This window comes from Aquila chrysaetos, chromosome Z, assembly GCF_900496995.4.
Source record: "Aquila chrysaetos chrysaetos chromosome Z, bAquChr1.4, whole genome shotgun sequence".
Lineage (NCBI taxonomy): Eukaryota > Metazoa > Chordata > Aves > Accipitriformes > Accipitridae > Aquila > Aquila chrysaetos.
Window position 1 is genome coordinate 44797384 of NC_044030.1, and position 144179 is coordinate 44941562.

A 144179-nucleotide genomic window follows, 5' to 3' on the forward strand; every position below is an offset into this window, starting at 1 on the left:
AAAGCATTTTCATACCCCAGGTATTAGTTGCAGAGCCATATGAGCAAAATTGTTTAAAAGTGCAACTACAAAGTCTAACTGTATACCCTAATCTTGGCTCTAGACTTGAGGCTTTCTCCCTAAGCAAAAATACATGGATGTAAAAGGTTATTTGCCCAAGTGAGACTAGATAAAAATCAAAGGACTGTCCCTTTAAGAAAAATATATCATCCTTTATCACTCTGAATGGTTGCATTACAGCTCTGCTACTTTTGTGCTTCAGTTGAGCAAGTTACAGATATTAAACAGAATGGCACATCACAATAGGACATGAAATGAATTACAGCGTAATGAGTGAACACATCTACTGTATTATTATACATAGTCACCTTTTATGTATTATGTAAAAGAACCCAACTTGAGAGATCTTGCTCATTTTTCATTTCAAAAGAATTTTGTAGAGAGCAGTTATAGTGTCAATTACTTCAGTATCAAATAGCAGATATTTTGAAAGCTGTAAGGTGCAGGAGGGCCAAGCAGAGGTAAATAGATCACCAGTTACTTGGACAGCACTGATCCTAACACAGCAACAAAAAGCAGCAACAACAAATTTCAACCCCGTTTTGCGATCCGGCAGCATAACTGTTCTGCTTGGGATAAATGACAATGCAGTGTCAGGACTCTGACAGGCTACACAGAGGTCTTACTGGTGTCTTGGGAGGATCTTCACAGTTACGCTCACCATCCTATTTTACAGGTAGCTGCCTGCACTGATGAGTAGTTTTTATTCAGTAAAACTGATGTCCTGTGGAAAATAAGGCAAAGCAAAGTGGAACAAAATATTCCTTTCCAGGAGAAAATACCATTCCCAGCAGTAGCTTGCAAAAATAAGGTTGCCTGTAGCAAAGAGGGAGGCAGGTTAAAACTGATTGCTTCTTTAAAAAGAGATGACAATGTTTTTGGGATTTTGTTACTCCTCAGAACAAAGGAGTGTTAGATTCTTTGACTATTGGACATATGTTCAAGCTAATGCCTAGGCCACCAATAGACCATCCTTTACAAGCCCAAACATATGTGTATCAAAATTTACAGATGCTTATACAGAAAATAATATTTTACCTTAACTTCTTGAATTAAAATGGCTCATATGACCTTGTGATGTTTCAATTATTAAAAAAAAAATTCAGCTGTAAATAAGCCATCAGAATAACGTAACAAACAATGGAAACAGTAGGCTATACATGGTGTCTCCAAATGAAAATGATAGCTTTTTTTTGTTCAAGATAAAATATTTGGTTTATACATGTCATTCATTTGTAGCTTATCTGCATGCAGCCAAAAGGACTATTGGTTAGGTGAAACACTTAAATAGACTAACCATTTTTATACAGCTGATAGTGGTTTAACAGCTGCAAGAAATACAGTTCTCTTTAGAGGAATATCTTCATAATCTTTTATCTACTGAAAACCAAATACATTTTAAGGAAATTATAAATATTCCTTTTATCTTACCATGATAAAGAGATTTACTGCAAACATTAACATACCTACTCACCACACATAATTTATAACAGAGGAAGAGCTTGAAATGCTTTTATGTAAACAATCATAGATTTTCCTATGGTTACTAAAAGGCTGTTTAAAACTCTTTAGTAGCAGGGGACCTTGAAAAACACTGTTTCTAGCAAATCTCAGTGTTTCCCTTAACTTTTGCACAATATTTACCCTGCTAACACCATTTTTGTCTCAAATCCTTACATAAACAATGTCTGTAATAAAAGCAAATATATTTTTACCTGTTTCATATAATGCAGGCCTTGGAATAGAAATGCAAAGAAAGATACTGGTGCAAATTAATGGAAGCATCTTCCAACTCCTAGAGCTCATCAAGTACCTTCAACCATATCCATTCACAGAAAATGCCACGTTTACCCTAAGTGACAGAACAGAAAACATACAGGACTCCAAATATAAAACAACCAGACTTCCATAACTACCATCACCTGTTACTATAACTGATGAGCAAGGATGCACTCAGAAGAAAAAAAGACACAGTTACACACTTGCTCTATGCCTCTATTCACATACCAATGTCTAAAGAAGACTTTCAACTACAATGCGGTCTTTTGTCAAAGTTCACCCATCCAGAATCTGGGTTTGGAAAAGGAGAAATGAGACTCCAGTTGCGATAATCTATTTATTAGAAGGATGTTTAGAGGCTCAGAGTAAGCTTAATATTTAAGTTTCTGGTCTGCCTGTGGAACTACTACAAGCATCCCTGTTACACTAAGTCCTCCTAAGAGACTGGTACCTCCAAGAGTAACATCATAGTGTGCAGCAAACACCAACTGACAGACATTATGATATCCCTCAGGGAGGTACCTCATTTCATACATGATTCTGTATAATGAGACACAACATGCAAGCATTCTGGATTCTGGAATATCTATAGATGTGTCAGGTTTTCACACTAGCCTGTCTTTTGATCTCAAATTTCCTGAAGCAGATATGATAAAAATATGTTTCTGTCCTTTATGTAATCTTTCACAGAAATAATGTTACGTAGTTTATTAATCAATCCCTAAGTAAAAGATAATAGTTACACTTCCCACTTCTAATCCATAGGTATCAAAGTGTCTCATATAGACAGATTTTTATCAAGTATATTTTAATAAGGGATAAAAGCTAAGTGAAAGTAGCTTCATAGAAAAATTTCCATAGGCTTCAATGGACGACATTATCAGAATACTTGATTAGGAGCCACTGTGGAATAATTGATCCGTTATGGCCATTACAGAAAAAAAGAAACATGATTTACATCAGAGTCTAATATCCCATACTCCAACTGAAGTCATAGTTGTAGGCATACATAATGTAACAGAAAGCAACACCAAACATGCTTTTAAGGTCTTTTAGCTCAGCCAGAATAGAATTGTAGGAGCTGGTATTACGTCTCCTAACCCCCAAGACAGCAAAAAAGAGTCCCAGACCCACCATAACAAATTGATGTGAAAGTTTATTATAACAATCAACTATAAAACAGATTAAAAATTGGCAATCAGTTCAGAGGGACCTTTAGGCCCATGGTTCAGTCTAGATCTCTATAACCAGGAACAAGGACACAACTTTGTGTTCTGGTAAAGCACAAAGAGCTCAGAAAGGCCTGGGCACTATACACACAGAAAAGAACGCAATCTTCACATCCAGAGAGGCTGCAACCTAGGAAGCAAGATAGGAAAAAGACACAGACACACAGATATGTATCTGATGGCTAGGATCAATAGCCTGCAATGTTGGCAATAGCCAGCACACAAGCTCTTGCTCTGAGTTCAGCAGAGCAGGGGACTGAATATGAGCCACCCACCTCACCGAGGGTCATGTTCAGGGTGCCCTCATGCGGGAATGGAGCTTGTCATTTCAGTACAAACTGAGCTCTGAGTCATGAAAATGCTTCCAGATGAAAACTTGTCTAAAATATAAATGTTAATTTTAAAAGTGAATTAATATCAATTATCTGAGGTTTTCCATTAAGGAAAAACATAATACTTTTCAGAAGTACTTTTAGCTTCTTTGGGGGCTTTATTTTTTAAGTTTTTAACTGGCTGTAATTTAGAATCAGAGAATCATAGAATATCCTGAGTCAGAAGGGACCCACGAGGTCCATGGAGTCCAACTCCTGACACCACACAGGGCAACCTGAAAGTTAAACCATGTATCTAAGAGTGTTGTCCAAGCACTTCTTGAACACCAACAGGCTTGGGGCCATGACCACTTCCCTGGGGAGCTTGTTCCAGGGCTTGACCACCCTCTCAGTGAAAAACCTTTTCCTCATATCCAATCTGAACTTCCCCTGGTGCAGCTTTAAGCCATTCCCTCACATCCTATCACTGGACAACAGGGAGATCAGCACCTCACACTCCACTCCCCCCTCTAAGGAAGCTGTAGACAGCAATGAGGTCACCCCTTAGTTTCCTTTTCTTCGAGGTGAACAAACCTAGTAACCTCAGCCACTCCTCCTAAGTCATGCCCTCTAGTCCTTTCACCATCTTTGTTGCCCTTCTTTGGACGCAAACCCTTTTCCTTATTAAGTAAAGGTTGCAAAATGAAGCAAAAGACGAGTAATAGAAGGACAGACATTCATCCACTTAGGACTATGCAGCATACACACTGTGACTGAGTAGCTTGAACAGTTAATCTGGAACATGAACTCATTTTTTTCTCTAAAGTATATGTTGCCACAAACACTGGGCTAGGGCCACATAGAGATGTGGGGTAAAAGGCAGAAAAATGAAATATTTTCCTTTACCTCCAACCCCATACCTTTTGAACAAACTCAGTAACATTCTTAAAGAAATTAATTCTCTTACACTCTGTTCAATTATGCCAGTCCTTACAAAAAGAAAAAAACAATAATGAAAATATGTCTACTTTTTGTTGAGCTGCAAGTACAGAAAAGCCAAAAATTGCCAAGCTGCTGAAAGACTTTGGTTGGACAAAATAGAGAGCTGTCCCAAGAAGCTGAAGGGCCCACATCAAACTTCTTTTCTTAATAGAAAAAGATTATCAGGAAGCTATATAAAAGACAAAATTCCTTTCCTGAAAGACGCACTGAGACTATAGCTCAGAGAAAGGGCATATCCCAGATGAGGTAGTGATGGCCAAGAGAAAAGGCCGTGTAAAGACTCAAAATGCTCCCATTTTATAACCAGTCTGGGCCACAACTCTTTTAGATGCTTTAGGGCAAAGGCAGACTTCCTTGCCTCTCATGCCATTACCACAGGCAAGGGAATGCCTCTAAGGCTGGAAGTCATAATGCTGCAGGTGAGATGCAGTGGGAGGAGATCACCAGATCATGTGAGGGCAAAAGCCGTACAGTATGTCCCTGAAGTCAGAGTCCCTCTGTACCCAGACAGCTAGGACTGCTAGGCAGAAAAGACTGATGGTATCCTCCTGAAGTCTCAAATATTTCAGTGCCACCAAGGTGGGTCAATATTTCAGTAAGAGATAACAAGAGAAACCTAAATGCTCCACGATCATGTCATATCTTTCCTTCTCAAGAAATCTTACTGCCACAGTGTGAACGACTGGGTTGAGAAACAGATGATAATCATGAGGGATTATCAAAACCTGCTCACGTGACAAAGTGCATCATGGAACACATCGCTACTAACAACAAGAAGTAGCTACCCTGTATTTTCAAAAGTATATGGAGTTACTTATCCCTTAGTGTGTATGCTTCCTCTGCTAAGTAGCTCCCTCCCACTAGTCCAGCCACAGCTGGAATTCAGCAATAAAGAAAGTTTTCCCTGGACTGTACCTGTGGTTTGTCAAGTGCACTGGACAAAGGTGCTATATAAATGTCACTAGTTATTTTAGGTGATTTCCTAAGGGAAAGCTGCTTTAAGTGATGTCAGGAGTAAATGTTACCACATAGCTAGCAGTAGTTGCATTAATCTTTGAGGTCCCCAGAAAAGTATTCAGCAGTCTCCTCTCATAAGCCATTGCAACAGGGTGATGAGAAGTTACACAGGAGCGACCAAGCACAGGTACCTGTGCTCTATTATGTACATTCAAGGTGCAGGAAAACAGAGGTTTGATCTTGTCTTTTGATTTGCTGGTTTTGTTTGTTGTCTTTTTTTTTTTTTTTTTTTAATATGGCAGGTACAGTCAGCCTCATGACTATTTTCTGCATAAGAAAATTCAGCCATCCATTTGTTTTATTTCTTCTGGGTGTTTCCCTATGGACCTGCCGCTTTCCAGTTGGGTACCATTCCAGGTACCTAACTTCAATTGCATTAGTCTTTTTTTTTTTCATACCTAGAACTGGTGTGAGGCCATACAAAACTCAGATCACCATTTTCTTGTGTTGTTGCCATTGCACATTGGTATGTTAAACAAGTTCTTTGAAAAGCTATGCAGGATGGCCAACAATGATTTCTCTGGGGGACTGATGTTCAGCCTCAGAAAACACGATGTTTAAAAAGGAAAAAAAAAGGGGGCGGCGGGGGAGAAAGAATGAAAAGAAGTTAGTTAATATGAAACAACTCTCACGGTGATCCATCAAGCCTGTACATGCATGTTCACATTCTTTCAGGTGCAGACTTGCCTGCCTGAAGTATACAAATACTTGTGGCAGGATAAGAAATTTTCCTTAAAATTTCCTAGGCATTAAGAAAAGAAATGCCTGATCTAGAAGACAAGGCTGGTAAAATTTAGCCTGGTGTGATCTAGAAGACAAGGCTGGTAAAATTTAGCCTGGTGCGAGAAGGCTGCTGGTGTTTCACATAAAACAATGTGGCTTTTAACACCATTTTCCCCTACTCTTCCTGACACGGAAAGTGAAGGGGATCCTCGGCAATCCTTGTCCTCAAGCCACATCTCTCACAGCAGTGCACAGTAGCAGCCAGTACAACTGACTATGCCAAGCTGTAATCAGCTTGCCTCCCTCCTGTGCAGACAAAATCATCTTCCCTCTCTTCCCTTGCTGTTGTGCTGAGCAGCTTACAGCTATCATTCTGCATAGCTGCAGTCTGGGATACTCCACTGAACGCAAGTGCTACGGACACAGCCAGCAACAGATGTGGACGAGAAGCATCTGCCATATCTCCAAGCTCAAAAAAATCCAAACACTCTGACTTATAAAAGAAACCAGATCACCTGTCTGGGCTGATGGAGTACAAACCCAGTGAGTCTAAGTAGGCTGCAACATGCTGCGTTAGAGCTTGAATAACGTGCAGTTTTCTTTTTAACTATTGTTTTCAGGTAAGCACTGTCTTAATAAATAGACCTGGAGAGAAGTGCTCATTTTTCAGCTGGAGAGAAACACTCCAAACGAGTATTTTCTGTTTGACAGCCCTTTTCTCCCACTCCCTTCACCCACCTTCCTCTTCTCCCTACCTCTCACCAAACTTCTTTTCAAAATAAACATTCCTTCATTCCATTATCATTAGACATCCTTTACATATGCAGGTCAAGCACATAGTAGACTGGAAGAGACCTATGGGCTATGGACACCAATGCCTTGCTACCATACGCACCTCTTCATAAGTGTATTGTGCTCCATCTTAAAAGCAATCTGCTTTTTTCTTGGCAGCCTCTGGATTGGAAACCTGCTCTGGGGCCTCCCTGCTCTAACAGGAGCCTCTTTAATTCCAGGCTACACTGTTTTCGTCACTTGTTTTTAGTACTAGCATTATCTTTCAGTTGTAATACCTTTTCACCCTTGATGAATAGACATTTGAAGCATTTTTAGATGACATTTGTATCTGCTCTCGGTCTGCCACTTTTCTAGATTAAAAGGACATAGGCTTTTCTTACATGGCATGTTCTCCATCCCCTTGATTTTCCAGTCTGCCCAGTAAGCCCTTCTCTCTGTCAGTCCCATTTTCAATTAAGTTTTTTGAACACGGGTCACCAGGTTTGTACTCACTACTCCAGGAGAGGTCTCACCAGTGCCTTGTATAATGGCAGCAATACTTCCCTATCGCTGCTGCAAATGCCTCTCCTGACACATCCTAGATCACATTTGTCTTTTTCATGGCTGTCTCCCACTGGCATGCTGAGCCCAGCTAGGACTCCCAGCTCCTTCACCTCCTCCGTCATTTCCAGCTGATGAGCACCTGTGAAACTTGGTAAAGCAGAAGGGTCAGCTAGACAGAGGACTGCTCCTACTGCATCTCTTTATTTAAGACTGCTCAGAGGAAGAAAGAGGCATAAATGAGTCTGTAATAGCTGTCACAGCAGTTACAGCCAGCCAAATTCTGTGAACACTTTCCATTCCCATTCACTGAACAACCCCCAAGATCCAGACCAAGCCACAAGCAAGAGCATCTCTTGAGCACTGAACACTAGCTTCAGGAAGGTTCTCAGTGGGGGAGGAAGGAGTGAGAAAATAGCAGTGGAGTCACACACAACCCCCAAAACCCCCTAAAATTGATATGACAGAGAGAATCTATTCTGGTTGTTTCTTAAAAGCCTGAATGAAGTTAGCTAATTTGCAGTGGAGGTGGGAATTTTTTCAATCACGCAAAGACGTGTGCAGAGGTAAATGGGAGGATGACATTAACGTTGCTTTGGAAAAAAATATTTTCATTGAAATATTAACATCACTGTCCCCACTTAGGAGATTATACTGTAAAATGAACAGATTTTTTTGTATAATATTGCTTCACGTGTTGGAGAGGAGAAAGCCTGGTAACTGTCCTCGTTCTTTTAACGTCACTGTTCTTTGTAAGATGGCTAGCCTTGCCATTATTAATATCACAAGAGGATTTATGTTTATTTATTCTAAAACGAATGTAAATTGGACTTCATACCTGATACCTTAAAGCCACGCTGAAACACAAGGAAGTCTATTATCTTTATACCATGTATTTTAGGATTTTTTTTCTCCCCACTCCAGCAGAAGACTGACAGTTTATAACGCAGTGGTGCAACTGCCTCATTTGCACATTTACAGTGCTTGATAAAGGGTTGAAATGCTTGATTCCCCAGAGGTCCTCCTTGTTCCTTCCCCAACAGAAAATGTCTCCCTGTATTTCAACACAGCTGTGACAAATTTTTCTAAGTAACAGATATCTAGCCTTTAGATAGTGTCTTTCATGCAGAAGAACGTAAAAACACTTTACACAGGGCTCATGCAAATCATTTCACTACATGCCAGGCAGAACAGAGCAGAGCCTGGAATCAGCAGAGGAGCTCGTTCCACATGGCACCTCCTGCCCGTGGTCCTCGGACCCGACTCATCCCTATGCACCATATCATGCATCAAACACATCCTAAATTACAGTAAAAAAAATCAAGACAGAATTGTTGAAAACCCTCAAAGTTTCCCTAAGCAGTACTGAACAGACAGCCAAATGCATTCAAATATACTGCCAAAAATCCATATTGCTTTTGCTCTGGAAATGAGGTAACACCTTCGACCACCAAGTCGCACTGACTTTTTTTTATGTCAATAGCATTGTCTAAAACCTGGCTTTTAATAGCAGCCATATCACCTATCCCCATTTATAGTATTACTGTGGATTGTGCCACAGCACATTTGTTACAAAATTCTTCAAGAACAATGACAATAAAAGCAAGACAATTACTCCTCCAAGCACTAGTGTTGGGGTATTTTTTAAAGAACAGATTTGATTGAAAGGTAAAGATTAGCTTTAAATTCCTCCACCCCTTCTTCTATTTGAATATGAAAAGAAGGTGTAATGCAGATGCTTACCTTGATATGACATTAAAAGACAGTTTGGGTCAATATAATTACTGTAGAACAGCAGAATTTTTTAAAAAATCCTTAAATATTTGTACTTAGTGATTTTACCCTTCAAATGCATTTTAGCATTCTGGGGTAATCGGCCAAGTCCAAACCATAGATGCAGAAGTAAATACTAGACAGTCCCTCCCTTAATATGTACTGTGCATACAATATCATAGGTTAATCCCCCCAAATCCAAGGAAAAAATGTATTTCTGCAACATTTTAGAATGTAACTATGTGAGTCAAAGTGACCCCCAGAAGAGCTTCTTTGCACTTGACGGCAGGTTTATGGACATGTTGTAAATGTCAGACTACACCATTTTTAATAATAAAAAAAGACAGTATAATACTGTTTTCTTGTAACCAGGACAGAAAATCATTTGGTAAGAGTAAGAACATTTATTGGTTTTGACATAAAAATTTCTCGCTGTGAGGTGGAAACGCTGTACTCCAAATACCGGAAGAAACGTGAATTCTCAAGGGTTATGTTCAGTAACTCTTGGTTCAAAAGCAGACGCGGCAGGTGCATTATTTAAGAGCTTGTCAGAGATGATCTTCTACAGCACACTACTCCAGGATTCATCTGCTATGCCTGGGAAGGGGATTCTCGTGTAAATATATGGCAGAACTGGCTGGCTGCACTTCAAGCCCATACTGCCCAACGCTCTTCAATATCACTGTGGTCACCACAAAATGTTAGTATCAGGAAAGGTCTTCAGTACTAAATGCAACTACTCCTCCCACATAACCCACGTAAGAGCACTTCTTTGGCTAAGCTCTTCAGAGTGCATTTGCTCTGAAAAATTCAAAGTGACATGCTTCTCAGTAGCCATACTTGATGTTCTAAAGCGTATTTTGTTTTGCTGTATTCACTGCTAACTTGGTGCCACAAAGATGTGGTATATTCAGTGCAAATGAGGAATAGTTGCAGCCCAAGCTACTGCTTTGAATTTCCTGACCCCTGCATGTACAAAAACTTGAATGTATTTTATTTAACCTTTTTTTTTTTCCTTTTCATTCTTTCAGAGCATAAATCCTTGAGTTGAAGCTAGTCACATCAGGATTTCAGTAGGGATGATCACAAATAAACATGCTAGTAGAAAAACAGAAGATGCTCAAAGGGCCAATGTATTAAAACAAAAAACCCCATTGCAAATGGGTTGACTGAGTCCTCTATGCCTATAGCAGTGAGCTAGATTTTCAGCTGTGTAAGCCACGGGAGCATTGTTGCCTTCAGCACAGATGAGCTTATTTGTGCAAAGGATGTGACCCCTGTTTCTGTAGAAGATGATCCAGACATACATAGACCTGCATAGCTACCTTCCTGTTTCTCTCACACACCCATCAACATTTCAGGAGGAAGGAATTTCCTATGTGTTTCACATGCCAGAGTAAAAACAAACACAAAATCCGATTTGAACTATTCCAGTACCTACTTAAAAATTCCTCATACAGGAAAATCACAGCTGGTAAAAAATATACTTTTTTTTTCTTTTTTATGTAACTGAGTAGCTTATAAAGAAATAGGAAAGAAAAATCACTTTTGGCTAAGAACAAGCAGGAGAATTATAACTAAAATTGCATATTTTTAGAAAAAACTATTTGATGGAAGGTGCTCCCCTTAAACATGTCTATACTGGCCAGTCAGAAAGGATACAAAGATTAGAAATGGCTTTCCTAATGTATCATTGCACTAAACAATATTTGTGAGGGAAAGAAGAATAATGGTTGTACCTTGAATATAGAATATGCTGGCCACATGTTTGTGGCACAAAAGACGTCTGTAACTAAAGATCTTGCGCAAAATTATGCTCTGCAGTGGTGAGAGAAACTAAAGAATGAAAAAGGATGCTTAACTGAAAAACAGAAAGTAGCTCTGTACCATCTCTCACTTGCACTGAACCCTGAAGGGGAAAAAAATTAGGATAATTACACATTTAACTGCAGTAATCCTGGATTAAAGCATTTAATTCCTAGACTGTTTACAAGCCATCAATACAAACATTAATAAGCAGATATATGGCAGGCTGCTTTAAAAGTATATTACTTTGCTGTCAAAACTAGCTCTGGTACAAATTCAGGAGTATGCAATGTTTTATTCTTCTTAAAGGAAGACTTTATCTTAGGGGTTTTAAGTAATCTCTTATGCCTGAACTACTACATAAAAATACAACATCCTCTGCAAACATTAAGTAGGTGGTTTCTCTTTTGTTAGCAAATGGAGTACACCCTAGCCTTTTAAATTTTTCAATGCCTTTGAAAATAAAAGGTGTCTCCAATATAATATTTCTAACAGGTAAATTATATCTCTTCAGACAAGAGTAATAATTAACAGAAAGCATCTGTACCATGTTTACCTTTATGAAGCATTATTGTACTAAGTAGCACAGAACCTCAATACAAGTGAAAACTTAAATTATTCTGCAGGACATCTGGAAAACTGTTCACCATTAACTCTAAGGAAACTGATAGCTCTGAGGGAAACTTGCCTCTACACTCTCCTCCATCAACAAGTATTACCCAGTCACTCACAGTACAGTTAAATGACCTCATCAGCTTAAGCCTTGTTTTGGCATTTCAAAAAAACAACAAAATTTCTCAGCCTGGGTTTATGTACTGGTAGTCACCACAAGCTGGCACATCACAGCAGGACAGGCTTACATGCCTGCGAATTTCCAACATGCACGACGTCGCCTTTCAGGAATGAGTTATGGGAAAAAGATTTAATTCCAATTTCCCCTTGGCTTTTTCCATTTCCATTTCTCCTGTTACAAATAGCACAGCTCTGGCCCCCTACCCCCAATAGTATATAAATTAATTTCCCCTCATTCACTTTAACCTGGGTCAGCTCAATGGAAGCTGGGTTAAATTCTTGATCTAAACCCAACTGTAGTCAAAAGAAGCCCTTCCACAGGCATGAACAGGTTTTAGCTCTGGATGGGGAAACCTAGGTGTGATGCTGCAGTGCAACTGGCAAGGGCAACCACTGCCCTTGTCCTGCTGAGCTCCACATATTTCAGCAGGCGCGGAAGCAGGAATCGTCACCAATTCCACTCTCTCTAAGTATGGGATAATGTAAAGCTTTGTATAAGATGGGAAACCACACAAACAGGAGGTGGCAAACTCCTAGGTGACATGGCCAAAGTCTTGTGGCTGATGCCTCCAAGAGTTCAGAATCACTTCAGTCAGGTTAACTTGGGAAACTACAAATTCATTGATTTTGCTAGCTCAGAGAAATTTTGTGAAACTCTACATTGTCTCTCAGTGACAAAACTGCAAACTATCGGTAGTGGCACGCTCTGTGACTGAATGCCTGTTGTCCTTACAGACAGAATTCTGCACACATAACTGAGATTATAACATGCAGAAACAGAGGCAGGAGAAAAAAAATAGAAAAATGCATCTGAGAAGTTACTTATGTTTAATGCTTAAAAGTCTGAATGCACAAACAATAATCTACCATTATAGAAGTACTGGTGGTCAATACAATGCATTAGAACTATGTACAATGACACAGTTTAGTATCAAAATCTTTCTACAATGTAGAGTATTACGAAACTGTTAATGACATCAAACACTAAGCACTTAAGACACCATTTTTTGCTACCACATTTGGAACTTCAATGAACAGTCCATTTTAACTTGCAGCATCAATCCATTTCTAGTATGAAATTAAGTAATTTTCTACTTATACAATAAGATTTATCTACACGGGTCTTTTGATTTTGATCCATAGCAGCAAAGGCACTGTACATCAGCAGATCCACAGACTTAAAGATTTTTTTTAAAGCATTCAAAAAAAAAGTCACAGATCATAGTTTAACAGCAACAACAACAACATAAAAAGATAACACGTTGTCTCTGGCACAATGGCTCAGTCTGCGTCCTTTTTAGGGACATCCAGTCAAGACTTGGATTGAACTGCTGGCGAACAAAGCAAGTCCTTATCCCAATGAGAATCCATTCCTTTTTGTATGTCGGAATGAGTACTCTTGTAAATCCTACCTCAGAGGTCATTGCTTTTGTAGTTTGTATATTGGTAGGCATCCATTCTTATTTCAGTGCAGTTTCCAAAGAACATATCAAATATTTTTCATAATCTCTTGTAATTGAAAAATTGCCCAAAGACACATATCCCCATTTTCAAGGAAACATTGCAAAAGTTTCCAGAAGTAACAAAGGTGATTCTTTGAGGCAACTTACTGTACTCTCTACAATATAACAAAGAGAGGTGTTTATATTAAAAAACCTAGTCTGACACCAAAATGCTTTATGTTTATCAACAGAAAAGCATTGAGAACAAATCTGTACACAAGATGCTATATTAACATTGCAAATATATAAATTAGCACATTCTTACTTAAAGTGAATTTAATTTAGATGTGAACTGAATTTGCCATTCATCACAGGCATGTAGATTACTGGCTACAGTTTGCAATTTCCTAAGTTTCCAAGACTGTCTAAAATAGTTAAGATACAGCATCTTCCCACCAAATATTTATACTGTAATAACACTTAGAGGTCTCATCCAAGAACAGGACTAAAAAATATAACAAAGTTTTTTTTTTTTTTTTTAAATAGAAACTACAAGTCTATTTAGTGTAACTTTAACTATCTCCTGAACATCCTTCTCCAAGATCCCCAATTCATCCACCTGCAAAAACACAAAGTATACAATGCACCTTTCAAACTAAAGCCGGGCCAGGCAGCTTTATTTAGTCAGTTCATTGTTAGAAAGCCTTCTTTAAACAAAATAAATACATTACAGCTATAATACATAATTAAAGAGTCAAGTTCACTGTTAAGTATGCTTATTCCATCTTCTTCCAAGTAGATATCTGACAATTTGGTATCACAAGTTCTTAAAGAGCATTCACAAATCAATACCAAGTTAAGAAGGTAAAAATAAATTCCACAACTGTGATGAGCATTTAAGTTCTCAGTTTAGAAAGAAAAAAAAGGAATATACAGCAAAGTGCTAGGAGAAGGAGTTCTGTCTGCATTCAGATTTGTCTCTAATAAATAACTTCATAGACTGTAGCTTTCTTGTCCCCAGAGCCAGTGACAATGTATTTGTCATCCACAGAGATATCACAGCTAAGCACAGATGAGGATTCTTTGGACTACAAGAAAAAAAAAAAAAAAAAGAAAATTATGCCTTTCCAATCCTTCAATCCAGAAGAGCTTGAAGATTAACTGGAAGAGTTTATAGAGAGGGAATACACCGAAAGCTGATTTAAGTATCAGTACCATAGTGTCAGCTTTTGTTACAAGACTGTTTCTCCAAACTTGTTCCACCTAAAGCTCTATGGCAACAAAAAACAGCAGTGGAAAGGGAAGTGAATGTTATGGACCTAGAGATAATCTATCAATCAAACAAAAAGAAGCTTTCCTTTATATATACTCTACAAGCAATGAGTTTTTATTTATATTTTACACGTTAGCTTTTGCATGAAAATGAATGAAAAGCCATCTTCTTCTTCCCTCCCTTTTTTGTTGTAAACCAGAAATCCGTACAGAGAAGCACTACAAAGCCCTACCCACCCACAGGTATGAAACAAAGATACTCCACAGAAGTAACTATCTCCTCACACTATTTCCCCAACACTGAAGACAAAAGCCTTGCACAAAGGGATTTAAATTATCAGGGACGATGCAAATATGAAAAGATACTGTGGTGGAATAGGATGCGCAACCGTGTACAGCAGGTGAATGGGACACAGGATACACCAGTATGCAGTAGCTCTGTCTCTCCCAGCTTTTCTGACTTTTCTGAGATGATGTGTACATATTGTCACATTTTACTTGCTGTTTTAGTGCATGTTTTCTTTACATAACACACGTCTGCATCCTTTTCTGCCTGCCACTTCAAGAGCTAAACGCTTCCCAAACATGCTAATTTTTTGCCAAGAAACCTCTGCTGCACTGCACAGGGAGTTTCTTTCTCTATCCCTCATTAACAAAGCTGCACTGGGGTTTTAACATCACTTTTAAGGGAGATGTGTTCTTGTTAGGACAATTTGGGCTTTCTGTGGGAGGTAGTTCCAGAGCTGAATAGCCTCCACTAAAAAAACTCAGACCTCAGCTTTCTCATGTCAAGGCAAAATGCACTGTCCCCAAAGGCGGAGACACAGCAGGTATCAGTACAGGTGAGACCTGACCACCTAAACTTGAACACCAGTTACCTTAATTCAAAAAATTCCCAGCCTAAAAGTACCTATAGGTGAAAGAAGAGAAGACCATGCCAAAAATCCCACTTTTCTTTAATGGCACTTCAGTGCCATTAAAATTGCGCACAGAGGGATTAAAGACTACAGAAAGGTTACAACTTCCAGTCACACTCCAGGAGGCTTCTCCATAAAAGGATACATCAGGAGTCTGCCGGTCCAGTCCACTGACTTTACACATTTCATCCAAGAAAAATACTCGTGTTGAATATGACTTTCACTGGTTTAGCTACATTTTGGACCTTCAGTGAATGCTCACCTAAAAACACAACTTGGGTACTGTATTACAGCAATACACAGAAGAAGGTGAGAAAGAAGGGTATTAAAAACAATTTTGGATTAAAGGGCTACTTCATTCTAAGAGCTAAATTACTCAAATGTTAAGGCCAAAAGCGTATCTCTCTTTAATTACAGACAAAGTCTTAAAGGAACATAGTAATTAGCCAAGAATTTCCATTTAAAAACTCTTTAAGCTAATGACAGACCCTGAGATGTGCAGCTCTACTGCACTGTAATGTATGTGGAAAATAGCTTTTAGGAGATTATTACCTGGAATATACTGGCTCCATAAGGTGTTCTCCAGGCATTAAGAAGATTATCTTTTCCAGTGCTTACAAACCATTTGCCTGCAACAGATTGTTTAAATGTTATTGTTACATTTTGTTTTCAAGGAATGCACCCCAAGAAACCGATTAATCCTAAAAACAATGCATTCACACATTAATGAAAAACATATCCAAAGAACAGTCACATTTTCATGTGATTGCACTACAATGTTCGATCACAACAAAAGCAGTTCACACAAAAAGGCAGTCATATAGAATTTTTAAAGTAATTTTAATACTTAAATTTAACATCTAATTTTAAACTATACACCTGCTTTCATTGAAAGGTAATCTTGAACAAATTTCTCAGGAGGGAAAACAGTGGCATAGAAAGATTGGCTTACCACAGTGAGCAAATTTGAGTGACAACACACAGCTCTCATGAAGATGCAGCTGATACTTGTCCGGCTTAGTAACATGCAGCACCTCGACGTTACTGTTCTCCATTCCTACTGCCAACCACTCACCAGTTGGGCAATAGCCGAGTGAGAAGATCTGGAATTAGCACAGCGCATGCTTCAATCAGTAAAGGAATGAGCTTGAGATATTCAAAGCTGACTCTCGCTACACTGTTAACACTATGCAAAACCACATTTTTGTCTACTACAGTTGTAAAAACATGATAATCCAATTACTATAGTATTCAAGATAAATTAGTTCATGTAAACAAAGCTCAATTAAAACTGTAATAGTAAAGCACTGAGTCAAGCTATAAAAGTTAATGTCCTCATTTATCTGACAGCATTTAAAAATATTTTTGTAAAATATTTTTGAACAAGAGTCTCCAGAAATGGGAACAGACTGCACACAGGAACACTTTAATCTGGCAATTTTTTTATAAAAAGGATTCTCCACTATTCTCATGGGAGAAGTACTAATCTGTCAAATGGTCATAATCCAGAAAGATGTTTAGCTGCCACATCAGGAAAAAAAAAAGAAAAAAAGAGTGTGAGACTAAGTGAAAAATTCTTCAGAGTCCTCCTTCAGCCTGCTTTTTTTGCTTTAAAAAAACCAAACCAAAGAAAACCCAAAAGTGCTTATTTTAGAAAACCATGACAGTTTTTTCTTAACATGCCAAAGCTTCTGAGATTGAACCTGTGATGTGAAGTCGTGTTGCTGTAGCTGTCTCCCTTCTCTGAGATCCCAGGATCTGACTGTATTGTCCAAGCCTCCTGTCCATAGTTTGGTGCCATCATTAGAAATGTCAATACAGCTTGCTCCATCCGTGTGGCCCTGAAATTGCCTGAAAATATTGAAAGAAGGTATGCATATTCTCACACTGGGAAGAGTCAGATCTGAGCAGGTATACAAAACACCTCCTTTATCTTTCAGTCCCTGACATGCAGCCATTAAAACCAACACTAACATAGATTCCAATAGCAATCTGAGATTAATATAAACTCTGGGACGACCATGTGAGTTTTGTGATGAATTGATGAAGTAATCAGGCCAGACAGCCAAGTGCTAATTTGATTTCAAAAAGCACACTTTACGAGTCAGATACTCTGGGGATCTTTGCTGCTGACTGTGTGGTACCCACTATTCAACTGAAAATACCCTCACTCCCCCCAAAGGAATGTAGCATGATCATCAAAATTCACTTGGTTTAAGAAGAATCTGCAGGTCACCAACAAAGTCGGAAGAAAAAGCAGTCTAAATGGGAACACCAGGGAGTAAAAGCCTGCCTTTACATCCAATACTGATATATTACATATAACGACATGCACACAGTGCAGTGCATAGAGAAGCTTTGTATGACTGCCTCCTAGCTTACTGTACATTAGTGTTGAGCAGGATCACATACTCCTAAGATGCTAAGTTTGCAATGCAGTAATTTACACACATCTTTACCCAAGGCATATTTGCCGGAGCACTGATTAAAGAGATTGGAGTGTGAGCACAGTGTATTGCATGGAAACAAAGAAAACCATCTGTTCAAAGAACCTACATCAGTGTCAACACCAGCTGATCTAAGGAAATTATAGTTATGGGCTGCTCAACAGGCCTGGAATTATGAAACTCTCAAAACCTATAAACAATGATATAGACTTTTGTCAAAGTATTACCATGGCTATTGCGTAGCAGTGAAATACTGGAAGCAGCTATGCAAACACCATGGAGAAAACAGCGTATGTACGCAGAAGAGCATGTAAGGCCATGTCTAATTAATTCTTCACAACCTGATGATCCAGTTCTGTCGACCTACCTTACTAAAGTCTGGTTATGCAGATCCCACACTGCAATGTTCCCATCGCTACAGCAAGAGAAGCAGACCTTGGAATCAGGGCTGATAGCTAGAGCATAGCAAGCCGGAGCAGAAGATGTCAGCTCTGCTTTGATGCGAGGAGTTGGAGCTGCCAGGTCCCAAATGGATAACGTGCTGGCTTCCCCACCAACAATCAGGGTGCGGCCATCGGGGAGCAATCTGCAGGAACGGATGTAGTTGTCTCTGTTCTGTGGAGACAGAAGCCATCAAGAGATTACTCATGAGGAAAGGAAAACAGCATTAACATGAGAGCAGAAATCCATAAAAGTATTGTATTCCCTCCTGGTTTTAATGAGCCATTTATACTTATGACAATGATAAAGTGTATTAATGCCAGAAAATTACATGACATTAGGGAAGTACTTAAACTTGATCTACAAAATTCAGTAGTGAGAGATATTTAATCTTAATTAGCATCAAAATGCAAAGAGCTGAACCCAGCCCAAAACAATTCAAGATAGCTGTATTCAACAGCTTGTGTAGAAAGTTACATTTTCATACTCTGTTTATTTCAGCACATTAACCTCTTGGCATGGGGGAGTACCAAATTCCCTGCACACTCCCCCCGCCTCTGTTCCAGTGAGACTTGCTGCCACATTTAGGAGATGTCAGAGGAAAATGTTTGGGCAATTTTCTTCATTTGTGTAGCAACTTGTGTAGCAATTCACTATGTGTCTACATGTGCTGCAGTTCTCATTTTACTGCCTCTGTCACAAGAAGCAACATCTTACCAAGAACTGGTAAATGACATGAGAAAAGCTGCTAACAATGGTTCATCTTGTTAACACATTCAAATAATTTGTGAGTAACACTCAGGGATATTTTTAATCATCACATTAAGACAGGGCAATGCATTCACACACATACACAGACACAAATTACGTGACACAATCTTCAAATACTCTTGGAGAATACAGCTGCAAGACAGCAATTTTTAGCATCATAGGATATCAAGCTTTAAGACTGTCAACAAATGTCACAAGTTTATAAACAGTATTTGCTGTGCTGTCTTTGATCTTTCCCCCTACCAATACAATTTTAGGATATTAAAGAAGTTTTGATTCATTGGGGGCAAAAACCACAAGTACGACAAGGAATATACTTCAAACTCAGTTCTCAAAGAAACGAAATTACAAATGAAATATCAAGCTTCGATACCAATGACAGCACTCAAATAGCCACTGGTTTTTTGTACCTTAATGGTAACATTTCAATCTTAACACAATCTGCTATCTTCTTCCACTGTCATATGCTGCTGATCACCTACCAGGCAGTCCAGCTGAGAGACAGGGCTCTTGTTGCCAGGGTGGCTGATGTCCCAGACTTTGACGCACCCCTTCCCACCCGTGTACACATGTCTCGTGGGGTTGCTGATGGTAACTGCGCACACCACTTCCCCGTGGTTCAGAGTGTTGATCTGACGGGCATGGCGAGGGATTCCTGGACCGATGAGGGCATCAGGAGGGAAAGGAACCGGCTGCATCTGACCATCTGCACTTACATGAAATGAGTATGCTCTGAGGTGGAAAAAAAAAAGATAGGGGGAGATTTAATAAGTTTTTCTTGAAGCCTATTTAAGAAAACATAATTAAAGGTGTGTTTCCATTGCGGGCATTCAGATTGTGCACTCAGCTACTTTTGCATCTTTTTAACTATGTGAAGAAGAAATTATTTATTTATCTATAGCATGGCCCTCAAAGCATAAACTTAGGTACTCTTCTTTTAATGTGGAAAGTCAAGCACCATCTACCAATCAAATGAGCTTTTACAACACATGCAATGATGATTTCTGGCATGAGTGAGGATACAGGATGCTACTCTTAAACCTGGGGCACGGGGAGACCACCACATGCACAGAAGGGAAGAAAGGTCAGGTCAGTGCCCCCTGGAAGACAGAAATAGTTGGCTGGCTGCTGCAGAGCATGGAAGGTAGCTGAGTGCCAGGGGACATTTGGTTGCTCCCTTACTGACTCTAATGTGCAAAATTCAGCTGGACTGCTGCCAAGCTGCCCTGAATGCACCACAGGTCCCGTGCCCCTTGAGCGAAACCGCCCAGCACTGTACCTTACGGTGCAGTGAAACCTCCACCGTCAAGAAGTTAAGTCTTCAAGGCACGGTTGCTGACATCTGACATGACAGACCAGCAAAAATGCACCGGAATTTTTTTCCTTCTTTTGGGCTAGCTATATATATTTTTTTTTTTTGTGTGTGTGTGTGGACCTGACACAACAACTACAAATCCCAGTTTCTCTTGCCAGAATCAGGGCTCTCACTGAGAAAGAATGTGTTGTGTGACTGCCAGTTATGCCACCTGTGAATAACCTATCAACAACTTTATCTCAAAGTATTTTCCAGGGAGAACAGTTAGGTTGTGAAATTGTCTTGTTCTGAGATGCTACCTGACACATCACATCTATTACACGAGCACAAACTTTACAAGAGGGTTCACCTAAACATAACAAGGTATGCTTAAAGGAAAGCTTTAATTTCCTTAGACCTAAAAAATTCTCATAGTACTGATGAAAAATCCACTGTCACAATGGTGGGATGAGAATAGCTTACAAAAAAAATCATTTTATGAGAATACTTAGGAAGATCACTTCCTTAATTGTTGCTTCAAAGTCACTCAAGAAGGCAGTCTTCAGAATTCAACTACTGAATTTGTTATTTAAGATTCATAGTGCATTAACACTGGAACAATAATTTTCAGTGGGACAAAATGCAACTGCATTTTCACCTTTCTGCCCTATTCCCAGAGCTTTACATACTCTTCTCATCCTGTGCTCTGCTCCTTGTTCTGGCAGGTCTGAGTGACAGATCGTATCATCACTCTCCATTTTTTGACATTAAACACATTCAGAAAAGGGTAGGACAGATTTCTGTGGTTGTCAGAAGCAGCAAACTGCCTATATGAGTAGAATTAGGGTTCAATTATCACTGCAGAAAACTGAAATATCTTCCTCTTATCTCCCTAATTTCTGTTTGCTGCAGTAAGGTACTGAAAAAAGCAACTGATGGTCACCTGAAATCTCTAACAAACCAAGTGGAACTTCATTATCATCTTTTCTGATTTCTGTATGCAGTCACTCTCTGCAGAGCCATGTTGAGCACTGATGATACTTTTATCAGCCAAAGTGATTTTTAGCATGCTTGTAAGTATACAGATCTGGAGTGATCTGTGACTACATTATTCTCACTCAATTCATTACTCCATACCAGCACGTGTGATTAAAACGTTGCTTTGTTGCTTGGTTTGGTTTTGTGGGGGTTGAGTGGTTTTGGTTTTTTTTTCACTCTGAGAACTAACACCACATGTTGCTTATTTGAAGTACTCTAAATATCTTACAAATATCTGACACAGTAAACACCTGGTAAGCACTTTTTTCTTCTTTTCACATTAGCTACCTTTTCTATTTATATACCGTACAATCCTTGGCGTTTTGATGTATCTCCAAAGTGAAAAGAGACTTATTAGGGGCCAGATCCCTAATGTGCTACACACTGCCTGTTCCCTTTCAACAGACACTCAACAGCGTGGAGAATTTACACAACTTTTGCTCTAAGGGAAAATGAAGAGTAAATGAGAAAGCAACAATCCTGAATGATCGCTGTGAAAAGTACCGCACTTAAGATGAAGAAAAATCAATGCAATTATGCTCAAACAACCACAGATTTCAAAGCTTTCAGGCCCTGCGGCTGACAAATGACAGCTACATTTACATGTTTAAAACAGTCATCAATGTAACAACAACATTCAAAAACCTTGGAGATGCACCACAATTGAACTAGATTGATTTCAGTTTGCCTCACTTTTTACTCCCCCCATCTCTAACATGAGTGAGATGTGAGCCAGTGAGCAGGAAGGTCTCCACACCCCTGGTATTGCTGTTCCTCAGACTACAGCAAGCAAAGCCTGGTAGAGCCAGTCACCCTTCCTTCTGGGCGACCGACTCCACCAAGGATGAACTTGAACCCATTGAACATTTGAACATTACCTCAACGCATTTCTAAGTGCCTGCCGCAATATGTAGGATGAAGATCTGTGCCCCACAGAATTATTAATGCAAGCTGCTGGTCCAGAAGCTGCTGCACACTCATTTCCATACTTGCCTTACGCAGCCACCTAACAGGGCGGTGCAACAAGCAGAAAAGTCAACTTGAGGTGGTAACTGGTGTGTGATGTCTGAGAGAGCTGGACATGGTTTACAATTTGCGTGACACATATGTACAAGAGGAGTTACAGGCACTAGGACTGATCGCTTGTCACCATGCTATATTATTAAACCTGCATGTACACAAGCTCACTGGCAGGTAAGAGTATGCATTTACTCACGTGCATACAAGTGTGTGAATATTCCCCAGCCACTCCATCACAAACACGTTCATATGTACAAGAGTGAGAGACGGAAGGACACAAACATCCCCTGCCCTTCAAACTCTCCAGTATTAGCTGGTCACAGTTTCCCACAAGTGTCACGCAAGAAATGGCACTGGAGGACCCTTACATAAAATCTGGATCAATATGGTTTGCATCGCTGTTTTATTTTTCCCCTCTCTAATTCAAGAGGGATGTGAGCAGAGAGTCCTTCATATCTGTGTAATTCTTTTTCTGAGGCTCACAACAAGCAAAGCCTGGTACAGCAGGTCACCTTTTACAGTCAGTTCCATCAAGGATGAATTTGAACATTATGATACAATAATTCTTTCCAGTATTTTCAATCAAACAAAACATGTCAGTGTTCCTTTCTCTGCACACTCCTTTTTATAACAGATGATAAGTTTCCAAGTAATTGCAAGGGTTTTGTGAACAAAGAAATAATTTTTTTAAAGTGAGTGGAGTACAGTAGAGATGGAAAGCTAAGATCCCGTTCCAGTTTGCGTTTCCATATAAGACCAACCAGTCAGATTCGGCATGTAACACCTCAAAGTTCAGCTCATTTTTCCATTTATTTCTGTCTCCTTTGCCCTATATCACCCAGTCCTTGTCAGCTGCTATTAGTCTTCATAACAAATTTGCAAATGCAACTTTAAGATTAAACAGTGTTTCTCCTGCCCTCACCAAAGAGCTATACTTATTTCTATTCACACAACAGTTTTCAGTAGCTAAGGGGAATTCCAACTGGCAAGGGAACACAACTTCAACATATGACTGACTTTTAAAGTTGAACGTTTGATACTCACGGTTTCCCTCCTGGGATGCCTGTGAGATTGGGAGGGATGCCTGGGACTCGCATGTGATGATGTGGATCAAAACCAACCTATAGTTTTCCCCAAGCAAAACAAAAAGGTGTATTAAAGATGGAGTTAGGCAAAGGAAGACTGTTTAATTCATGTTCTCCCCAGCATACTCCCCAAATTACAAAGAGACTGAACTAGATTTAACCCCGCAGGTCTTAATATAAACTGCTCTCAACACCAAACGCACTAGCAGCAAACACTTACCACCGGAGATCTCCCATAAGCTGCCGCTGCTGCTGCTGCTGCAGCTGCTGCACTCATTTGAGGGGAAATATTGTGTAGACCGGCATAGGCAGCCCCAGGGCTGGTCAGCTCTCCGTTCATACCAGCATGTGGCACGATCCCAAACGGAGTAGGATAAGGACATGGCACCGCCATAGGTGTCCTTAAACCTGAAGCTATTAAGGGCAAAAAGAGAGAAGTCACACAGCCAGCCCAGACCCATCAGATGAAATGTGAGTTTGGCAAACAGTAATATATATATATATATATACACACGCTGTATTAAAGTGCTGAAGAACCAGCTCAGCATCCAGTTTAAGCAGCTGTAATATACTGCCTCATCACTGTAGATGGGAGCCTGGCTAGGGACAAATGGCCACCATTTCACATCATTGAAATATACGGACACTAACCTAGCGGGTCCACACCTGGGGGTTTGCCAGGCACTGGCCTCAGTCCAGGAGTGGAGTTGCTGCCTGGAGTTGGGGCATCAGTCCGTGGAGTTGGGGTATTTGATTTGGACACAGGAGTGGTAGATTTCTCATTCTAATCACCAAAAAGGAAAAAGAAAGACAGTTTGTTAGTTGTTTTATTTTTTTTAGCTAGTGGTTGGAAAGAGAGCCGATGACAACCAGAGTGTGCGTGACTAATGATATTTAGCTTTTGGGTTTGGGTTTCAACAGTCCCTGGCAATGAAGAGAAGCTGCGGAGATACTGAAAAAGATGGAATGGCTTTGGGAAGTAACTACAGCCTTCACGGCTTTCCTCGTGAGGGGCATCCATATGATTCAGAATGAGGTCAATGACTGAACATCATTGCCGTCTAACAATTACATTAGCAGCATATATGAAATTTGTCGGTGGTCTCACTCTGCTCATGTTGGACCTGCTCCCATTAAGATTATGAGTTTCTGTGAGAGGCCACTGCTGGGTGGACAAGAAGACCAGGAAAAAAACCCACAACTGACCAACAACTCATGCCCAAACATGGTGCTGGGAACACAGGACAGAGACAGTGATGGATATAAAGTCACGAACTGTGCAGTGCCGCTCTTGTGACAAGCTTGTTCATAAGACAAACCCCTGACTCCCAGGCCTGAACCTGTCATTCCATCACCTTTTCTGAGCACTACATTCACTTTAGGCTTTCTTTTTATTTATTTTACTTCTTTAAATAATTGCGTACCCTGACCTGTGAAGAACTGAGAGGGGAGTTACTGTGCAGCTCAGGAAGGTGATTAACTGTGGTCACAAACAGGAAAGGAAAGAACACCCCCAACTTGCAGGCAGCTCTTTTTTTGCATTGTGATTTGTGATGCAAGTCAAGGAAGGCTCTTGTAAATGACAGATTACTTTTTAGATAGAAAATAAAAATTATTGTTGTTGTATATGGCCTGGTAATTCAAACAAAGCTAACAACCAAATCACATCCAAGCAGGGAACTGAATTTGCTATAAACCACAGCACAGGAAAACAGCTCAAGCAACCCCTGTGTACTTTTATTTATTCTCAGAATGGCAGTTTTTCATATTGGGGAGGAGAAAAACATCTCTCAGCATAGCACATCTATCATCTACCCACACCACCAGTGAAAGTAACCTCTTCCTATCCCAAAAAAAAGGCTGTGGACTTTCTCCTTACTATTTTATTAAATTCCCTTGAAGAGATAAATTAAACAAATGTTAAATTGATGGTTCATAGTGCTTTACTGATAGCTGTGGAAATCCAAATTGTGTCCAGACAGAAATCCAATAAGCATGTGTTTCAGCATATGATCATGGGTCAGGAGCATTTTGAAGCACTTACAAGGCTAAGTTCTTTGGATTTGGAGGAAGGAGTACTGCTGGAGGATGCAATAGATGCTGGACTAATTGGTGCATCTTTCTTCAGCAGCCGAGTCTTGTCCAAGCCATTCTCCCGTGGAGAGTGTGCTGGGCTCCCCCGGGGAGAGGAAGGATCCTAAACATCAGCAACATGGGTTAGTATAAAAACTTCATACTAGCCACTAGTGCTTGTCTTGAGCAATTCTCACTTTGGAATGAAGATCTGTCATAGAAAGTGACATCTTCCTTCAGTTCTTAATTGATTTAGCTGAAAATATTGTAAAATTGAGATGGATAATGAAAGACAACTTTTTTTTTTTTTTAAGAAAGTCTTAAAATTTCATGCCATTAACCACGAAAAATAATATTAAAAATCTTTGGATATTGAAATAGGCAAGTAAATCTCATTTGTCAGGTGATAGATTGAAAAGGTTTGAGGCACTTGGCAGGCCTATTAAGTTCACATATGAAGTCATGGCCAGACTGAAAGAAAACACAGATACCGTTACAAGCTGCATCTTATCTGCTGTGCTGGCCAGGCTTCAAATACCTCTAGCAGACTTTTGGTTCATATAAGAAACAAAAAGGTCCTTTGTAGAAATAAGTGTTACAGATCTGATTTGCATTCTAAAGAAAGACGACCTGACTGGATTCCCTCAGGCATTTCAAGCTCCTTTATGAAGGCAAAGGCTGTAATCTTATTCATATACCCAGTACGCACAGAAACCACTGAGGACACCCCCACCACCACCACTGTAAGGTAGAAAAACCACCATTGTGTATACCTCATTGGAAACATCAACTACCAAGTTGTCATCACTCTTTTCACCATCACTGTCCTGCAATGACAAGTCACAATGTGTTAAAACCATTTATTTAATATCGCAATGTCTCTTAAGTACTAAGAAAAAATAAACCAATGAAATGCAAGGCTGCTCAGAACTATGCAACGTAGCATTTACTTTTACCAAGCTTGTGGTAATACAATTATAATATTTAGGTCACCTATAGGGGCTTCTGCTTAACAGGTTGCCACAGCTACAACATTCTTCCCAGTTGTCACACTGATGAACAAGGACACAGGATGAAAATCCTCATCCGAAGTTGCACTACACTGAGAAGCAGAGCCACGCTAGAGTCCAGATCTACCAAGTCCCAGCCTAATGCTCAGTCCTCTTGTCACATGCCTTCCAGGTGCTCTGTATTTATATTGTTAAAAACCCTATCAGTCCTACACACCAAAACCTTCCACCCAGCACAGATGTTAGAGGCAGGCAGTAAGAACCTGTTAAAAATCTGACCCTCAATTTTAGTATGTTAAGTGGCAGGAATCAGGTGAAATTACAGAGGAACACTTTCGTTCGATAACACACAATGTAGACAATTTACTCACATAACGAGCTGCTATTTCCTTCTCTTCTGTTTTCTGTTTTTTACTATCTGAAGAATAATCTGTTGAATTTCTGTGCTTTTCTGCTGTTCTGAAACTGGCTGAGGGAGATACAGAAGAGCTCTGCAGTCAGAAGAGAGATGAAGAAAACATCATCAGATGCTTATTCAAAACAGTGGTTCATTTGTCACTATCCCTCAATACAACTTAACCCAATAATATGATTTGGAGTTGTTCTCACAGATAGCACTTTGGTTTTTAATCAGTGATAGCTACCCAGCAAGTATCTGGTATTAAAAGTGCACAATGCACTGCAAGAGACAGATAAAGGCAATCAGCTGACAGATCATAGTTGCCATCTGCAGTGTCAACGGGATGAATGTAGAGCTACTTTGGACCATTTTATGATTAATGTGCATTGCCCTGGTTTTGGCTTGTTTCCTCTACAAATACACAGGGTTAAATCAATAATCCCTGAAGAGGGGGGTGGGTGTGTATCTGTATGTGTTTGCCTGTGTAAATCAAGAAGAACAAAGTGGGTCAAGGTAAGTCACACTTCAGCAAACGTTTGAATGGAGATTTCTAGCAAAGAAAGAAGCAAGCTCCTGACCAGTCTCAAAGCAGGACAGAACAGGGGAAAACACCTAAACTTATTTAGTCATTTTATTTTGGCGCCTTTTACAACTACAGGCTGTGCCTGCAGTAGACAGTAACACAATGCAGTGGCTTACTAAGTCACTTGTCATTCTGCAGCCCTTGCTTAGTAATGATCATTAAAGAGCATGCGTACAGAAGAGGAGAGAAAGGAAGATATTATGTACTTTATGCACTGTCATCCAGCAATTCTGCTCTACTCCTTTAAACAAGGCAAGCAACATTTATCAACTCCTACCATATTTCCAAAGCTTGGTGGAGCCTGTATGTTAGTATACAAAAAGGGAAGTAATGAAAGATGCAAAGTTCCCTCTGGGATTGATTTTAGCAGCAGCACCAGCTTTTGGCCCTAGTTCAAGAAAGCATTTAAGCATGTGCTAAACTTTATCTCACACTGAAGTCAATGGCTGAACATACGTAAGTAAGGATGTGTTCATGCATTTTGCAGAATTAGAGCTGACAGGAATGAAGATGAAAGTAATTCGCAGTTGAAACCCTGCTGACTGTTTCCATCTCTCTGTCCTCCTTATGTAAGGGGGTGGAAGGAACAACAACCAAAGAAGTCCTTACTGCCGGATTTCAGATCCTCCCATTCATCCAGAAACACTGGTTTGGGGGTTCTTTCTCCACACACTATGGACAGCTGTTGTTCCGCATAAAACTGTACAACACAGCAGTTTTGTTGTGGGGTTTTCAGTGCACACCTCCCTAGGTTTATTTTATAGCTACTATGAGGAATGTATACCAATAAATTAGCATTTACATCGTGCAACTTCTGTTTCATCACTATTATCAAATTTCTTCTTTTCTTTAACTTACTACACCACAAACTTCTGATAACGATTAGGAACACTTAACCATAGAAGTTAAGCTGTGGTTGTTGCCCAAGTCACATGAGAGAACATTTCTCCCTGCTGGGACACTCAGGTCCTCCTCTCCACTTCTCTAAAATTTCCAATTCTTGTCAACAGCAGCTCAGATTAATGAGTGGTAGAATTTGCAAAAACCTTCCATCTTTTTGATTGGTAATTGTTAATTACCTTCTAAGTACACTGAGTGGAAATAAAAATTTTAGAAAAAAGTTAGTGCTGAACACAGCCCAGGCCTTTCCCATTTGCCTGCCTGCCTCCTGCTCTCTCTGTCCCCAAGAGTATAAAATAGGTAGACAAGGATTTCCCAACCTAAGCAAATACATCTTAAAATATATTCACTGATTTAGCTTTAAAGCAAATCATTAATCAACTATTACAGTAAATTACACAAACTAACAATGTTATTTTTTGCTCTGAAGGGACAACACATGTTAAGACATTTGGAGACAGCAGTGGCAGTAGGCACAGAAGCCCTTAAAATAAAGGCGAAGCAGAAATGCAACATTAAATGAACTGATGGCTTGAAAAATGTATTTGTTTACTGCAACGATAGAGCATAGTCTTTTGCAAAAGATTTTAATAGTGTGCTCCTATTACATTTATATTCATTTACAGTTTTGGAAGCAGTAGGTTGTAATGTGAATTCAATTCATTATTTCTCAACTTCACCCTACAGAAAGCAATTTGCTTTAAAACGAAGAAAAATAATCACCAGTAAACTACAAATTAGAGTGGTGTCTAAAGAATTAAACTACTGCACTTATTTAAATAGAAATATTTATTTTCATAAATTTGAAACCATACAGTTTCATTTTTCACAATCTAGTTAGCTATGTGCTATAGATACCATTTAAATCTTTGATTTCACTGCTTAATAAAGTAATAAATTAAAGCTCCCTACTAGAATGATAAAGTAGCTAATTATCACTAGCACATAAAGGATGAGCACCACATCGGGCATCGGGGCAATGCACACTGCTTAATGGCTTATTACTTCAAAGACGGATCAGACCTGATACCAACATGAAAAGATCTTGCTGTGGTATCTCACCTGGTATAAGCAGAAAAACAGAGACAACTCACCTATTGAAAGCAGGCAGAATCTCATTTCCCAAACTGAAAATTGGCCAGTGTACTAGGACTAACATTATTTTGCCTCAAGAGTCAATTACTACAGAACAAATCTAAACATTCTCACTTTTAACTGTCCAACCCCTTTCCTTGCATGGAGCCAGACAATCCATACCCCTGCCGTACTAGCCTCTTTTCTCTTCAACATGTAATGCACCTGCCACATAAAGATCTCTGACTTCATGGGATCTCTGGATGCTGACAGATCTAAATTTATCTCTTATGCTAAGTCATATACACAGCCAATGAGCTATGGTCTAGACCTTCCTATAGACCTAACACCTACTATTTCCAGTGTGCAAGGGATATCATTATTACCCATACTGAGTTCCCACTATTGTTTGCAACACCTCTTCAGCCTACAAACACTTGGAAGGATCTATCTTCAGTGAGAAATACTGGGATGTAACAATGTCCTCATGGTTTCCGCTGACATCAGATTCCTACATATAATCCTGTACCCACCCACACCTTGGCTCCTGAGTGTGCAGGTCTGCATCCTCCAACAGAGGTCCTTGTATTTGCAGACTGTGCAAGAAAACCTCCATCAAAGCACACTGTTTAGCTGTCAGATTCTGCCCTGTTCCTTGATTAAAACATTGATGCTCTCCGAACAGCTGCCTTTAAGAAGCTGGAATAGGATAGCTACTTAGAGAAATTAAGTGATTCAGCATTATGACTTGGCAGGCTGTAACTTAATGGGCTAGAGTCCTCATTTTAGTAACTATTAAAATTTACAGAGAAATAAAGTCTTTTCACAGTGCTGTTTTCTTCAATAAAATGTGTTAATCTGCTGGAGAGTAGCGTTTTCCTACTAACCAACACTGAGTTTGCTCACATATAATAATTAGATCAGACATAGGAAAAAAAAACTCTTCGGTGAAAGTAGGTTATATTTAGTTTCTGTTTGAGCAAAACGTACCTTTTTCATATTCTGCTTAGGGAGAACACTTTTATTCATGTTAAATACACCACAAAATGCTGACAAAACCCAACTGAACATACACATTTACAGAAAGGCTGAGCACGTTGCCTTGTTCACGTAATTTGCTTAAGTGGAACGGTGTGTCGGCAGTGCTGGACCCACAGTATCTTTTGCACTAGGCTGTAAAGCATGGCATGCTATGCTTCAGTCTCTGTTTTGGGCAGTGTTGAGCACAGCGCTAACTGAAAAGATCTCCCGCCACAAGGACCACTGTTTTCTCTCCAACATTGGCAGGGCGCTGCTCCTGGTGGAGTACCAGTGGCACACAGGCGCAAATTAAATGAACATAAAGAGGGCCATACAAGCCTCTTACGCAGCTGCAAAATTCTCACCAGTAACAGGGCAAACATCAGCGTGCTCGCTGTCTATTTGGGATAACTAACACTTCAAGATGCTAGGAAAAGAAAAAAAAAAAAAAAATCACTGTTTTACTACCAGCTTCCACTGGAAGTTACCTGCATTAACATAGATGACTTACACCACAACATGGCAGAAAAGAAATCAATATGGTCAGATTGCACAGCGATCCAACCGCTCTCAAATCCTGCAAGCCCCAACTCCCCATATGCTAGCTCCTGCAGATGAAGACCTGGCCTGAGCAGACTAAGTGATAATTAAATGAAATCAGTGTTAAAAGTAATGACTAGAGATGACAGGATGAAAGGCCCTCCCACATGATAAAGCTGGTAACTCTTTAAAGCATTCACGAATATGACCATTCCCCAGTGTACCCTTACTACTGTGCCAAAATGATGTATTTGGAGTGTAATAATTAAAACAATAATTCCCAACAAAGTGGGAATTACGAGATAATTGACCATCCTGAAGTATTAAGCAAACTGCAGTAAAAGCCAAGGATGCTCAACGCTAAGGTCAATTATGGTGTAATTATCTGAATGACATTATTGCTGTTATAAAGTCTGTTGAAAGTATAAAAGAAACTATAAAAATGGATACAGTATGCATCGCAGGGAAACGACCAGGCAGTAATGCTGCTTGGTTGGCTGGTGCCAACGTTGTAGATGGATGTACCAGTGCCAGAGCTTGGACTCAGGCACTGCCAGGCTTGGGCTTGGAGCACTGGCCTCTGTAAGATAAAATCGTATGCTTAAATCAGAAATGCAATAAAAAAAGGAAATGAGTGCTGCGACTTCTGACATGCAAGGGATGAAACAGAAACTGCTCTGGTGAGTAATGAGTGGTACGAGGTGGAAGAGGTCCCACCAGCGAGCTTGACAGGATAGGGTGTAAGAAACACCTGGGGCAAAAGGAAGGGGCAGTCCAGCACAGTCCACCGAGACCATGCACCCAGGGAGAAAAACTGTACCCAAGAGCTCTGAAACAGCAAACCTTCTGCATGGTTCTAACCATAAGGCAACACCTACCTGTCTAAAAAAAAATGCATTTATTTACATACACTCACAGGCACAGGTACATTACTTTTATTAAACTGAGGGAAATGGTGTGAAACGCTGTGGGCTGCTCTATAGATATCATATGGAGTGTTTGCATAGTGGTTGTGCTCCTGAGGTCACCCACACCTACGCTGCTACCACGCCTTTTTGTTGTTATCATTATTATTACTATTACTACTACATTACTACTATTGCTATTACTACATCCCAGTATCCACTCCAGCATCACAGATATTGTGCTCTTTGTTTTAATTTTCCAACATCCCCCCTTTTTTGTCCTTACTTAAGCAAGCGGGTTTTCCCTACCATGTCTCTCCCTTTAGGTCTATGCAGTGGATCATGATCAGGCTGACACAGTCAGGCAGTACAGCCTGGAGCACATCTCTTCCAAAATGGCTCACCAAAGGAGGGGAGACTGGTAGCCAAGTATTGTTCCCACATATACCACGAGTCATGGTGAACTTTTAAAATATTTCACCTCCCCCTTTTCTAACTTGTTTCTCTACTTACCCAAACTGAAACCCAATTTCCACTCAGCCATACCATGAAAAAAAAAAATTTTTTTTTTTTTGGCTCAGTCGCTGCCTTTTCCCTGTAGCTGCATTTTCAGACACCAGACAAAGTCTCAGTAATTGTTAGTGAAAAATTCTACTAACTAGCTAGGAAAGATACAGAACAAAGCTGTTTTTAATATCACATGACCCTGTCTGAGCTAACTGGATTGAGTTTAGTAATCAAGTGTGTGATAATTATTTTTAATACAAACTATGATTAAAATGCAAACTTTGAAGTTTTATATAGCATTTTTACCCACTAATTAACTTCACTAATTGCAAAATTAATGAAGTTAATTAGTGGATAAGTATGTCATAAAAAACATCAAAGTCTAGATGTGCAGTGCTGCTGCAAGAGCAACGCGACAGCCATGAAGTCCAGAATAAAGAGAATGTGTAGGCTCAGCAGTTAAGTCTTCGAAACACAAGTGTTCTCAAAAGTCTTACGTGCACAGAAGTATAGATATGTACATACATTACATATATGTGTGTGTAATTTCTTTAAAAATATCCGTATAACTGTTTACACTGGTGATCTGCTTGACCTGGTGGTGCCACTGTGATATTTAATCTAAGCTAATTAGAAGCATCAAAGTCTAGATGTTATGAAATGGGTGATAAAATGAACAATAAACCACTACGGTTGTACACGTTAATTCCAGTCGTATTTCAACATACACTTATCAATTTTCTGGAAAAGCTAAGCAGGCCACACAGCAGAAGTTGGAGATACCTAGCAATTTTGACGTATAATCCTATCAGCATGTGCTGTTGTTCCTCCGGCCCCTCCTGGTGTACAGGTACATGGTGGTGGCAAGAAAAGTAGGTGTTTAAAGCAATGGTGAGGGTTGCCAGCTAGCCTTTCACAGATGGATTTTTGCAATAAATCCTTTAAAATACAGCTTCTCCAGTAACCACTGGCTGAAGGATACAACACACATAAGGCCTAATCACTACTGACACTGTGAGGGTCAAAGGATGGAGAGAAGAACTGATGCAGCTTAAGTACAAGCAGCGAAGCAGTAGAGGAACGCAGCTGTGAGACAAAAAGGAAAGACAGGTTTAGGTTAAAGTATATCTTAGCACAGGCACATGAAGGTAGTGAAATCAAGGTGTGTGGCAAGAATAACAAGCACCCTTTGGTAAGCAAGACAGTTTGAACAAAGGACCTGGTTTCAGCAGGGAACAAAAGAAAAAGAAACAGATGGGCAGGAAAAGGAGTTAAACACTTCTGATAGGTTTACAGAAGCTTCAAAGTTCACAGATTACATTTACCATCAAGTCTACTCTCGTCCACATCTGCCAACACGTAAATATTGAATTTAATTGATGGTAACACAACCCAGGCATTGTCAAACATCCTCCCCTTTAATCCACAGAGCAATTCACCTGATCCACTCTCCATTCACCACCCCGCACTTCAATCTCCTCCCGTTTGAACAGACCCCAAACTAAGACCACATGCTTCAGCACAGAGCAGAGCAGGTAATTTGGACCGAGTGAAAAGATTTGCAAGGTGTTAAGGCACAAATTGCAACTGGTGTAGGCAATACATCGGGTGAGCCCCAGGGCATATGCAGGCTGCAAAGGAATTCTGTCCCTAATGATCCCAGGAAGGGAAAGGGCTCCCGGATAACAAAGGCAGGCTCAAGCTTGGAAATGCTACCAGACACAGAAAACCATACTGCTGGCATTTTAGAAAATAAATGCCAAAATCCAGGACAAACTGCATGTTGGTCTTCACAGAACACAAACCCCTGAATGTTACTTTAACCAAAATCAGACACACTGAAATGAAGGGGTCAAAGGCCATCGAGTTACAGAGATTCAGAAGAACTGAAGGTAAATATAATCATCTTCTGAAATCCGAGGAACAGCAGTGCCAAGGAAACACGGAACTACAGCTCTCCTCTCCTCAAACATTTATTTGGGGGTCAAATTACTGATCTTTCATGCTATCTCCTTCAGCAGACACCTGAAACAGTTTGAGCAGCTCTAGCAAAATAGAAACAGAAAGAAGAGCGTATTGGGAGTTAACTAGGGAGAAAGAGCAAGGGAGAGCACGCAATCACAGGATAAGAAAAAGCTCAACCAGCCCGAGCATTCAATGCAGCAATTTAATTGTGGGCTCACCACTATGAAAGGGAGAGAGCAGGATAACCACCAGCCTGCATTACAGGCTTTGATTCAGCCGCATGCCATGACGCAAGGAAATACAGCAGCATTCTGTGAGCGTTCTTCAAAAGCCGATGACGGATGCGCACAGAAAATTCCCAACATCCAACATACCTCCAGAATATTAACACTGATTACATTTTCATAGTGACTGAATTTAAACAGAACACACAAGGTGATTCAGTTAATTTTTAGAATAGTAAGAAAAACACTAAAGAGAGAATGTTTTATGATAGCCATTAAAGGCTTGTGTCAGTATGCTTTACGCTTAGTTAAAAAATATCTGCAAGAATCACGAAATCCCTCTGAAGAATAACCGGCTTTTGCTTAGAGCCCTCTTTTCAGACCAACCACCACAGTAAAACTGTTATCCTTTCACTTTGCACAGTGATTAAAATGGACTGTACGGCACTGAGCCAAGCTGAATGCACACGCTTTCCTGCAGTGGCTCAAGCCACAGGGGTTATAAAAATCTCGTCAGTACCAGCAACAGAGGTTAGGAGGTAAAAAATACACACACCTACGCCCCCCAGATTTTCTATGTTAAAGTGGTAATGATCAGGCTTTAAGCGTTGCCTTCTCTGGGGATAGCTAAGTGGATTCAGTTTTCATGTGACAGGTCCTAACAACTTTCTCCTGGGATTTATGTTCCCTATCTAATTCTTCATTATGACCAGAAGGATATAGCCTAGCACTACTTAGCCTTTTTTTTATTGCTTTAAAACCACAGAGATCACGTCTGAAGACAGTCCCATGAGGCACTCTGTTTAGCTGCTTTCAATCAGGTACTGTGCCCCAGTGCCCCACATTTTAGTTTTGGTCACATCTAACGTAGGCTATATTCACAGCAAAGGCATCAGTTTTGAATTTTCACATTTCTGTTCCTTTCCAATCTATCCATATGTATCAACCCTTCAGGGAAAAACACTTTCATTTTCTTTCCTTCTGCCTGTTTGTCTCTAAAGGATTTTATAGTTGTTTTGCTGCAGAGATGACCTAGGAGATTATAAGAAAACAAAGCAAATTATTGTTTTAACTGAATACTTCACGGATAGATCTGATGATCTCTTTCCATACTTTCTGATTTGTTCTCTCCCTTCCTCCCATTTTTAATCCTATTTGTTCCTGACTTGATCAGTAGTAAAGTGATGGGAAAAAAGGTAGCCTTCAAGAGGCTACCATGATTACAAACAGCACCCTAAAATTCAATACAAACATTCACTCCACATCCCAATGCCTTCAATCAGCAGAAACATGTTCACGTGGTTTTCTCAGGTATTAACTAAGAGACTGGCAATTCGCTCATCTCTTCCCCTGTCAGATCTTGTGTGGCTTCTTAAGACTCGATATATTTTATGCTTTTCTAGCACCCTACATGATTTAGGAAGCCAGAGCTACTGCTAAGCGCCCAGTGAAAACAGAATTCATTATCCAACTAGTCTCTTAATTCGGCAGGTGGATAAAACATGGCTGGGTGCTATTAAATATTTGCAAATTCCAGTTCATGCTGATTCTGAAGCAAGCCATTCCCTCAACCATCTATAAAAATACCTTCCAGAAAGAAATCTTTGAGCACTACTGTTCGCCTCCCTGCCCAAATAACATCCAAGCCCATTATATCTGCCTCACTTCATCTACACTCACTTACTTGTGCTCCCAAGACCCTTGTTCAGGAAATTATCCCATTTCCTATTCAGGAAAGCACTCAAGCAGATGCCAGATTTGAGGCACACACTTTGATCTCAGGAAAGCCACAAGGCAGATAAAGAAATCAGAGGAACGTACATATGTGCTGAACTTTAGATGCCTACTGCGTGCTAGTCTGAATCTGGACCTCAGTCTGCTGAAGAAATAATTGTCACCAGTCTCTTTCTTCAAATCAAGGACTCTGGTAAGTGGAACGGATAGAGGAGTGGTGGAAACACAGATCCTGCAGTCAGCCTTAAAGCAGTTACATCAGTATATAATAGCACATTATATGTACAACACCTACTTTGAAGACTGAAAAAATAAAACACACAGTCCTTTCTGCCAGATTTTTAGATGCATTACAATTCCTGAACATCTTAGAGCTTTGCCATGAGAAGCGGCAGTAGCTTTTACTTTTCTGGGCCTTTCATTATTTATGTTAGACAGGTCATGCTGTTAATTTTTTAAACGTTAAAAGCACAATCAAATACTAACTTCGGGCTAGCTGGAAATGTTTTGATGTCAGCAATGAGCAGCCAATACATTTTTAATTCAGGCTAGAGGAGAGGAAAAGCAAAAATCTCCCTCTTGTACTCACCCTACACTCTGCCAAGTAGTTAAGTGTGATAACTGGCATGCACACACATGACCTTCTGTTCTATTCAAATGAGTTATCTCAGATAATTTGTGAAGACTGTTCTCTCACTTAAGTACTTCATAATACGATCCATCTTTCCCTTTGCTTTTGTTAAGGGAAGACTACAGTAATCCCCCTAAAACAGCATTCTGGCAAACGCTCCTAAATTATGTAATTCACTAGGTTCAACTCTACTGTTACAATCATTTTCAAGGAAGACGGGTATAATACATTATCATTATAACTATACAATCCTGAGCTGAATTTTCCTTGGCTGAATTCCTAACACTTTAATGCTGAAATTGATCTGTTTTAAAAACATCATGTGAAAGGTTTTTAAATACCATACGTGCTCAAGCTCTTTATTTTAAATGGTTTAGAAATGTGCTGGTGGAAACAGGAAACAAATGGCAAAAAAAAAAAAAAAAAGTCTTATGTTCTCTAATCTACCATTAAGTACATCTTAAAGAACAACAGGCATGTTTCCAAACAAACTATTGCAGTGTACAAATTACCCAGCAGCGATGGAGATAACAATACCTATGGTGTGGGTTTAGATCTGAGAAGTTGACATTTCATCAAGGTTGTCTAGGAAACCATTTTTAGAATTTATTTATAAAACAAAATGAAAGATGTTTATTTCCATTTGGGATGCCTCTAGAGAATCTGGCAAGTAACAAGTTTATTAAAATGACAAGTTCAAGGTACTTGTCTTGTTGACTGTAAATAACCTCCCTGTGAGCCAATTAAGAGTGTGGAGATCAAAGGCCCAAGCAGCCCTATAAAACCAGGAGTTACATACAGGGTTAAGGGAAAGCCTCCCCAAGCTTCCTCGATATGGAAAATTTCCTCTAGCCACCCTTCACTCGGGTAGTGCAACAGCAAAGACAAGCATTTTTGGACTTGCTTTGGAGTACATTAAAAACCAACATCCATATTTTAATGGACACCTAACCCAGCAGCTTGGTTTTATGCACAGTCAGGAATTATTTTAGTTGTAAAGACTGATCCAGATGAGACTGAAGCAGCTAGACAGTGAGAAGGCAAAAAAAGGAGCTGGGAAGGATGCATGGGATAACTTGTAAAATGGGTTTCTCAGTTGGGAAGGGTTATTAAATCCCAGACTGCAGCAGTTTGTCAGTGCATTTCTACTCCTTAGTAGGTGCCAAGACCGTGACTTTTCAAGGTAGAAGTCAGAATAGCTAGCAAAGTGTTTCCTAATGCAAGGCTTGACTACTATGATGATCTCTGCACACACCACCTTCAAATTTGACATCAACATAGGGCACGCTTGTCCTGATGAGTGACTTTACATCGAGTACACAAAGTACTGCCAGCAAGTCTCTAGCTAGAATTTAAGGGGCTGAGTTGGAAGTCACAGCACTGTTTACCAACCAACATCTCAGCTGCTTGAGCAACAGCAGACTTGGTTTCCTTGCAACACCACCTTGCTTACTTTCAGTAATTAGCTAAATCCTGCCCTAAGACAGAGAAAATCTTGAATTTTAAATTGGGTCTTCATTACCGCTTCCTACTATGACGGGGACAGATTCTGAACCTGCCCAGTTTGTCCCCCTCCATTTCACTGTCCTTCTCGGCCCCTTATATTACAGGGTGGGAGGTGAAGGAAAGGCTTTCAGCATTTGTTGTGACTGCTAAGACCATAAGACTGCTCATTGTGCATAGACTTTAGCTCTGACAGTAAACGTAAATTTCCATTTAAAGACACCTACAGCACCAGATGGAGCCCTTACAGTGAGAAAGTGTAACAAGCTCTTTCACAGCAGGCACAATTGTATCCAGAGCTCCAGCCTGCAGATGGAAATCCTTCTTCCCTGCCCACATGCTCTCCCCACAGGGTGCTTTCACTACTGACAAAAATCACATTCCCACATCCACCTCTGGGGCTGCTCCCTCTGCAGCAGCACCGGACGAAGCCTGGGAGAGTCCTCCAGCTGTGCAGCAGCCCACGCTGGGCTCCTTGCTAGCTGGCAGTGAACCACTGTGCTGACAATCCTGATCCACAGCTGACCCATCTTGCTTCACGTATGGAAAGCGGCAGAGCCCTGCTAGCCTGGCCCCGGGGCCAGAGGTAACACGATGGGGAACAGCTTGGGCATGGTGCTGGGCTGTCAGGAGTCACGCTGCCGGTGCACCGGTGGTGCGCTACCAAGACGGGTCAGCATTAGCCCCGGGGTTTTGGCAGTGTGCTTCGCGGCATGGTGTATATACACTGCATGACGGCTGGTTAGCCCGGGGGGGACGCTGCACACGTGCTCCCCTTGCCATGAGCGTCCCAACAGTGCAGCGGTCTTCCGCCGATTCTGCTGCACCTACCACCCCGTGCGGTATTGAAGGATCCATACCACACGCAAGAGCAATGTAATCGAACCCCAAAGGAGGGCGAAAATTCAACCAAAGCTTCTTTTCTGAAAAACACGTACAGAGATTAGGTAGTCAACTAGATTGAGCTGGCAAACTAGGACACAAGGGCTACCACCCGAGAGCAGCATGCATGCACCTGCCATGCATGGGACACACATCCACTGAGAGGTTTTAAAAGGAAGAATTAGGTAAGAACGGATCACAAGTTAACACTGATGCCTGAGCAAAAAGCTAAAACTGGGAAGGATGGAAAACGGTGTTTATATTTGGGAAATCTAGGTTCGGTAGTCTGCTCTTCCGTCTGATTGTGTGAAGTCAATTAAGCTTCTTCATGCCTCAGTTCATTATCTATAAAATAGGCAGAAATTCAGAAGCCTAGAGTGCATTTCTTTCCCTTACAGGGTTGTTGTGAGGATTAATGTATTGAAGATTTGGAGGTACTCCAGTATCAGAGGGATGTATCCATTAAATATGCTAGACTGAAATGGAAAAATAGGGGAGGGGAGGGGGGGAAATAATCAGTCTTCCTTGTATCAGCAAAAACACAACTAGATGACTAGAGCAGTCCAACTACTGTAACAGAATGCCTATACTAAACTCCAGAAATCAGTATGTCTACAAATAATAACTTTAGCCCATTCTTAGTTTGCATAAATCTGTATCACACAGACATCGGAAATGTAAAAGAGGAAACACTTCTGCATTGTGTATAAAACTGTCATCAGCTAAATTCACCAGAACCCAAAGCCACTACATCTGAGACGTAACTAACTTAATACTCTGAACAAAATTTCAGGAAGAAAATACTGCTGGTGGTTGTTGTTGTTGTTGTTTTTTAAATTACCCATGGGTAACAGAATTAACCAGGAAATGTGCTATCTGCAAGTTTGTCTTTGAAATTATTCTTCTCAAATTAACCTTCTGTATTTGAAATGTGAACAAATCCAAATTTGCAGCTGCCTAATAAACTCAAACCTGTGCTTCAGAATGTGTAAGGCCTTGTCAGAGACAGCCAGATGTCAGATAAACCTCCCTGATTTCAAAAATGCAGAGCCAGTCTTCCCATCGTCATTCCTTTTACTATAACCCACCGAGTACACAATCTTTTATTGCATTGTGCTATGCAGTGTTTGTACTTACAGCACTCCATAAATAAGAAAAACAAACAGGGTGTGTGCTTATCTGATTAAAATCCAATGTAAATCATATGCAAAATAGGTGCAGCCCACTGGCTCATGGCAAGTTGCCAGTAAAGACCTTCTGTGCTGAAGGTTGTGCACCACTGATTTAGGGCATCATCTCTCTGTCATACTTCTACTTTTGTCTCATTATTTTACAGTTTCCTATGCTACATTATTGAATGCTCTTTCCCATCTCCGCTTTTATTCCTACCTGGCCAGTTTAGCACTCCATTTTCTTACTATCTGTCACCAGACTACACAAAAAAATCTTGCACCATGATGCATAATCACTTTGTGATTTAGGTGAGCCCAATCCAATCTCAGCCTATACAGTACACCACTTCTCTCTCTCCTTCTTGCTCCTGTAATCATTCAAAACTATTGTTACTTCAATGCAAATTCTTTTCAGAAGCACGCTCCTGCTTCCAGGTCTCAGCTTCCTGAAACTTGTGCCTTCTCCTGGTAAAGCACAGCTTGGGGCCTTTCTGACGGGGCTTACAGGCAAAGCAGATTAGCCTGAAGAGCTAACACTGTATGACCAAGTACAGGGGAAAGTGCATTTCACATGAAATCAGAAAACTATCCAAGCTTGATTAAAAAGCATCCAGGCAATGCCGCAGAACACTCATGAGTTATTTTTTCTGAATTCTCGCACAATTTAGATGATCCAAAACTGTATTTCCCAAATGCTGTGCAGACATGATTATGGAATATATTTGTTTTGATTGGGCTTTAAGTCCCTACTTTTCAGATTTCTCATTTTTCCTTTATTCAAGGTTGAAATTTGCTGTGAGAATTTCTTTAGCCCCCTGTAGACTTGGTCAGGGTATTCCCCAAAGAGGGAGACAAAAAGAATTGGGGATTCATCATGCACAAGCTGATATTTACAGTAACACCACTACCAGTAAATGTTTGCTGGAAATAGCTTGATATTTCTTCACTTTCTTTTAATATTTGTAGGATTAATAACAAATTCAGGCCCTGATCCCAGAGTATTTAACATCTGGGCAAAACACTTCTTGCCGACATCCACAGGGCTGTGGTTTGGCACAACAAACACACTGCATGTTACAAGAAACTTTAGCAATGGCAGCAGTAAAAGGCAATTTCTTCCTTATCTCTTTTTGTGCTTCCCTTCTTTTCTTATTGTGAAGAGACTAGGAACAATATGGCAACCATAACAAACGGGAATAAAGAAAACACTCATGGATGATTGCTCAAAGTGGGTCCATAAATACCACGATTACCTTGCTACTATGCCGTTTGGTTCTAGGACAACTTGAAGCTGCATGATGGCAGGTGACAAAAAATACCTGCATAAGACATCTTTGGTGCTCCGAAACCCTGTGGGCACCTCAGATACACCAGACGTGCATGCTACAGCAGAGGCAAAGAATACCTTTGTATGCCTTCAGACAGCAGTATAAAACAATGTCTCCTCCTTTCATTGCAGTGGTGTCTTCAACCCCTGTGAACTCCATTTGCCACTTTCCAGTTGAACTGCACAACACTCTGAGGTTGATTGCTACAAGAAAACTATAGTCAGAATAACAAATATGAAGCATCTCTCCTGCCAAGTGGTAAGACCTTCCAGATCATACACTAACTTCCTCCATGACCTGCCAAGGTAACCATATTTCACAACACATTAAATGCATTAAGGGTCCCAAGCAAACAATGCTCAGGCACAAAACTCAAAGCCATAGATGGCTAGAACAAACTTGCAGCTCCTCTAGGGCCAAAACGGCTTTTTCAGCAAAAAGATCCTAACACGACTCTATTCTTCTGCCTCTATTCTCTGCCATCCCTCAAGACAGACTTGAAAAGAAAGGACAGCTGGCAAAAAAGAAGCAGTGACAAAACCGTTGAGTCAGACAGAGGTAAAAAGGTTAGTCTCTGGGAGCCAGAAACTACAAGGATAGGCATCTTAGACACATATTTTTAAATGCCTTCTTTCTCTCTCCTTCTTTTCTTCCTGAAAGACTAAATGCAAAATGAAATCATCTTACAGAAGGACAGCTGCTTCCCCCCTGTGCTCAATCATTCTAGTCACACTATGTTGTCCAGTAACCTGCATTGATAATTCCTCATGAATAAAATGCCAACATTATCATCCACAGCTATGTTGTTGACATGCTTTTGCTATTTCACTAAAAATACCATTAATTTTCTGGCTTCACAACAGCTGAGCTACTCCCCATTTGAATATACAAAAGAGTATTTTGTTTAAACCAAATTAAAAGCGTTCCAGTAAATGACTTCAATTTTGCTGGCTATACTACTTAGTGTATACTGTTCTATTTAATCCTCTCTTTCTCAAGTCTACCCCTTTTACCTCCCCCTCCTTTTCTTTCTTTCCTTTTTTTTTTCTTTTCCTCCCCTTCCCTTTTTATACTTAATCCTTTCATGCCAGGAACTGGATTTGCCCAGCAAGACATCCACAGTCAGAAGGAGCTTCAAAAATGTGGTGCCAAAGAGTTAAGGCAATGGTGAAATTGCCTCCAGTCTGTTTTTATTCACCTGTGTTTGCCAAAATATATTTAGCAGTAAGGAAAGGAGGGAAAAGGGGAGGGGGAAGCACACAAATGCTGAACACACCTTCCATTTCCCATCCAGATAAGTGTCAACATTCCCCATTTAAGTCGGAATGAAAACCACCATTACTGCCAAGCCCTCCTGGCATCTCACCACTTTATTTGTTCCCATTTGTATCTAATGCTTTTGTCAACAGTTCAACAAAAGTCAAAGCAAACAACCCACTACAAACACTGGGGGTAACAGCAACAAGCATGAATCCTTCACAATTATCCAGCCCAGCTGCTCAGTGCCTGTCCAGGCAGCTTTCATTTACAACAGTGTCAACAAAAGGCTGAAACCCAATAACTAGGTGGGTCAATACTACCACTGTAAACCCTCTGGAGAAGGAAATGCTGTTCTCCTGCTTAACTGCTTCAGCAAACATGCAGAATAATTCAGTTAGATAGACAAGTGCTTGCCTAATCATTTGTTGTGTGAATTATTCAAGGCTTTCCCCTCCCCCGTAAACTACTAAACGATGGCTCTTCAAATATTTCTGAGGAACCACCAGATGTCCGACAGGAAAAAAGGAAACATGAGGCAAATTCTGACATAACAGAGGACAATGGTAACTTACGATCTTGGAAAGCGTTAATGCTCAGAGGATTAACGCCCTCCTACACCTTGCTTCTGGTGTCACTGTACAGTGAGCAAACAGCTTTTAACATACAAGCGCTAAGCACGCATCGGTCTACTAGCTGCCTGATCTTTATACAGCATAATCAAGGCTGCTGCCTACGATTTTTCTTCCTTTTTTTTTTTCACGCGAGTTGTAAAAGAGTTCTCTCCAGAGAATATGTAAAATGTGGATAAAAATAAGCACAGTAGTTAGTCAGGTGGATGCAGAGAGAAAACATGCATTTATTCCCACATCGCTCGCTCCCCCCCATGCTCATTTGATCTCTTCTTAATCACCCACCTTAGCGTTTATTTCTCTGCAGCCACAAGGCGAATGTTCACGTGCTTTTCTCCAGAGGTTTCACGGGGGTTCATGTTTACACTTTCAAAGAGCAAACTAGTCACACTGCCTAGAACCAAGTGCTAAGCATCAGGTCTTTTACTTCAATTACCTCTTTAGTGTGGGAAACAGCCACCTCCAGATGTTTGCTTCCCCGTTTTTGTTGGCTTTTGTCACAACCGTATCATTACATTAACATATTCTTTTTAAACTTTAAGTAAACTTTAAGAAAGCGGGCAAATTAGATAACAAGTGGTATTTGTTTTGATTTAATCTCATTATTGGCAAGAACAACCCTGGATATGAACAAATGTTTTTTCCTAAGACCAGTTTACGTACACATGACAGTGCAGTGTCGGATGGATACGTATTGTGAGCCAGAACACAGTATCAAATACACTTATAAATATTTTATTTTTGACATCTACAGTAGCAGTTGTGCGTGCTGAATAACTAATATTCCAGAGAGGATCCCTAGCAGTTTTAAGACATAGCAAAACAGTAAGAGAAATTCTGTCTGCATGTCAAATTAAAGCACATATTTTTGTTTTTATAATTAGAATCTGTAACATATTTTGTTTGTAAAACAAGCGGGTTTACAGTGATTGCACTGTAGCAATCTCTGGAGCTGTGTGTTGTCAACATAAAGAGCCTTCTTCAATCAGAGTTTTCTACCTCCTTCTGTCCAAAACAATTATGAAACACTTGTCTACCAAGTAGCCGCAGCTCTGTCGGTTTGTGATCACCGTAGCTGTTAGTACCCATTTCAGCCCTACTCCACTTGGCGGGAAACTTCAGTTAAATTTACTACTATAAATCAAGTTATTGCTATTTGCAACACTAAGTTTGTTTATCAGTATTAGCAGGACTGTTACAGTCATTAGCAGTATTTGCAAAATGGGTTAAGGTCTGTGGAGACCGAAGGCACAACTGAGAGGTACTATATAGGACCGAAAACATTTGATATCAAAAGGGTTGCAACTTGCACAGATTAACTGGGAAAAACATGTGCAGTGTGATGCTAGATACTCTGAAAGGAACAGGGAAGAGATACACCACCACACAAAGATGTCTCCTCTGCCTCATCCCCTGGAGCAGGAAGAAGAGTCCAAAAATGGCACCTCCAGTCTTCACCATGGCTGGCAGCAACACAGTTACCAGAAAACCTTCATGAAGCACGCAAAAGTCCTACAGAAAGTCTGCTAAATACTTAACTGCTTTCAAATACCTGTGGTATGATATAAAGCTTTTAGGCTACCTAGGTGGTGGGCATACAGTGCTTTTAATAAAGGCACCAAACTGACTCTGGACAGGCTGCCTTTATGCTGGAAGCAAGGTGCCTTTGCTACTCTAATGCCAACGATGCATCCTGACAGGGCTTTTGGAAAGATACTAGGGAATAGCAGAAAAAGGGTTTCTCTCACCCCACAAGGTTTACTGTACTTGATTTTAAAGGGGTTATTTTAAAATTATTCAGACATTGAATTCCTCTCATATTTTGCAGTATGGGACAGCAAAGCTCACTACAAAATAATATTTGCAGTCATTGCAAGAAACTCTTTTCTCGAAGCAGGGGAGGAAAAGCAAAATATTCACTTCCTCGAGGGCTAAAATAAATTGCAGTTTGGTATTTTTAAAAGAAATAGAGAGGTGGGACAGAAATGCAGCATCAACAGGTATGGTTTCAACAAACATGTTAGGCAGAGACAAGAAGTATGTGCACACAGCTATAATTACTGCAAGCCAAATACAATGATTTCCTACTGTCTGGTGTTGTAACATCACAAGACAAAGCTTCGTGTTATCTAGGTCAGCACTGGCTTTTGAACTCAGTGCAAGCAATGATTTCTATATAGTCTTGGGCACTTTGTTATTAAAATAAAATGAGCAAAGGACTCAGAAATATGTTGCTGTACCTGCCACGTTTTCTGTTGTGTGTGGTCTGTGCCAAATTCATACCACACAGCCCTGCGGACAACCTTTCTTCTGGGGGTAGCTGCGATCGGGAGACATGTCTCCCAGCCCTTCTTCCATACACCCACGCTGCACCTCTGCACCACACACCAGCAAAATCAGCGTTATTTACTTTGACCTGGCAAGATTAATACAGCAAAGAAAATACTGTATGCCCTCTTTCAAAAAATACAGTGGCTTGACATATGTCAGCTTTGCTGCATGGAGAAGCCGTGACAGACCACTCACCCCATGAACGAAAAAAGGAACAAACTGTGTCGAAATTTTTTCCCTTCTCTGCCCCCCCCCCCCCCCCCCCCACTTACTCATAAGTACACATTAAGGAAACTCCCACAGCTGCATTCACTGCCTCTGGAGAGGCAGAAAAACAGAGGTACAGCTGTGCCTGCTAATGTTCATATGCAAACAAGTAGCATCCGACTGGCTGCGATACCTCACTCAAAAGCACCTCCGTACTCTTTGATAAGCTTGCAGCTCAAAAGGAAGCAATACAGAGCAATCTGCCGTCCTCTTAATGCAATTAGCAGATTAAAGCGGCATTTCACTTCCAATACTTCATTAAAACACTGATTGCATCCAGCGTTCGCTGATGATACGACATACACAGTGTTCCCCCTACAGTCCTCCCAGGGACTCGGTGGAAAGTGACGGGGCGAGCCCGGCTCCCGCAGCCAGCAGCCGGCACAGCGCCCGGAGCCGGACACGAAATCCGCACCACGGTGGGACGCGGTGGGGACAAGGGCGGTGGGAGGCGAGGGGCAAGAAAACCCGCACACCTGCACAGGCGCTGGTGGGACCCTAACCAGCCCCGTGCCGGGGCCCTCCGTCATTGCTCTGGCAGGCGCAGGCAGGGGAAACCATCATCCCACCGGGTTCTGCATCTCTCAAGTGCAGTCGCAGCCGGGCCTCTTGCTGGGTCGGCTGTCACACTGCTGATTTTTTGTTACACGTCTCCATTTTGCTGTTTGCGCGAGAGCAGCTACCCCTCGACTTCTGTTTCCACTACAGTCCAGTGAGAGTGAAGCACGGGAGTGGTGAAGTCCAGTAAACTGCGGTGTGGACACGAGCGCTTAGTTACGTTTTCCCCTCAGATTGTTTTTTTCACAGCAGACTGACAAGCCCAATAACGCCTCAACTCAGGACAAAATTTTTGTATTCATTCTCCCATGTAGCCACAAGCAAGCTAACAGCGTCCCAGCGCAAGTGCCGTCAGGCTGAGTCCCTCCACCGCGGGAAGCGCTGCTGGGAGGCACCCGGCTTCAGCCCCTCTGCCAGGCACTGGGGGCATCCCTGGGGGACCCGCCAGCTCAGCCCCCGCCGCTGCCAGCCGGTGCCAAGGAAAGAACAAACTAAAAAAGATTAATTCGCAGATGTTCATGCATTTCACATACAGGGTGCCCTGTGGTCCGTTGCCAGGGCAACGGGAGACCACCGGCGCGCGCTTTATTGGCTTTATGAAGTGCGTCTCGGGGGCTATAGTCCGAGAAACGCTGTATGATAATCATCAGGCTTTTCAGAAGCCTTGTTTTGTGTTTATCCACATTTAACCCTCTGAGTGTTGTTAAGAGCATCACTATGCACGGCTGGTGCACCGAGGAAAGCAGAGACGGGGAGGGAGGGACACGCACACCATCTCCGCTTCCAGCCTTGAAACCCTGGAAAACTCATCCTCGGCACCTGCTCCTGCCTGCCCGGCGTTGGAAGTTTTCGCCCATAGGCTGCAGGTAAGCTGGTCCCCAGGCTGTGGTAGTGCAGGGCTCAGCATAGCGGGGTCTGGGGACAAAACTGACACCGCCAAGTGCAAAGGCAGCACAAGTGTCACATTAGACTAACAGACTGCTGATGCCAGGCACAACATACTTCCTCAGTAACTTCGAAAGGAGAGGAAAAAAAAAAAAAAAAGGCCCACCAACTTCCTAGATAGAGAAAAAACACACTCTCATTTTAAATCCCAACATGTGACACCAGCAAGGCAGCCACACCGAAACCTTTATCACAGCCCCTCCAAATCTGCGGTCCCTGTGAAAAAAGAAAAGGAAAATCCCATGTCCAGAAGATAGTCGGTCTTGCAGTGCCAAGGGCTACAACATCATCTATAAATTCACAGAAACAAGCTGGAGCAATGCTGCTGGGACTCGGCTGCTCTGCCTCCTTCATTGCCCACTTCCCCTCCTCTCCTTGCTCCAGGCCAGCATCGGTCTCCTCCGGCTGTCCGGGGATGGAGGGACGGGGGTTAAAATCACAAATGTCACAACGCCCCAAGCAGCAGCAGCAGCAGCAGCAGCAGCCACCACCATCAAGCGCTAATCCAGCAGGAGAGGAGCAGGAGAAAGCGAGGGTGGCAGAGGGGATCAATAGAAGAAACGGCTTGCATTCAGGCTGGCAGGAGAAAGAGCACGCAGAGACAATCATTTCCTGGGAAAAGCTAAAGCCTAACGAGAATTTACTCTGCCTCCTTTATTCAGGCAACCAACCCTTTTGTGGCAGGGGCTTCCTGAGTGACAGGAACCCAGGGCCCCTTAATAGGATTTCCATATTATTTCCAACACCTGCCTAGAAGTTATTTGTTTACATTGAAGCAGGCGAGATTCTCAAATCAGACATCTGCTTCTGGTTCAGGCATATCTTAGGAAACCATCTAGAAAGAAGCTTTGTTGCTATGGAGACATTTTTATTTTCTTCCCTTAGTTGGCTGAAAAACATTAGCATTTCCAATTTTTTGTTCTTCAAAAGGCCAAATGTCGCTCAAGAAAACACAGAACTTTTCAAATTGCTATGCAGAATAGGCTAATCGAGCTTTAGATATTTAATTAATTATTCGACTCAATTAGAGCTGTACTGGAGAGAGGCGGGAGACACGGCGTAACTTTCCCGCAAATTCCCCTCAATGGCCAATTCCTGCTGGCCGGCCTAATTGCTTCTTCCCTCAAAGCGCAGCTAAAACTTTGTAATTCATGATGCACTCAACAATCTTGCATAATAACTTGGGAATCAGTCAGACTACTCATTTCCTTCAACTTCTTCTAAAATCAACCTAAGAGACTGACAACACTTTGACTAGGTATAGTGCCAGGGAAGAGACAGGAAAAGCAATACAAATATAAATACAAATATTAACCTACTACTAGCATTCAGTGACTTTAACCAGAGGACAGAAACTTCCAATGCATGTCATCAATATTGCTGATTCCAGAAGGTAATCTGTCCTCCTTCCCTCCCTTTAGCAGATTATCAGCATGCCCAAGGAATCAATTGATTTGCACAAAAATAAGGGATGTTTCAAGTTACTTTGGATCTAAGGGTTTTAAAGAGAACTCAAAATCAAAACGCTAAGGGCTCAACACAACAACAAAAAAATGTATCACAGCGCCAACAGAAAGCTCCAAAGCAGAAAGCAGCCACCTCGGTTGTGTCCTGCTTTGACAAAAATTCCTAAGTATTGTTTATTTTCTCCCATTACTTTGACTAACACCTATTTAACCCAACCTGTAAATGTGTTCTTCATTCCAGACATGTTCACCATGAGTAAACTGGTGTAAGCCATGGATGCCAGCATCCAAAGTATGATTTTAATCGCACACTTACAATGAGAACTTCAGAAGAGATAATAAACTAATTCATTCCCTCCCTTTACTTCTTTTCCCCCCAGCTATTACATTGTCAAAGCCTTTGCACTGGAGAAGACCTTTCCACCCACCTCCTCACCCCAGCAAACTTCCTCTTCCTACTCTATGATGTAAAGTCACAATCCTGTGTTATTAACATCATAGTCTGTTGCTATGGAAATAATTAGACATGACTGCTCAGGTTAGAAATTATAGCCCATGTCAGTGTTTGCCTCCTGGGTGAAGAGAGCATCTGGAGAGAGACCATCTGAGTTACCCTAAACCACCAAGTGGCAAAATAAAGTTTGATAGTGAGAAACACTGCAGGAGTCTGTCCAAATGTGGGCACACTGCCGAGTAAGAGTCACCCTGTGGTAAGTGGCAAAAGGGTGCATGGTAAGAGACCAGTGTACAGTTAATACACAGAAGCGAGAAAAAAGCTATTGGGTAAAGGAGGTGAAGCCATCAAAAATGGCAGAAGCAGATGATTCTTTGATACCAGAGTACGTGCCGTTACTTTCATACAAATACTCTACACTAAATTAAAATTCCCAGACGAGCTCATTAAAAAGGCAAATGATGTGACGCTGAATGAAAGAAAGAAATGTAAAACTCGGGGGGGGGGGGGGGGGGGGGAGGCGGGGGCAGGGAGAAAGGAAGAAAAAAACGCATCGGGGAGATACATACCTGAGGTTCAGTTTCATGTTCTAGAATTCTGTTAAAAACCACAGGGCTTGAGTGACATGCTACAAGTCTAGCCATGAAAAGGTTATTAAGGAAAAAAAACAGTGCCAAAAAATGAGCTCCATAAGATAGACTGAGACAACAAACAGGACCCTGCTAATTAATATTTGTTCTGCTTCAGCAGACAGTTACTGGACGAGACTGCAACAAACAAGCATGTCTCACCCAATCACATCATTAATCCATTCACGTTCACCACCTGAGGACCAGCTATGCCCCACAGATATTTATTCATCTGTTCCACAAACAAACAATTACAACACATTTTCTGGAATTAGGGCACCTGTTATATTCGGCACAGCTTACACGCCCAGAGGCAGATATCAATTAATACTGAAAAAATTACTGTATCGCAAGCCAACAGAAGTTACTCATTATATTTTGATAACACTACCCCCAAAACACTCACAAAGATCAAAAACACAGCTCCTGTGGAGCAAAGTTTAGTTCAAATATGCTCAGCTTAAAACTACAACTTCATCATTACAGAAAACAAAATACACGCAACGCCTTGTTTCTGAACGGAGAAAGGCATGAGCAGAATCCATGACGTGAGTGTGAAACGTTTGGATTTTAACAAGCCTGTGAAGTGCTTTTCAGCTGAATGGTGTTAAAGTGGCAAAATAAGAAAATGATCAGGAAATAAATTCTGTAAATTTATTTAGGCGCGTAACAGATAACTTATGTTTCTCCGGCTCATTGAATACTTACTGAATGCAAAAACATTTGGCAGGACACTCATACCACTAGTGGAAGTCTCATTTAAAAGAAACCTGACAATTAAGACAAAGTCCACAGCAGTACATTATGGCAGTTTATGTGGTGTTCCTTTAACAGCAGAAGAACAAAGTCCGAGCAATGTACATTTGGTAATATCCGAAAGTCTTATAATACATGTTGGGCATTTTTGCAGAAGTATTACTCATACAGCTTTTTTTTTTTTTTTAAAGTATCAGATTACAGCTGGAGGAGTAAGCAGCTTACTCTTACATATTAAATCAGCAGAGGTCTAAACACTTAATAGTGGCTAACAGCTCGAGAAGCTAAACTGAGAAGCACTGGAGCACCTGCCACCACAACTGTAAATGGAACGTGGGAATTGCACCCATCCACTTTCCCTGTATCTGCCCCACATGTAATTATTAGCCTTTACACAGATTAAGGCAAAAGTAGTCTTACTGCTAAACCCACTTGAATTTGCCCTGACACACCTCCAGTTCACCAGCATGTTAGGCAGAAATTCACCCTAAACCAGCATTTGAAATGTTATTTTAGAATCTTTCATTTAAAACTCTCTTTTTTCCACAAGAATCTCAAACAAGCTATTTTATTCCTGCCACAAGACTGCAGCTTTTAATTACTGGCAATTGTTCCTGCTGAAACAGTAGCCCCCAGCATCAAAATGAACAGACTCCACCATGTTGACAGGTCTTACTATGGGCATGGTCTCCGCTCCAAGTAATTTACAATTCAGGTGAAAAAAAAAAAAAGGCAATGCACCACATGAGTATAAAGAACAACAGAACTGGACTAACAACAGATGCAGTAAAAAGTTACAAGAGTTGAATCCTGTGCACCAGGCAGGGATTCAGAAGAGACTGAGATTTCTGGAATAACCTGCTCGGGGACATCCTGGCTGCCTGGGGCAGGCCCCCAACCCAGCCAGCATCTGGGGGCTCCCTTGCTCCAGCTGCCACAGCGAGAGCCACGGGAAGAGACTGCTAGCGCTGGACTACTTTCTGCCAGGTGGTGCTTTTGCACACAAAATGCTTCCTTAGCTTCTTCATGGTATGTTTTACAGAAAGGACTTTGTTAGGGGCCAGAGAAACTTTTGCCACATTTGTCCCAGAGAGGGTACCAGGGCTGGGAAGAACAACGTGCTGCCTGCTTCAGCAGTTCTTGCTGGAGGTAGAAAAATGCTTGCGGGGTGCAATTAGCAAGCAAGAATCCACTGCAGAATAATCCTTTTTTTTTTTTTTTAAAGAAGTTTTACTGCTTTGAAAAGGGGACGCACCAAGTCCTCTGTGAAAAGCTGCTCGGTTAACTGCAGAGCTGTTTGTCTTTCTGTCTAAACACATTATATTCCCTCAGAGCCCTTAAGCCAGGGCTGCACTTTGAGCACAGCCCTGGCGCTTGCCACCTTTCCCTTCCCTTTGTCCGCTCCGCAGCCTTGCCGCTGCACAAAGAGCGCTCCCATGACCCAGTTTACCACATCTAGAGTTTTCCCACACTTCAAACTTTGCAAAGGATTCGGAGGACTGAATCCAACACAAAATCAAAGACCTCCCAAAGCCACCCTTCTCCACAGAGCTTGCTGTGCTGATGCTGATCTATTATTTAGGAATAGCTCTTGAACAATCTTGTGTTTACCTGGAAGGTGACTACTCAGTTTCAGTAGTCACTTAACTGCTCACTCTGGGGAGGTGCTGTGAAGGATGCGAGCCCAGTCTGGCTTACCAGGCAGGAAACATCACGTTTCAGAAGAGTGATGCAAACTGCCTTTTCCCTGGCCTGAACCAGGACGAGGGTGGGGACCGGCACTGCTAGAGACAGCAAGTTTCACGAAGACAACTGCCCAGCAAATCCAAAGCGTTGGCAGTGGTGGCAAGAAATGGGATGCTTCAGCCAAACTCTTTGCTTTGTAGATATGGGTAGGGTACCTTCGTTATCTGAATCGTACACTAAAGTGTAAATTTACACTTTATGAGCTATTCTAAAATCTGCCCTGCTTAATAATCTGTATCAGCAAGAAAACACTTTAAAGTGTCTCTCACAATTAAACGCAGGCACAACCTTGTATAAATCAAAATTTTGCTACCATATCAAAACGTTACACTGGGGCTGTATAACATTGCCCATATCCTCATTACATGCTACACTAATTACTACCAGCAGATTCAGAATTTTCTGCACATTAGAGGCTTTTAGAGGAGCTATAAAAAATTTCAGGCACCATTAATTTAAATTTGTATTGAAATTTCCTTTTGACAGATGGCCAAAAATTACTTACTATTTAGAGTACCAGAGCTGCCTGTTTGCACATTAGAAGAGGAAAGGGAAAAATTAAAAGCAAGAAGGAAATTTATGTCACGTTCATTACCTGTTAAATGTTAAGGAGCATTATCCTGCATGAATAAATTATTTCATACAAGCACACAGGCTCCAGCTGCTGGCAACTGGCACGTTCTGGCTGGCAAAAACCATCTCAAGTCACACAGCAGACAATCATAAAAAGCCTCTCTTAACCAGGAGCCACTTAAGGGAGGACAGATCGATCGAACAAGCGACTAACTGCTACTCTGGGCATCACTGAAAACACTTAAGGAAATTAGCAAACTATTTCACCTTGCAAAGCTGGCAGCAAGCCCCATAACGCTGACACATGAGCCAACTCACAATCTGAACACCGTGCAAGACAAACATCTACTTATCATTTCACAGTAAATTGGCACAAAGTAGCGACGCCCTCCTCTCCCTCTTGAAGCTGTATGAGTAACAGTGCCTTTGAATCATTCCCAGACAAAATCAGCCTTTTTGGTATAAACACTCCCCATAACACCCATGCCAGTATAAACACCCCAACATCCCACAGACGTTACAGAAACATGACTAGCGTATTTTGTTTAAAAACAGCGGTCGGCATATACTAGCAGTTCTCATCATTCACTTTCTTGAGTGAAACGCTCATGGTTCCAACTGTACAGGTATGCAAAGTCGTTAAAGAATCCAGGCGGGTTTGTATTCCCACATTTAGGTGTCTTCCCTACTTGTACTTGTTTGTTTGGGTGCAGGAAAAAAGAAAATGGACTAAACGTGTATGTTCATAGCAAACAGGGGGTGTTCTAGGGAAATCATCACTAATCTGCACCCAGCCTCACCACATAAAGCAGTAATCCCAGCTTCTAGCCCTCATGACAAGGAAGGTGAAGTGAAATCCAACGTGCTGTTGTCCTATGTTGGCAGATAGACAGCTTCAGTGCCTTTGCTGCTCACACTAAAAACTGACAGTTCCTGTCAGCTCCTTGTTGTTATGCAGAGCCATGTGGGTAACAGCAAAACTGACAACCATTGGCTCAGTTGCACTCGGCTGGGACGCGGCGGAGTTGCCAGTGGCAGAATGGGCACACTGAAGAAGGCTGCGGGACACGTCCCCACCTGGAGCTGCTGGAGAAGCAAAGGCACAGCTCCTCGCATGGCGGAGTTGGTAAACCGCCAGCAGAAGCAAGGAGAGCAGACTGATCTGGGAGAGGGCAGGGCCAAGATGTACCTCCCCACTTGCAGCATTAAAACCCTAGGAGCCTCTGAGAGACTCTGGTGGCTATACAGTATGGACAAGCATCCAGGCACATAGGCTGAATTGTAGTCATATGCATCGCCGTATGCTCGAAACGACACGAGCCACAAGGTGTGTATTACATCTCCTTATAAACGCTACCACGCACAGGATGGTGCGCACAGGTATGCTGCAGAGTCATATTCAGAACCTGAAAATTAACTTTTGGAAAAGGAAGGCAGGATCAATCCTCAGTGCGAGTACCACCTTCGCTGGGGTAGGGAACAGCAGCTGGCTCCTCTCCAATGGCTTCAGCAAGGGCAGTGGGCAGCACCCCACGCCTCCCCTGTGAGCGACAGAGCTCTGCTTCCATAACTGCATCATTAGGATATTATCAGAATTAGAATTTACAGCCTCCAAATGACTTAAAACTACCGGCTAATTCTTTCTGTCTCATAAGCTTGGGCAGAGAGCCCAGGCAGCCCTTTCCTTTTACCCAGGAACAGGCTCAGTGCTGTTCCACCAAACCCACAGCACGGCATGTTGCCTGCAATCCTAACTCCCCCACTACCAGCCACTTTCTAAGTGTGATACACAGTCTGTGCAGGGCTTTGCTAATCAACATGAGCGTCACCACCCGGTTCCACTTTGTGACTTTTTCCAACACTCTGGGCCATACTTCAGAAAAACGCAGCGTGCAGCTCTTTCATGCCACCCCTTACACCTATGAAATGGAGCCCTACCTTGATGGAGTCTCTGTCTGCATGCAGAGCAGCCCCCGTGTGCAAGGAGGGGAGGAGGCGGTGGCAGGGGATGAGGAGGTGGGGGGAGAGAGAAAGAGAAAAGTGCTAGTTAGTTTACATAAAATTATACATTTATCATACTCGGAAGAAAGAATCCTGATGTCTGTTAAATAATAAATTGCACAGATGTTAACTTTCCTGTACAGTTAATTATTAATACTGTATAGCCAGATTTATGAAACTGGATTTCTAGCATTTGAACACAATTTCTGGCTACTTCTAGGTAATAAATACTGAAGCAATTAGCTAGGAATCCTTGTGAAAATTCCTTTTTTTGTTGTTGGTTTGGTTTGTTTTTTTTTAAAGAGGAGAGTTTAAAAAAAGGAAAGAAGAGAAATGAATGAAGACACACACTTATCTGGCAGCACCTACCTCTTTGGTGATCGTTATCATGGTGCTTCTTCTCATCTTTAATTGGGAGGTGGGACTGCCCCCCCAGCGCACTGGACAGTGCCAGGAGACCAGCACTGCTGCCAATGGGTGGGATGGCTGGAGGCTGCAAGCCCGAGGGGTGCGGAGTGAGCGGCACGGGAAGACCATGTCCATGTGACAAATGCTGGGCCTGGAGTTGTTGCTGCTGTGAAAAACGAAACACAGATATTGAATTTGTTCAGGGAGCCAGGGGTTGTCTGATTGATCCTGTACATCAAATGTGATTGATCATATCAACCAATGCTTCTGATCGATCCAGATATCAACTCTCACAAACACCCTGGCATTTTAAAAATGTCCATATGTTTGGACACAACAGAATCGGTAAACTTCAGGCTGAATTAAAAGAACAACAAAAAATTTTAAAAAAAGAATAAAGGAAAGGAATTTTACAGTTTTGGTGAAATTTTTATGTCTCTGATGGAGGTATTGCATTTTACTCTTTCTAGCAGAAATGCACCACGTACACGTCTAATCAAAACATATGTAACTATAAAAGCAGTTATATAATGCTAAAAAAAAGCAGCTGAAAATTGAGAAAATTAGTGTTAAACAGTTCTCCCAGCGCTACTGCACAGCATGCAGTGAGAGTTAATTTGAAAGAGAAAACCTGAATTAACAATCCAGAAAAGGAAACTGGTTGCAGCCACCGTTTTAAGCCCTTTAAGTGTCCTCAGCGGTACTTGAGCAAATTACTAAAGAAAATCTAATGTAGCAAGGCTTGGGTCCTCCTGTAGGCTTGCTCAATAATGCTGAAATAATTGGGCACTCTGTGCACGTTTAGTGATGCTCGAATGAAAAGCTAGAGGCCTGCCCTTGTACTCTTCTCTAGCTGCTGACTCTGTGTTGTGACAGGTTTATTTGAGTGGGACTGTGATGCATGCACCAGTAACTGCGCTGACAAGAGTTTAAAGTCATTTTTACCAGTACACTGGCAACACATAGAGAAAGCCCTTGAGAGGTTCGAATTGGAGTGCTTGACCTCAACTAGGGCTGCACCAAGCTCTGTGCTATACTAACCACTGTGGGATAGGCAGATTGTTTGTTGCTACTCAATGAGAAGGCGGGGGGGGGGGGGGGGTGGAACCAGGTGAAAAAGCTATGTTAACTATATCCCAAGTGAGATCTGTTCAGGTCTAAGGCTTGCCCACTAACCGTCCAACTAATTTCTGTTCATACAGTAACTAGATCAGCTCTGAAATTTTCTTTTTGTTTTCAAGCAGTCACTGCTCAGGACTCAGGGTAAATCGAATCAAAAGTCCTCTAGGATTGCTCTCTCCCCCCTGCAAGTCTGTATAGAGGACTTTGGAAGAAGAAGAAATAAAAACTTAACTCGCTTTGCATAAAAACATTCCATTTTAAATTCCTAATTGCAAAGATTCAAGTCCTACTTTTGTTTGGTTTTCACTTGAGCCTAAATTCACTTCCCACCTTGCAACCCAGCTCTTTAATGAAACAAGAGACAATACACTCTTCATTTTTCTCCTCCCTCCCTAGCATGAATCTCTACGTAAGGGCTGAAAGTAAAAGACTGAGAGTCACATACAGCATACTAGGTAAGTCGCGCAGCACACTGCACGCATGCCTCCCTCAACACCCCCCTCTGAAAGTACAGATCCTTCTCTTACTCTTGGAAGTACAACCCAGGTGGTAGAATCAGACTGGCAGTGGCACATGTATGTCATCCAACCCAGATCAGTGCCAGGGAAAGGAGGGGAACAATCCAAAAGGAAGGCAAAGGAAAAAAAATTTAAAATACAAAAAATAAGGGGGGGGGGCACAAAAAAAACCACAAACAAACAAACAAAAACCCAAAACCCACAACAGAAACAAAATTCTTCCAGGTGGAAGAGGGAAGGCTCAATCCTTTCCCTGGTTGCAAACCCATGTCATGCCAGCAGGTGCTCCTTCTTGTAGAAAGTATCAAACACATTTTTCTTGCTTGATACTATTATGGAAGGATGCTTCATTTCTCAGAATTTTAAATTAACTACAATGAAACGAAGCAAGAGCCAACAGTGCAATGTTTAGCTTCAGGGTTTGAATGGGGCTGCCTTACAGCAAGGGAACAATCTGGCACGCCTGATTTGGGGAGGGAGGAAGAGAAGGAGAGAAAGAAAAGGAATGGACAAAATAATCTGTGTTCTGGAGTCTCATTTTAAACAAGGAATTTCCCATTCCTGTTCGAGAACATGCTATAAACCACTACAAGAAGGCATCTGCCTGAATCCGCCAGTGGTTTGAAGCAAAGACTTTGAGGAGAGCCTGAGCATATCAACAGTGAGAGAGCTTTCCCCTTGTTAAGTATTTCTCTGTCAACCAAAGTGTACCAGGTAAGGGACACTCATTGCACAGTACTGTACAATCCATATAGATCTGCCTAATGACCCACCCAGTTTGCATTATATGACCTCCTCTATGGATACAGGATGGTTTCCGAAGAGCTTGAAGAAAACTGCACCGCGAGTGCAATCCCCCTTTTTACTGCTCTTTGTTAGGAACCTCTCTACATAGCTCAGTAAGACAGCAGCACAGACTGCACCTTGGATGTACTGAACATCATTAATGCCTCCCAGATATAACATGGGCATTAGGAGTAGTATGGGTAATGACACCTCAGTGCCTAGTGGCTTGACATCACCCAGAACAGCATGGCTGGCCCAGTCCCTCTTGGCCAAGAACTGACATGTTTTCACTGCAAGTTGAATTCCAGAGAGCTCTGAAAATAACTGGAGAGAGTAGGAAAAAAAAAAAAACCAAACCAACAGCCTTCCTGCCGTGGAGAACCCTTCTGAGGAGACCAAGCTCTTCCATGGAAAATGATGGGAACATCAAATCTAGAAAGAACATGGCCCCTGCAGTGACAAAATTGTCATTCACTGATACAGCAGAAGTTTGGTGCAATTTAGTCACATTGTAACGGCACAAAAACACTTTGGTATGAAAACCAGACTGCTAAATAAATCTAAGCTAACACCCAAAATTCCAGTATAGCCCCGCATGCCTGTGCCACACAGACATGGATAACGTGGGTCTAAAAGTTCAACAACAGGAGGAGGATCGTTGACTAGGATTGCATTGGTACAGGAAAGGACTATGAGCTCCTCCAACACCTTCAGCACTGTCATACGGCAAAAGTGCGGCACTGGTCTGAAAACAGAAATGACAAGAATTCAAGTGAAACACTGGGCAAGCTTTTGCTCTCAGAATCTAAAAGAGCAAAAGGAAAAAAAATATATAATTTCATAATTAAGCACTGTTTGCTAACAGACGTACTCAAGAAGGTAAAGACAAAGTGACAGTGCATCTCTAACTGCCACTTCCAGATCTTTGAAATCTATTACTAAATTCAAATGCCCACGATATTCACAGCTTTGGTTTGCTTTTCCACTGCCGATAGGTGTCACTGGTGAGCATCAGCTTCGCGGGTGGCCTGTACACAGCTGCTTGGTTGCAGGGAAAGTTATAAAAACAGGGCAATTCCTTAACCCACTCGGCATCAGGTTAGTGCTACAAAGTGGTAAAAAAAGGTGGTCTCCTCTAGTCATCAAAATGCCAAAGATATGGAGGAGTAAGACAACTGACAGATATTCTCCCCATACAGAAACACCCCACTGTGGAAGAAAGTTTACATTTCTTTCTGCCTATACCATGAATTTAGATCATAAAATCTGACACAATTTAAAAACTTGCAAGGAAGGCCTGAAAATGAGCCAACTGAGCAACCACATAATTTTTTTGATGTTGCTGTAATGCTTTCACTTCCCACTGCTCCATCTTCCCTTTAATTTGTTATCCTCAGTCATGTTATTTATGAACTCTTAGCATGTGGTTAACTTTAGACAATCCCATCACAGCTGACTACCGTATGCGTAAAGTCAAGCATACATTTTCAGCATCAACGCATAATAGGTGAAAACTTGCAAAGGCATTACACCAGTCTTTATTATGCTGTAAATTTCCCAGAACTATTTAAAAACAAAACCAGCAACAGTTAGCTACCAAGAGATATGCCCTACAGAACTGCGAATAGATTGCAATGTTTTTAAGAAACATCCGACACACAAAAATATAAGAGCAAGAGTAAACCCAGCAGTCAGAAAGAAGCCAAAAAAGAAGACTGTGTTCTTTTTGGTAGTAAGTTTAGGAAGATGATCACTGAAATCAGCTCAGTAGTAAAAACTGAAGTAAAACTTTCAAGACATATTAACACATGTCAAATAAAGATAACATCTGGTTACTACTAATCTGGTTTTATTTTTTAATTTTCTGTATATTGTTCTAGGCAGTCTACAGTAAAGAGTAAAATAACTCCAAAGCCACATCTAAACAAATGGGTAAAAAGGCTTTGCAAAAGGTTCTTATCTGAGTATCACTAATTTTTACAACTGCAATTCTAAATATTGATGCTTAGCCTAATTCTTTTCCCAACACATCTTAAGAGATCAAATTTAAAGTAAAATGTGATAATAAACCCACTAACAAATTAGCTTCTAATGCTCTCTTGTTATAGTCAGCACATTCAAAGCCTATTTTCCTGGAAAAGGTTCAAGTTTTTACTGGATACTTTCCAAGCAGCTCTGTGTCACAGTAATCTACCACTTTTCCTCTTACAGACCCTGAAAGTTCACAGCCATTATCCAAACAACCTGAACATACTCCTCTAACCTGAAGTCATTTCTAATGTTAACAAACTAATGTCTCAAAAAGACATTTTATATCTATATACATGCGTGCACTACCCATACCTGCAATACGGCTGGGAGGCGACCTCAAAAACTCTGGATATAATAGCTTCATTGTCTGAAATTTGTTAGATGAAGTGATTGATTGCTCAGGGTGAATCATTAGTAAGATAGCATACAGATAAAACAGGAACCAAGATGAAGAGCAAATAAAGACATAAAAATAATGGCTCGAGAGTACGCAGTATCAATGTCAATGGTTTAAAGACCAGCAAGAAAAGGAAGTCCTTTGGCACACACAATTATGAGTGTGCTTAGGATGATAGGAAATTTTATCTGTCATGCCTGTTCGCACCCCTGACACGATGTGCACTGTTTGTACTTCCTTTGTACAATTCTCTCTCTGCTGGCACACCACTACAAAAAAGGTTTTTCTGATGCTAAAATACAACACAGCAAAACAGCCTACAAAGAGAGTCATGGAGCAGTTCCTCCAGTGGAATGGTCCTGGAGCTCTGTGCATGTATATCGCATCATTGGTTTGCCATAAAGAGACTGTGGTACAGATGTAGGGTAGAGCAATCTACTATCTTTACTCTTCTAAGGGAGAGTGATCATTTAGCAAATGAACGTGCCCAGTGTGAAAGAAAGGTATCAGAGATTGGTGGGGACTCTAAACAATCAGGCGCAGCTTATATACTGGAAAACACAAATGTTGTTTCTGTTCACAAAGGGGAATGAATGCACTGTTTAGAAAAAATCTAGGAAAAAAAAATGAAAAACGGTGAAAAAAGAGGGAGAATAAGGAGAATAATAATAATAATAAACTTTTTAAAAAAAGCAGCAAATGCCAAGCTTCTTACTCTCTAAGAATCAGTAATTTCTGCCTTTGAGAATGCTGACTGTACAGGAGGAAAGCAAGCTCCACTGAGAAAACTATGGGGGGAAGGGAAAAAATCAATAGCTGTCATTAATCAGAAGGGGAGCATTTAGAACTCCTACATAAATAACAAAGAAACTATCAGGATCATATCTCTACAAATTGCCTCAAAGATCTTTTAAGTGATCTAGGAACAAAAAGTCACCTCCCGAATCATATTGTGGGATGAAAGGCAATATATGCAGAGCACATTTCCGTTCTTAATCATATATATAGGAATATCTGTCAGGATATATGTTTCACCATTTGTCCTCCCTTCCCCCCTTATGACTATTTTTCACTCAGTGAAACAGCATAGACAGAGGACAAAAGTAACAAAAAAATTAATACAACCTACTAGCAAATGAAGATTTGTGGTTAAAAAGGCCAGCATTTTAATAAAGGAAAAACCTAGCCCCCTGCAAAAGACCAAGTGCACCTTCCCCCAGAATCCTGGAGTTCAGTAGTTCCTTCTTCTGCTTGCAAGACTCCTCTCCATCTCAATTTCACACTGGAGGCGGAGGGAGGCAGAATTAGGCTCTTTAGAATCACTTTCTATTATCATTTAATAAAGGGCAGAAATTCTTGCATAAATCATGCCACTTAAGCTCTCTTCTCCTTCCTTCTCCCCCATCAATTGCTATCTAAGGCAAAGAAAATCCACATCTCCTGCAAGAGAAGGCTGAAAGCACCAAATGCAAGTAAGCTCAAGGTCTTACCTCATGGAGTGCCAGTGGTGCGAAATGGGCCACACATACCAAACCTCCACTTCAAAGCTTTTTCACAAAGACCAATGCAGAGAAAAGAGTAACGATCACAGCAACTGGGTGTATTCTGTTACAGCTGAACAGATGGCAAAAATCAGCTCTGAATAGGTAAGTGCACACTGGTTGGAGTACCTTATTTACCAAGTGCTCCACTCACATCCTATCCATGGACCCTAGGAAGAGATCTTCTCTCCTCTGGACTGACAGTAGGAAAACAGTGTCCCTGTTGTGACCTGGTGAATCTTGGTCCTTTTCTTTAGAGCTAGAAAATGAGAGCAGTGACTATGCTCTTCCCAGCAGAGTCCTAAATAACCTTCTTCTAGGGCTCTCCCATGAAAAAGTTTCTGAAACTCTGGGCTACATAAACATGACTGAAAAGTGAAAAAAGTACCATCTGAGATGTATAATGAATCAAACAATAAAAGCTAGAAGAAAAGTTAAGCAATGCCACTGGTCACAGAGAGACCCGAGTTGCTAAATCTATAAGCAATTCTATCACCAGAGCTTTTAATGTGGCAACTGTAATTCACTTCTAAGCTTCCTCACAAGGTATAGTCTAAGAGCCATGTAGTCTTAGCATAAAAGACATGCATGTTAAGCATCTCACACATGCATTTCTTTAATGCATCTTTAAAAGTCAATCCTTAGCAAGTCAAATTTCTGGATAGCAATTACTGAGAAGCACTGGCTCCGTAACTCTGTAAGAGCTAACGCTATGTTTCATCATGCTTACAACACATAAACACACACTGTGTTGGATTTCAGCAAATTGTCTTTGCTTGGGATAAAAACCCAGATTGCTTCGACTGATCCATTCTTCCAACCCATTCTGCATCTTTAAAGACTGCCATTTCTGCTGCAGCTCCGGTCCTGTGCAGAGCAGTGTAATGCCTACTCTTCTCAGTGGTGAGCAGCCTCCTCCCACAGGTCAACATTAGGTGTTAGGACACATGGATATCATTATGTCTCTCCAAGCAGATTTCATTGAGAGATGTAGTATTCTGTCCCTTTAACATAGTGCTGATTAGTCAAATAACTGAAACTTAAAGTGATTTCTTTTGCTTTAGTGCAGTTTCCCAGCTGCAGCAGCTTTGATAAAGGAAAGTCTTGACAAGGATTAAATCACCTGGATTTAAGTCGCAGCTCCAAGACTGTGGAAGGACCGCTTGTTCTGTTTGCCTCAGCCTTCTCCAAAGGTAGAACAGGGAAAGCATTACTCCCTTGTTTCAGAAACATTACTGGAGTAAGTTCATCAATCCTTGTGATGCATTCATATACTAAGTATATTTCATATACTGTGAAGTCAGACATTCTGAAGTATCAGACAATTTCAAGATTTAAGACCACTTAAACTCCTTCTTCATGGATGAACTTAACATCTGCAAATACTTTCCTTATGCAATACTTTACTGTCCGTCCCAGTTAAGCACTAAAGCCCTCGGTTTAGCCTATGTTTAAGATTGAAGACACCAAAAGAACTACCCACATACGTGAAGAAAAGCAAACGCTTAACTGGTCCACTGTATGAAATCCTAGTCCTCATTCACAGCTGTAGGCAACAGCCTACCAAGTGTGGTTGGGAAGAAGTCTAGATAACAAATATACAACCCTGTTTAGGAGTGATATTTGAGCTCTACGGTATGAAACCATGACCCAGTAATAACCGTCTTTAGGCTATACTGTACAGTAAGGGTACATGTTTAAATGGGCTGCATCTCCATTGAGTATATAAACATCGCTAATTTTGCAATGAAGCCTCTTTGGGAAACCCCTGCCTTCACAATACTTCAAAATCAAAAGATCCTTTATACACTTTTCCTCCTATTCCAAAGCACTGGTACAAGGCCATCACTGAAGGCAATATATAGTACATAACGGACCAAGAGTCTGATGGGAGTATGGCAAATCTATATTTGGTTGGAGACAGCTTCCATACACTGGAGTACAGACCACCTTGGCAACAGCGTTTTCTCCTTTCTACTGTGTGTGAAGTGAGACCGTACAAAAATAAGTAATCAATAAAATATTGCATATGTTCATGCAGTAGAACATGAAGAAAATTCTCCGTAGGACTCCTCATATCTGCACAGATTAATCCTAATTAAAAAAAAAAAAGATACGGTGGTCACATAGCTTTGGTGCCAGGGTTTGGATAACCTTGGGAAACATGGAGGCAGAAGTCAGCTCTCCTGCCTGATCAGATACAGTATGTGAGCCATAACACTCATGTCACATGCACTTACTTAAGCAAAACAAGCAGGGCCTCTGGCATCAGCATATTGGCAGTGAGATGTAATAAGTGGTCTGCACTTCACACTGCAGTGTTACTGACTGCTATATAGCGATAGACCAATATAAATTCAGCAGCTACCACAGCTACTGAAAATAGGAGGAGAAGAGGAAAACAGTGGCAGCCCATTCCAAGAGTAACAACGGCATTTAAAATCCATCCTCAGAGTGGTTTTTTTCAGTAAATATGGAATCTGGAATTATTTACTTTCTAATTAATTCCCTCAAAAATCCCTAAAAAGATCCCGTGCCTCATTTTCAGCTTTCTTAAATCAGGATAACGCTGCATATGAAGAGATTTATTTAAATTAGGCCTCCCCTTTAAGGCTCGCTCTTAAACTGGCCCCTGGGTATATGGGGAGAAGAAAAATTCCTACAAAACACCTCTTCCCCCCCCAAAACCAAAGTGTCTTTAACCTAGCCAGACTTCAGATGAATAATTCAAAACCAGAAGTGCTCACCCAAAAGCCTTCTATGTCTGCAATTCCCTCTACAACTCAATTTCAGGCACTAGGCAGCATCAAAGAATTTGCAGGACCGTATCATCACACATCCTCCATACAAAAGCAGCAAACAAGAGTAATTAAACAGGGAAGAATGAATTTCAACATTTCTTGCGGGTACACAAACAAACACAACTCAAAGCACGCACCCATTAAGTCAACCTCCTCTGCCACCTCCCACTGTAACAACCTGTGTACAACACGTGGCAGATGGCCAACTTGTTTCACAGCATTTAAGCTTCCACCACTGCTTAATATGCCTTTGAACAAGAAATACAGAAGGGCTGGAGAGACAAGTGACTGTTGCCCCCATGCTACAACACACTTGCCCGTTCTACCGCCATCCCCTATCCTCCCCGCAGCTCCCATTTCTGAACACGCACGCTTGGCAGGAATGACTTTGCCGTACAAACGGGAATCAAAACATTTCCCCTCAGCTGCCTGGGTTCAACCCCAAAAACCTCTCGCTCTTCCTCGCAGTGCAAGCACACGCGAGAGGCAGAAACAACCCACCCTCCGCGAGGAGCGGGAGATGCCTCTGTACGTTAATCACCAACGCAAAAAAGCCCCTCGGCATTTGGCGACAGGAGCCCTGGACCACGGGCACCATGGCAATGATAGCATGCACCGACGCCAAGTTTTTATTACAACTTGTGTGTACTTATCTGCACCGCACCACTTCCAGAGGTTTCCACAACTGCAATGGCATACTGTTATTTTTTAAACAGGCGGCGTTCTCCACAGCTGTGAAATGGACTGCTCGCTTGAAAGCAACCAAAAATTACACACCTTTCGCGATGGGCCAAACAAGCACCTCAGCCTCAAACACAGGGTAGAAATTGTGACAAGCGGTGTATTAAAGAAGGAACTTTATAGCTTGATGATTATATGTGACAATACAGGAGTCCTTTCTTCCAGTAACTGCCATTTGCTTATTTTTAAAGAAGATAGTAAAAGTGACATAATAAAACAAGATCTTTAAAAATTAAACCAAAGCCTTTTTCTTTTCACTCAGATGTATAGAATGGTAAAGGAAAAATCATTTAAATCATTTCCTTAGTAATACAAGGAATATTTAAATAGATTTAATAGTGCTGCTCCAAACCAATGAATTACGAGTTTAAAACCTATTAAAATGTAATGTTTTTTTCCTGAGCTGAGGGGAGAGAGATTTAAATCCACTGAATTTTAATATTTCAGCTTGAGCTGCAGGAGGTAGAGAAAGTCCAAATGAACTATTCCATCAGCACCATTCAAGCATGAACATTTTAATCAGTTTTACTTCCTTGGAGTTCTCCAACACAGTTTACGCTGTCATTCTGAAAGCACTTAACACAGAGGGTGTGAAAAACCACCAAGGCTTGTTATTGCCTTCACAATTGATGGCAAATAATTTTGCAGACTTCCTATCATTAAAATGTCACTGCTAAAAATTGAGGTTCAGCATTTCTTGTGCTAAACTGCATTTTCTTTGAACACCATCACATACCTGTTCTTAAGTTTTTGGTACATTTATCTCTCTCCATGTGATAAACAGGCACACAAGCAGTAGCCTCCATTTCTGCCTTTCTACCCAACAGCAGTTGAAAACTGACTATTTTAAACAGAGGAAGAAATAAAAAAAAGACTCTGATGTATTTCTTATAAAGTTGCAAGTTAATTCTCTAGTTCCCTTATTAAAACGTAACCACATTCACACAGCATGCTCCAATTATATAGCATAATGGATTTAAAAAATAAAAAAAAAAAACCACCACCAAAAAAAAAAAGCAAAAAGAACCCACCACATTTTAAGAGAGTTAGATGACTCAATTTAATAATACAGGAAATGAAAACATCATTCCTAATTAGATCATATTACTGATTTAAGGCAACAATTTCTATGTTGTTTCAACAGTGTGATCTTGCAGATTCTAATTTAAAAACATGGCAGCTGTGACACATGACAAGATCAACTGGATACATCACACTGCTCATCCTGATACACCCAACCTGGAAAGGAGCTCTGGATGCGTACTACAAATTGCTCCGAGCAAGAATGCTGTACCATACCATCCACGGCAAACACCAGATGCAGAGTCTGGATGCCTGCAGATTTACAGTCCTCCTACAGCATGCTTACGATACCTAGTTTTGGTTTAGCTTTTCTCCCTGCATCTCTCCAGAAGACAGATGATATTTAACTTGTTTCAGCCCGTCAACAGTTTTAAACCGAACATGACCTGTGAAAGAAGTCATTATAACTGTGTTTCATTCCATTAAACACAACTAGTTTATTGTCAGGAGAACAAGCAGTCTCTCCGGGTTCCAGGCTCACTTCAGTATTTTGCATTTAAACTGCACGGATCAGTGATTTGGTTCATTTACCAATGAAGATAGAATAATATTGCAAAGTTAAAAGGTGCTTCATCAGATTCCATTAAATCAGAGCACATTCATACAAAAATATATACACATGAAACACAAAGAGAGACATGATTTGTGCACATTCGGTTCTTTCTTGTGTCATCCTCCATTCTGGTAAAAGCCATTTTAAACTCAAACCCAGGGTTCTTCCATTCAAACCAAAGGGGTTTAGCATGAGTGAGGTGAACTGAATAGGGCTCCAAAGCACAGAGAAACTTAAGCTACAGTTGTATTCCAAAAACTTAAATACTGCTTCTGTCTTCATCTGATACACAGCTCAATGGGTAACTAAAAGATGTATTTTTAAAACTGTAAAGAGCAAATGAACTTCGGAAGCTTTTAAAATATCACAGGGTTAAAAGAACACAAACTCTGTCAGACTTATCAAACAGCAAAATAATATAAGACAACATAATTAGAGATATAGAAAAGCCATGATTTCTAATTACGTTCTTTGTTTTATTTTTATTGGTATTCACTTTACGAAGTATGACAAGCCTTTTTTAGCCCCATGCTACATTTTCAGACTTTAAATCTAAGGGCAGACATAACATTATTGTGGGTATACACACAACTAGAACTTAAGATTTTTTGATAACTTGCTATCCTATTTATTCTATTTTTTTTAATGAATTTTTTGAAGATTAGATTAGATTACTTCTCTTCAAACCTGATGAACACAAAATTTTCAGTCCGTATTGCTCCTGTTTCTCTAAAACTAAAGAGAGGGCCACACAGCATTTCCCAAGTCAACATAAAACAGGAGAGTGATAAAAGGCAATAGGGCAAGGTAAAATTCAGTCTTGTGAGGGAGGTGAAAGCTGTCCAATTCTAACGCACAAAACTAAAATTCAGGTATTATGAAAATTTGAGGCAATAGAATTTCAATTGACCTGAAGAGATAAATTCAGACAGCAACAAACAAAACAGAAAATTTACTTCTGTCTCGATGGGGGAAGAGTAACAAGTTACTGCCAGTCTCCCAGACAAGTGTCTAGTCTGTTTATATTTATTCTGTGTGGTTTAGTGGTTCATGAAAGCAGGATAAACTTAAATAACGAGTGTGATAGCCAGTATCTATAACATTACAAGTTTTACATCAACCAACTTATTCTTTACTAGAAAGCAAATTGCTTTTTGCAGTCTCCCTAATACATACAAAGGTGAGTGGCAAAAATGTACAGTAGTAGACCATGAAGTATTCATACACACGCGTGTGCACGTACACACACACACAAAAAATGGTACGTGCACACATACACACACGCTACATATGCACATGCAGCACATACGTATAAAAACTTCTTTAACAAAGAAGCCAACCTTTAGCTACTTACTTTATGCAAAGAATGTTAATAGAAGGCAATATTTTTGGTTAGGTAATGAAAACTAATTGGGAAATTATTCATCTCCCACTCTCCCCACTGGAGCGTAAAAGACATACAACAAATGTTATTCATGATTCTACACGACTCGCTCCGATTCACCCCCTTCTTTCTAACGGGCACTTCAGAGGAAATAAAGGTTACCTTTTCCATTTATATCTTCTAATTGACTACCAGTGTTTTCTTGTGGTCAGAGGGATACAAAATAGAGTTAGAAACAGCCTATTAAAAACAAGCTACAATCAGACCGCTGCTCTACACTACCGTCAGCAATGATCAGAGAGTCCTGATTTCCTTGTTAAAAGACAGAGGCATAATTGAAGCAATATCTTCACTTCAGATTGATTATTCGGCGACCCTTATCCACATCTTCACTCAGCAATTTGAATTTTAATGAAAGTAAATGGAATAATTAGCATTTCAAAGTGTGTTTGATACACTGAATAAAAAAAAGGAAAAGACTTTTATGTATAATCTATACACAAAAGAAAAAGCATTTGGGAGGGCGCAGAAGATGGGAAGTACAGTTGTAGTGTCTTCATTAGAATAACTTAAACAACTGCTTGTACCAGCTGCATAATTACACATGTGAATAATGTGCTATTAAGCTATGACTTCTCACCTTTATTTTATGTAGTGTGAACAGCCATGGCTTTTGTTGTTATGCCTTTTCCTTTCCAGTTGTAAACACTGTGGCTGCCCACACCCATAAAATCTTGCAGGACTGCTATACCGAGCTAATACCGCTGGCAGTAAAGCTTTTACAAGAGGGGCTCTACACCCCTGTATTTTTAGATGACTAGGAGCAGGGCGCCTATGAGCGCACTGGTGACAAGTCATTTTGCCATGGATTTTGGTTGTTTGTTTGTTTTTTTAAAGTAACAGCTATTTTTTAATGTACAAATAAAAAGTGTGGTGAATATTCACAGTCTTGACCCACCACCCAGAAAAAGAATTGGGCAGCAGGGATGGGAAAAACCCTCCTAAAGCACAGTGTGGCATATGAAGGCTACCTATTACCGTGGCTGCACAAGCAGACTGGCACGTGGTATGCAAAGGAAGCAATGTTACTTAAAAAGGACAAAAAAACCCCAGATACTGACCCAGCTTCGGGGAATGGATACAACACAGACATTAATTACCCCGTTTGTCTTCTCAGTACAGTGCAAGCAAAAGTTTTCAGGTAGTACCCAGCTGTTATGAAGGTCAAGCTACTGAACTTCACCACTGCCCACAACTTTTGCCCACCTGATGGAAATGAGTTCATACAAGAGAGAAAGAAAAAGAAAAGCTATTTACAAACACTATTAGAGCTAAAACGGAAAGACCACATACCCCAATGATTGCGTTCAGTTCTGCCATGGTCACTTGCTTGGCACGCTCCACAGCCTGCACCACTTGTTGCTGGTGCTATAAATGAAGATCAGAAACACAATAAAATTATTTGTTTTCTAAATTATTAAGCACAGATTCTTCCTTTTATCTTTTTTCTTTGCTTTTCAAACACATGCAGGGCTTGAAAGAACTGTTCTTTAACAGACAAGTCACATCCTGTGTTGATCTGCAAGAGCATCAGGTAAGTGGAGAATTTTTTTTATGCCATTACTTGCCAGGAATTATACCTTTGCTCCCCAAAGAGCTATTTTACAACCTGGCTAAATGGGGAAATATCTTCCTTTTGTTCATCAGCACAATGTGCTCTTGAATTTACAGGCCAACTTAAAATGCAAGCCACTTTCCTTACAGCCGCGGAAACTTTTTGATTTAAAAAGAAAAAAGTATACTGAAAAAGAAAGGTACGTATTTTCAACAAGCGCATGGCACCCACATCATTGAAGGATATACAGATTCTGCTTCTAGGTACATTTCAAAGCAGCTCTACCATAAGAAAGGAATTTAAAATGCCATTCACAACTCTGTCAAACACGTGAAAGAGAACTAATTATTTGAATCCCCAACATGTAAATTTTAATAGCTTTAAAAAGTCCATCAAAAACACATGGTCTAATTAACAACACAATTTACAAGCTTCAGTGGTTATATTATCTCAGTTTGAGTGATACTGTACTCCTGCAGTAAATTCAAAATTGCTGTATGCTGAAAATTGATTGATACTTATTTGAAAACATCAACTACAAATAAAATAAGGTCCTCATCTTGCAACCAGATCCATGCCTGTTTGGAGCTCCACTGGTGGCAAATCCATCTGCACAGGAGGCCTCGTAGGATCAGGATTACACGCGACAAATTGGTACAAGGCGGGGCCAGGGAGTACTGCAAGTACGTTGTGTGATCTGCACTGAAAGTGAGTAATCTTTGATTTAACAGCCACGGGTTGAACACAGAATGAAGTGAGCTCTTGCCTACCTCAAGAGGTGCTGAAACCACAACGATGAAACATCAGCCCTGCATCGAAACCCATGTCTAGATGTTCTTTGGTGCAAAGTTTAAGGGAAGGGCTGAGAAGGGCTCTTTAAAGCCTCCAGTTTGTGCCCCATGGCTGTGTATATGGGCAGAGCAGAGCCAAGGTACAGACCATGCAGCAACACCTCCCATGCACCCTTAGCAGGGGCAGAAAGCTGCATAAAATAAGGTGGGGACCCAAATCCTCAAGACTTCTTCCAACACAAGAATAGGTAAAGAGCATCAGAAAGACTCCCCGGGCAGCACCCTCAGCCCCGCTGGGAGAGGGGACCCTAAGGAAGGGCTCTGCTACCTCGGGGGCTTGGCAGTCTCAGATTTGCTGGTTCTCGGTGCAATGCACAAACAAAAATGGCATTTTCACTTATGAACTCTCTCCCATAAAAGCCCTCAGGGTGAGGAAAAGCAAGCCTAAAAATCCACCTGTAACTGTAAGAAATGCTGACCTCTACAAAAAATGGATAAATGCAAATAATGAAGGTGATTTAGAAACACTCCTGGAAGGAATAAAATGGTTTTAAGGTTTGTTTGTTTTTAGGCAAAGAAGAATTAAATGAAGGAAATGCCAGGAGAGCAAATAACGTACTACTGCAAACAAAATCACAGCAGTCCCATTTAGAGTTTTGTAAAGCTACAGTGCTAACGTAAACCAAATCTGTCACTTATAAGCAGACAACGTAAAGAACAAAAAGCAGGCTGAACACAAGCAAATGTGTTCTTGGCATTCAGAAAAAAAAAAAAAATGCAGTGGTGTATCACTATCACAGATAACCAGCAAAAAGGAAATTGCGATACTCAAGACTGAAGTTCCTGACAATGTCTTATCATCTCCAGGTCATCACATGTTAAGGACAGGTACAGATTTCGCCGATAATGTAGCTGAAAGCCCAGTGACTTGTGGCTTTACATGGCAACAGGGTGCCATATAAATACATAAAAATTACACCGCCATTTTCTGGTGGAGGTCAGCCACACCAAGAATGGGTCATAGCATTTTTGATCAAGTCATCCAAAAAAACCCCCCAAATGGGTTTTAAAAATCTTTAAAATTACTTTAAAAAAGAACACCAAAAACATTTACTGAGAAGTTCACAGTCATCTTTGCTTTCCTACCATTTCCTAGACAATGCTTTTTGCACTGAGGTAAAGAAAGGGACCTAGGTCTTGGTTTGTATGTATGAGCATTCAACACCCGTTTACTTAAATCCTGCTCCCAGGGTCACAGGCAGGAGAAGAAAAACTTCTGAGCGACCTACAGAAAGCCAGCCTGAAAACATCAAAGGTACTGTAGAAATTACTCCAATTTTCATCCAGGTTTTGGAAAAATAAGTCAACTCCACAAGAGTTTGAATGTTTTCCTTTCCTTTACAGCAAACATACAAAGAATGGCTCTCAGGGGTATGTGGGAAAAACATTATTTCATTCTCAGGGGAGGGGAAGAGAAGGTGCAGGGGTGAGGTACCAAAATCTCACTTTAAGACTTCTGCTGGAAAGCACTGTAAGACAGAAATTCCCTAAGCAGCCACACAAGGCATCTTTCATGGATTCTAATGTGTTTGGGATCAAGCCTTCATAGAGAGAAGAAAACCCATGGGCTTGTAACACTGAACCTAAATTAGGTACGGGAGAGAATTAAAACTCTCTGACTGCTAGCTGCCTTAACATTGATTTAAGCTTCAGTGGCATAGTATGCAAAAGACCCAAAATAGATGGTCTGTAATTAGCCTTTCCATCACTTCCACCTTCTTGCAGCAACCCAGCAGACTCCCACTCAGCTTCCGAAACCCCATGGGGGGGGGCTGCCCCGAGTGACCCCAGCGCTACTTCCAAGTCACCGGCGCAAACCACACACTCCAGTGGATAAAGACACAGGAAAGAAAGCAGAGTCACCCTGCGGCACGGCAGCGTGCTGCACAGGCTTCGAAGAGCCCACCAGCTGCCCCCAGCCTTTCTGAACCTGGGGCGGGCCGGGGGGGCTCCACATTACTGACTGCGGCTCCAGGAACGAGTGGAGATCTCTACACGCAGAGAAGGAGCCCGACCGGGCTCCGGGGACCCGCTGCGACCCAAAACCACGGTGAGGGGCAGGGAGCCCAGGTGCCTGCTGAGTGGGACAGCAGCTGGCCGGCCCAGCCTGTGTGGGTACCCAAGGATGGATGGCTCCAGTGCTCACCCCGTGCTCGAACGCCTTCCCTGGCCAGCGTGCCGGTAACAAGCGGCATTATGTTAAAACCAAGCAGTACGCATTAGCCTGCCCATCGGGTGATCACGTAGCTATTTACAGCCAAGTAAAAACAGCAAAACCAAAAAAAGGGTTACTTTTTTCCCAACCAAATATAGACACAGGGTTGCAGCTTTCACACACATTTAATGCTAGCCTTCCTCTGTGCACACAAGCAAATGACAGACCCATTTTCATCAGTTACCGGAAAACAGTATTTTGCATTGCATTTAAGAGGCCGGAGCAATGAACTCAATACCCTGCCCCGCCTGTCATGCAGACTCGTACCATTTCTCCCTTTTAACTTCTTCCCTGCCTCTTCTCTTCACCCCTTTTTGCCTTCTGTAATGAGCGGTGTGTCTGCTCTTGCCTTGTGTTGGAAAATCACCTCCTTTCAGTCTCACAGTGGGTGGCAACAATGGAGACCACAACAAGGATGTAGGCTTTTTCACCATTGCACTGTCTCACCAGACTGTCTTGTCACCGAGCCCTGGCTCCTGCACAGGCATTGCAGCATGGTGGAAAATACCTGGGCTTTTTATACCATGTCAGAGCTCCCCGCAGCTCCCAATGACAGGGGAGCCATGCTGACAGCAACCGAGCAGCCAAAATTCCCCCTGGTGCACGTACACAGACGCTGGTGTTAAAAATGCCTAATTCCAGCCTGTCTCCAGCACCACCAACAACATCCAAAGCAAAATTCACTGAACAATTCACTTTGCAGAAGCAAGCGGGCTCTGCTATGTTTTATTCATATTATTCTGTTGTATTATCTGTTTAGAGGGAGTACAGACCAGGTCTTGCTTAAGAACTGCAGCAGTGCCATTCTGAAAAGCCCGATCTAGAGACAGCATAATGAGACGAGGCTGCACCAAAAACACTAGTGAGAACTGGAGAGCAAACACACATTTACCATGTACTACAGCACACACTTAGAAAACTAAAAGGGACCAGCAGGGTCACTGCGTCCGGACACCGTAACTCAGACAAGATGTAACAACCACTTCATAAAACGTAGTAACATTATTAGCAATATGTGAATAAATTGCTATTAAGATGCCTTCCTTGGTAGAAGGATTACAGATATCTGACAGCTTCCTTGTAGTTACTGTTTCAGCTCTAGTCTGGGACAAGTCTAAGGGAGGAAAATAATTTTGTCTTCTCAGCCTCTCACATCTCAGACCAACAACTACTTCCTTTTGAACAGCATGGAAGGACTCCTGCTCTGCTTCTATATAATGGATCTCACACTCTTCATCCAAATTTACCGCACTTTAGAAGCGCCTCTAGGGAATGTATGTACAGAGAAGAGCAAACACATTATAGCCCATATCTCTGTTGTAAAAGGAAAACCATCAACTAATATTGAAGTGTTTGAAAGGAAAAGACTGCATGCAGCATTTCCTTTTTGTATGTTTCATTGTGTGTATGCATGCCAGTGCTTGGCATTTTGTTGTATATTTGAAGTATGTTTGACCACCTTATCATACATGGGGAACTGAAAATTCCTATTAAAGAGCAGTCCTTCTAGCTTGTTATTAGCTAGTTCACTGGCAGTTGGAATGGAAAGTGCACCTTCAGAAAAAGTTTATTACAGCCTCCTCCAGCCTACATAATGCTTGCAATGTGGCATGGAAGTTGACAGGGGCCAATACTGTGAACATTTGTCTGGCTTCTCAAGCAGCTTTTGCAGGTTGTGCTGAGCTCCTAGTTGCCACAACTACATTGTTAGCTGTAAATCAGCCAGCCTGTGTGTGTCTCATGAATATAAACACAGTCAATATTTACTCGAAGGTAACCATGATATATGAGTATCTCCAGCCACACTGAACAAATACCACTATCCAGCACATGATGTCGTTCAGCTCTTGATAGCCCACAGGGTCCCACAACGACAGCCACAGGTTGCAGCCAGCCACACACGCCAGCTTGACCAGACAGGAACCAGCCCCAGCTTGAAAGCTACAGGGTTGTGCAAGTGTCACACTGTGCTGCAGCTGGTAAATTCAGTTGAGAAGAAGTGTAAATTAGCAGAGGCATGATCTACGGCTTTAGATCCAAAATGAATTGCATCTTACTGGCTAGATCATTTGATGATGGGAATATCAAACTGTCTATACCAGCTGCAGCAGATCAAAACTACGTTAACTGAGTGCTAACAACCTCCAAGTACTAACCTACAACCTTGCAGGCACCCCCTTCACCTTATGCAATAGGAACTACTTTGAGCACACTGGTATCTCACAACATCACAGGGAGGTGGAAAATGACTGTTGCAACACAGGAAGCCTGCAACCGCAGCAGAAATTGAACACACATTGCCCCTGAGGTCCACCTCATGCTTTGACCACAAAGTCACTCTTTCCTATCAAAATGGGAAGCTCGTATTTTTTGGTGCTGTTTTTTACAGTCTGCTGAAGCTGGAGTCAACATAAAAACAAGGTACTACTTCACTGTGTATTTAGGCAGGTTAGGAACTTTATTTCGAATATATGCTTAGATGATGTACAGCACAGTAAAACTGACTGAAGCCTGGAGAATTTCCTGAATACTTTACTGGATTGCCCCCTGAAACAAAGCAGACACTAGTACACAGTAGGGTGATGTATTATAATTGCATCCTTTTCACAAGATCTCTAGCGATTTTGGCCACGATTTCTTACTTCTAAGTGAGTTATCGCAAGCCATTGATTCCTTACAAAGTTAACAAGCAATAAGACAAGTTAACCTGGTGCTATTATGAGGCAATAATGTTGCCATCAGTGCATGTAACCACTGTATTTTGTTCATTTTTCCCTCAGGCACAATACAAAGGAGCCTGATCGCATTTTTCAGCCACTATTCCACAATTAGACTGTATGCAAAATGCATAAACAGCAAAAGCATGCTGCAATTCAATCCTCTATTAATCTGGATGATGAAATAAAGAGGCTTCCATTAAGACACTCACTTTTTAAAGACACAAATTAGACAGAAACCAAGACTAGCAGAATAGTCAAATCTGGAGATCAGTTCTCTTTTGCCTCATCAGCATATGCCAATATAAACTGATTTAAGTAAGTGTTTCTACTAACAGAGGTCAAACAATTACCAAGATTTTCCTAACCCCAATATGAAAACTATCACGATCAGTGGCACTGTCAAGACATCTCAAGTTTTTTTGTGCTTCCCCTTTCAATCCCTGTCTGCTGTCTAGTCCCCCTCCCCTCTTGCTAAGTGAACTAGAAAGCACACTTGTCTCCACGCAAGATGAATGTGCATACCGGCTTTTCGGAAGTGGTCCCTTTTGTCTCTGTCAATGCAAGTAAAAATGCTGAAGTTGTGTATTTTTCGACCTTTTCGTCTCCTCTGTAGTCCAAAGAGCTTTGACACCATGCAACATGCACAGAGCAGGAGCTGTAAGACTTGGTAAACGAGATGTGCAAACAGGTGAAGGAAACTTTATGGGCTGTGGATTTAAAAAGCAAAGGCTCACTAGTACAGAAGCCCTACAAGAGCCTGTTTTCAGATCCAAAACTGCTTAATTCAAAGCTCTGATCTAAAGCCTAACAAAGTAAAGCACAGTCATTCAGCACACCGACACTGGTGTACTTAAGCCCCCACTGGGCAGTACTGTACCAATGACAGAAGTGGGACAACATCATTTTCTAAATTTACAATCTGGATCATCTCAGTTGTCTACTTACATAGTTCTTACAACTTGCATATTAATGACAAGCTACTGCAATGTCTAAGTCCAGAAATACTTTAAAATTGCTCTCCATGTCTAGCCTGATGGCCAGCAGGTTGTTATACAGTGAGGGGGGCCCTTGGCTCATAGTTCACAAGTTGCTGCATGTGAGCACCACATGAGAGATTCTCCTCAATGGATGAAAAGAACAAAGTACAATGTGCAGCCTTCACAGTGCCTTCTCCCTCTAAGGCAGGGACTTAAAATGTACCAATACCAGCTTTCAGGAGAATGAGTCCCGGGCGATTTAGCTCCAGGGACAGGAGAGCACAATGCATAGGGAGCAGAGAAAGAGAGAGCCCATGCTCACCTGAGTGGGATGCCACCAACATCAAAGCTCAAAAACCTACAGCCTTTTTTTCCCACCCCATCCCCCCCTTTTTTTTCTCCTCAATTCCACATGAGCATGTAGAGGGGGTGGAGGCTAGGATTTCCAAAATCAAAGGCCAAAATCTATCAGTCACTGTAAATCAAACACGTCTTTCTTCAAACGTATTCTAAGACCATGTAATCCCTTTGCTTGTCTAACTGGCAAGAAAACACCTACTCCAAGAAAGCACATGGGCTGGGTTTACAGAGGCAGAGCAATGTGACTTACTTGTGTACAGTAATAAAGTTTTGTTTAGCATTTCAGCTGAAAATAGCAGTACCAGTACCACCACCAGTGTAATGTTACAAAGTTTCTAAACACAGTATCACATACTCTAGAGAAGATGTCTCTGTCATGGAAATGCTGATCCCATGTCTTTGCCAAGATCACAGCTTTGCCTGCCAAGTACTCACCCCTGCCTTTGTTTCAAAATCGTGTCATTTTAGTGCTCACTTTAGCATGAGTATGAATCAGCTTTACACCTCGTTTTTATATGCTGTGCTGTTCCTGCACAGCAGATAAAACCCTGTAACTGTATGTATAGAGATTCTGTAGCAGTCAAAGTATAAAATCAACAGCTACTCCTTTTGGATCCATGCAGGACTTGAATTCTGGTCCCCCAGCAATATAACTAGATCATTACACACCATTTAGTTTCCACAAATCCATCTTTATAAGCAGAGAGTACAGCGGCACTCATGAACATTGTCAGGTTCTAGTTTTGATAGCGTTATTCTCATTTCAAACACACACAGATGCACACACACAGAGCGCATTAGCTGAATGCTAATATCGAGCACACAGCCTCTCGTTTGCAGCAGGATGAGCAGCTCTCTTCAAACGCAATGGCATTTTATGGAACAACTGAAAAGGTGGGAGAAAGAGTCGCAGCGTGTTCTCAGGCACGATGTTTTACAGATGAAATGCACAGAAATATACCTTCCAGCTTTGACTTCTCAGCTACCGATTCTACTGAAACGAAACCATGCGTTAAATAGATGCATGCCAGCCTGCACCAGCAGACCCCAACCTCCAGCCCCTTTCCTCCAGCGGGGTGGGCAGGGGAAGCCGTTATGCACCCGAGGTCTCCTTTCATGAACCACGCTTTCATTTTATTTCACACACACCTGTGGCTCCAAGGCTCCCTCACTAGCTCCCACCAACTCACCCAAATCCCAGTGCCCCTCAAAGTATCTACAATGCACTCAAGATAATACCAGCAAATCATAATTTGGAGGAAATTAGTGCTTAGAGAAATTAGCTCACAGCGAGTTTCAGTCTTCTGTATATATTCCCTAAATACACAGAAAACATAAAAGGATTTAAGGTAGTAAGTAATCTGGGATGCAGAGAGAAAAAAGGCAGAAAAAAAAGCTGCATTTGTATGCCTGCTACATCACTACTCAGTATACCAAAATAGAAGTTTCTGCCGAACTTTAATGCCCGCTGCCAAGAATGTAGCACAAATCATGCCTTTCTAGCATTTTTGCAAGCTGTCCTCTGATTTCAGACCAACAAAGTCATAATTGTGAGAAACACTGCATTGTACGTAAGAGCAAAATACTTAAACAACTAAAATTTTGCTTAGCACATTACTACATGTTCCATTTTATAGATGTATTTAAATGATATTATAATGGACTTGGAGGAAATAATCAAGTTACAATGGTAACAGCCCAGTGGAAAGTCATCTGTGAGCACCAAGAGATTCAAAAGGAAACAGTCTCAACACAAAGTCCCACTTTTGTAATAGATACAATGAGGCAATCGTTTAGATCACCATCAGTACAAACAACTACCTACCTCTTGGGACAGGAAGGGAATGACTTGTGCACATATAGCGTTCAGTCTCTTGACAATTTCTGCCTGCAAGAGACAAGAAAGAAGTTCAATTATATAAATTCTCAGATGCAATTGTCACCTATGAACACAGAAGATACATTTGTTTCTTTTTTTTTTTTTAAATCTCTAGTCATCCTCTGACCAGGACAGATTATCAAAATAACAAAAGTATTTGGACACCAATTCAACAATACCTAGAAAGCTAATAATTTCTGGCTAAGAAGTTTTCCTTAAAAAACACAGTTTAGAGCTGGCATAATGAAAAGTTAGGTCTGATTATGCAATCAAAGGCATTTAAAAAAAAAAAAAACTTAAGAAGATGTAACGAGAAAAGATAAACAAAATACTGTGTAGCGAACTAAACTCTCTCCTAAGAGGCAAAAAGAAGGATCATTTCATATTACAGCAATGCCACTGTAAGCAAAGGGAACAAATAAACCAGTTACTTCTATACTAACACTGCATATCATGAGAACATTAGCAACACAATATACAACTTTACTGATAATCATTCTACCACATATTTTAGAAAGGGATACTGCAGTCTTGTATCATATTTATGTTGTTATCAAACCCGCAGTTAATAGTAGTTACTTTCTTGCAATTGTGATCAGAAATGAGTAATATACAATGTTTCATTTCCATACTGGAGATCAATTCTTATTCTGTGTATTTAATCTGCAAATCTCAATAGAGACGGAGGAGATTTGGAGAGATAACACAAGAATTACAGCTCCAGAAACAGAGTATTTAAAGCCACATAAGACTTTCTTACAATAAATCATAACTTTCTTATAATATATTGTAACCAGGATCAGTTCCTCATTATACAGTAGGGCAGAATGTTCTTCCTCTTGCAAAGTCACTAATGGTATGATGAAGAGATAGAAACTTGTGCAGTTTAGGCTTCCTTCTTTTAAAAGCAACCCTTCCAGCCTTTTTGTTATGCTGCCTTTTAAATTGTGAATGCTTAGAAAAGAACCCATAGAACAGAAAGGCTCAGAACTAGCAGTAAAAAAGTCAGAACCACATACAAAATAAGTCTTGGTTCAAGAAATGTTACAATTACACTGCTACGTAAGCAGAAGACACAGTATGCTAGAGGTAAGGGTACATGTGAAACTAACTCTGCCCCCTTGTGCATACTGTGATACACTCGAGTTAACACTACTTTCCAATCCAATTTCTTCATTTCTCTGAAATCCATCTAAACTCCCGTAAGTTACTTATACAGCAATCTTTATGTTACACTGTCCCAGTATCTTCTCACTGGTCTTCACTGTTTATGCAAGTCCTCATCTCACTGAAGTTATGCATTTTAATACATTTTTTACATTCACCTACTACACCTTTTCTGTTTATTCAGCAGCATAGGTACCTTAAAGGACATTTGAGAATATGTTCTGTTCACCACAAGGCTAAACTACCTGCTAATTTCAAAGGTCTATATGTGCCTATAATATCAGATATATCCCACAATGTAAAATTTAAACACCCCTTTAAATAGATAGTGCTTACTACACTAGTTGACACAGACGTTTACGAACTGCTTGTTACACAGAGCAGTACAGGCAGTGACAAGTTGTGTGCATCTAAGCTTCAGCCAGAGAGCTCGCATGATCCAACACGGCATTACCTGAGAAACAGTATTTGATTAAGGAATTGTAGACTGTAATACAATGAACAGCTGCAAAGTACCTGTGCTGTAGTGGTTCAAGCACCATTATTTAAGCTTTTCCAAATTTGGGGTCCCAGCCACCCTGCTATTTTTTTTTAAAGGGATCTCCCAAGTCCCTTAAAATCAAAGAAAAAAACTACATGTCCTGCTCTTAGAGGCTTTTCCACATGAAAACTCCAAAGTGCTGCCTGACTCGAGCTGAAGCCCCTTCTGACCTGTCATTTAACACACATACCTGCCTTAGTAAAAAAAGGCACGTGATGCTTTCCTCCACTGCAAAACAACTCCTCCTACCCATCTTTAAAATGCCTGTCGCAACCATACCCACCTCCTGTACAGCTCCTCAGTGGAGCCTTTCCCTTGGCTCTGCTCAGCAGAAGACCACTATTCCACCACAGCTACTACATTAGTTGGATGCCTCTACTGCACTACTTAGGAACTGAGAATAAAACTGGCTCGAAGGGCTATGCAGGACCTCAGCATGTAATTTTAAAAGGCTTTTAGATTCACAGATTTTAAGGCCAGAAGGGACTGTTACAATTGTCTTATCTGACCTCCTGAGTAACACAGGCTGTAAAACTTCACCGACTTCTCTATCAAACCAGTCAATTCTAGTTCAGCTAGAATATAGCTTAGTCAACAAAAGTATTTTATTCAACTCACTTTGAGGCATTTCTTCTCAATTAAGGCACTCAACCTCAGCTATTTCAAGCTATTTCAGCTATGATGTTTTTCTTTTGATCACTGCCCTCCCCCTTCCCCAACAGAAGAAGTATGTCTCTCTTCTACTGCTCTTCTGGCCAAAAAGCAGTTGAAACATATTTGCTCAGTGTTTATACAAAAATTCACCGCCGGCAGATTCTGAGCCTGGGAAACGTTAAGCTAAAAAGCATCTTCCAAAAAGCTCTAAGTAACTGAAAACAGGTGACTGAATATGAATGGTTACACAACAGTAATAAACCTCTTGATATCAATCCCACTGGAGTGCAGAACAGTGAGTCTTTCCATAGTGTACACAAGAAAGTGAGGTGGTGGAGACAGCACCCAGCTCAACCTATGGAGAAGAAAAAGAGCTTGCAAACAACTTCAAGAGATTGCCACGACGTTCCCCAGCAGCACTTCTCAACTAGGCAAGGGGCCTGCTAGGCCAGTCACAACAAAGCTGAGAAGCCCTTGCTATGCTGAAGCAAGTGTTTACACTATTTCCTCATTAAAACGGTCTTCACTTCCCCTAACAATGAGCGTCCCCAGTGGCGTGGCTGTGCGTACAGTTATGTTTTCTCACCCTTAGCGGTCGGGCAGCAAGGAAACAGCCCAGCGGAGCAGCAGTGGACTGCAGAGGCACAGCACGACCGGGGCACGGGCTGCCCACCTTTGGAGGCCACAGCCAGCAGGAAGGCATGAAGGAAAACACCGTGTACGTGCACAAATGATAGGAAGGACATTGCACGTTCTGTACCAAAAAAAATCTTAGATCAGACATTTTCATGCAGTAACTACAGAGTAACCTCTGCCTTGGCACTGCAACTCCTTCTGCAATTAGCTGCAGGGGATAACACCACAGCAACCAGCTTGACTGTTTACAAGACATACAAGAGAAGGAGTTAGCTGCTGGAAGGTAGCTAGAGTGGGTTTCTTGCAATGCCACCCTAAAACTCGAAGGTGTAGGTACTGATGACGTAGGTTAGCATCTCGGTAGACCTATTGCTGCTGCCATTGGAGGGGGCCTGGAAACTCGTTCTTCTTTGCATAAGAGTACAAAGTCAGACACAAAATAAAACACGAGTCCACTGCACATTTGTACGCTCATACAGATTTTTAAAACCCTACGTTTAAAAACCAGTTTAGGATCTTCTCTTTTCTCTTAGACGTCAGGCCAATGGGTTTTTCATGACCAACCTAACTGGCAAGAGAAGGAAAAAGTATCATTTCATAAAATCAGGCAGCCAATTCCTCACATGGAAAGGCAAAGTTGCCTCGGAAACATGACTGCTTCTGCGGTCATCTAATTTTGCCTCTTTTGTCCCATGGGTCCAGGCTTTACAGAGGCATCATTTATTTACAGGCCTTTCCACTGGGCTTCAGTTATCGGCCAATAATACTGTGGACACACACACTTCTAATGGCCTATGTTTTGAAACCAAGTCTAATCTGATGGCACAGCGCCCAAACTCCTTTTCCAGCATAGCCATTAAAGGATGTAGGTTATTGCTGTTGTCACCATTGATATTTGTCATTGTAATGTAATTAGGGCCCTAAAATGATGCATTACAGCCCTTGGCACAGCTTCTATTAAAATCTTTTCTTCTGCTCACTGAACTGCGACCTGCTTTCTGATGAATAACAGACAGACAGCTTTAGGGTGAGGAACAGATTCATCAAAGAAGTATTTTTCAGCTGTGGAAATAAAATAAATAAATAAATAAATAAATAAATAAATAAATTACAGAGGACAACCTAAGAAGAAAAGCACAAGGCAGCATGGGGCGGGGGGGGGGGGGGGAGGCACACAGCGCATTTGAATTTCATCTGACCACTTGAAATTCTGATTGCATCTGATGAATCTTTCTTACGACAATATATTCCCAGCCTGTGAATCACATGGTTAATCAGGGCTCTAATCTGCTATCCATCAGCCTATGCCAGCACTGTAACTTCCAATCAAATTTATAGGTTATATGGGTCACGCATCCCTGAACAACTACATTCACGGATATCCCATTTAAACCGGCACAGATTCTGAAATGCTGTTGTTAGGGTTACTGAATGTTATAATACTATTCAAAGCCTTATGAAAGCTCCTGATAAACAGCTGCTAAATTATTGCCTGTGGATACAGCGTGATGCTCTGAAACAGCATTAATGGCCCAATAAAAGGGTGATTGTTCATGCCAAAATATAAAAAGGATAGCTTTTGCTGCCACAGTTTGTCAAATATGTTAACAAACACCGACACTTCTATTACTCCTTTCCCTAAACACAAAAGATGTTTGGTTTTGCATAAAAACGCACCAGCATGGAACCAGAAAAGATGAGGGAGAGGCAGGCAAGGAAGGCTCAGGCTGGAATCATCTTCTTACTTATCTAATGTAAAGCTTGTACTGTTTGCATCCTTTGGGAGACACCTACAAATGACACTATTTTAACAGTTTTGAGCTCTTTCCATAGCCACTTACATGGCATCTTTTTTAAAAAAAAGAAAAATTAAATATTTATTAACTACAATGTTAATAACTTTTTATTTTTGTTATGCATATAAAGAGACAGTAATAAAATCACTGTGCCAGAATCTGATCCAAGTAAAGGAATGAAGACCCGTATCAGTCAACAGTCCCTCAGCTTTATTGTAGGGATACAACACAAGAGCAACAGCTTAGGCCCCCGATTCAGCCAAGAAAATCTTTTTGACCAAAGCCCATAGTTAAATGGTACTTAATTGCCTAAATATGCCTAAAAACCTGACCTTAAATTCGTAAGTGCCTATGAAGCATTCTGAAAAACGTTCAGTGATAAGCCTGTGGGCAAGGCTACACCTCAGGTCCCGTGAGGTAACCCAGCCGCTGAAGGGGGCTCAGCAAAGCTGGTCCTTGGAGTACAACCACAGCCCCGCAGCTACCAGCTGTATGCAGAGGGGAGCATGTGACGGACCATTTGACTCCTAAATCCCTTTGAGGATGGCAACATAGGGGTTTAATTCAATTTACCCTTGCCACACACAGCTAAAATAGGACATAAGCACAAGGTGAAATATAGAAATGTGTTTAAGTGACTTGATAAGTATTTTAGCATATGTCCAAATTCTTAGCACAGATGAGGACTAAAAGAGAAGCAAGAGTCATATAAACTCCAGGTATTAAAATACTCAGAAATGTTCTAATACATAGGGAGTTCAGAATAAATTTCTTGCTTAAAAATCTCCATTTGCATTCTTTTTTGGCAGAAAAAAAAGAATTGGGATTTTATTTATAGTATATAAACTTCAGGAAAATATTTCTACTATATTTCACAAAGTTCCATAGTTATTACAATTATAAAAAATTGCTGGTAAAGAATTACCACTGGAGGCTGTAGGTCTGTCAGTGGAATGGAAACAAAACTACTATATATGTATTGTTGAAATAAAACAGGCTAATAAAACACTATTGGGAAACCCATTTCAGCAGCCAGTAGGAAAAAGAATATATGCAATTACACTTTCAGAAAAATAATCTGAAACAACTGTTATTTCAGGTTTAATTTGTTCTACACAATGCAGCCTTTGCCAAAAAGATCAATCTACTTTATTAAGTGCTTACCAAGAACACATGCACACACCCATAATATCTAAACAAGCATTTCACAAATTAGTGAGAACAAAACATTATTACACTGTATGAGACATATCATGATTCTGAATGAAGCAAGCAAAAAAGCTAATCTTAGTATTTCACAGAAAATTAACTCTTCTTTCATAAAGAAGAATGCGTTTTGTTTTAATCACAGACTGTTGTCTGAAAGTGCTTACTCCAGTTCAACAGAACTGGAGGAAAAACTGCAAGCCCTGAATATAAAATTTCTCTTCAGCCCTAAAGGAATGGTGTTTGGAAAGTGAGCCACAAAGAGTCTAGTCTTGTAGTCAAAGAGAGTGGACAGGAAAGTTCTCTGGTGAAAAGGATACTAAACAGAAAACTTCGACGCTAAGCCAATTGCTTGAGTTTAGGAGATTTAATCTGAGCAATGCATGTATGAATTGAACGCAAGCAGGACCACCAGACTCTACCAAATAATCATAGGTACATTCTTCACCTCACTCCCCTATCAACCTTCTTTACAAACATCCTAGCTAAGCTCATGAAGTACTGTAAACTTGATACTTACCCTTTGTAACTTAATCTAGGTGCTTATTTTGCACAAAATGCTGCAGACAGCAACATAAGCAATAAATTGGAGTGGCTGAATTTTCAAAATCAATTTTCTAACGTACATCCCGATCCATGGGCTGCTGAAGTGAACTGGTAAGACGTGGCTTTTATTTAATGTGTCAAGAACCACGTGGAGCTCAACTGAGCAAGGAAGGATAAATATTGAATCATTCATGATTAAGACAATAAAAAGCAAGTCAAGTAAGGTGACATATAAACATGCTTCAAGCCTGTCACTTGAGGAAGTCAATGTTTTTTGTTAATATTGACTTCTACCAGCAAATAGGGGAATAGGAATGCACAGCCTGGAGATCCCCATAGTCCTTCAGTTGTTCAGGCTGCCACCACGTAGTAAGCTGCATCCCGCCCTGCCGTGCCACAAGCACCTGCAGAGCGTCCAGAAAAAAGGCTGTAAGTGGAACTTGAAATGGCAGAGTGGCTTCCATTTCCCTTCCTCAAAGGCAGCAGGAAACACTTGCTGAAAAAGCAGACAGAAATGAGTAAGAAGGGGACATTGCCATGGGAGGTGCTGTTTCCAGCAGTAGAGCTTTGAAGTCCTCTATAAGGTACTATCCTTTCACCTACCAGCAACACTCAGCATTTCACAGCAATACTTGTTTTGTGAAATATGGCCTCATAACACAGGGATGAGAAGTTTCCACCACTCTCCACCAACTGAAGGAATCTGACTTCATAGTTCAAAAAAACAAACAAAACTTTTTTTTAAGCTTATAAACCCGTGGCACCACACTAAGACAGCTTCAGCTCCAAGTTCAGTCTTTTGTATCTGTCTCCTGGCTGCAATTAAGTCAGAATTTCCCATTTTAATCTTCCCTGTAACACCTGAAACATAGCAGTACATGCACAATCACCAGTCTCTTACTACTCGATTCCTCCCCTCACACATCCCTCCAAAGAGTCTGACCACAGTTCTTCTGCGACTGCTGGAAATGGCACAAGCCATCCTGAGCCTGTCCTTGCAACTATATGCATACAGTGGTTTTAGTGTGCAGTTCTAATTTAACTGGATGCAGAAAGTCCCCTATTTATTTACATCACAAGTTCATACTCTGTTTCTGAGGTGTAGCAGGAGAAGTAGTCAGAAAGAAATACTGAGGATCAGTAGTTTCAATGTATACATCAAGAAAAACTAAAAAGAAAGGTGAGAGATAGCCAAAACCTGTTTCAGTAGGCTTATGTTTAACTTGAGGTGTCCTTAACTGCACTGGAAAAATATTAAGGAGGCAGCATTTCAGGAAAAAAGCTGAAAACCTCTAGCAGGTGAATCTAAAAGAAACCATGCTTTTAAAATTTACATATATAGTGCTTAGGAAAAGGGGTTCTGATGCTCTTTTAAAATGCTGCCACATAACACAAAATGTTACCACAAAATAAACACTAAAATCGTTTTCCCTCTACAAAACAGAGCTATCAGTGTCCACTTCTGATCCCCACCAGCACTTAACCTTTCATTTGCAAATACACACAAAGGAAGACTCAGACGTAGCTATATGCACCCATACACACTCTCTGTATTATGCCTATAGTGCTTACCCTGGAGCAGTATGCTCCAAATGTTAATCACCAAGATGCTGATATGCTATCACAGTTGTGAACTGTGAAGATTGTGCCAGACTTCCAGTTACATCTACAAAGTTGTACTATTCAGTCTTGAAGCTTGCAGAAAACACTGCAACCAATGGTAACACGTAATAGTCTGACAAAAAAGAAGGAAGAAAATTTAGTTTCTCCAGCAAGTGTTGCATTGTTCCAGGTTTTAATGAACTACATAGAGCTGATCAATAAACTTATAAAAGCAGCAATCAGAAGTCCCCCACAAAAACAGGAAAAGCAACGTGACTGCTGAACTCAATTTATTTTCTTCCAGATTCATCTGGAGGCCAGGAATCAGCCCTTCTGCATCAGGAACAAGATCACTTCTTCTCTTCCACCTCGGTTTCCTTTGCTTACCCACCTCAGCCCTGCAGGTCATGAAAGGTGGAGCCCATAGCCTGTCTGATTTATTGATAATCACACTTGATTACATTTGCTTCCAGAAAAGATAAGTACTAGGAATCAGCACACTGATCTATTCAGTACATTTCTTAGGTCTGGTTACAAGAATTCTTACAGCGTTTGAAAACTCTGTCATATTTCGCCTTCAATCCCTCATCTCTTCTTCCTACCCGGCAATTTCACACCACGTGGTGAATAGCTATCAATTAGCTTAAGAAATCCAGCAAAAAACCCTGGTATTTATTTCAAGGAAAAGTAGTCCACACAAAGGAAACAACATTTTAACTCCTTTTCCATTGCGACTTCCTGTTGTACTATGAAAATGAGCAATACTCAGATACGATTTCCATGGATTAAGGTAACAGATTTTTGTACCTGACATAGTAGACAAAAATCCTATCCCTTTTAAGTCAGTACACAAAAGCATGATTATAACAACACCCCGAAAGAGATGAAAGAATAGTGCAGTGGATATTACAGCAATGCTATAATCAAGCTTCAATTTTAGATCCTTGCAATGACACAAATTCAAATAAGGCATATTACTGTTCTAAATACTCTGATAAAGAAATTAAAATTTGATTATATAAAAGAGTTAGGTTTGATTAAGAAGTAGAGAATTGTGAAGCATAATGTATAGGAGTGTTAAGTTTGAATGCAGTCATAGAAACTTTAGGAACTGTGTTATGTGTGACCATAGGAACCTTAGTATTGTTAAGTTTGAAATAAGCCAACCATAGAAACTTCACCAGGAACTTACAGGTTTTCTTATGTTTTGTTTCAAGAAACTAAGGAAACCGTCATGGACACCAGTTTGCTGCTTGGAAACCCCCTTACTCTTCCCATCTCGATTTTAGTATTGAGGATTCCAATCAGTAGAGCTAAGTGAAATTGACCAATGATTGTTTTAAATAAGAATATTGATAAGGTGATATAATCAAAAGGCCAATCATTATAAAGGTTAAATTTAAGAGCGAGCATAGTATGAATTTTTACATAAAGACCTTATGTAATAATGACTTGACAGAAAACATTTATAAAAACTGATGAATTTAATGTTAAGCTGGACACACCTTTGGAGGAGCGATCCCCCATGTCCCCAGTGCTGCAATAAAAGAAGTGCCTGCTTCTTAACGTCACATCGGTGTTAACGAGTTTTATTCCAGATTTCAGTAACATTAGTACCTCAATTTTTAAACTAGGTGGAAGTATGATACCTGTTAATTCTTTCTGAAGATAAATAAATGTTTCATACTCCTTGGTGGTATTAATCAAGTCCCAGTTTCTGCAATAAAGTGATCATCTGAGAATCAGATTACATTTAAGACACTTTTCTCCCTTATCTCCGTTTCCCACCTAGAGAGGGGTTTTTTTGTTTTCTAAATCAACACTCAACAAGTGAAAGTTACCTAAAATACAAAGGGCGTATAAGTAGGGCATGTTTTCTTTTACTCTGAATTTAAATGCATCTTTCAACTTCAGGTCCTGACTCATGATTTCCTCTCGCTTTGAGATGGCAATGCCACATTCCTACTGAAGCACCAGCCTTAAACTTCCATACCGCAGCACCGTATGGATGGGCAAGCTAGGATGAAGCATCACCAGCCTTGTCACTCCGGGCTTACACCATACCTCATAGGATGACACAGTCAGTCAGGATCCCAGTTCCTTTTCTCTGGAGCAGGTTGCCCTGAGAGTAGGAGGGACAGTACCAAGGAGCTGGTGAACTAAGTGCATTCATGCCACAAGGAAAGACTGGAAGTTCCAGCATTTCACACATCTCTGCTGCCACTCAGACAATACTGACTCATATTGTATTTTTTTAAGTAAAACACTTCCCGCAAGGACTAGCTAAACAGCAGAATGCTGCTTTCCTGAGAGCAACAACAAAAAAATAGTCTGTAGCTCCAACTCCTATTGAGGAGAAAATACTGATATGAATTCTCATTGCTCATAATTTCAATCGATGTGGATCATAACTACCTCTGCTGAAAATAACTCTATTTGGATTTAAGCATTTCTGCAACTATGGTTTCTTGCTATTTTTCCCCTAAGTGAAGGACAAGGAAAGAACAGGCAATTTTATCCTTCAACGTGTGAATATCTAACAAGTGGTAGTTTCACTAGCGAAGTACATCTAAAATAATCAGGCAGTTTACGACTCTCTTTGTGGCCTTCCTAAGATGACCTATTTGCAAAGCAAATGCTAAGACATTTGTAAGACATGCATATTTAATACGTTCAGGAAAATTCACTTGTCCTAGACAGCTGGATACTCTTAAGTGCATCTTGATGTTCAATTCATTTGAATGGCACTCCCCCAGTAAAACTCCTGCCAGGACAGACTCTGTCTGAGTCAAGCAACACTAAATGGCATTTATCTTTAAATTACATCAGCATTACTGAAGTTTTCAAATACTCTTCATCCAAGAGGAATTTCAACATAAATTAAATTTTTAAACAAACACAAAGTTTAGGACAATGCCATAAAAAAGCAGAACAGGAGGCATGGAGCAAAGGAGAACTCTCTGGTTGGGAAATGTAGATTTCATGAAACCTTTTCCAGTGCTGTATTTCCCTGCGAGATCACACTTTGTGTGGAGAGCTACTATGAACTGCATTGATTTCAGACAAATGCTCAAGATACACCATATGTTCAGTGCGCTCTTCATCATCCTGCACCTACAGACAAACATCTAGAATGTGGAAAGTAGGTAAAATGTAAGCAAATGAAAGGGGTAAATAATCAACTCTGTAAACAGATTAACCATGTGATAATAACATCAATGCATTTCTCCTTCAACGTGCTTTTCTCAGAAAAGGCATCAAACAGGATTCCTTTTAAAGTTGGTCCAATTTCACACCCATGACCTCCCTACAAAGATGCCTGGGCCAGAAATATGGATTATGCAGCCACCAATTATGCTGTATCTGCTCTTGAGACACAAAGAAGGCTTTTGCTGTAGCTTCACATGCACTTTAAATTGGCATAAAAACAGTCACTGAAGCAGCTCTCCCCTAATCCAGCTACTCCTGCTCACCCCACTCTTACGCTGCTAGCATTTTTGCGGGTATGTGCCGAACTAAGCAATGAACTTACCCAAGTTAAAAACCAGCCGCCACCCACCCCCCAAAAATTAATTTTTTTAAATACAAACCCCATCACAGACCCAGTTTGCCATGGGGTTAACCCAAATGCGGCATCACCCCTTTCATTACCAATGCCATCTTCTGCCCGCTTAAAGTGCACAGAAAACTTCAGTCTCGGACACACAAAATCTAAGTTGAGACTTTTTGTGAACACTCCTTTAAGTCAGAAAACAAGAGCATGATTAAGAGAGCAAACCACACAGCAGCACTCCTGGCAAGCTGCTCATGTTGTTACAGATACCGATACTTCTCTGGGCATGGGAAGGCACTCTCTTTCACTTCCTCCACTACCCTGCAACCAAGACGTATTGCTATCAACCACATCCTAAACTTTTCACCTCTCAGGTTAGCATCACAATCTGGTTTAGCTGCAAGTTCCAACTAGTGTTTAGAGTCACCTGTTAGATCATCTGGTAAACCAAATCACCAATACCAGATTGCGCAGTGAATTCAAAACAATAAATAAATAAAAACTAGTGTACATTAGTGGTGGACGTACTAGCTAGGTAGTGGCCAGATGAAGAAATCAAATGCTGTGGTCGAAACTGTGAAAAAACCACACTCATAAAACAACGTATGTTTTTTCAGTTATAGCAGACAGCATGACAGACAGCAAAACCACATTTCTGTGCCTGGGGTGGTTTGGTTTGTTGTTTTTTTTTTTAATGGATCTCTGGCTTTTTGCCATGGAGTAATTCCATGGTTTACCAAAATGCAGGCTCTGGGCTTGTTAATTTCATATTTAGTTTGCCAGGTCTGTAATCTTGCCACACTTTTAATCAAAAAGGTTTCAAGCAAGCATTTATATGTATTTTTACTTATTCAAATCCTAATATTTTTACCCACAAAAATACACAGAGGTTGTATCTATTTTGGTTTATGAGAATCTGTTTTGCACAAACTATTATAATGATTCGGTTTTGTAACAGCAGCTTCCCATGACAATTAGACTTAGTTGTGCTATTCTGTTTGCATTAGAAATTTGCCAGAATACAAGAAAGGAAACCTTAAAATCATTGAACTACCTACTGACTGTTTGCAAACCTCTTTGTGTATAATCACTATCAGTTTTTCACAAAGACAACAGAAAAAGCCGGGGGGGAAAGAGGAAGGGAAATAGGTTTGATGACTAGTGGATAGCTCAGACTGTGAGCTTCAGCAAAGATAAAAGACTAAGTTGGAAAATATTAACCTTTAATATAAACAGAAGGCAGTTCAAAATGACCAATTTCTTTATTGAAATAACTCAGTTCTCACCATTGTAACTTACCATGTTGCATAGGTGAAAGCAAAGGAAAGAAGTGAGAAGAAGTTTATTTTTTAACAGTCACCAAAAAGGTATACAGTGACTTTACCATCCCAAGTGTAACTTCAGCTCATGAACACAAAACTGAAGTTGCCTTAAACTAGCTGCAGAACTGCATAAGAAGCTGGAGAAATACTCAGCACAGTAAAACCTTGCTGACTCCTCAGCGTCCTGGTTTCAGCTGGGATAGAGTTAATTTTCTTTCTAGTTGGTACAGTGTTATGTTTTGGGTTCAGTATGACAAGAATGTTGATAACACACTGATGTTTTCAGATGTTGCTAAGTAGTGTTTAGACGAAGTCAAGGATTTTTCAGCTTCTCGCATGGTCATAACAAATCTGTGCCACTATGGGCTGGATGAGAAGGCCTTGGTCTGGGAGCTGCAGCCCTTCCTTGGTGCCCACGGTGGGGCACGAACCCACGACCCTGATATTAAGAGTCTCATGCTCTCCTGACTGAGCTAGGCACTGTTGCAGGAAAGGCCACAGCAACTTCCCCCAAATCTATATACTGGGCATGACGTCACACAGTATGGAATACCCCTTTGGCCAGTTTGGGTCAGCTGCCCTGGCTGTGTCCCCTCCCAACTTCTTGTGCCCCTCCAGCCTTCTCGCTGGCTGGGCACGAGAAGCTGAAAAATCCTTGACTTTAGACTAAAAACTACTTAGCAACAACTGAAAACAAAAGTGTGTTATCAACACTCTTCTCATGCTGAACCCAAAACATAACACTATACCAGCTACTAGAAAGAAAATTAACTCTATCCCAGCTGAAACCGGGGCACTCAGTTAGCAGGACCTGAGCTAGTCTGTTCAACAGTGGTTAAAGCACGCCTGTAAGTACTTCAGTCATTCTCTTGAACACCATCCACATGCACCAAAAAGCACTTTATCTTAACTCTGAACCTGTAAAAAAGTTTTAAAAATAGATGTCATTTTCCACCAATGCACCCCAAAGCAATACAAAATTACTCTCAATATCCACGGCAGAACCTGTGTAGAACTCATTTGATACAGTTGTAAATTAGGCTTTCCAGCTCTACTGACTAAGCTAGACTGTACACTAAGAGATATTATAGTCTTGCTAAGTTCACAGCTATTCTGCCTCCAAAATTGGCACCCTTCTCAGGAAGGATAACCAAGAAAGGTAGCGGCAAAGTGATGCTCAGATAGAGAAAGTAACCTAGTCTAAATCCCACTGCTTCACCGAAGTGGAAAAGCACAACAGTTTTTCAGTGGAGAACACCAGATATTAAACCTTCCTCCTATATTATGCTGAAGACAACCCACAGACTAGTACTTCTTTTCCAAAGTCCAACTTGCATTTATGCTCAAAACCACATTTACAGCTTCTCACATGTGTGGGGTATGCACCATGCTGAGGAGTGAAGACTCAATCAAAGCTGTGATCCTCACTGTTGAATACTAAACTGGTTTGCCTAATCTTTTGACAACTCACATTGTCATTATCTTCCTTCAACCTCTGCAACAAATAAATCAAGAAAGAGCCTTGTACAGATTCATTGTCTAATGGGCAGGTAGAAATTCAAATGAGATTAAAAAGAGACTGGGAAACTAGCTACTTGAGATCTACACCAAGAGCCTACCTCAGACTACCTCTGCATAGAACCAGGAGGCGCAGAAAGGTTTAACAAACCCTGTATTTTCCCTAACTTTGCAATATAATTGCTTGTACCAGAGAATCAAGATCCCACTGTGCTGCAACCACTGCATGTATAGCAACAAGCTCCACCTCTGGCATTTGACAAGGTTTGGGCATGCAGAAAGAAGGCAGGGACACGCTACCACAAGGTAATTAAGTTTGTTTTGGTTTTCCCCTAAAAATCCCACTCAGGTAAAAAAGTAGCATTATCCCATTTTCCAGATGGAGAACAGAGGCTGAGAAGATAGATTACCAAGGGCAAACTTCCTTAATACAAATCAAAGCGTTGACTGCATTACCACTGAAAGGTGCATCACTGGAGCATGCTAATTGCAGCTGGGATGGAAAAGACAGCAGAATTCACATGGCAAAACAAGGACAAAACTCTCTTGGGAAAGAGCACCCTGCCCCAAGCGTCTTACAATCTAGAGAGATAAACACAGCCACTTCTAAGTGACTCCCATGTAATAATATCTCACCTCCCATTTCTGAACATACTGCTCTCCAAAAACTCCTCTGTGTTAAGAGTTATGCTTCAGGAAATAATATTACTTCTGCTTCCCAGACAGAGAACTGAAACAGTGAAAGCCAGAGGTGAAGTCTCCAGAAGGTAGGTAATGGGATTTTTAAAAATGCCTCAGCAGACTAGACACGTAATTTAGGTAGGAAGTCAGCAACAGACAAATGCTCAAGATTTTCAAGAATTCTTAAGCACAGGGGGGTACCTACGCATACCTATAGATATATAAAATGTACCTTTACATCTTAAAAAAAGGCACATCAAATATAAAGGCTGGAGCACAACAAGAATTTAGGTATTAAAATCCCAAACAACAATCTTCACACCCTTGCATCCCCACTCAGGAATGACATAGTGCTGAAGTCACCAGCAGTGCATAGGAGTCTCTGCCTCCAGCACTGAAGCTCCCCATTAACCTTGCTGAGTCCCCTTTCCAGACACGCTCAGAAGAGTCTTTGCCTCGATAACACCAAGTTCTTTGGCATCCAGCTCACAACTAAACCCTGCAAACACCCTCCCCCTGCAACATCTACAACTCAATGCTTCTCCACCCATGTCCCCCAGGGAGCTGAGAACCACTGCCAGAATTATTCCCACATAATATACAGCAGCAGCACATTAAAAAAAAAAAAAAAAAAGGGTGGAGAACAGATAGTCTTCTGTGTAACAGCCTCGTGGTTAAAGAGTTTAATCAGAGCATGATACACATGACTTCAATTATTTCTTTACTTCTCCTTCCCACCTCCTAGGAGAACACCCTGTCTAATGGACTTCTGTGAACTCTGGGAAGTAAATACTCCCAGTTTGTCCACCAGAGAAGGAAAGTCCCTTTTCCAGTTCTTGCTCAGAATCACTGTACATGAAAAATCACCATGGGCTAAAACATGTAAATGGATTTGGGGCAGGGACTGGAACCCAGCACCACTTCCAGCTGGCCAGAGTCTTTCCGGGGCAAGAGCACAACATGCATCTCTCCTTTTTCAGCTCTACTGAACCATTAAGGATCTCATGCAAACCAGACAACTTTCTGTTGGGTATCCCAGTCATTCTTCTGGGAGAGAAGAAACATGGGTCTCGCTAGTAGACAGAATTCTAAGTAGCTGAACTAAGATGAACCAAGATTGTTGCCTTCTCCAGCTTTTTTGTTCATTTTTTAAGAAAAATCTGCACTATGCTTACACTTTAAAATAAAGTTTAGGTGCCACTCTTCAAAAAGTGATTCTGAGACTACCAAGTCAAGGTGGCATGTCCTGGCAGCACCAACTGTGGTGTCTCGGCCTTCAAACTGTGAGAGATTTAAGACACACCCGTGACCTCAACATTTCCCTATGAGCTACCCTCCGTACGTGCTGGATTTCTTTGGCTCCGTGCTGAATCGCTTAACTCACCCCACACACCGCAAATACCACTCTGCCCTCGTTCAGCTGGCCCTGCAGCCCGGTGGTGCGAAGTGGCTGCAGCATCACTCCCGTCTCGCTGCAGACAGCGGTCAGAGTGGCTTGTCCGAGGTCTCACAGGAAGCCCTTGACAGCACAGTCCAGAGACTTGCACCTGGATCCCCCCCAACCCCCAGACCCTGGCGGCTGCATCTCAACCACCTGGGAGCTTTCTGCTTTGCTTCACATGAATACAGAGAGGTATTTCCTGTGTCTACAGATTTTCGGGCTCTCCAGTTCTGTCACAGGTTTAAAGAAACCTCATGACCCTTAATACAGTGCATACTTACAGCAGCATTTTTCTTTGAAAATGTGTAAACTAAGATTATCCCAGAATTCTTCTCACCCACACAAAAAGACTGGTTAAAAATCAATGCTTTAGCAGAAATACACACCTGAGTTCCAGGCAGGAAACAGTAAATAGCAACGAAACAAAGGACAAAATATCCCCATTTTGTACATTCACAAGGCCTGTATGTCCACTCGGCTGAAGGCATATTTGAAAAAAAAAAAAAAAAATGCTGCATATGCAAAGAAGCTGGACATTTGTATCTGCAAAGGGAAGTCTTACGTCTTTCTACAGAGACAGGTTTTGAAAGTGTATAATAGCAAGGCTGCTAATCTTAGTTTGAAAAGCACCTTGTATACATCTTTGAAAACTCATCTTCAAGCGGAAACCTACAACCTCAGAAAAAAACCACGCCGCACGTGTGCTTTGGGGGGCTCTCTTCTTGTACAATCTTGTGGTGCTGTTGCTCTCAACATCTCTATCTACGTGATCAAACCTAAGAACAATTTTCACCCTCCGTCAAATCTGGTGTTAGAAAAAATGTCAGAAACAAACAATTCCCTAGAAATTTCCAGGATGCCACAGGCACAGAATTGTAAGACTTTCTCTTATGCTGCCAACAAGCGAAACAGGATGCGTGTCTTGGTGTCACCAGCCTGTAGAGATAAACCAGGGAACACTGTGAGGCGGAAAGTAACCCAGTGTCTTGTAGCGATGCATGGACCATGTCTTTCTCCTCATGTTGTCTATGGTAAAGACACATTATTATCTTTGTTTTCCTTAGCAGCCATCTCTAGAAGCACATGGGAGCAGAGAGATGCAAAGGAAGCAGAATGTCACTCCTGCACAAATTAAACCTTACTTTATGAACTTACACACAATTTACTTTTCAAGAGTAACACCGCCATATTTATGTACGGACAAATACATAACAAGTAACTCTGACATAAACAGCCCTTTGATGTTTGGAGAAGTCAGTGTCTCTTTCACCAATAATGTTTTACAGCAACAGATAAGCAAGTAACTCTCATCAATGCTTGGATTTTGTTGTTGTTGTTGTTGTTGTTGTTGTTACTGTTGTTCAGGACAAGACTGAGAAAGAAAACATACAGTTTGTCCCCAGAAATTAAGACGTACTGAAAAAAAACTGTAAATAAGCAACGTGCTCAGACTGCAACAGCTTTCTGCAATTAGGACAGAAAGCCTACTGGTTAAATTGAGTATAAGAATACACAATATATTCTTTGTTAACACACTGACACAAACATACGGGGTGTATTTTATGCACAAAGTCTTTCCAATCTTCTTGTGTTATTCAAACACTATGGACTGATATTTTAAGAAGAGGCACCTACTTTGTATCTAGTCACATGCTTTGTAAAATTACAGAAAGCAGACAGTAGTGGTGTTGTAGCTGACTCTCTTTTACACATCAGCACAGTGCCATCTTTCAAAGGGGGCACTGTGAAAGTGGATGATTGTCATACAGAGTGAATGGTACTGCAGGGAAATAGGAGACGTGAGAAGAAAACTAACTACCAACCTTCCTCCAATCATTCCTTGTTCTCTGCTTCCTCCCTCAAACCAAAATCCAGCATATGCGTTTTAGCCAGCTTTGGCCTTACTCTCTTTGCTTTCCTTCTCCAAATGTTATCACAAGACCACCCGCCCTTATTTCCAACTTTTATCTCCAAATACAATTAACAGAGTGGCAGGCAGGAGGACAACTCAAGTATCTTCAGTGTTACCTCTGGGGCATAAGAACAAAGGAAATCCCATGGCACTGCTGGAGCTCGTTACACAGAAAACACAGATTTGGAAGGAGTCTTCTTCCCGCCACAGCAAATACGTATTCATTCAATATTCTGTGATTCTCCAGAACCTCTTATCTAATAATAGACATCAACAAATTAAATCGTAGCTCACTCCCTGTCATGTAAATATCATCACCATTTCAGAGAGGGAGACAGAGGCACAGAAATTTTAAGAGACTTCCACAAAGCGCTGCAGAGTGTGAGCTCACGGTCAGAGAAACCACAACTGGTAATTTGTCACACACTTTAAGCTAAAAATGGCCTCTTCCCCAGATCTGAGGCAGTCAAGACCCTGGGTAGGCATCTGCAGGTATCCAGAGCAGGAAACAGCACAGATACTAATGCTGACTTTTTTCTGCAGACCCATGGTGCTTCACAAAGGACGAGTACTGAACTCACCCCCCTTCGTCCTGCAGCCACCATAAAAATCCAGCAGAGCCCTGCACCCCTCTCAAAGAAAAAAACAGGACACGGCTTGGCTCAACTGCTGGATTCAGGTGCCCATGCGGAGTCCATGCTGCCACTGGCTATTAGCTGTTAAGCAGCTAGATGGTGGCTTCTCCACCTCCAACCCAATGCAGGATCTCCCAAGGCAGACAGAAAACCGGTCAAAGACACTGCCAGAGCTACTGACAGAAACCCGGCCCTGAACAGGCCTTGGAGAAGCGGCTTTCATGAAAAGACGTGGACAAGCATTGCCAGGTCCAGGTGTGCCCCCTTCCCCAAGCCTTAGCTGGGCTGCACTACGGTTATTTTGTCTCCCTTGCATTTATTACTAGGAAAGCTTAACAGGAAAACACCACCGTGTTTTCAAAACGAAGTCCAGAAGTGTTTCAGCTATGAGACATGGCTGAAAACCCCTCATTCATCCCTGTGAAAGGTTAGAAATGGGAAAAAGTGGTTGTCCAAGATAAAAAGTTTCCTCAATGATTGCTGCACTTTCCCCATGGTTTTAAAAGGTAAAATTTGAATCAAATCCTAAATAGGAGTAACTGGTTGACCACCAAACAGAAGTTACTGAGATAGACAGGTTAACTGGATATCCAAATTTTTTAACCTGGAAACCCTCAGTTAGCTATCTGTGTTACAAAGAACAAGCAAAAATGAAGTTCCACCTCTCCTGCCAAGAAGCAAAGAGATACGAGAAAGAAAACAAGTGATCAAAATGCCTTCTCCCTCAACCCCCAGCTAAATCTCACTCCAATTTGCCTTATAATTAATTTTAAATAACGCTGTCATGTTAACGTGGTAAATGACAGCTTCAGCCATTGAGTAACTGTCAAGAAAAACATCCTGTAACCCACACCTTCCTAACACTGAGGTCTGTGCACCATCACACAAGCCTCCTCCCAGCTGCTGCAAGAGGGGGGACCCAAGGATCACACCACTGTGCCAGCTCCATGGGGTCTTCCCTCATCCTCTGCTGAGCCTGTTGTTATAACCCCATGGACAACCCATCATGAGTTTTGAGGAAGCTCTCTGCCTTGAGGACACAACAGACCCAGGCTAGAACTTTTTGCTGTTGTTCTTGGGTTTAAAATTATCAGTGTTAAATTTCAATAGCATTTGCTGTCACTGCCTACAAGTACCACGGTGTTTTATTAAGTATTTGCAGAGAGCGCATGTTGGCCCTCCTATGTTTTGATTTGTTGATTTGGGGTTCAAAGTCGGAAAAGACAAGGGGAAAGGGGCCCCTTTGCTTTCCGATGTGCTCTTCTGCCATAGTAAATCTGCATCACTGACTACGCCTGTAACTGAAACCCCGGTGATGCCTTAGCAGCAGCCGCACCATGCCCTCCATACAGTGCTACTCCATCACCAGCTACTCTGTCCTAGGGCAATCACTTCTCTCTGGCGTAAGCCAGGACAGGCTCAGAGGGGGGTTTTCGCATTTGCAAATTCTCCAAACAACCGAGACACTAAGAGAAGCCAGGCACATAAGCAGACAGAGTAAATACAAGAGAAGTTTATTGTATTTAAGATGGAGGAAAAAGGAGCCTTTTTAAAAATGAAATGCTCTCAGTGATCATACACAACATGCACACAGTACTCGACATGACACATGCCAAACAAAATCTAGTGGCAGGACCTATTGTTATGCAGATTCTTTATAGCATGAAGAGGACAGATTTTGACTTCTGCTCAACTGTGAGATGCTCTGCTGAGGTTTTTAAGTGAACACAAGAAAAAACAAAAGCACACATTCTCATTGCCAACGTTCCACATCCCAAACATAACAGTGAAAGGTTTTTCTCCTTTGAAGATGTTGAATCTCACCCAGTAAATGTCAGAAACCTGTGGCAGTGTAAGATCCTGTAGAGACACCACTTAAGTAGACCAAAAGAGAGAGGACAAGTTAGAAGACCTCCACTCAAAACCATGTCCTGTGTTCCCTCTCCTTCTAACACAGAAAGGGGAATTGCCACCAGCATATCTGTGCCATCTTATGATATATAATCCACAAAAACTTAACAAGCTATGATATATAATCCACAAAGACGTAACACACAATTCCAAAAAGAATATGTATATATTTTTAATTAGGTATTATTTTTTTCTTAGGAGGGTACACCTCACACATTTTCCGAGAATACAAAATCATGACAAAAGTTGCCAGCTCTATCTCGTACTCGGCTCCCTTGACTTTATCATGAATCTTGGGATGTTTCACTCCTTACTTGAGAAAAATGATTATGGAAGAATACTGGACGAAAAACTAAGAAGAATGAGCCAAGCGCAGTTTGACAGCTTAAAATTAGAAGGGAAATAAAAAGAACCCCAAATTTATTATTTTTATCTCATGATTAATTTTAAGCCAATCTTACAATTTTCTGGGGACTGGCATGATTTAACATTTGAAGTTGGCAATAGAGCATACCATACAAATACATAACCATAAAGAGACCAATTCAAGTTTACTGTGGGGACTATAACTTTGACTTGCCTGACATTTGCACATTTAAACGTCTTGGCCATAACCCCACAGTGTTCAATACCAGAGCATTACGTACCTGTCTTGGGCTAGGGAAGATGATTCCTCATGTCTAAATCCTATCCACACAGGCAAGAAAGCACTAATTAGAGTTCTGTTGCTATTTGTGACATAATTCAGTTATATTTTAAAAATATTATTTAAAAAAAAAAAAAAGCTATTGACACCTGCTTTTGACATTGTGCCAAAACACTTCCTCCTACACTGAACTACAGAGTTTGTGCCCCCAGTAAGATAAACAGTATCAAGGGGAAAAATTTACAGAAGTACTTCAAGGTACCAGTGGAACTGTAAAAATATGATCTTGAACCAAGACAAAACCTGTAAAAATACACAGATAAACAAAGAGACAATAGGTATTATTAAAACCACTTCATATTTTTGTATTTTAAAATAAAGATTAAATGTTAATTCAATTTCTTTCCTAGAATAGAATTTCTTGAGTATAGATAGGTTTGGCTTCAAGTATATTGTCATCTGTTAGTTAATGCAAGTATCAGTTTATACAACCTGTGTTTCACATTATCATCTTTGTTCTGCTCCCGCTGTGCCTTGTGGCTAAATAGGTTTTCTGCAAGTCAGTGGCAACAGATGTGCTCAGTCTGCAGACAGCAAAAGAAGTGACTTCTGTAACAATTATAATCACACTGTTCACAAACTGGCCCACGTCTGTGATAAACCCAGTTCTTTATTACGTCCACAAATAGTACATCACATCTTCTCATTAAAAAAAAAAAAATATAAAGGAAGACAACTGATAACTCTGAACTCTCAACGTTTGACAGCCTTGGTGTTAAGAGTGACAAAATCTGTTTCCTGGCTTTAATGCACTGAGTCTATGGTATACGCTGTGACTGACCTGTATGAGCACCCCCTTCACTTTTTGTAACATAAACCAAAATCAGAAACCCTGCCTCAAGGAGCTTACACTGGCAATTATTTCACATGCCTGAATCTTTATGTTTAAAGTTATTTCAGTTGCCGAGCCAAGCAGCCAAACATTTGCAAGCCAGATTTACAATCGCCTCTGCAGCCTTAATTCCACTTTCCTAATGTCTATTTTGTGCACTCAAAGAGGTCCTTTAGGAAAACTGGTAATGAGATCAGCGAGCATATAACTAAAACCTGCACCACGATGCACATACACAATGGGGCAGGATCAAGCTTACACAAATGCTGTAAAGCTTGGGCATCCCAGCACCCTGATACCTCACTTTGCAGCCCATCTGCTAATTAATGGTTTTTCATGTGCTGAACAACCTCGGCACTTCTTTTTTAGCCCCAAAAGGAAGGCAAATCTCACCGCATGAAATGCTGCAAAAGTTATTATATACAAAATGGTGACACAGCTTCCCTCTCCTGGTGGGCAGCAAGTTCTGACTGTTCAGCTGCCCAAAAGGGGCTGGGTGTTCTCACCAGAACGGTGTCCCTTACTGCAAACAGCAAAGGTGCCAGAGTTTCTTGCATTACAAAAAAAAAAAAAAAAAAAAAAAAAAAAAAAAAAATTGCAAGCATTTTTTTATAGGGTAAGGTGTTAGGCAACCCTTACCACAGGGTCACCGCTGGCCCCCTCTGTAATTACAAGTGGACCCATAAACTAACATAGTCAGTGAGGCGGCATCACGGCAATTAGCATATTTCAAAGACAGAAAAATGCTTTTATGTTTAAGCGCTGTAGAGCACAGCCTTTTGCCAGTAAAACAGAGCGTATGTCTTAATTTAAAAGTTTGCTCAGCATGTTTTGTGCTACTTCCTGTGTCTTAAGCATCTGTCTGAATTGCCAAAACAAGTGGGGGGAAAATGACACTTTTCTTTGCTTATGAACAGCAAAACCAGGGTGAAATGGAAGTTCTTGTCCTTATGCATACTATTCTGCAATTGCAGGGGGAAAGGTTATTTCAACAGTAACTCACGGAGAAGTGGTAACAACAAACTTCCCAGTAATTAACAGGACCTCTCCACAGAAAGGCTGTTTAACATCTGTATCATGAGGAAAAGAAAGCACAGAATCTTGTTTCAGAACTTAGCAGTTATTACCAAGTAAAAGGTTTCTGATTTAACTGCAAAATAATACATTTTCTAACTTTTCATAAGCTTCTAAGCTTTTCTGCTGGCTTCAGAGGCTAAATAACCTAAAACTGGGACAAACAAGCCTCAGTTGTCAAACTGATTTGACAGCCTATTTTTTACATTTTGCGACTTTGATGGAGAACCCACTTGTTTTTCTCTTCCTCCTTAATAGTCCTGTGTGAGCTGCAGTCTTCAGAATTTCACTTCTAATCTCTCTCGTTTTGAAGTTTTCCAGTTCAGTTCTGACTACCCACTGCCTGTATTTCTATTAAATCTTTCCTACTGTTTATAATGGAGAACAAATTCAGCTGGTATAATATTAGCTGGCTCTCTAGCGATTCCTCAAATGGAAGACAATATACACTCATGTGTTAAAACTACTGCATGTGTTAAAAAAAAAAAAAAGTGCACACATGCATGCACACACATTCACACCAAGCCCAGACCACTGCCAAAAAAAAAAAAAAAAAAGTGAAAAAAGAGAGTGTTTTTCCGTTACACAGGTAGCGCATATACAAACCACTTCTCTGTGATATATGCGGTTTATGGCCATGAAGATGAAAAACGGGCAAAACTCTGCCCTAAATTAAACAAATTGATTCCCATCTTTACCCCTTTACCAAAATAATTTACTAAGGCTTAAGAAGCAAGCAGACTCAAGGCTGGGATGTCATACAGCCTATATATTAACTCAGTCAGCAATAAATCTCCGCTTACTCTCCATACTACCTTCTTAAATAGCTCACTATAAAGCCCCAACCTAATTAAAAACAGCTTTCTCTGCAACAGTGGCCTTGATTTCACTTATTTACACATTAACTGCAGCCTCCATTTGGCCAATCCAGTCTATTCCCTGTACCACGCAGGGCCTTTTATCTGCCCTGGACAGCATTTTCTCCAGCAGATGAAGTAGATGCCGATTGATTTGCTGTCGAGCATGGTAAATTAATAGCAACAAATTGCTGAGGGCCCCATCTCACTGCTTCACCATGCTTCGGCAGTTTTGCTTTATTTGCTCCATGATGGGCAGCAGTCAGGCCTCTTCAAGTCAATTTCTTCTTAACAACCTGCAATACTTTTCAATGGTGAAAATAGAGCCGTTCCTTGTAAGTCAGAAATCAATATCCTATTGCCCTTAGAAAATGCTAAACAAGCAGTATTGGCAATCCACTTGGTACTAGAGGGTATCAGATATAATGCAAATCCATACTGCTTCCCTCCTCATAGTTATTACAGTTTGCTAAAAGGTTCCTAATGCCATTTATCATCATTTACCATCGACTACTGCAGCTATGATTATGATATCCTATCAGCTAGCAGAGCCCTTTCATTTCTATCCAATTAATATTTTAGCAGCACTCAAATGGTTGTTGCCCAAGTCTTGTAATAAAATTTACATGGATTGGACTGAATTTTATTTTTTTTTTACTGTGATCTTAAAAAGTCATTTCATTTATTTTTTAATACCCAGCTTCTGAAAAGACCTGAATTTTCCTTCAAAAATGCTGAAATCCAACATTCTAGCATGTGAATTAGTTCAGAGATGGAGGTCTGACCAAAAAGCGTGACTCAGAATTTACGTATTGCCACCTCCAAAAAACACAATCAAAGTTAAAAGTGAATGCTGTATCCTGTTTATGCTTTCCATCAGTCCCATTCACAAATATCTGTTGTCTGTAGCCAAATACAGACACTTATTTTAAGTGATAATTACAATTCTGAATTAAAACCTTCAGCAAGCATGTTTGATTACAGCAATTTAAATAAACTGTTTACCATAACATTAAAACAGCCTAATTTCAGAAATTAAACCAAATGACCACCACCATGTAGCAACAGTATGTTAGAAACACAGAGCAGCACATCAACTATTCATTCAGGAACTATCGGCTGAGCCTCTACAAAAAAAATATTAAAAAAGCAACTTAGTAAGAAATGGGCATCTTCAGACCACACTCAAACATTCATAATTATGCTAATATTGAAATTCTAAACAATAGGGAAGTATATGTTCATACTGTGACCCACAAACCCCCCAACTCAATGCCTTTTTTTTCAGAATGTGTCTACTTTGAAGCTCTATTGATCCTCGTACAGAATATCAAAAATTAGCTTAGTATTTTAGGCTATAACACCACATGTCACAACATACCCCACACTTGTCTTTAAAAAAAAAAAATACAAATGACTAATTCTACCAGTCTAATGCTATTTACTCAGTTACCAAAATTTAAATTAATTATGTTCTCAAACATAATTGTTAAAAATTGGCAACATTATGCAGGCTTAATTAAGATTAAATCCAATTTACTAAATGTACTTTAATTGGTACTAATTACATTAGCTTTCCTTTCAGAATGACAAATTCCCCATAGGTTTCACTTTAATAGTCTTCTATCAAAATCAACACAGGATGACTGATGATGAGCATCACACGAGGGGTGGGAAAAGAGATGCTCTTCCCTCCTCTCCCCCCCCCCCGCCCCCGACACAGAGGCACACTCACTACTGCTGCTGTCTGCACGTTTATCCTTTTATCAATTTGCTAAGTCACAGAGTCATGACTCCATCACAGCCATCATTTTCTGTTCCAGTGAAAAATTTCTCTAAAAATAAATACTCTGTGGCTGGGAGCAGCCAAGAAGAACAGAAGCTTTAACAGAAAAATACACAAAGGTTTCAAATATCAGGGCCACCAATTACTAGGGTACTTCCAAGGACTCCAGGGAGTCCTGCTCCTGAACCCTTTGAGACGCAAATCTAATAAGTGAATAAGCCTAACCTGATCTTGAGAACTAGGCCCAATTACGCCGAAGGGCAACTTCACTGCATTATTGCCTGCTGTCCATTACAAGGGCATCCAGCGAGTACATCTGGAAAAGAACCTGAGAGGAACCAAGGCTGTCTGCCCAGAAAAACAAATAAAGACAGATATGCCTCTGTGCTAAAGTGAAAAAAAGAAAGAAAATATAATAAGTAGGTGGTTTGCAGGGCTGTCTGTATTTCATAATGTGATAAACTGCCCTCAGGATTTTTGATATGATTGAATTTAGAAAGCTGGGGAGGGGAGGGGGGGAGAAAAAACAAAACGGTGAATCGCTCAATTTCAGCCGAGTAAAATTCAAAAATGGGCGAGGAAGAGAATGGAATTTAAGGTGGAAGACTAAAAAAGCTTTGCGCACATCAAATGGAGCAATCAACACTATCTATACAATATACCAAATTGGACCCTAACACTGGGATCATAAAGCAAGATGGGAAATATTTTGCAGTTGCTGAAGCAAGAGGAGAAAGGGAAGAAAAAAAAACCCCAACACTGTGGCCATAGCAGGGGAGACATGAGAGATATGAAATTGATACCAGATTTAAGAATGATAGCGAATAAGTTTCTTAGCCACAGCTCACGTGAATCAACATCTGACAAAATATTTAAGTGTTTTGCATGAGAGTACGATACTTAAACTACTAATTTGAACAGACTGAACAGCAATGGATAAAAAGGTGTTTAATTAAAACCCACTCCTTTGTAATCCCCACACTTAGTTGTAACTAAGTATTTAATTTCTCCAGAATATCACTGACGACTCCATCACAACTGTACACTGAAGTAAAGCTGTTAGAAATCAAAACGACTTTCGCTGTGCGTTTTTTTCCCCCGCTTAAAACAATTACACACTGCACTTGCAAGATGATTTTGTCCCACAGAATTTTGTGCAGTGTAAGTCTACATAGAACTAACCGCTGTAAAAACAGGGTACCCAGAAATATAAACCAGTCTGACTGCAATGCTTGCTTTCAAACGCCTGTAAGAATTTGCTACGTAGGTGGCCTGTAAGGGCTCTGGTCTTTGTGAATTGTTTCCGTATCTACTACTTTACTGATTGGGGTTTTTTTGTTTGGGGTTTTTTTTTTTTGGTTGTTTTTGTTGGGTTGGTTAGGTTTTTTTCAATGGGATCTGGAACAATCTGGCTATTCATTTGAGAACAGACCCAACACTTCTGAGAGTCAGTGACCAGTCTTTCCACCAGCACCCACGACCTGAATCAGGTCCAGAGAGTCACCACGTATGTACAATCTGATCAGCTCCAATCACAGACTTTTCCTCTCAACTGTTTGTTAAATGCCCTTGTTGAGTCTTCATGGTACCTGTGAGGAGGACATCTGAATTCCACAGGTCTATGTGTATGTTTGTAAAATAACATGTATGTACAAGCTCCCGTAAATCTGGAGCTGCGGATGGAAAACGCTTTGAGGCAGGAAATCCCACCATCTTTGTATTTGTATGTCATCTAGCGCAAATGGCCCTGATCAGTACTGTGGCATGGGGATGCTAATGGAATACAAAATACAATAAATAATAAATAACATGAAAAAACATTTGACTTGTATGTCTGCTCTCAGTAAGATAAAGAAATCCTATTTCCACAACCCAGAGAAGTTCCAAATCCCCAACTTTGAACAGAAATGTGTACAAACCAATTTTCAGATGGTCTTCCTTCTCCCATCCAACCATTTCTTTATTTCTGCTGTTCACACTCCCCAGCAACGCTGGCGAATTGCTCAACCATTTGCTAAAATGAGTTGTCAGTATTAAACTCCACCATATAAAAAGTTCCCTCACTGGAAAAGAGGTCAGATGTTTAATTCATTCTCCTCTAGAGAAGGTTAAAAACACACATCACCGGATAAGAAACTCTGATTTACGCTACCATGCTCCATCTGACTAATCTCCTGTTAATCTTGGCCTAAGTGCTAGACTTCAAGGCACAAAACCCAGCATGCTAACACCCTCGCAGAAAGCTTATTTACTCTTTCTCATTTGAGATGCTAAGACACTGGGTTTGGACAAAGGTCCAAGTAAGCAGCCTGAGGGAAAAAGGAACATGGCTGTGCATCAATTGCTTTCGTAGCTCCCGCTTAAATCAGCCCAGGTTAACCGAAGAGAACAGTCTTTTCCACGCGCAAATACAAATCCCTCAACACCCAATATGTGTTTGTGATGTAGCTATCATCCCAAACGCAAACCCTGAATGTTCGAGGTCAGACAGATCTGAAGATACAACCCACATACCCATCCCTACATCCCATACACCCTCCCCGTGCAGTACAGGACAACTTGCACGTGCGGAGATTGCATGTGGAAAGTCAACCAAATAATGCACAAACGGTAGCCAAGACTGTAACCTATGCAGAGCCCATATACCATACACAAAATGGAAGTTTCAAGGCCAGGTTAAGTACAAAAAAATTTCCAATGCACTCAAGCATGCAATTAAAACAAGTCACACAGAATACACATCTGCTTTAAGATTGATGGGAGATATTACACAGAGAATTCTTACACAGAACAAATTCTCTACCTACCTGTTTATGCATCTCTATATTCAGCCCATAGGACATCTCATAATACTAAAAAAGAAGAAAATTAGTCTATTAGACCTTGCAATTGTGAAAACTATTCCAAAATTTCCTTTGACTCAAGCATCATCTGTACAAAGACATACAGATCTAAAAACATTTATTGGTCATGAAGAGCTCCTGGAATTTGAAACAGCATTTCACAGCAACTTTTTTTTTTTTTTTATCTACATTGCTTCATGTCAAATTTACAAAGAACAGACACAAAACAAGGAAAAAAACAGATGATAAAAAAATCACAAAAGGTAATCACAACCGGAGTTAAAGATCAGAAGCAGAAAAAAAGCCACACAGAAAATGCTCAAGATTTTATTCCTTAGCCCACATAAAAGATGCCAAAAAACCCACCCAAAGTGCTTGAAGCCAGACACACATATAAATCAGCAATGTCTAACAGACCGGTTATTGAATATTTTAAAATAAAAACACAAAAAAAGTTGCAATTAAATTGCAGGGATGCAAAAAAACAAAAGAGCACGGAAATTCAGAGCCAAAGCAGCTACACCAACCTAAGTATGCCCAGTTGTGCCCAAGTGATGTGGGAAACTCAGTTCAGTGTGCAATGTTAGTACCAAACAATCCCCAAGACTTAGGCATATCAGGCGTGAAAACGACAACTGAGAGCCTTAACATTTGCTTGTGCTCTTGGTTAAGAATTTTTCAAGGTTATTTACTCTTTTTGTGAATACAAGAGCGTTACTTGTCACATACATACGGAAAACGGCTAATCCTCCATAGATGTACAAGAGAACAGATAGCAAGAGCTCCTCTAGAGTTATCATGATCCATCACACAATTACTTATTTAGAGATGTCTTCCTATGCACGTTATTTAACCAGGCAGATCACAACCACTGAAGAAATTGCTTTCACAGCTGAGATCCCTGACATTCTGAATTTAGCAAAACAATGAACCAGCTGCCCAGGTGCAACAGTTCTTCTAGGAAGTAGGCTTCGGGTTTGTATGTGTACATGTTCAATTTTGGCTTACTCCCATCACAGAAAAAAATATTATTCCGAATCGTTTTACGGAGATACGATCATTGGGAAAAGTCAGCAAAAGTGAAAACATCATTCCCAGGTACGCTACTAAAGTTGTACACGGCTTTAAAGGGCTGACAAGTAATCTGCTAGCATTTGGAAGAAATATCCCCAATTGCTTAAAAGGTTAAAAAGCAGGTTTCGCACGGAAACTAACTGCTGCAAACAAGTTATAAACCCCTGAACCTAAGGATTTATAATGGAAGCACTGACGCAACCTCAACAACAGCAGCGCTAGTATAATCTTTCTGTTCGCCTCCAGCAATCCGAATGTATTTCGGTCTCAGTATACCAAGCTAATAGACATTTTGAATTTGTTATGCAGCTTGCTTACCATGACATAATGTCGCTGCATCTCTGTCTTCTCACTGGCCAGTTTTTCACATTCTAGCTTTAAACTGTTCAAGACATGAAAAGGAAAAAGCATGGGTACTTCATAACACAAAACTGACATTCTTCCAAGCACAGGTTACTCCCCTTTTCAAGCATTTCTCCAACACACAAACAGAAATGTGCATTCCAGCTCTTGCTTGAGAGTTCAGGGTGGGGTTTGTACTTTTCCTCTTTCAAGAGATACTGTGCAACATCCTCATCTCCTAAGCGAACTGCATACAGGGCACAGGGAGAGTGTTTTTCTCTGACCAAAAAAAAACCCCAACACTGGTTCACAGAAGAAACACACAGGGGCTCACACCTACAATACTTAAGTTTGAGAAGCCACTTACAAATCCGCAATTCGGGTTTTGGTGTTTTTATTTAGAAGAGTTTTAGAAACACCTCTTGCTTTCACTCAACCCAGAGAGGAATTAAACATGTATCCCCACTTCAAGGAGCAAAAAGTTGCTGGTTTTTTTGTTTTGTTTAGGGTTTTTTTGTTTGGGGTTTGTGGTGGTTTTTCGGGGGTTTTTTTTGCTGTTACCGATGACAGAACTGCAAGAAAACTGCAGGTAATTTACGGAACAGGGTGGTAAACATGAACACCTCCGCTGTTTTTTTCTGTTTGTTTTCACAAGCCCGCTAAGCAATCCTGCCAGAAGTCACTTGTCACTTTGAGGACACGGCGCTCTTCCACCTAAGGATAATGAAATAGCTCGCCGCCTCACTTCCAGGTTATCAGCACTTGACATGTCAATGAAAGGCGCGAGGGGGCCGAGCCAAGACAAGATGCGTGTCCCGAGCGGCATTTTGAAGAAAAGCAGAGGACGAGCCCAGCCAGCCACACATTTTGCCATCCACCCCCACCCCCCCCCCCCCCCCCCCCAGAGGAAAAACCAAAAAGAACACAGACCGGAGCGTGGGGAAAACAAGAAAATCCGCTCGCACCCTTCGGCTCGGGGCCCCCGAGAGTCCCCCGCCCCGAGGGCCGGCACCGGCGGCGGGATGCGGAGGAGCGCCCGGCGGGGGTGGGGTCCGCCCCGCGCCCGGGCTCCGCCGCGGGGTCCCCGCCGTCCCCCCGTCCCCCCCGGGCAGCGGCGGCGGAAAGCGGCGAGAGGCGAGCCCGCGCGGGGCTCGGGCAAAGTAGGCAGCGTTACCTGTGGTACTGAGCCTGCAAAAACTGAAACTCCTCCTTAATCCGATCGCAGGACTCGGAAATGGTGAATTTAAAGGGCTGCGCTGGCTGGTGAGGAGCCTGCAAGCAAGCAACAGCGGGTCTTTCAATCGCCCCCTCTCGCCCTCCCGCCCGCCCGCCCGCCCGCGGCTCCCCCCGCCCGGCCGCCGCCCTCGCACCCGGGCTCCGCGGAGGCGCAGCCCCCCCCGGACCCCCGCCCGCCCGGGGGGCAGCGGCGGCGCGATGCCCGAAGCGCCCCGGGCTCCTGCCCCGACGGGGCCGCCGACGGTGCGGAGCCGCCGCGGGGGGAGGCGTCGACCGCTCGGACCCCCCCCCCCCCCCCCCACCCCGCGCCGGCCGTAGCCGCGGGACGCGGGACGGGTGCCGGGACCGCCTCTCCCGTCACACTTATCCTCTCACCTTTCTGTTGGCACTCGGAGGAGCCAACCCCGGCCCGGGGCGGCGGCGGCGGCGCGGCGGACAACAATAAGAAAATGGCTACAACTCCGCGGTGCCCGCGCCGGAGCGCTGCCCGCGGGGCCACCGCCGCCACTCACCGGGTGCCGGGTCTGCGGGTACATCTTGCTCAGGTCGCGGATCATTCACGCCGCTTCGGGGGGGGGCGCTGGCGGCCGGAGCGGCGGAGATCAGCGCTGCAGGCGCGGCGGCGGCGACGGCGGGCAGGGACGCCCCGGCCCCGCCGCCCCGGGGCTGGCGGGGCACCGCCGGCAGCAGCGAGGCGCGGCGGCGACGGCGGCGGCGGCGTCCGCGGCGCGCGGGGGCCGCTGCCACATCCCCCGGGGGCGAGTCAGCGGGCGATGCCGACCGGCTCTCCCGAGCGCCGCCGCCGCTGCGCGGGCTCCGGCGGGCGACGAGCCCCGTGCGGCGGCGGGCGATGAAAGAGGAGGAGGAGGAGGAGGGAGGAGGCGGAGGAGGCGGAGGGCGGGGAAAGCCCCTCCGCCGGCGCCGGTGCGCGCTCCGCCAGAGATTCCCCGCCAGCAGTTCTCTCCCCTTCTGCAAACTTTTACTGCTGCCGGCGGCTCTGCCGGCACCGAGCGGAGCGGGGCGCGGAGCCGGGCGCCCCGGCGGGGAGGGCGGGCGGGCGGCGCTGCCGCCGCCGCGGAGGTGCGGTGCCCTTTTGTGTGGCGGGTCGGTCCTCGCTCCTACCGGCCGGACCGCATCTCCCGCGCTCGTCCTGCTTGGCCGCTCTTTTTTCGTTCTTTTCGGTTGTTTTGGGTTGGTTGGGGTTTTTTTGATTAAAAAAAAAAAAAGAGAGCGAGAAAGATGCAAAAGAAGATACGGTCCGCGCTGCTTTATTTATGTCTTTTTTTTTTTTCTCGCTCTTTTTTCCCTCCTCGTCTTTCCAAACTCCGGGAAGTGGCGGCGGCGGCGGCAGCAGCAGCAGCAGCGCGGCGGCACCGCGCGGAGCGGAGCCCCGTGCCCGGCCCGGCCCAGCCCAGCCCTGCCCTGCCCGGCCCAGCCCGCCGCCGCCGCTCCGCGCCGCTCCCCACAGCACGCTCTGGCGAGGTGACTCCTTTGACCAAATTTAGCAGCGGCTCGTCATTAACATGCTGATACATATTCACAAGAGCCGGAAGGCCGCCGCCCGCGGGGCACCCTGGGAGTCGCAGTCCTCCCGGCGCCCCCTCTCCCCGCCCTGGCCGCGCGCCGCCGCGTCAGGATCTCATCTTCCCGTCGGGCACAGCGGCGCCGCCCACACCCCCACCCGCGCGCGGCTCCGCCCATGAAGGGCGTCGCCGCCGACCAATCGGCGGCAGCCGCACATTAATCGCCGTTCTGTATTAATGCCCATCATTTCGCCGCTGACAAATGGGCATACGGGCCCGAGGAAGGAGGCAGCAGGTGGGGCGGCCCCGGGCTCAGGCCCCACGTGGGGGCCTGACGCCGCGCGGGCCCGCAGCCAATCAGGCGGCTCCCCCCGCCTCTCCGCTCCTGTTTGCCCGCCGCCCGAGGTGGAGCCTCGAGATCGCTGCCGTTCCGCGGCGCCGGCGTTCGAACAGGGGAAACATTTGTTCAGCCGTCAATCAAAGTAACGTGGGCCGGTGTCGGCTGTCGCTGCCGCCGCCGCCGCCGCTGCTCCCGCCGCCCCCTCCGCGCGGGGCGGTGGCGCGGCGGGGGAGGGGGGCGGCGGGGGGCGCCCGCCCCCCGCCCCGCCCGCGGCCACCGCCGGCCGGCCGCCCGCGCCGCCGGGGACGCGCGCTAATTGGGGGGCAGCGTCTCCTTAAAGAGACAGGCGCGGCGTGCCGCTATCCCCGCGGGCGGGCGGGCCGCCGGCCCCGGGCTCGCGTTTCGCCGGCCCGTCGCGGGTCTCGTCGGAAGGAGCGGCGCTGCCGCCGGGGGCAGGCGGGGGGAGCTGCCCCCGCGTCGCCCTACCGCGGCTGGCGGGGGCGGGCGCCCTCCTGCCCTCGCCTCGCCTCGCCAGGCTGCCCGGTGCCGGGGCAGGCCTCCCTTCGCAGCGGCCCGTTTTAAAGCACGTACGCCCGGAAGGCGCCGAGGCCGAGGCGGGTGCCGGCGGGGCAGCCCCCGGCCGTTGGAACTCCTTCGCCGCGCCCGGTGCCGCTGGGCCCCGCGGCCCGTGCCGTGTTAACGGTCGCTGAATGCGGCGTGATTTCAGGCTTGCTTTTTTTTTTTTTTCCCTTCTCCAGCTGGCTTTACTCAAGGGGGTCGATCTTCACCCTGGGGAGGGGCCGCAGTGACAGGGAGCGAGGCCGAAAGGCTTGCCCCCCCCTCCCCCCCCCCCGAAATGATGTGCTGGGGAGGGTGGGAGCGGGCGTTTTCTGCCCGGGTGCGGCGGGAGGAGGGCGGGGCCGGGTCCCAAGGGCCCGCTCTCTGAAGGTGCGCTAAACGCGCCTGGAAATCACCCGCGGAGAGGGAGGCACCGGTAGCTACGTCCGCGCCTCGGCAGCAGCTGTAGTCTGCGGGCTGGGGAGCAGGCTCCAGAAAGAGCCTTCCCCGGCCTGCGCGCTCTGCTGCCGCTGGCAAGCTGTAACGTGAAGGCCTGATTTCCCCCTAAAACCCAGTCCTGCACCTAGTGGTGCTGTGTCCGAAAAAGACCCCGGAACAGTTTTTTCTGCCGAGCCTCTCTGCAGACAATGCCTTTCGGCGATGCACATGTGAAGGATAGGCTCAGACTGTTTTTTGGGGTTGGTTTTTTTTTTTCTGGCTGTGCCTGTCATGCTCAGATGTGCCTTCCAGCAGTTTGTATTTCTGATGAGTTGCAGTTTAAACCTGCATGCAAAACAGATGCAGTTTAGTCACGTCATTTTTGATGCCTGTATTCCAAATCTATAGTCTCAAAACTTGCACTCGGCAATTACTGCCCTAACAATGGTAGCTAAATTAACATATACTTAGATTTTTGGTCATAAGTTGTCTTTACTGCCCACAGATCTCTTCTGGCTAAGGCCTGCAGTCGCTGGGCACCTTGAGGCCTTGGTGGGACGTGCCACCCAGGTTTTGCATTGCTGACATGACCTCCGAGGACTGGTCCAGTAGTCAGGAGCTCAGGAGTCTGAAGCAGAGTGGTGCTGATGAAGGTAGTCATGGCATCCATCTTCCACCACTGCCTGGGGCTCAGAGCTGCAGGAGGCATGGGATGGAAATTCCTGCTCTTTCTGAAGTAGAGTTTGTAACCACAATCTGCTTCCTCCATGGTGAGTGCTGTAACTGCTATCACCTGGAGCAGTTTGTGGCAACTGATTCTGAATCCTTTTGAAGCAATCTTTTGCCTAAAATGGCAGGTGGTCCGCTGGGAAATGGTCGAAAACATGTCCCTCTCACCTTCTCTTTTTATACCACCAAAAATGTCTACATGTTAGGTATTGCAATACTCGGCCTTCAGCCGACTTGCATATTTCTTTTCTGCTGGAATTTTCATATTTACCAGGTTCATAATCAGTGTTCCAGTGGGATTTAGACCTCTAAATATTGTTTAAAGATTTGGAGATAAAACACCTGCCTAATTACGAAAACACTGCTTCTCATGTGTCTAAATCTTCCAGCACCAAAAATGGTTTTAAAAGATTCGTCATGAGTACACTTCACTAGGCGGCAGAGTGCTTCCAACTCCTCTGAAATAGAGGACATTCACCCTGTGCCAGGGTCAAGTCTTGACATTCAGACGTATGGCTGTCAAATCTGCAAATCCTTAAATGCCTGTCACCCAAGTGCTTGAAAGCTGTGCAAGAAGAGAACAGAACAACTCACTCTGCAGAGCCACAGGCATCTCTGGAAACGTGATGGGTGAGCTCAGCAGATTTTACCATCAAATCTGCAACCTGGAGAAGGACGAGTCCAGTTGTAAAATAAACAGTATATCTGAAGACGTTGAATTCTGAAAATAATAGCAGGATTCGTTGTTCCTCGTCTCCCTGCATGAGTTTGGCATGAGGTACAGAGCTCCAAATGGAAAGGTATTCAACGCCTTAGAAGGCAAACATGTACAGCTTTTTGGCCAAAGCAGTCCCTCTTCTTCTTTTGGAGGGCAATTTACCAGCGGCGTTCATCGAAGCTTCTGTACTGTTCACTCTTGCTTGCCCATCAGTCTTCAGTGAGTTTGTGTGGCTAGAAGTAGGGCAGAGTTTAGTTTGGTAAGCTTTAGCAAGATGTATATATCTATATACTTAACTCTTTATGTAACTAATCGCTGTTTATTTTTGCACAGTTTTGCGGCATTCTGGCAAGATCCATGAAAGCCAGAAGTTTAAGAGAAAGTGCACTATAACTTGCCACTTTTAAATTATGTGAATTAAGATCAGAATGTCAATGTCATTCTGTTTTCTTATCTTGTGTCACTTCTGACACAGCCTTGATGGGTCTTTAAATACAGGCTGTTTTGTATTTAAAGTTCCTTGTTTTTTCCTTCTTTTATGAAAAGTCTTTTATGGTAGGTTATATAACCTGTACTATTATCTAACAAGTGGAGAAGGTAGTTTTTAAATGTTTTACACATCTTGCTAAAGATTTCTCATAAGTGAATCGACTGCAAGAAATATTTAGGCAGTTTTATATGCACAGTTAGTGTGCTGAGTTTTGACTGGTGTAGAAGAACCCTTACAAAATATCACAGAGGAGCCAGGGGTTGCAAAACATCCCGTCCATTCTTTTACTCCTGTTGCCAAGAAAAGCAACTTGTTATTTCAGTCCTATTAATTCAGAACTACTCTGCTTTTGAGTACATTTGAAGTTTAAGGTCTGAAATGAACAGAACAATGCATGCTTATATATTTATTGTACAGGATGGGTGAAAAAGAAACTGTGTTTTCCAGCTAAGATTTTCTAACCCACTTTTAGAGTCTGTGCCAGAGGACCTTTAATAAGGGGTCCAATCCTGAGGCCGTTTTGTATGTAACCCCACAGATTTCCTGTCTGGAATGACTGTAACTGAAGACCAAGAGAGTTGTTCCTAGCACTGCAACTTATTACGGTTTATTTTGGGACGAAGTTACTAGGTCACCATGCTTTGTCAACTGTGTACTCGCATGCACACGCTCACAAAAATAAAGGTGTTAAACTGATAAATCAATCGGTTCAAAATGCCTCAGAGTAAATCTTACATCAGTACACATATGTAAGTGCACTATGTAACAAGTGCTCTTCTTATCTTTCAAAAAGATAAACTCAGTGAATTTTTTTTTTTTCAGTTGACTTGGCACCAAGTTCTCTCTGCTTAAGACTTTTAATTATGGTGTTAAGCCAGGTTTTACTGGTAGGAGAATGTAACAGCATGACACATGGTTTATGTTCTTGTGCTTTGTAAGTGCTATGAAGTGACCCTGTCTCAGTATGTTTTTAAAACACTCCCTACCTACAACTTTCTAAATTAGTCATTAGTGACCTTAGGAATATGTTGTAACTAGTAAGCACATTAAGAGAATTTATGACGCTGTGTATAAGATAATGATTTATATGGAGCTCTCTCACAAAACAAGAGTTTTGTGTGTTCCAAACTATTTTTCAATGAAGTCTTTACGTTCTTTAACATTGCCAAAGTCCCATTTTATTTAATTATTTTCTAGGTATTGGTGTTTTGGATTCATGGTCTTACTTGGTTTATTTCCGCTTGATTCATTACATGCAAAATTCTTGCAATGACACAATTCCTCTTATAAGAAACTCGCTCGGGATGTGGCAAGAAAACTTCTGTTAAAGTCCACAGTTTTTTTCTGCAGGAAGGATAACAGTTTAGGGCCTATCATGTACTGGAAGCTGCATTTGTAAACTTAAGCAGTGCAGAATGGCTTAGGCAGATATTTGAAATTAAAGTAATTTTTCCTAGACAATGCTCCCTTTCTCATTGAAATCTATGAACTAGCAGTAAGGAATATTTCTTTCCATGGCAAACCCATGACAAATTCTTCAGGAAGAAAACACAAGTCCCTCGGAGAAGTCTCGTAAAGTCTTATGCCATCATTAAGTTGCGTTTATGCCTTTTTATCATGTTTGAGATATGAGTGCTACCTAGTCACCCCTCACTTTCTGCAAGGGAGTGGCTTGGTCTTGAGGCCCACCTGCAACATTCTCTACATGGATGCAGCCATAAGGCTATTTATCCCACATCTTGTGGCAATGTCCTAGCTTGCAATAAACACAGAATGAGTGCAGTACAGCTTGAACTGACAAAGCTGGACCTGAACAAAGCATTTTCACACAATTACACCTTATAGTCACTTTGCAGCTAGATAACAAGTTATACCCCTGATGAGAATACAATATTTCTTAGTGCACTTTATTTGTAAGGAACCATGTTAAACTCAGTAACTTGAAGTTCACCAGTTTAGTTGCAGCATTGGTTCCAAAGCTTTCTTAGCTTCCAAAAAATTAATAGATGGCTTCACAAGAAAATGTATGGGCTCATCTAAGTGCTGATATAACGAGGAAGAATTCACCCGCTCACACGACACAGCCTCCCTTGCGTTTACCCCCAGTGCAAGAAGAACAAGGATTTCCCTCTCAGGAGCAATGACCGTATGAAAACACACAGCTTACCATTTCACCCCGCTTTCAACTTCTCTAACCAGGTTTCAGTGCTTACTGCAATGTTAGGAGTCTGCTGGCAATATTAGAAGATAAGGAGAATGGATTTAGCATGCCTTCTTGCTACCCAGGATGCAGTCCATGCCCCTGAAGGTAACGAAAGTTCTCCCAGCCCTTGCAACACCATTAATGAAAGTCACTATTTAGCCTCTGGCACATATTAATTACTAAATATATCCAATTCTTTGAGTTAAGTCTTTGACTCAGGATTTCTTAGGTGCAATAAATACTATTCCACATTTTTCAAAACTTTAGCTTTTCAAAAGGAAATGTTAAGTTGAAAAGGGGTTTTAAGTCATGTAATTTTGATAAAAGAGAAAGTATCACTGTTTGGAAATTAACATTGTCAAATGATTTATATTTTGTCATGCAAGAAAGCTATATAAACCAATTTAATTTTGCAAGTTCAAAGTGCATTAAGTAGGATGAGGAAAGCTGTACTGAAGGCTTAGAGGCCAAAAGAAAGAAGAATAATTTAAACTGAGTGTAATATATCTTTAGTTTAATGTTCTTTATATTGACCTTATTAATGTTTCTGTACATTGGCAAAAGTGAGTAAACTGAGCAGCACAAAAATATTAACTAGGGCAAAAACTCAAAAAAGATTTTTAACTTATTTTCAGAGTGTAAATAAGATTTCAAACTTCTCTTTTTCGCATCATATACTGCAAATTTCCTGGTTGCTCTGAAAGGGTGAAGGCACCATTTCTCTTTTAATCTTCAATTATATGTTGAAGTTGACTTGCATGCTGTCATTGTACTGCAGACTCAGCAAGCACAGGGAATCAGAAGTTTAGATACTGTGTATTGTGAAACAGTTTTATTTTCTTTACACCTCTCCTAGGAGCAACACTTATGAGTAAGATGTACACACCTCTTTTAGTAGCTATGGAATTACTAGGTAAAAACATTAAAGTGTTTTAGCAGAGACTGTTTTCAACAAATAGCTGCTGTATATATATTTATTCTTCTAAAACAATGGAAGACTCTAATTTGATGGCAGTGTGTTTTCATCTGATGAACAACCAGGGTTTTTATCTAAATACACTTTTCCTTCCTAAAGAATGGGAAGAATAATTCCTCTATGGTTATTATTCACAATAGAAATGGTTGAGACGATGTGCTTCAAGTAAATTTATTAGTTGCAGTGTAAACTTCCTGCTGTCTTACAGGAGTCTGGGCAGTTTTGAACTTTTACTGTATTCCAGCATTGAAACTTTTAAACAGTAAATGGATTTTGAGAACCACTGAATGCATTCTGCTTCTGTTTGTGTGTTTAATGGATTAACGTACAGTGACCCTATACATGGACATGGACATATCCATGGAGTCAGCAATCCTTTCTTCAGAAAATGGTCAACATTAGGCTTTTGTGGATTATATGCATATTTTGGGGTGATGTGAAAAATACTGCCAAGTCATCAGATTATGTCAAAGTGGCATGTGAAGTTACCTTTCTGTTATCCCTGTTCACCTGTGTCTGGAGAGCTGAGAGTTCATGCTCTCCTAGCATGAATTACATCGTCAAGTCGCAGCCTTGCCTTTCCTGTCCTTGACACATTTTTGTTTCCTGTCCCCAATACCAGAGAGGAGCCCAATGGGGAGTCCAGAGTATCTTCCATGGGATGGAGAGCTGCCATCAGTCTCCTGGTGTGGAGCAAAATGGATTCTGGAAGTGGTGAGACTCTGTCCTATGTTCTAGGTATGATTTATATAGTAGGGGTCACAGTCTGGTCTCAGTGAAAACTGAGTGTAAAGAAATGCAGTTCTCTTCACTGGGTGCTGGCGCATGGACCTTCAAAATCCACAGTTAAAGAAAGTAAAGGGGAAATGATTGTTATTTGAAGGACTGTTTCTATCTGTGTAAATGGGTATACATGCAGTGATTCTTACTCCAGGTACTCCAGGTATCAGCCAGTCCTTTAACCCATACCTGTCTCAAAGGTAAACAGTGATGTTTTTTTCCTGATAACTAATCCTTTTGATGACGCAATCTCACAAACCTCTGTAAAATTTACTTAAGAAAACAGCAAATGGGGATTTACTCCCTAATTTCTTGTAGCTCAAGTGACTTCATTGGGTTTAATGGCACTGCTTTGGATGAACACTGGTATAAAAGAGAGAAAGGATACAACCCACAGGGTCAAACTGATTCGGAAACAAACTTTAGGGGCAATCAAATCACTTCTTTTCTGAACAACCTGCAAGATATTTTGGGTTGAACTTGATGTGAGCTGGCTGAAAACAAAACAGGGAGTAATTTACTAAACAGACTTTGTTTTTTCCTTTTTTTTTTTTTTACTACTTCTAAGTATTGAAACAGTGCCTGCCATAACAGAGTCTGTATCAGAAAAAGGAGGGATATAGTAAAGCTGAAGATAGCAAATGAATAGTACCCTCTCTAACAACAGTCAGTCACTTCCTGCAATCAAAACCATGCTAGCATGTGGCCTGTTCAAATAAAAATTACTGGACCAGAGCCAAATACGAAAAAGTAATTGATAATGTGGTTTTTCAGAACCCACCCATCCATCAAATGTGTCACTCCTCCATAATACTTTATTGCCCCTTCTGAAGAAAGATCTTTAAAATTCATTGTGTGCACTTAAAAACAAAGTGTCCTTGTCCTGGTTTATAATGATTCTCTTTTAGTTTGGGTCTGTTTTGTTATTTAATTACATTCTCTTCTATCATGCATTTTTGTACAGATAGTTGCTGGAAATTTCTGCTGCTCTTAAACAAAGAATCTTTTGTGCTGTATCAGCTTGCATTTTCCTTGGATTGCGTTGTGCTGGTGTCTTTTCACTGACTTCAGCACTGGAGTATTGTAGTCATAGCTTCACTAAGTAGACTGTAACAAACAGATTCATTGGCCCTTTCTTTGTGCTGCATCTTATTAGCCGATCTGTGGGAAATGCTCTTTGCATTGTTAAGGCATATGTGCTAATACAAACAATAAAATAACCTTAACTGGAGGAAGCTTTGAGACTTCTAATACAGTAACCTCGCAGAAACCGGAGTTTATAAAAGCTTTCTACCTACCAAATTTCATGGATATTTTTGTTAAAATGTGCTGTACCTCTTTTCTACTCCAACCTTTTACTATTGCCTTTACCAAACATATTATGAATAATGCTCTGTAATTTCTTAATACGAGATAGCAAGGGAGAGATTACTACTAGATTCATTCAATTGAATTGATATATTTCTTTTTCCCCACAGTTAAAGAACAACAATGAACACAATTGTAGGAAGATTATTACTCTGAGTTGGAGGGCAGTGTTCACAAACCTATTGTACCAGTTTTATAGGGGCTGCTAATGATAACCCTAAAATTACAGACAGCAATCTAGTTAAGAGGTCACGTACTGTGGTGCTAATTAATTCATAACGAAGTGCTTTGGATTCTAATGTTTAGACTGATTTTTCATATTATAAAGTGTTAGAGCTCACAACTTGTGTACTGAGAAGGATGTACGTACTCATGACGACGCAGGAGTAACAGCATCTTGAGCAGGCAGAGATGAGGATGGATGTGCAGTTCTGGTAATGGAGAAGAACTAGGGACATGCTTGAATGAAGAGAGTCCCTCCCCACCCCTCTCAAATGAGATGTGCACAGTCTCTGGATCTGCGAGGGAGGAGTTTGTACTCACAACACTGTCTCTAACACATCCTTTCACTTTAGGGAATTCTTTAGCTATAAATTTACACTGAGTATGTTTCTAAATGAAAAAGCAGTGCATCACCTACTCCCCTCCCTGGAAACTAACGGCCAAAAAAAAAAAAGAACTTTACAGCTCCTCCACCTAGGACTGATTAGCTTAAATGCCATAACCTCAGCCCAGAGTCTGATTTGTCAAATAGAGTTTCTAGATCTTTGAATCAGATATCAAATCAAAGTAGGGAGCAAATAAATCGGTATTAGAAGTGTGTTACCAGCTCCGCCACTCAACACCTGGCTTTGGACAATTTATTTTCAGTTTTGCTAAGGAAGTGTGATAAGACTCGCTGTAATTAATATTTGTACAGAGCTGTGGAATTTGTAAATTATTATATTATATTTCAGGAAGAGGCTCCAAGGTTAGTACATGTAAATCCAGGAACCCCTGCAAAGACATGCAATTCATGTGCCCCTTGGCTTTTACAGAATTGCAGGGCTTGCTTTGACGTCAACACTTGTTCTAGTCTCACCCTAACTACAAATCTGGCAGTGTCTGAGAAGCAGCCCGAAGACACCCTGATCTAGTAGTTGTAACTGAGTCAATAAAATGCTTTAAGCATTTGCTTAACTTTGAGCCCACGAGTTGTGCTATTAATTCAGTGGAGCTAGTGACTAGATTAAAATTAAGCTTATGCCTAAATGCCTTGCTGGATTTCTACCAGATTGTTAGGTTTACGATTTAGGTATCTTTCTTAAACTTGCTGAGATCAAATCTCCTGATTTAAGAATTTATGGTTCAGCTGAAAGTGGTGGTGGACTTAGATTTCTATGAAAGTCGGTTTGGGGCAAGAGATCTCTATTCACAGGTACTTTTACTTATCTAAACATTGACTAATTTCTGTTTAGTTATCTAAACTTTCCAAATGCTACTGTGTATGACTCATACTCCGGTAGCTCACTTTCAGTAATTTTAATTGTCTCAATGCAAGGCTAAAACCTATAGTGCTGTAAACCATCATGCCTCAGGCAACTGCAATAAGGCTACTGCAGTTTACCTTGTTTGAAGATCTGGCTCCTGCTCGATACTGCTTTTAATGTCAGTGTTACCATTTGTAGTACAGTGTGTAAGTAATGCATGTAGAAATATACACTGCATCTTCGACTTATGGAGAAGTCTCAATTAATAGCAAGGACCCTATTACAGATAATAGGCACTACTGAACAGTGCATATTGCCTCACAGTATCAGGCTTGTAATCTGTATTTTAAAGCTGAAAAATAAGGCTTTTACTTTAAAGTAGGTATTTGGGGGCTTATCTCCATAAAAACAAATCTCTGCATAGCTATAAGATTCCAAGGTGTAATTTAAAACAATATAAGGTAATAAGTAGCAAGAAGTGGTTTTTTAGGTAAAAACAATCCTCTGGTGTTTTACTCAGCCCCATTCCAAGCAGTGGTCTGAAATTTACTGTCACAGGTCAATATTCAAAAGATGAGTGATTCATTTGCACTACGGGTTGCTTTGTTTCCTATTGAATAGGTAAAGATGTAGACCACAGAACGTCTGTGATACAGGATTATTTGTACTGGAAAGGTGCTGCTTCTTTTAATCGCCACATTAAAATATTGATCACTCAGTATGCTGTAAGCAATTTCTACTTCTTTCTGATTAGCTTATGGGAATATGTTATTTACATTTGATATGACAATTTAGTTTTTAAGAAATGTGCAATATGGCAGCAATGAATAAAAATTTGTTTCAGTCTTTTGGGATAAAGGGTTTTATTATTATCTTAAACAATAGAATGTCAGTTAAAAACAGAATAGATTTTTTTCCAATGGTAATCTCATTTGAATGTCGTGATTTATCAAAGCATTTCATGTTTGCTTAAAAAACACATTTTCTGCTCCCTGGAGAAGTCCATAATGCACTCAGTAGACTGAGCATCAGAAAAAATGTACTCAAATGACAGAGTAAAATTCAGGAAAAACTGTTCTGGTTTTGCTTTGGTAGATATGCATGTTGTTGAACATTAGTGATACACATTTTATGCATATGTTACACATTTCCCTTTTATGGTCATCTGAATAATGTACCTTCTTTTATTCAAAGTATAGCATTTATACTCTCTCATTCAAAGATACTACTGCTGTGTATTGTAATATTAAAATCTTTGATATTTCAACTGAAGAAAAGAAGTACAACTTTGGAGAACCATAATTCTTTTCACAAGTGAAGCTACCTGAGAATTTACTAAACTGGAGTTACGGCATTTGATAAAATCCAGATAGTTTATGTATGACTTAAGCTTTGCCCGACTGGAAAATGGCATTGTTCATTAATGAATAGCAAATCTACACAACAGCTTAGGACAGGAATTGAAGAATTCTCTACTTATATGAAATTACAGAGGGAATTTAGAGAGCTAAAATGCAATTATTAGAATTGGAACATGGCCAAGATCCTTGGGTTAACTTCCCTGTTCTTATTAGAAGCTATATATTAGCTTCTAATATATATATCTTGTCTGTCTTTGCTGTACATTTGCTGTATTTTTTTCAGAAAATTCTGAAATGTTTTTTATTTTCTCTTTTCATTTAAAGAGATTGCCAGTTTCAGTGGCTGGCCATAAATATTTAAAAACATGTAGGTGTGCTTGGTCTTCAGCAGTTAAGCAACCTCTATTTAAACAGTGGTGCCAGTTTAAAAACAGTATCACTGAGAAGTTTCCAGGGCTCTAGTAGACAGGCTGAAATGAATAGATATGGTCAAGACTTCAATAGTTTTATATTGCCTGTAAAAACATAGCATGAAGGCCTTAGCCTGTCAGGTCCTCAGTAAAAATCTCACTGACCTTCATGAAGGGAGGATTTCAGCATGACACTGTCAGTACTTACAATTTTAGCACCAGTCTTGCAGTACTTGCTGTTTTTATTATATTCTCAGCTCTGAGTCTTGTTTGTTGTGAACCTTTGAACTTCATTTTTGTTCAACTTCATTGTGCTAGGGCCAAATGTACCGAATAATGTTGACCCCAGATTCAACTAAAAGGTTTGGTGCCCTGCGAAGACGTATTTGTGGATCTTGATTTTAAACAACCACACCTTGTATCTTGCTCCCCTGTTAGTCTCTGAGTCCACAGTTGCAATTAACTGAGCACTTGCCCAGCTAAAGCAGGAGGTGGCTGATGTCCCCAGGTCGCTCTGGCCGTGGTACACACACTCCATCTGCTCGTCACTTTGCCCCAGATGCACCAAGCAATACCTCCATAATGGCAGATCTAGACAAGCTGACATGCACTTTCCACCTAAACCTTAAAGTTTCTAAAGTAACTGGAGCTGTAAATTACCAAAAGAACCAATATTTAGGACATTTGGGGCATTTCTCACTAGTTCTTTTTAGACAGCTTTGTCATACTGGCTGTTGCAAACATCATCATGGCCAAAAAACATCTCTACTGTAGGCACAGAAACAGCCACCTTGCCAAGCCAGAACTAGAAATATAAGGGAACATAGTACAAATTCAGCTCTGATAGAGGTTTGGAAGAGTGCTGAACAGTGCCAAGTACAGTTGCAAGTGGGGGTTGGTGTGAACTCAGGATCTCAGACTCCTTTAACCCTCTCCACGTGCTGGAGACTAGGGAACAGATACAGAGCTGTGGATCTGCTAAAATGTCTACAGATTTTTTATGGATAAACCTTTGATTGTCTAGTTGCAGAGAAAAAGTTTGCACACAACTTCTTAAGGAAGAAGCTCACAGGGCACATGAAAAGAACCTAAACTGTTCATTTAAACAAAGGCAAAAAAAAAAAAATCCTCATTATTTTTAACACTAGTAGGTAACTTTTTGGCCCAAGTCGTGATTTTTCAGTGCTTAGCATGCAAAGTATGGAAGATAGTTATCTCCATGAGACTGTTCCTTCTCCCTGAGCAGAAGGTAGAGGTGTTCCAGTGCAAACTGGCTATAATGAATACCATCAGCAGTAAGCATCCCTAAAAAGTTTTCCATCTTAGTACAAACTATATTATGAGATTTGATAGGATCAGGAAAAAGTTGGTACAATATGTCTGGTGTCTGTATGTTTATTGCATCAAACTCTACTTTTGGCACTTCTGAACACTAGGAGATTTTACATCATTACTGCAAGTCCTTTAAAAAATGAAAGTTCCTTTTATCTTGATGCACTATTGTGTAGCCCAGTCCTATAGCAGAAGAGCACAAGCCTATATCATAATGTGTACCTCCAGCCACCAATGAAAGCCCAGAATATGTACAGGAATTACATTACAAGCTCAGTTCACTAGGCCCAAATTAGTTGCTTCCATTTAATCCAGTTATCTGTATATGTATTTTTCCTACACTAATCACTAGACTGCTAAGTCTGAGTGTTTCTGTGATAACTGAGACTATCTCCCTGGAGTGCAATCAGGTTCCTACTGTTGATATGCATATCTGAAAGGTCCAGAAGTTTTTAGCTTTCTGGTAGTAAATAGTTTACTTTTAATTGATATACATCTTAGCCATGAGAACACTCAAGGTTTTTTGTTTAAAGAACAGACAAAAATGAAGGACGGAAAACTAAAGAAAAATAGAAGCACAGATTTCTTTATACCTTATTTGAGTGAATGTGTGTGGTTCTTTGATCACATCAAAAGAAAACTGTTGATGACATGTGCTGAAAAATAAAACAACATAACATATGGCTGAAAGCATATTATCATAGTACTTCTGTTTTTACACCAATTCTACTGAATTTACCCAAAGCACATTTGCTAATATTTTACAAAATATATTGAACTGTTCATATTTTTGCTATTTGCAATTATGACAGCTTTGGAAATAACTAATTCTTTTAAGTAGTCTACTGTTGTCATACAATTTTTTTAAACTTCTTTGACACTGAACTGCTTGCTGGGTTAATTGCAGAAAGTACTAATTACAAACTAACATTTGTAAAATGCAATGTATGAGTTTTAAACATGGTGTATGTCCTATACCATATTCCCAGGAGTGGCTGACTACAAAAGTACAAGATAAATTCAGACAGAGTGATACTCCTTTCTATGCAATCTTTAGAAAGGTTTATGGGATAAACACCCTATGAGGAGCTGGGGAGTTTCACACTCTGATGCTGGAGGTACTAATTGCTATGGAAGTGAGAAGAAGTAGACTGTTCCCAGTCACTGTGGTTAAGGACATCTTTAGCTGTTCAAGTTGAAAGACATAGCAGAAATACCCAAACTCTGTGTGTGATAGTCTGGTCTATGACTCTTTTAAAGGCTATAGTTTTTTCATTTTTATATTGTTCTCCCTTGTCTAAAGACCTTAATGAATAATAATGTGCAGGGTAAAGATCACAAACATACTATATTAACAGGCACTTTTTAGAATCCATCACCAAGCTAGCAAAATTTCAAAGATTTGTAGCTTTTGAAAACAGGAGCATGCTTAGATGATGATTTCATTTGGCTTTATTGTTGACTTTAAATAAACTTATGTAGTATAAGTCTTTTATACACTTAAGGGGAAGTGCTGATCTAAATAAATTGCACATAATTATCTGCATTTAAATTCTTATTAGCAGTAATATTTATTATTATGAATTATCTTCCGGTAGAAGTACTCTTACTCTTGAATTTCAGAATCAGTCTAAGTTTTTGACAAGTAAATCCAAGTTTATTTCCTCAGAAGATTTTAAAACATGGATGAGAGTTGTTGTTTCTATTTGCATAGCAGGGAACCAGCAGTAGCCAAATGGAATGACTTGCTTGTGGCAGCACGGGGAGCTAATGGCATAGCCTGGAAAAGAAATGGAGCATCCTAAAGATCCACATCCTGCCCTGTGGACTCTGCTGCCTTTCATTGTTATATTTTCCATCTATGGAAACTATTCTTTTTTCTGATTGTTGGGTTAAGTAGTAGTTGGGAGTTATTAAAGAAGCAAGGAGATTAAAAAGAGGGAGAGTTTACATTTTGCAATGGCTGTGCTTAAAGGCTGTATGTGGAGGAAACACATCAATTTCATACTCTGCATTTTAAAAAGCCACTATACAATGACAGCTTGTACCTTTGTGCAATGCAAGAAAACTAATAATTGAAAACCTCTGAAGGGCTCATGTCATGTTTTTAATGTATTCCTGTTCAGTGTTCTGAGTAGAAGTTTTGTTGTTGCTATGGGTAGGGGATAGATTGAACTGATTACATACTGTGTTATAAATAAGTGTATTTTGTTCCCTGAGAAATGATTCTTCCTTCAGTAATAGGAAAAATAAACAAAGGAAAAAGGGTACATTTAAGGTTGCTGTCAAAGTCTTAGCTATTCCTAGACTTTCAGATCTCTGTTCTCAGCTACAACATTCTAACTATAAAATATTTTCCTTTTAGTTTTAAATCCAATTTCTTAATGATTTAAGAAGAGACTTCTCCAAGTTAACCTGCAGCTATACAATTGCTGGATAAGCCCTTTGTCTGCCTGAACTGCAAGGAAAGGTGGGAAAAATATGGCCTGAATCTACATTTGCACTCCTGTGATTTTGGGACTGGCAGGAGCCAGATTGGGTTTGGCATAAATTAGAGCCATCTAAAACTGTTCTGTCATTGCTGACTACCTGAGACTCTGTGGGATCACTCATAACTGAAGGTCAGGTATAGTGGGCCATGCTCTGGAAAGGTGCTTTAACAAATGGGGAATCCTCAGCAAGCCAGCTAGATTAGTTTTCCAGATGGTTTCTACCACTTGAACAGAGGCAAAAAATGTCACACTCCAGGTGTGACAGCAGCATTTGCAGAAACGTACAGTTCTGCTTTGAATAAACTTGCTTGGGGAAGAAATAGTGTTGCAGTGGCTCTCTGGAGTTCAGTGCAAGGTGCAAATCGCGGGCAAATGAATCTGGTTGATGCTTTTAACCAGTTAAAGTTCATGTTGCTGCAGCTACACTGCCATTAAGATCAGAGTTAATTTGAGTTTAGCTTAACCATGTTGACACAAATTGCAGTCACATCTTGTACTGCAGTGTAGACTCAGCACTGGTCATGCAGCAATATCCACTGTCTTTTAATTTTTTTTTTATTTTTATTTTTTTTGCTAGACCACTCTTGTCTCTTCAGTTGAAATGAGCAATTGATCTTTTTATCTCTTCTGCCACTGAGAGATACATCACAACTCGCAGAGTGGCTGGTAATGCCCATATCAATTTGTGTGACAACCTTACAGTTAAATCTTAGCTGCAGTCATCACTAATTATCAGGGGAATTTCTTGGTGTCTTTCCTCTCATTCAGAATTTTTAGCCTTGCTTTCTATGTAAACAGCATCTTCATGTTGCGGGTAATGATAATGAGTAAGAGAAAGTTGAATTTTTACAGCCCTGTTATCTCAGTGGGCTTTTAAAGGTGCACAACACTTCAGGAAAAAACAAAACAAAACAAAACCAGAAAAACATGGAGGGATATTATTCATCTTTAATTTCTCCACTGAAATGCAGCCACATATAGCACAAGACAAAATGTGATAATTATTAGGCCACACAGAGGTGCACTACATGGCCAGCCAGGAGAGGAAAGGAAACAGGGAACAGCATCAGGCAAACCACACCGGGAAGTTTAGGTAGACCTCGATACCCAAGCTGCAATTTAGCCGTGACACTGACATTCACAAACATCTCCTTGGAAAGTACCATAATGTCTTTAGTGACCACAAATACATATATTTTTTCTCTCAGCTAAAAGGCAGTGTACCCAAAGCAACTGTTAAGAAGTTGAACAAAGGAACTGTTTACATGACCAGCAATACCATTTCCTGCAGCATCTCAGTTTCTATTGATAGCTTTTTAAAGGGTTATGTGTATCAAGATGAAAAATGGTAGTTACATTATTTCATTATAAAGAGGTAAACTTCTGTATCTGAGCTCATATTAACATGTTCCTGGGAGAAGAGAAAGAGATACCACTTATTGTCTGCTACGTATTCATTACATATGCTCTCACATATACTATGGCAATGAACAAAACATCCAGTTCAGGCATAAAAGATAAAGAAAGATTGTGCAATATTCACAGACAGCATGAAACTAAATGCTCATTTTTCAATCATTTAGGCATTTCCTTCATAGTATTTTCCTCAGTGGATCTTCTGTGGCATTAATATGATGTGTTCTCTGCCTGTGTCTTTTCCTCTCTTTTGAACGTTGTGTACTTTCTTACATGCATTGCCAAAATTGCCTAGTTCTAATGCAGGATCATACTTTGCTTCCTCACTTGCCTGTTTGTCCACTTTGGGCTAATGTTAGTAAACATCCCTTAAAGACAATCATTTTTAATCTTGTCAGAGATGCCTGTGTTGTGAGGGTGAAAATTAGTTAGCTTAGCTTTTCATCCATGCATAACAGGATGTTAAAATCAGAGATGTTTGCCTGGGGCCATGAGAAGCATCCCACCCTGAGCTTACAAGTTCTGAATTTATAAAATGCAACATATTTAAAATAAACAAGCAGAAGGCAAATGCCAGTTTAAAATGAGAAAAAGTCTGTGTTGTGTATATTAGTCTTTGTGTAAGGAGTTTAAGGCATCTTCTTGACTGCAGTAAAAGAAGAAAAATACACTGAACCTTTGCTGATTCTTATCCCCCCCCGCCTCCCCTTTGCTATAGCAGCTGATAAACACAAAAAACTATGCCATGCTGTTCTTACAGTGAGGACTTTCCCCCTGAATGGGGTTGTCATCAGCTTGGTCCCTGCAGCATTAAGCATCCTCAGTCCTCATGCTGTACCTTATGAAATTAAGGCCTGGGAACAAACAATACCGAGACAAAGCCAGCCCCCAGAAAACCCCAAATGAAACTGGTCCCTCACAAAATAGTGGCAAAGCCTCACTTTGCACTTGTATTGCAAGGTAAAGCTGATGTCATTTAGAGAACACACAACCTAAAGGGCCCTCTCTTCCTTCTGCACTGGAGCATCTGGGGCAGGAAGGGGAGGCAGGATCTCTCTCTGCAAATACCCACAGAACAGTGACAACTTCCCATTTTCCTTCACTCTTATTCTACTTTAGTTAAATCAGCCAGAGCAAAGGATGTAGAGTAGGTGATAGTTCCCTTGGGAATTTCTATGTTAGAATCATGGTAATTGGCAATGAAAGCAATCAGTGAGTTCAAACACTTTCAGAAAGACCTCTGAATGTCTCAATGCTCTCCTTTGTCATCCCCAGTACATGCATAATAAAAATGGCTACTGAAGAAACACAGGTAGGCATCCTGGCTCTAAATGCGTGTATAATGTAAAATGCAGAGTTGTACACCAGTCTGCTGGATGACAGGCTTGAGTGCTTGGATTGCCTACCAAGTGTTGATGAAAAGCCACACAGATTCTTAATTCAGAAACTCCAATTTTTCCTCTGTTCCTGTATTCATTTTCTTTATCAGCAGGGGATGACTTACACTTTCAAAACTGATTAACATTTTAAAACTGTGGGAGCACTTTGTGTGGCATTTCAAATTATTTTAACCCTTTAGCTCTTTGCTGGAGCTCCTCTTAGTTTTTTTTCTGTTTTTCTTTTTTTTTCCTCTTTAGAGGAAATGTTTTCCCCTCAATCTCTTTTTTTCTGTTAGGCCCTCTCCCATGCTTGAACAAATTGATGTACGGGCAAAGCAGGGACTCCCCAGTACCCAAAGATCTATCTGCAGCCATGCTCAGCTTTGCTCTTAGGCAGTTGAAGTTCTTTCTAAAGCATGGCTGAGGAATACTATTCACTTAAAAATAAATACCGTACTTGAAGGCATTTTTCCATGTCCGTCGACAAATGTGTAACTGCAATGTACACAGGATCATTTGCAGCTGCAGAAAACTATTAAGCAATGCCTACAGACTTGTCTTTAGTCCACCCACAAGTGCTGCCCCCTGTGAATTAAAAAGGTCAACATCTGTTCAAGTCCACTAATTGGGTTGATAACCCGACTAAAGATATGTAGAAAGGATCCAGTTCCAACGTAGTTTGAGTGAGGACAATACCCATTGACCTTGGTGGGACTTGCATTTGAGGACCCACTTTGTCTCATGACTCCGAATATGAACGAGGACACTGATCACCAGCTGCTGTTCTGCAGTGCTCAGCGGTGACACTTAACACTGTAAATGTTAGTTTATTTTGCTTCTTACTGTTTTTCAGCAAACAGAAGTCCAGTAACAGGAGAGTTTCCCTGCTCTCTTATAGTTAAGAATGCAGGAACAAAACTACATTTCTGTTTTTCTACAAGATACAGTGATAAAAAGCTGGGCACAGGTCTCCTTTTTTCTAGCTTATCAGTTTTAGGAATTCAGAAAAGTTGTGCATGATCCAGTGGTCAAAGACAGGAAAGAAGGAAAGACAAGAAAGGCACATTACATCCGCATCTGTAGGTGAAGTATCCATTTCTCAACCTACATGTCTTCTAACCTTTCCCTCTTTCACTTTCCAATTCTGCTTTAGCTGAGCTCGACTTCCCAATGCCCAGATTCTCCCTCAGGATTCCTTGCTTTGGAGATTGCTGTTAGCCCTGTCCCTGGATTTGGTGATGGAGATGTTGGTTTTAGGATGTATTTTTGTAACTCATTTGGTAATGACCTACTACCATTCTTCAGCATATGTTAACCAACAGATATGGTTGTATTGGCTTTGTGTGGCAAGGTTTTGGTAGCGGGGGGGGTTACAGGGGTGGCTTCTGTAAGAAGCTGCTGGAAGCTTCCCCTGTGTCTGAGAGAGCCAATACCAGCCAGCTCTAAAACGGACCTGCCGCCAGCCAAGGCCAAGCCAATCAGCGATAATGGTAACGCCTCTGTGATAACATTTTTAAGAAGGAAAAAAAGTTGCTGGGACAGAAAATCGGCAGCCAGAGAGAGGAGTGAGAACATGTAAGAGAAACAGCCCTGCGGACACCAAGGTCAGTGAAGAAGGAGGGGGAGGAGATGCTCCAGGCGCCGGAGCAGAGATTCCCCTGCGGCCCATGGGGAAGACCATGGTGAGGCAGGCTGTCCCCCTGCAGCCCATGGAGGTCCGCGGTGGAGCAGATATCCACCTGCAGCCCAGGGAGGACCCCACGCCGGAGCAGGTGGGTTCCCGAAGGAGGCTGTGACCCCATGGGAAGCCTGTGCTGGAGCAGGCTCCTGGCAGGACCTGCAGATCTGTGGAGACAGGAGCCCACGGAGCAGGTTTTCTGGCAGGACTTGTGACCCTGTGGGGGACCAACGCTGGAGCAGTCTGTGCCTGAAGGACCGCACGCCGTGGAAAGGTCCCACGCTGGAGCAGTGCGTGAAGAACTGCAGCCCATGGGAAGGGCCCACGTTGGAGAAGTTCGTGGAGGACTGTCTCCCGTGGGTGGGACCCCACGCTGGAGCAGGGAAGAGTGTGAGGAGTCCTCCCCCTGAGGAGGATGAAGCGGTAGAAAACAACGTGTGATGAACTGACCGTAAACCCCATTCCCCGTCCCCCTGTGCCGCTGGGGGGGGTTGGTAGAGAATCCGGGAGTACAGTTGTGCCCGGGAAGAAGGGAGGGGTGGAGGGAAGGTGTTCTGAGATTTGGTTTTATTTCTCATTACCCTACTCTGGTTGCTTTGTAATAAATTGAGTTAATTTTCCCCCAGCTGGGTCTGTTTTGCCCATGACAGTAATTGGTGAGTGGTATCTCCTGTCCTTATCTGGACCCACAAGCCCTTTGTTATATTTTCTCTCCCCTGTCCAGCTGAGGAGAGGGAGTGATAGAATGGCTTTGGTGGGCACCTGGCGTCCAGCCAGGGTCAACCCACCACAATGGTAAACAGAAGTTCTTTACAGTTGTGCCAATAGAACAAAGAAAAATGGAAGATGCAAAACACTGGGGTGAACCAACCAGGGATGGTCTTAGCATTCTCAAAAATTCACATATAGTTTCTGAAAATGTAACTATTTTCACAATTAGTTTTAAAAAGAAAACTCCTTCAGTTTTACTCTTTTCCCTGTAAGAATATACAGCACATGGTGTTTCAATCAGTTTATCCTTGTTTCATTAAATAGGGTCAGGCAGGAATGAGTGGAAGTAGAAAATCATGTTTGTGGGATTGGAAAAGCTAGTGCCTTAAAAAATCTTCCAAAATATGAAAAATTCGAGCATTTCTTAAAAGACTAACTATTTATCATTTTATCACATAACTAGTATTCTGAAATATTAGTAGCTTTGCAAAAATTAGTAGCTTTTTTTGACATTTGATTAACAGGTGTGAGCAGTGCTTTTTCAGGTTTGGAGGCAGGTAATTTAGAGCTTATTGTAGGGGAAATGGAACAAGAGGAAAGAAAAATAAGGATGCTTCATCTACATTTCTTCCCCCTTTCTTTGAAAAGTTTCATGTTAATATTCAGGAACAATTTCCCTTTTCTAATGTTCTTCCACTAGTCACATGTTAGTTAATTATCTTGGTTGTCCATTGTAAATAAAAGTGAGAAATCTGCCATTTCACTTTGATCATGGTTCTGTTCCTTCCCCCAATGAAACTCACACACAGAGTTTTTTCTTTTCCTTTCCTTCAGAGGTGAAAAGCGTTCCTCATTAGGAAAAGCAGATGTGTCCTATCATAGAGGGTTGAGGGTTATAGATTCTTTCAAGCAGTTTCCTTTCTCTCCAGGTACAAATTGTTTAATTCCCAAGAATTGTCAGTGTTCTGAGTATCCACATATATAGAATATGGTGTCATTGGAAGCTTGAGGCAAACCATGTGTAAGAATAAAAAAAAAGGTATTAAAGCATAAAAGCTAATGAGGACATAGTGCAAATACTCCTCCTAACTGCTGCCCAGACAACTTCCTCAGGGGAGTTAGACTACAGCAGTCAGATCACGAACACAGGCACACTACAGGTGGGTGCCAGTACTCTCCCTTCACCCCTGCATAAAATAGTCAAGAAGAGAAATATAAAACCCAACAAAATTTCTTCCTGCACCTTTTTCATAATTTTAATTTATTTGAAAGTAGGTATGAACCCATATTTCTTTTCACGCTCGTTCATTTTTTGGAAGTTTGTTCTAAAGTACTTTTACTCTTCAAATTAAACACATTTCCTGGGGATATACATATCAATTATTTTGTAAATCTACAAAAGCCAACAGTACAAATATTGCAGGCATTTAATAAACACAGGGCTGAAACGATACACCAAAATTACTTGTCATACAAGGTCTTGAAACAAGGAAGAGTTATATTCTATTCAGAAAACATTCTCTTGAAGTTTGCATATATCCCCTTTTATTTCCTTGTGAAGTTTTAAAGTTCCCCACACACATACACTTGCTTGGAGCCTTATGAAACTGAAATGTCAAGTGAGAGTTGCTTTATATCATGTTCTGTCAATCAAAGTAAGCGAGGCTTTATACATCTGTTGCTAGTATATTGGCACTTTTTGAAGAGTGTTTCGGAGGGAGCGAGAATAAATAAAGATCCTTCAGGCACTTTCTCATTTATGGATGAGGAATCAAAGCAGTCTGAAACTTCATTTTCAGCCTGATACCCTGAAGATTGTTGGCTGATAATTCTGGATGGAACAGCTTATCTGGGAGGATTAGGGAGAACATGGGCTTCCTATTACTGCTGGCTTCAGTCTATTCAGCTGGGCAGACTCTGTCACACATTATCTGTGCCTTTACATATGTCACTAATCTTATCTGTATCTTTTCAGCTCCTTCTGTTGGAGCTGTGGTTTCCTGTACCTAAACCTCCCATTTCTTCATTACACCAGCTGTATAGGCATTAGCCTTCTCTAACAGCCTTTCTGCACTGTGTCATTCAGTAATAGCTAGTAATGCAAAGGTATGAGAAGGTAATGGTAGTGCTTTATCTCAGATCTTACAGGCCTCACATCAATATATTAAATGCATACCTCCCTTCCCACCAGCATCCTACATCCTCCCCCCACCATTTTTGACCAAATCCGCTTAACAAAATAAAATCACCTCAACAATAGAGTATCTCTGCAATCATTAAAAATAACGGAAGCAGGCGATTTGGGGGCAAGTATATATGCTGGAAGGGCCAAAGTAGTTTTTAACCAGCAGAACAAAAACATCAGCACCAGAACTAATCTGGAGCTTCTGCCATTCTCTCCTGAATTGCTAATTGGTGTTGCAAATTTAGTGGTGTTGGTCACTAGGACAAAGTAGCTCATAAGAAAGAAAGATTAAACCCTCTAAGAGTACCTACCCTTTTTAAATTTTAGAGGGAAGCCCCTTCCCCGCACCTACTCTCAAATACTTCCCTAGCTCCAGCTGGCTCCCTGCCTGCTGAGCTAAGCTCCATCCTTTCACTCCTGTTCTGCCTTTGCCTTTCAGTCTTCCTGCCACACCACCACTCTGATATCCTCTTTCCTTCCTAACTAATTTTCTGCTGTTTCTTCACCTCCTTCAGCCATTTTCAACTTGCCTCATTCCCTGTTACTGTAATAAAAATGACAATAAATGAATTTGTAAAAGTGAAGGAAATGGAGCCAATGAGATACACTTTGACCATTTATTTTCTCTCTAAGACTGTTTTTGACTGTAAGGTCTTTTGGGCAGGGGCTGCTTTTCTTGTGTGTTTTCATTGTGCCTAGTACAATACACATCAGAAAAAAAAGAAGAATGATCACTGAGTCCTTATCTTGATGGCTTTTTTGGGTACCACCAGAGTGCAAACTAGAAAAACACGTCACTGATTTCTGACTAATAACTCACTCAATAGTACTATCTGGCAGTTTATTTGCAATTAGTAATTCAGCCAGTTCTATATATGATTGATTTTAAATACAATTTCAATTTTAAAGCAGGGAAATTTTCCTTCCTGTTTTTACTTCCTTCACGTTTTGTTTTACTTTAAATTGCCAAGTTATTAGGGATCTGTATCTTGTCTGTTCTCTCAAGGTTGAAACAATAAGCTTTATCTGAACCTGACAAACATAATTTCTCTTCTTCATAAATGAATGCCTTGAATGTCATGGTTTCCCCACCCTGCAACCACAAGCCCAGTCAGGGCCATGTCATTTAACACAGACCCATTTTTTATTGTGTGACAAGCAGAAGCAACAAGAAGTGTAACCTATATCCCAAAGCTATACAAATGCTGCTGAATTATATAGGCAAGACAGCCACAGAGAGTTGTGTTTGCTCCAGCAGTGCTGGCAACTGCAGGAAATAATGTGTTGCAGCAATGGAAGATTTCCTTGTCTACTTGCAGTCTTTCAGAGATTTGGAAAAGCTTCTTGCTGTGGACACTGCAAGAACTGTTGTTTTTCAGCATACACAGGACATTCATGGTCACTCAAGGATGTAAGGAAGAACTTAATTTCAGATGGTCCCAGGGAATTTGTCTTCCCTTTTTGAATCTGGTTGATTTGTTCTTCCCTAGGCTCTTGTACATGGACTTTTTCAACAAGCACTGGGATAAACTCAGGTTTGGTATAGACTTCACTTTGCACATGCAATTTGGCCAGCTATGCATGTCACTGACTGAAAAGTATAGACCTAAAGAGGGGAAGGCTAATTCTCAACACCAGAGCAGAATCTAATGTTTCATCAGGTGTACCTGAACCCCTTTATGATACATACAGTATGAAGAGATATATAACGAATCTCTTAAATACTTAATTTATAGTCAGCCCTTGTCTGAGTATGTGTCATTTATGAAAGGATAACACGTGGCATGTGGACTCATCATTAGCCCAAGGTAACAGAGGTTATGACTTCTAATTCTGTTCTCAGCCCTGCTACAGAGTTACTACATGACCTTGCACAAATCACTTAACCTTTATGTGACTAATTTTATCCATCTATAAAATAGGGATAATAAAATTTTTAGCTACACACAGCAGGATGATGAGAATTAATTAATGCTGTAAAACTCCCTGGGAAAGAAAGCTTAATATACAGGGCCTAATTCCACTAGTATTCACTCTCTGGCTCTCTGTCTTGAGCAGTTACTTCTAGCTGAGCAAAATTAGTGTAAAAAGCTACCATCTGGATTTGTTAGCATTGTTCAGATTCACTGAGCTTAGATATGGAGCTCACACAAAGCACTCTGGAGAATCAACCCAAGAGAAATCTCAAGCAATTCATTATTAATATTAGTTGTATATCCACGTACACAGAGTACAATCAAAAGCTCTTGAACATTCAGAATTTCATAGTGCGTGCTCAGAGTCAGCCTGTGTAAAACTAGACATGTGATTAAAAGTGCCTGTCTGTTACTGAAGCTGCAAGCACTGATCAGGTGGCCATACACCCGTGTGCATATGGCGAGAAGAGTATGCATTGCTCATGTGGTACTTCAACCTCTGTTTTTTTTAATTTGATGCTAAAACTTCACTTATTCTGGATTGTGCAGCAATTTTCTAAAATAAAAGCAATATAATTTTCATTAGAATACTCAAGTTTGAAATGTAGTACCATGTCACCTACTAATATATTGGAAGTTTATGGGATATGACTATTGTAAAATACACAGCATGAAAAGCTAGTTAATATCTATGTCTAGTAGTTGGAATGAGGGGGGAATGGTAGACTGAAGATGACCATGCTCTCTTCACTCTGCTACTGACATGCTGTTTTACAGTGGGCAGTCCAAATCAGTCCTAATCCAATTTCCATTCCCATATATTGAGATATAAAGAAATCCCCATATGGTATAGAACAACCAGTCTTCAGTATCCTCATCTGTTGTTTTACCTGAAGTATCCATGGATTTATGCTCAAAACAATCACTTTATTTCTTTTTACCACTAAGGCAGAATTTTCAGGTTACTATGATTATTGCAAACTGCATCAAATAAACAATATATTTGCACTCAAACCAGAAGATTGGCCAAAGTTATAAAACTGCCAAGAAAGCAGAAAGCACCAATCTTGTCTGTAGGTATCAGTAATACAATTGCCTTATCCTAGACTAGCAGCAAACCAACTGATTAGTGGTTCAAGATCATGTCTGATGTAACTTGAAGTACTCCATGGCAGGCCCTAACTCAAGTGCCCTTTCAAATTAACCTCAGAAGATTCTTCATCATAAGGAAAAATTAATTCTTTATGCAATGGAAGTGATTAACCTTGAACCTTCAAAGTCAAGATGATTGGAAGGGGGGTGTGTGTCTAGAGGGATTCTGCAATCTCCAAGGTGTTTTAAAACTGATACATCGGGGAGAAAACAAACACAATAAATAAGTCTCTCTCCTTAGTTTGCCGTTGCAAAGCATTCCAGCATATATTGCTGCAAAAACCTTTTCTCTTTTAAATGATCAAAGCAGCGTGTGATCCAATCAGGTAAACAACTGCAACAAGCCAGAACAACACAAATACACTTAAATGTCCTGTTTACTGAAGATGTTCATTGAAGATAATGATGCACAGGTGCCAAGAGATTTGGAGAAAAATAAGTAAACAGCAAGTAAACCCAGCTTGATGAAGTCTATGATAAGGTGTGTGGGGTGGAGGAGGGTGGTGGTGACATTTTTGTGGTTTATTAGGACTAAGAAATTGCGGGGGGGGGCACTTCTTGTTCTAAATTTTCTACTTATAAGGGCTGACTTGCTGTTATGAAAGTCTGAGGACTAGGTTAGTGGCGACTGTAGAAATCTTTATTGTGAGCTGAGAAAACTTTACTTGCATACTACTAAAATCCTTTTGCAGCTTACACACTTATGTTAATATCAGCAGAACAGAAGAATATAACAGAGGACTAGACATTGCCAAAATAGATTACCTCTAAGCATACTTTCTCCTGGGTCAGACAAAATAAATGTGCCATTCCTGGAAAAATAAAATCATAATAATAAACTAGTAGTAATAATAATGCAGCACAGACTATTTCTATAAGAAACAAGCAAAGATAACCCATAAAGAATTAAATGTAAGTAATTTTTAGGATGGTTTGGTTTTGTATGTTTGTTTTGGTAAAATAACCAAAGCATATAATTGCATTGTATAATTTCTTTTCTGGCTTCTCCGTTTATTCTCTCTCTGGCATCCTTTATTCCCCATATCCCTTGACCCATCTCAAGAGAGAATTTAGGGAGGTGCTGATTATTAAAGCAGATGAATTTTCCCACTGACTCACATAAAACATACACAAAAGGTTTTCTGTTGCGGGGCATATCATCTGTGAGGCCACCCCAAGGAGGCACCCACCTTCTGGCCTCACATTAAATTCTCCTGCTCCCACTCTATCATGCCACAGCCTGAGTCAGTCTTCTCAGTCATTCATACTGATTCACTCAAGCTCAGTGAAGCGGCTGCTTTTAGGTCTTTGTGTGATAATACCCTCAAGCTGTACTGGCTCCAGGCAAAGTCCTGCAGCTCTAGAAATTCCCCTTTTCTCCAAAATGCGGAGAAAGCAGTCCATCTCTTCTTAGCTTTCCCCTTCTCAGGGTGATTTGCAGTCCCACCCACTACATTAACCAGATTTCAACAACGTGGCCTTTAAAATGACAGGGAACGCAAAAACTTTGTTCATGCAGGCAGTGATCAAGAGACTTATCACATCATGCAGCCTATGGCATGGACATGGCTTATCTCTCCTAGGGTTAGGTTCATTTTTAAAACTTCATTTTTTAAACCTTTAATCATTTTAAGGGCATTTTCCTGTTCACTTTGGTCCTGATGTAGTCTTAGCAACAAGCCTTTTGTAGCACACTGAAATGCAATTGATGGGAGGATATGTTGTTTGTAATACCCTGAGGTGTATTGCAAGGTGCTTGCCACTTTATGTGGTGAGCCAGAGAACACAGGTGGTGCTGAGTGTGCCATTCAGCTTTTTATTTTTATCTTAAACCAACATTTTCTTAAGTTACTACCAGCCAGCCTTAGTGAAAATGAGTCTATCTGAAATGATTATTTGTATATATACATGTGCCTTGAATCCAAAATTAGTAAGACACATTTCTGTATCATTAGATGCCTATTTTCAAATGCTTCATTTTGATAATGGGGGCTTATTTTTGTTATCATGAGTCAAATAACAGAATCACTGAAGGTGGAACAGGGTAAAAGTGACTCATCCTACCTGAGGTCTCCACATGCACTTGGTAAGCACTTGGGTTTTATAGATGACAGTAATGAAATAAATACATCTGGATGCGTGGGTGAGTAAAAGACCAATCCACTCTGTGCTCAAGTGCCTGGAAACACTGTGGCTGGCAGCGGCACTTAACCATGATCCCTAGGAAAGGTGCCTTTTCACCAGTTAGAGATCCTGGATGTATCTAGGAATGTGGCCTGCATCTGTCCTAGTAAATGCAAATGCTGCTGGAGTGATCACAGATGCCAGGATGCTGTTGTCATTGTCAGTAAAATGTTAGAACATCTTCGACAGACACAAGTGAGGGAATAACAAAACACCCAACACAATAGATCAAACCTTACAAGGTGTCTTCTAGTATCCCCATTTGCTAAGTTACTTACTGTTGCTTTAAGGTTTGTGTCACACTATCAGTGTCTTTCAAAAAATTTAGGTAGAGGTTTTTTTCCTGCCTCTTCTTAATGTGTAGATTTCAGCAGTCACATTTCTGAAGATTTGGGGGGGGAAGGGAGGCTGTGTCAGAAAAATTCTGAGTATTCACAATGGATTGCTTAAAAAATATATTTCCATATTCTCTAGCATATTTTATTTACTATTCACTAATATCGGAGGACAAAAAGTACAATTCTTTGCGTGTTTTACAAAAAAGGGTAATATTATTCTGTTGAATCCATGCTGTATTCACTATAAATGTTTCACCATGTGCAGGATTTCTTCTTAAAGAAGTAATCTTTAAAACGATCTGCTGGACTTCTTCTCTAAAGAAACTCATCTAAGAAGGCTATCTAACCCCCCATAAACCATTTTCTAGCCTATCATAAACTACAATCACTTCCTACAAAGAGCTCAGGAAATTATGTACCCAGACTTTTTGTGGTGAAACTTCTGCTGTGGAAAACAATCTAACTGAGTGATGGTTTAGATCTGAAACGTCAACAACTGTATATTCCACTATTTAGATAGAAAAAATCACCAAAAATAGGTATTCTACTTATTACAATGCACCCAGTTGCTTACAGTAGGGATTACCTGTGTAGCTGAGTCTTTATGCTATTAGATTCCATAGGAAAGTTCCCAGCTGTCTTTACATATTTAAATTATAGCAACTTGGGTAAAGTTTTGCCTGAAGCAAATAGACAAATACACTGTATGAGCACAGTGCATACCCTCAAATGAGGACTTAGAATTAACAAAACTTCTACGTGTGCCTTGGAATTGTCTTCTGTCAAATGAAAGAGCAAATTAATCCTAAACTAATACTTATATAACATTTCCTCCTATTTGCATTTTTTTACTGACTATCAGAAGAGCTGGATAGTTTTCTCCTTTGCTATTGGAAAGATGTGTATTGGGAAGAAATTAAGCTATGTGTTCTGGGAAGTATTAAGCTCTGTGCAACACTAATATGTCTTTGAAGTGAAGCAATAAAACAGAAGAGCACAGATCTATTGGTAATACAGATTTGCTTTAACTGCTGAATAATTGTTAATTCAGAAAGTAAACATAAAGTGTGTAGAATCTTTCAAATTCATGAATAAATTTTCATAGGCAGAAATGCCATGACCAAAAAAAAAAAGATGTAGCAGGCTTGGTGAATTTTGTGGAATGCTTGTTGAGTTTACAAATCTTTTATCTTAACACTTACTACAGTTTGAAACTGGTGAATAATTCACAATGAATATTTCATCAGACACATGTTGCCTTTTTTTTACAAACAGTATATCTGCAAACAGCTCATAGTTTTCCAGATTCATTTGTTGTTTGAAATTATTTTTTTTAAAAATGTAACCATACAGATTAATCCAAAACCATTATCTGCAAATATTTGACAAATCGGTTGGGCTGGTTAGTTGTGATGAGCCAGATAAGTCACAAGGTATTCTTTCTATTCATGCACTGGAACAACAAGCATATACTCTGGAAGAAATATTTACACATGCGAATATGACATTTAGTTTCAGTGAATACCCCTGCATGTGATAGGGGAGTATGTGTTCTATGACCATTTGTGCCAGTAAAAGGCAATCACTCAAATGTCTGTAGAAAGCAAACACAAAAGGGGATTGTGATTATCACGTAGCCAACACAAAATACAATCTCATTTTTAAGCAGGAGAATGAATTAACAATATGCTGTTGGTAGGGCAGATAAGTGACACTGAGGACACAAAGACAGTCCCAGTGGCACATATTTGCATACTGTTTGTCCATCTCCCCTTTTTGTAATTGTTTAATGCTCTCGGGCACCTATTGTTAACATGAAAAATAGTTCCTAGGCAGTAACAAACTAGGCCGATGACAGTAGCAACAGATATCCAATAGTCGTCCTCAAAATTGATTTTGTTCCACGCTGTGCTGGCTAACCATTGTCCTCAGGGTTGCTTGAGGAGGCAGAAATCACTTCTCACTTTGTAATATACTTCTTCTATGACAAAGGCTGAAAGGAGCTGGGTCAGAGAAGCTGTTGTGGGGGCCTTAAGTAAGTGAAGGATCCTTCTAACCAAGGAAATCTCCCATGACTGGATCCAATAAATGTATAACTATTTAACCTATTAGGTGCAAAATGACTGTAATCCAGCTTCAAAGCTGGCATCTGTTTTCACAGAGCAATAACATAGAAACCTGTAAAAGATTAGAAATTTCTCCCTGCCTGCCACATGTACTTTTTCCAAGTAACTGATCCAAAATGGGCAATCCCCATTGTTGTCTTCTCTTTACACAGACTGGCTTCTGGCTCAAACTGTCACACCTAACACCTAACAGCTAGCATGTTTTGTCTGTGATGGAAATGGTGAACCCCACAGAGTATGCCGTAATGCACCAGCTGTGCATAAGAAGAGATTAGGAAGACAGAGATACCACAGTCAGCTGTGCCTAAGTTTTATCTAGAGACTCATCAAAACTGGTTTTGCTAGTGCTACTTTCCTCCACATTATACTAAAAAGCATGTGACTGTCACATATGTTCAGTCCAGACAGAGAATAAAGGTATGATAATAGCTGGT

At 41.2% G+C, this 144179-nt stretch overlaps 1 protein-coding gene and 2 long non-coding RNA genes across 6 annotated transcripts in view; 2 read left to right on the forward strand and 1 right to left on the reverse strand.

Annotated features, from left to right (window-relative positions):
* Positions 1-12638: 12638 nt before the first annotated feature.
* TLE4 (TLE family member 4, transcriptional corepressor) lies at positions 12639-112942 on the reverse strand. Of its 4 annotated transcripts, none has more exons than XM_030004659.2 (20): positions 111986-112942; positions 111412-111509; positions 110214-110277; positions 108786-108830; positions 79549-79611; positions 70339-70413; positions 55990-56194; positions 55558-55574; positions 27009-27128; positions 26401-26454; positions 25599-25751; positions 24221-24338; positions 23775-23968; positions 23514-23590; positions 19600-19849; positions 18273-18520; positions 17162-17309; positions 16411-16561; positions 16011-16087; positions 12639-14357 (listed from the first exon to the last, which is right to left on the reverse strand). In XM_030004659.2, exons 1-20 carry the CDS (start codon positions 112028-112030, stop codon positions 14250-14252), a joined length of 2310 nt encoding a protein of 769 aa, XP_029860519.1. In that variant the 5' UTR covers positions 112031-112942; the 3' UTR covers positions 12639-14249. The 4 variants fall into 4 exon arrangements, with proteins under 4 accessions (XP_029860519.1, XP_029860518.1, XP_029860517.1 ...); XM_030004658.2 differs by having other exon boundaries at positions 24206-24338; positions 55990-56191; positions 111986-112940; XM_030004657.2 differs by having other exon boundaries at positions 24206-24338; positions 111986-112940.
* A 1364-nt stretch (positions 112943-114306) lies between these two features.
* LOC121232702 lies at positions 114307-119736 on the forward strand. The gene is made up of 2 exons (XR_005931629.1): positions 114307-118577; positions 119657-119736. It is a non-coding gene; the product is annotated as an uncharacterized LOC121232702 (long non-coding RNA).
* A 19717-nt stretch (positions 119737-139453) lies between these two features.
* The window catches only part of LOC121232650, an 18492-nt gene continuing 13766 nt past the window's right edge, over positions 139454-144179 (forward strand). The window contains exon 1 of the long non-coding RNA XR_005931502.1: positions 139454-139467. This is a non-coding gene — a long non-coding RNA (uncharacterized LOC121232650). The remainder of the gene's footprint in view (positions 139468-144179) is intronic.

Bases quoted from the DNA above. Each gene is read 5' to 3' on its own strand.
- TLE4 (XM_030004657.2), bottom strand. From the start codon at position 112,030: ATGATCCGCGACCTGAGCAAGATGTACCCGCAGACCCGGCACCCG. The intron at 108,831-110,213 runs GTAAGCAAGCTG...CTTCTTTTTTAG, and splicing joins TGCAGCGACATTATGTCATG to TATTATGAGATGTCCTATGG. The intron at 25,752-26,400 runs GTATACACAATG...GCTGATGTTTAG, and splicing joins TAGTTGATGTTTCCAATGAG to GATCCTTCCTCTCCCCGGGG.